The following is a 144179-nucleotide window of genomic DNA, read 5'->3' as shown; positions in this document are numbered from 1 at the left end:
AATTTAAAGAGTCCTTTAAAAAGGAGTTCAAGTTTTAATAATGATCTTATTAATGATTTATTTACTAATGTCATAGATCAATAGTAAGCCATTAATATATGAACAAACTTTGGGTTGCCATGTTGAGAAAAATCCCATATTTCTAGAAAAGGGCTGCTGACAATAAACATTGAAAACTGCAGAAATGATGGATAAAAAAGAAGAAGATGACTCATTGCAGCACAACAATATGAAGTAAATCCCTATAAAGTAATGTTGCTTCACATTCCCCACTGCTCAGGTTCTGCATTAGCACACAGCTCTGTCACCTCTGTCAGTTTTTGACTTTTTTGAGAAGCTCCAGTAAAAGACAGACTTGCTGTGTTTCCCTGGAGGCCGAATAGAGGGATGAACAGTGAGCTGAGCGGAACATGCAGCGGAAAGGAAGCGTCCACTCCCGGCCTCCTGCTGTTTTCTTCCTTCCTCTTATACACACACAAACACTCACGAGCACAATCTATCCCAGGACTGACGCAGGTCTCAAAGAGGCACCATTAAGCATTTCCTTTCCTTTAATCGTATTTATCCCTGTGTGTGTGTGTGTGTGTGTGTGTGTGTGTGTGTGTGTGTGTGTGTGTGTGTTTGTGTGTGTGTGTGTGTGTGTGTGTGTGTGTGTGTGTGTGTTTGTTTTGTTCATTTCCCAAACTGCTCAAAGAAATGGAAGTGAATTGAAATAAACCCCACTGAGTGCACACTGGGCTCTGAACCGGGTCCACAACTTTACTGAGGCAACACAAAGCTTAGAGAATTGACAGATAAAAGCCAGAGAGACCGACTGCAGTTCTCTGGATCAGTCAAATCAATATCTTGCTTGTTACTGGAACATCTTTTATTTCCAGTTTTTTTTGTGTCAAGAGATTTTCTTTGTGGAAATGTTATATCTGATTATGTTCATCAACGTGGAGAATGATATTATGCAGTATGTAAATTATATGAGCTTATCCAATGATTAAATATATTTTAAATGTGTTTTGCTTGTGTTTTTATTCCATTATGCAAACTGTATCACTTATATATACCCCCTGCTCCCCCAAAAAGAGAAACAAATAAGACACAAACCTCCCCACCATCTCTTGATCAGCAGTTGTTTTGCTCTACTGACCTCTGAATGTAAACTACTCTGAGTTCTTTCAGTGAACCATATGCAGATTTCTAATCAATACTTGGCCCATCCCTCCCACAAAGGTTTATCAATGCAGATACATTAGCACTCAAAGCACTCAATAGTAATTTCCAAAAACGACAGTATAGTGTCCTGTGTGATAAAATTAAAGAAAGCATCACTGTCCTTCCAGCAGGAAACTGAAACAAGGTTGAATTGAAAGGATTTTGAACTAGATTACATACATATCTAGACAAAACATGATATATACAATACAATTTTAGCCCGGAGCTCACCTGATATTCAAGACAATTCTCAATCATTCAGCTTCACTAAAAAAACATCATCAGCAGCAGTTTGGTATGAGGGAACCATTGCAAATACATACATTGCCATAGAGCAACACGTCAGCACCAGATATACATGTAGGCTACATGAACACATACACACATTCAAAGTTGTCATCACCTCAACGATTAAGTTCCTTAAAAGTGTTGAGGGTATTTGACAGTCAGGGTTAGACAAATGATACACATACAAATTGTTGGTTTCAGTGTCCATCTCGTGCATGCTCGTGCAATGGGTGCAATGGGTCGTCACAGCACCGTTATAAGGTCACAGATCAAAAACGTTTATCCCCACTGTGATATTTGATTGTTTATGTGCTTTTCAAATCAGCTGACATCATCCCATGTGTGTGTTTAGTGTGTGCTCATGAATAAATCCAGTTTAAATCCTGCCCTCGCACCCTTCTGGTAACAGTTAGTAGTATTGCAAGTGATCTGTTCTAGTAGGGGGGGGATAGTATCAGCCTGTAATCTAACAACAACCTCTGGGCCCCTTTGTCTGTCTAAATTCTGACTGGGCTAGGATTCTAAAGCCGGGGGGATGGCGAGATCTGAACATAAGCTTGTCGGGTTAACAGATTGAGGTGATGATGGCAGGGTGTGTGGGTGAGAAAGTGGTGAAAGGACCGGTGCGATGATGCCCTCTGGGTGGGTGAAAGCCAGGACACCCAGCTGTCAAGGCTGAAATGTGGATTAGTGAGGAGTGCAAAGTGTGGTTGTCTTCTTTTGTTCACTTTCAGCTAAACGTTAGTTTCCCCCATCCACTTTCCGCTTTCCGATTTCATCGGCAGATTATATTGTTTCTGTCATCTCGGTGCTCAATTGGTGCAACCGTTTAAATAATGAATGGAAACAGACACTTACAAGCTGGATGAAAGCTTTGACCTGTGTAGCTCTCAACACTGATGTAGGCTACAGTTGAGTGAAATGGGAAACATCCATCCACTCTGATTGATTGACAGGTGATGCAGTGGAGAAACACTACAGGCAGCTTCTCTTTCCACCAATGATGCTCAAAAACATATACATACATTTGAATTGTATTGACAAATGTAAGACAATTTGCACATAACCACTTCTCTCACAAGTAGTGCAGCTAATGCAATGTGTCCCTCGGCCTTCAGAGAAACTAAAGCAGTGCTGACAATGTGCTGCTGAGAAGATGAACTGCTGTGTTTCAATGTTGGTGTCAATGTCAGCCATCGATTTTCACTGTCAGGGAGACAGTGGTTTTGTCTGGTAATGCACAGCTCTGCTAATTGAAGCAGGCTAAGTGTTTGTGGCTGTTGTTAGACGCCCTTGTCAGCAGACTTTTTTATTTTACAACCACCAACCACAAGGAGCACGTCTGCAGAGCAGCACATTTGAACTGGTTTATCGACTGATTATGCAAACACAACGGCTTCAACCTACATTCTACTCTGACTGACTTGGTATTTTTATTTCCACTTGAGCGTGTTTTTTTCCACAGTGGGTGGTACGTGCATGGAGTGCACGTAAACAATTAGGGCAGGCTGTAAAAGCATAGTTAAACAGTGGGAAGGTTTCCTGCTTACAAGACAGGGTGGAGGACACAGACACAGGACACTGAAGGATGATGGACAAACATGGACAAACGTGCTTATTTGCTTTCTTGCTGAGTGCTAGATGTGAAGATTGAAACCACTCTCATATTTATACAGTATGAAGCTTGAGACGGCAGCCAATTAGCTTAGCTTTGCAATGTCTGAAAGCGAGTGAAAAAAGCAAGCAGTACACTCTCCCTAAAACTATTTGTGTATTTTTTTTCAAGTTACTTGTTTCCCCTTGCTTGCAGTCTGCATGCTAAGCTAAGCTAGCTGCTGCTTCCTTACAAATGTAAGGGATATTCATCATCTCATCTAACTCCCAAAGATAATAAGCATACAGTATGGACAAAAAAGTGTTTGTTAATTAGAATAGAGGTTCAACAGATTATATAAGTGCTCGTGGAAAAATTATTTATCATTTAAAAATAGATTTCTAGAAAAGTAAAATAATCTGAAAGATGTTTCTTGTTGCTGTGAAGTTACAATCAATGTTTAGTAAGTAGTGAAGGTATCAATTATAGCACAACACAGATGCACATGAACTCTTGATGTACACACACCATCAGCACATGAACACTTTGTGCCGATTCAGTGAAAACAATCTGCTCCTTCAGAGCTTCGTGGTTCTGTCAGCCATCCAATCAGGTTAAGGATAATGGTTATAATGAGCCACAGACTGCAGCCACACCGTACCACTAATCTCCCCGAGTACCCCTCAACGTCATGACAGAAACCATTCAAAATAGTTAGTCTTCCAAAATTGGAAAGGAAAACAGCACCGGCCCCAGTGTGGCGAGAAGGAACCACAGATCAGGACCTATTTATCCCCGGGTGTTGTCTTTGGACTGAACGTCACCACAGAGGGAACAAATAAAGAATTTCAGGAATTAATGTGTACAAACATATTGATAGGTGAAAAATAAGATTTTGAAATTCAAAACACACGAAAAGCAATAATATTGTATTATTGGGAGAAAATATGCTGTTCTAGAGTGATTCACATTATAGTTTTCATTTCGTGGTTAACTATTGAGTGGACAAATAAGCTTTGCAAAAAAAGGAGAGTATGAGCTCACTAAGTTTAACTTTATTGAAGCACTTGAAATAACATTTTATGTGGATTTGTGAGCATTAATCCAGCGGTGCAACATTTTAGCTTCTTCTGTTCTGGGACAAAAGGGGCCTCAGTAGACTGGAGGAAAATCTGACACGACGACAGATATGATATTATTAACAATTCAATATGGGTATGGGGGTAAAAGTATGGAAGCCCATTTCCACCAGTAAAAGAAAAGAAAAAAGACGAGATAAAAGTCATAATTATGAGATAGAAAGTCATTTTGAGATAGAAAGTCATTTTGAGATAGAAAGTCATAATTATGAGCTATAAAGTTGAAATTATGAGATAGGAAAGTTGAAATTATGAGATAAAAAGTATTATAAAGTATTTCTTATCTCATCATTTTGACTTTCTTATCTCATAGTTTCCATTTTTAATTTTTATTTTACTGATGGAAATGGGCGTCCATAGTAAAAGAGACAAAGCGGTACATACTATAATATTGGCCCACTCAGAGCACTTTAGGTTCATCAGTTTAGTCCTATTTAGTTCAGTATAGTAAAGCTCAGTATAAAAGCAACGTTCTTACTTTGAATAAGTAAGTCTGTTTTCCCTTGAAGTCATGATGAGGTCCTCCGGGTACGACAGTTTATCCATTTAATTAAGATCCAAAAAGTTTGTCTTTCAGCAAAGAACATTTGGAACAACCAACCAGTCTTTTCCTCAATATTGTACATTATAATAATATTAATATATAACCTGCAATAACAGATCTTTGGCCTCTGTGTGTTGTTACGCAAGCTTCTCTTTGTAAGTTCATTACTATGAGGGACTCCTTTTGCGTTGTTATTTCATACATTGTATTGTGAAAATAGCTACTTTAAATTGGTTGACCACCTTCCAGATCTTGCATTTTTCTGTTGTATAATTGGAATTTTCCTAAAATTAATTCCAGAACCATCATAATTGGATTCACCGATTTACGCAACAACATAATAATCAGACAACAACATAATTATTTCTTGTACATTTTGGCCAATCGCAGATTAATGATGTAAACTCTTTTCTCTGTGCGACCCACTCATACCGTAGCTTCATAGTTTTAATCCCATGGTCTCTTCCTCCCCCTCACATTAACGACTTCTCAGATCATGTGACAGTTTGTGTTTGTTAGGACGTTCCCAGACGGAGGAATGTGACACGAGCAGGTTGCTACTGTCTTGTGTTTTTTACTCCAGAGGTCCCCGGGCTCTATGGGACCTCTATAGGGAAGTAAACAAAGGGCAGAACTAGGCCGTGGTGTTCCCACCGAGTGACGTGATCTAACGTGGGTCGAGGTCAGCAGAGGCCGGATTTTGGGAAATTGTTGTTGGAGTTTCCAATGGCTACAGAAAGATTTTGCGGTGAAGTAACTCCTAACATAGTGGAAGACGGAGCCATCTGTTTTGTGTTAGCGTATGCATGTGCGCGTGTGTGTGTGCGTGTGTGTGTGTGTGTGTGTGCGTGTGTGTGTGTGTGTTTCAGTTTCTCAACAGGATTCCCTGGTTGCAGCATACATGTTGTTGTCATTGAGGCCATTTTGTATTCACTACTTACTATTTGAAAGATCTAAACACATTTTCTGACAGTCACTGGTGTCAGATGTCTAGGCAACAAACTGACAGTGAAATATGACACAGCCAATTAAAATAAAAAATGTAGGGGAAGAAAGATATGAAACTGTTCAACACAAGATTATATCATTCCAGTATTGATCATATAATCCCGGACCAAAAGAGTCAAGGCTCATGTTTATTCCACTTGAGCGGTCGTTGTATTGTCAGATCCAAAGAGTACAGTATTGATGGGATGTGGAGTAGACTAGTTAAGTAGGGACAAAATTTTCATAATTAGACTTTTCTGAGCTGCACTTACCTCAGTATTTGTTATATTCATATTAACATTAACATCTTAAAATGTGCCTTTATAAATCTTTTGCAATCTGAGACACACTTAGGCAATACATACCAAACCTCATCACACTAAATCACAGGAAGATGGGGAAGCTGAAATGTGCATTTTATAAAGTGTGTTATTTTAAATTTATTTTTAGTGGTGTGTCTTGGTGGTGTCTTTTCTCATTTCCTGTCATCTCTAATATCTCAAATAAAGTTTGTTTCAGATTGTTTTTCACCCCAGAAAGTTTCATTTTAACAGTGTAGTATATTTGTAGTTTTCCTTTGGTCAGAGAAGTTGGTAATTTCCCTCTAAAAGTAACATGAGCCGCCGAATGCAAAACCGTCGCTCAAACTGTAGAAGAACAGTGTCCTCAGGTAATATAGAAACATGACGATGCAACATGGCAGACTCTGTGAAGAGGACCTGCTTCTTTGTAGATATGAAGCGCTCATTCTAACAAAAACACATCCATTCTTATTTTCAGGTGATTATACATTAATGACAAGATACTAGATTATTATATTCAATTGGGTGTGCCGGACCTGTAAGTGATGTATTGGCTGTATCTAAAATTCACACCCTAATTCACTATTCCCATTTAACAAACACTAAGTAATTTATTTTATAGTGAGATATAACTGGACAATTTTGGACAATTATGGATCATGTACTGTGTCTTATCTGTATTTTGGAACCAGAACGCTGTGTATACGCTTTGATGTTAAACATCACACAAATAGATCCACAGCCATATGGTTCTATATCTTCACTTCACTGTATATCACTCAGCCCTGTAACCCTCCTACTTCATCTGTGGGTCAAATGAACTGTAAATATATCCAAGTAATTGTCTAAAAGGGGTGTTCATGTTCAAAGAGAAAATAGGCTATCAACCCATTGGGCGTAAACCTACTTTGGTTGTTCAAAGATCAAAGGAATATTTCCAGTCAGAGAAAAGGGAACAAGTGCACAGAAGCCCGGGGTGTCGCCATGCCGCCTGCCTGTTGTGGACCTCAAACCAATTAGGCCTTGATTGAGTGTCAGAGTGAAAGGGGGCCATTCAGCTGAACCTCTTTCACCCTGTTAGCCAGAGACAAGCATACTTTGTGACACACGTACTGACTGATCTGGAGGCATTTTGTCCATCCGACCCACTTACGGAAAAGGCTGCCCCAGGTCCCTTTTAAAAGCTCATGTGCATCTCACGTTTCCTCACACAAACAAGTGGACGAATGGGTTTTGCCATGCAAATGATTGGGTTAATGGTTTTGGTTGAATGTCAGTTTGTGCCCTATAAATATGTGGGCTAATGGTTCTCTTTCCCTCCTGCAAACAAGCAGAATAATGAGACACAATCAACGAGGACATGCTGTTTGATGGCATCTTTCAAAATAAACAGCGTGCAAGTTTTTTTTGTCACCATCTAGTTCGATTGACCCAGTTGTTCTGTCTCCAAACAACAGGAATATAGTCCTACTCAAATTCACTCAGATTATTATGTGGGTGTGTTTGTAAGAGGGAAAAAGCTGGACCACTGAATCTGACATTTATACTTTGGTTAATGTTCTGTAGAATCTCATGTGGGTTTACAAATGTTGAGAAATTAATTCAGCTTCAATTAGATGAACAAACATATGATAAATGAAAATATATTCATCAGACAGGGGGATATTGAGAGCACTGCTTCCTAAAAGACAGAGGTAAGTTCAGGGTAGATTCAGTTCATGGATGGGTGGGTTGATGTCAATTAACTTTACTTAGAGATTAGTTAGGGCTATTCATAAATAGTAAAAAGATGATATAGAAAATGAGGTTGACATATTGAATCCACTATTTTGGGTAAAAGACCCTAAACACATTTCAGCTTTTTTACTATCAAACCCCACCAACATAGCCTTGGAAGAAGCAGATTGAGTATCAGACTCTTCAGAATACATAAGGAGGTTTTCTTAGAGCTAGTTGAAGCCTATTTTTGTCATACTTTGTTCTTTCCATACAGAAAAATGTGAAGCCATGTTTTCAGAGGCTTTCAAATTAAATATTGTGTTTTGGCTGCATAAAAGGCTTTTAGAAGAAATGTATTTTTGTGCCCTGTAAGCGACGGTATATTTCCTTTTGTAAACCAACTTGACAACACAGTCCAAGTATCGTCCCGTCAGTCACTGAGCAACTCATGAAATACGTTAACTATGTTATCCAATCTCTTTAGTGACCTAGGATGCAAAAACAAACAACTTTCGGCAGGTGAAAAACAACAGAAACATGATTTACTCAAGTACGATGGGCTCCACCACCTCGATTCACGCACCATTGAATAAAACATTGTGTGTTGGAGAAGAGTTCAAATCAGATCATACTCAAACACCAAGGTGGACCAAATCTTAGAAATCTTCCTCATGTTTTCTTTCTATTTATAATATGAAAAGTTCCTTACTAATAATGGAGTCTTATCGCTGTTAAATCTTTGCTCTAAAATGAAATATTCCCAGGTGTCTGATGATACCAATCATCCAACAGGCATCAAACAGCCCATATATTTACAAAACTGTCTGACGGAAATGTGGTGAGAAAGTAGTTTGCTCTGCTCGGTTTCACCTGCTGCTCAAGATACTTGTACCTCATACATGTTTTCCATTGGCTCTCCACTGCTTTTTTTTCATTATTTGCTCTGTTTTTCCTCTCTTTTTGTCTCTCCCTCTCCTCGTGAATGCTGGTGACATCGATTTCCCTGCAGTGGAGCTAGGATTATAGATTACAGGGAGAGAGAGGCTTTACATTCCCAAAGAACCCAAATCTACCCAACTTCCAGCGTGTGGTGATGCCTGGCAACCAAACATAAAGTGTCTTTTCTTACGTTCTGTTTACTAAAAGAGGGAGCACAGCCAAAGCTGCTCATACAGCTCCAAACCACTGAAGGCAGATTTTCCTCATTTCCTTTGCGGGCTGTAGACTTTTGCAGTAAAGTTGCCACAATCTGACCTTTACCCCAGATGTTAAGGCCTTCAAAGCCAACGTGGATAAACATCAGTAGCTAAAGCCCTTCACGATTGCTGCACGACTTAATGCCAGGCGATCGATGACGGGTTTACAATGTCAAGCTGGTAAATCTTTTTCCTGATTCACATTAACAGGGTTGATGGCAAGAGCCGGAGCATGAAGAGTGATGTTTGTACACAGAAACACTTGTCTTTTAGATCAGTTCATGGTTTGCTCAAGGCCGGGTTGATAATAATACTTTGACTTTATTTAGCTCTTTTCTGAATACTCAAAGACACTTTACATAGGAATCATTCACACACCGTTGAGAGGAGCTACCATGCAAGGTGCCACATCAGGACTATCTAACATTCATACACCATAGGTGCAGCTACAGAAGCAATTTAGGGTTAAGTGTCTTGCTCAAGGACACATTGACATGGGCTGGCGGAGCTGGGGATCGAACTGTCGATCGTCTGATTGAAGGACGACCCTGCTCACCACTGAGCTACAGTCGCCTAACTGAAAAAACAGTTTTGTGCTAAATTCACCATAGAATACAAGAATGTCACGCTGTAGCATAATAACAGTTAACAGGCTAAACGTATGGAGCGCTAGTGGAAGAGAAGTTTACTTTTCGTTGTGTTTTCGTTGTGTTTTCCTCAGAAAATATCCTGTATATCCTCCCCATGAAGTCCACCATGTTTCACAGCTGTTTCTACATGAGCCCAGAACAGCCAAACCAAACGCTGACTTCATATAGGGCCTAATGCTGCATTCACACAAAACACGGCGCGAATTTGACGCATGAGTAGATTACATGCAAAGTCAATGCACAGATGCGATAGGTTGTGAAAAAGCTAATTTTCCGCCGGGTGGTGCGAATAGCGCGTTTGACGCCGGGCGAATTCACATAAAGTTGAAATTTTCCAACTCTGGCGAAAAATTCGCATGACGCTGAGTTGCGTCAGCCAATCAGCATTGAGAAGCTCTGCCCGTCATCACCACCATCTTGCCGTTGCTGAATCCAACTGCTGCTGGTCTGCTGCTGAAGTAGCGCTGGAAGCGGCCGTCATTCAGACGCTGTTGTGGGACTACGGATAATATTATGAACCCAGACACGATGGAGTTTGATGTTCTGACGTATGTGGAATTTACAAGTATAAAGCAGAACTAGTGGTTGATGGCAGAAACGGTAACTGCCAGACGCAGTTCCTGGAGGAGTCGGTGAAATTCACCGAGCTGTGTGCGGCTACAGGTGGTGTTATGAACCCAAACATTAGGGTTTTTCCAACGTTTTTGGGACTTCCACAACAAGTATAACGCAGAAATAATAGTTATTTCTTCCATGGTCGATAGTGGAAATTAAAGCTCTTTTCACGGAGATAAGCAACGGAGATAAGCCAAATACCTCATTGTAAAATTACTGATTTGTGATATAATGTGTATGTGTATGCTGAGCTTATGGTTTCAAGTTTGACGTTTTACCTGTAAACTCTCATTCCCCAAAGCAGAGCTGTAGATCAGCCTTTCCTTTCTTCTCCTCTTTCAGACTGTCCTATTTGCCTCCTTGGTTGTTTTCTCCTCCTTTTTCCACAACCCAGATGGGATTCAATCACTTCCAGATGACAACAGCATCCAGCTCCGAGATAAATCCGTCAGGACTTGAAGCTTTGTTTTGTTGAAAGTTGCAACACCAGTCAGATATCTTCTGGGAGCAAAGGAGCTTTTCTTTGGAAGTGTTTGTGCTGCCATTTCCAGATACATGGATCCAGGGAAGGATGGGGATAATAAAATATCTACAATTAATGCAATTAAGTTATGTATATAGCCATGCATATATATATATATATATATATATATATATATATATATATATATATATATATATATATATACAGCTATTGTACTTGTTTTTGTTCATCAGCATATGTTTTAATCTTAAAACAGACTACATATATTGTGTCATGCATTGCAACAATTATTCATGCAACTGGAGCATGTTTCACAGCCTGCTATGGGTTATTTAAGATTACAAAACCAGTTTTCACTAAAGATAACATCACAGTTGACCACTAAGAAATATTATTTCGTGAGAAATAGTTTTGTGTGAAGATTTTAGTTATGTTCTTCACTTATTGGCATTTGAAGCCTCAAAGTGTAAATCTCATGGCAAAGTTCATGTCTTTGTACAAAATCGTTTTTACCAGGACTATGCAACAGCTTACACCGCCTTCAAAGGGAACATTTAAGTTAATATGCGTAATCTTTCACAGGAGTCAGTCATTCCCCACTAATGAACAAAAGCTCCATCTTAAGAACAAGATTACGGAATTTCACAAATACTTAATCTGTTTACGCCACCTCACTGGCAAAGTGTTTGGTTGAAGCTCAATCTTTCTTTGGTGATGCTGATTTGTCACAGCTGAGAGATCAGTAGAGCACCAAAGAACTTGCACATGTGCAGCATTTCTCCTGCAGGCCGTCTTATCTTATGACCCCGTGTTAAGCTGCTAAATTTGCAGACCAGGAAGCAGGTACTGAGGTCTGTTGCTGGGAGGCTTCTGGAGGAATCTAAGGTCACTAGATTAGACATAGCATTACTCTGGACATTTGTGTTTTGTTTTGGGATGTCATTTTATCTGCATCTTAATTTAAAACATCTGTTTGATGGCTTTTAGGTTGGGATATTTTAAGTAATTATCACCTTACAGAAGACCTCTCAGCACAGAATATTTAACCATGAGCCCCTAAACTGCATTTACAACCATAAACCCCTCCCTGTGGCGTTTCCATCCCTCTATTATCATATCTATCCCTAGCACGGCATCACACCTCTGGGCTTTCAATCCTCCCTTTGTTAAAGCTAGGAGCTCTCTGCACCACCATGTCCTTCTATGGCAAATACAAGAGACACAGCACAGAGGGCTTTTAAGCTACCTCGACATCACTAGAAGAGTTACTGAGTTCTATAAGTGGTGCTTTTCTGTCTCCCTGTGGCTGCAAAATGCAAATACATCCGAAGAGCATATTGCATGATCACAGATATATATCATTCTACAGTTTTTTTTTATGTAATTTGATAATCTCATCTCAAACATGGGCATGTTGTTCTTTCACTGGCATTTGTTTTATTATCAATGGTTCAGTTGGTGTGGAATCGAGTTCCCTTCAGATCCGCTGAACAAAGTTGATTTAACAACTGAAGAAAATATATTTTCAAATAAAAAAATACTCATTTGCTGTTTTTCCCTATTTGCTATAAAGGAAAATTAGAATGTCCACCACATGGAGACATATTTTCTCATTTACAGTAATTGCCACTGCAATAAAAGTAAAGTAGACATTTAAATCATGTTTAACACAATCAATCGAATATAAAGACCACATACAACTGCACTGGGAATCAGTTCTGCAATGTGCAGAAGTTGGAACATCTACGTGCGTTCTGTTTATACTGTGATTGTTATTCATAACTTCCTATGATTACATAATTGTCACTGTGAAGTGATGTCTTCAGTTGGTCAGATAATCAAACCTCTGTGCATAATGAAACGGAGGCAGACGTGATACTTGATGTGCAATAATACAACATAACAGTTATCTTTTATAACACTTCACATGTGTTAACTACTGTGTGAACTTGGCATGTGTTCATGGTTTAGTTTAAACGTCAAAGGGCACAGCAATAATGTTGAAAAGACTGTGACTTGTTCAACAAAATATTTCTATACTTCCAGCTTAACAAAAGGAAAATAATTCAAATAATTTTTTTAACGTAAGGGTGAAGGATGCTTTTGTTTGTGGATTCTACGATTTATTTTCTAAGGTTTTGTAATGAAGAACATTCATCCACTGTATAATACAAAACATATACATAATTAGTAGTGATGCTATTAACATTCTGAAATGATTGAAACCAATGTGTTGTGGATCTTTAGCTTTATTCATAGGGCTTTTATGCTTTGGTTCATCACGTCTTGTCCATTTATGGAGCCGTATCACAACTTAACGGGGCCAGGTCACTGAAAGAAACTCCATGAATAACACATTTAAGACACAGTGTGTCTTTTATTTGAGTTTCACTTGTCACTTGTTTGATTCTTGAGATCCTTGGTTAGTAATCGCTGAATGACACTTGTTATCTTGCACCTGTTGTCCCAATTGGACACACCTCTGAATAAAAGTATGACAAGTGTCAGACCAGCTGTTGTTTCTTTGTTTAAGAGCTGTCAAGGTTGAAACTCTGAATTCTCATTCTCCTCTAAGCGGGAGTATCTGAAGTCTCCTCTTTTGCACGTTTTCACAATTCACTAATCATACCAATCCCTGTTTCACAAACCAGACAAACTTCACAATAAACACTTTATTTTAACCATAAAAAATAGAAGGAATATCTCAATATACAATAACAAATTCTGTCAAGCAATATTTTCATAATTTTTCATTTCTGTCTTCTTGTTTTAAAGATACATTCTTTTGTCTTTATTTTTTTACATGGCCAAACACCAAAACAATTAATACATATCTCACAAACTATATTAAGGTTTTAAATACATTACAGCACAATGTATAAAACACATTATTTGGGTTGCATGCAGATGTTGTTGCATAAGCCAATTACAAATGCAATAATAAAATTAATTCAGTTTTCAAAAATCCCCTGCAATTACACTTATACTACATCTGTTTACATCATTAACCTGCATTATAGTTAGTCACACTAATAGCTTTGATGTGACATCCAAGGTTTGCCTTACTTTCACAGTCCAATGTGCTTTGAGGAAACCAAAACTGTTCAGATTATGAGCCTTTTCTCTCTCACTATCTGTGCGTCTTTTTATTCTCTTTGAACCTTTTCCATGTTTCACTTGAAATAAAGCAAAAATAATTCAGCAGGGAATGAAAGACAACTTGTTTCTACTTTACGGTGGCAACAGATGAGTGAATAGGCACACACAGCATTTCCACATCTTTTTTTAATGCATCAAAGGTATCACCACCTATGCAATATGCTGTTTGTATGCATGTCTATACTGTATTTTGAAGCAACAAGATGCCTACCACCTCTATTACTCACTTCCTCGCCAATGCACTGCTTGTACAGTCTGCATGCTGCTCTCTGTGAGGACTGTACATTACTCCACTCGCCTAACCTCCATTGAAATGGTTCAGATTTATGAGCAGGCGCTCCTGCATCACTTACCGAGTGCAGAGGAGCAGTGTAGCACAGTAGATTCTGGCTTTTAAAGAAATAAATGTCTGGGCAATGTATGAATGAGGATTGCAACATCTTCTCCCACAGAACATAATAGCAGCATTGATGAACATCAATTTGCAATCACACATTGGTCGTGGTATTTTAACACTTTTCAGCTCCACACCTCACTGTGCCTGAAGGAACATGTGCAAACCCGCTTCGGTAAATTAATCATGAGGCTTTCAATGACATGACTGATTTAAAGATGTACATTTTCATTTAAATGCAGTCTGTGTGAGCGGTTTGTCGTCTTGTGGTTGAGCTCTGAGTTGCCTCGTACACGAAGCAGTTCTGAACTGAGGCAGGTAAAGCGGAGAAAAGCCTTGCGTTGTCGCCAACAGCAGCTCCATTGATTCTTCAGGGCCGAGCAAAGGGTGTGACTCCACAGAGCAGTCTTCTCTGTTGAAAACTACATTGTTGAGCAGTTTAATATTTGTCTCTTCTTCTCTCTGCTCCTCATCTTCCTCACTTTCCTCATCCTCTGGTGGATAGTTCATTTCTAGATAGTACATGTCTTTTTCTTCTCTCACCTCCTCTTCTTCATCTTCTTGCTCTGATGTTTCAGAAAGCTCCTCCACAGAGTTGTAGGAGCAGAAGCGCCGCGGGTCGTCCATCTCTCCACCTCGGCAGCTGTCCAGCGCCCACAGGCCGGTGCGGAAAGAATCAGAAATGTCTGAGTTGTTGGCAGAGAAATTGCCCTCATCGCTGGAGCTGTTGCCGCTACCACTCTTGTAGTGGAGATTAATATGCTGCTGCTCCTTCTTCAGATCAGAGCGCAGCACAGTGGCATATGTGACTGACGACTGAGCAGAGCTGTCATTGAGGCCTTCTGGTGGTGGATCGTCTAACTGATCTAATCTTGGGTTTGAGCTGACTAAGGCATCCACATGAAGAGCTCCACTTAGGAGCCCCTCATTCTCCATGGCCTGGGCTTGGTTGACCTCCGAGTCAGACCCTGGAGGAAGGGAGAGAGATAACACAGTGGCTGGGTCGAGTGTTAGGGACACAAGCGGGGCTTGGACTAAAGCTGTAGTCAGAGCTGAGAGATCGATCTTGTCAACTATGGCGACTTTGGAAATATTCTCAGATGGCAGGAGCAGCTGCCAGGCTGCCAGGCCCTCTGGAGGTTGGAACAAGTGGTTGAAGGTGTCAGTCTAGAAAGATGTGTAGAAACAGATTTAAAGCATAAGTTTTCAAAATATAAAAACATATGAGCAAGAAAAGTGTGGGAGCCAAGCTAACTGTTTCCAGTCGTTATGCTAAGCTAAGCTAACCCGCTGCTGGCTGTAGCATCATGTGTATCATGTCTATGTTCTCTTCTCACTCTTGCAAGAAAGCGAATATCCGTATTTCCCAAAGTAACTCCATGTCTAAAATGAAGGTTGACATGTTTTACACTATCACTCCGATGAATCACATTCAGGAGCATTTGTGAGAAAACAAAATCTGAATGCATGTAAACATGTTCATGACATTGGTTACTGTTTAAGAAGAAAATTGCTGTAGTTGCATATTATTTTCACCTTTTTGAAGTCTAGTCCTTTGGCCCAGGAGCATTTGTTTGGGTTGGGAACATCCTTCCACACAAACATTTTCATCCTGGAAAGAAATGCAGCCTTTAGGATTTATCTCTTTGGCTTAAGGCTTGTTTTCCTCCCTCCCTCCCCACATCTCCCTTCAGCTAGCATCAAATGTAATTACACCCTTGTGACCTGTTAAATGTCACACTTGTCTTTGGAGATTTATCTTTTCACAAAACAGGAGCCTCTTACTGGTTTTGGGAGAGGATCAGGGTGATAAACAGGACAATGGAGAGGAAGGAGATGATTATCACCATGATGTAGGCTGCAAAGTCTCGTCTGGTGGCTGAAACAGAAGGAAAAATACACATCTGACCTATAACTAACAACTCAACAAAAGTGCTGGCATTGTGTCATCCTTAGACACTTAAATGTTGAATATGATGCTGTTACAACAGCCAGAAAACTGGTAAATACCTATAGCGTACATTGGCTCCCCCTCTCCATCAGCAAACACTGGGTACAAGTAGAAGCCTGACTGCTCAGAGCCAAAGAAATCACCTGGAATAATGCATGTCGGCTTAGTTTACGCGCTCTTTTATAGTAAAACACATGGTTAACAGAAAAAAAAGAGACAGAGCAGAGTTCCCGTCACCTCTCAGATAGATGGGGCTGTCTCTGTATGGCAGTCTGGCCCATGTGTCCCCACTCCGACCCTTGTGATGATCAGATAGCTGTTGCCTCTGTGGAGACCACTGGACCACCATGAACAGAGGGACAGAGCTGTCGTCCAACAGACTCCAGGACAGAGACACACAGGTGCTGTTGATAACCAACACACTGAATGAACGCACCAAGCGGCCTGCAGAGGAGAGAACAACAAGAGTGAATACAATTATTCCGTTAAGTCCTGTTACACTTGCATAACAAAGGGAACTCAACATGAAATGTACTCTCTGTGGCTCTCTCACGCTATTCTGCCAAAAAAACATATTCCTTTTTTTCGCTGTTTTGATGATCGTGGTGGAGAGCACTGCAAACACCTTGTGACCTGAAAGGAAGTATCTACATTCATGTGCCAATTATCCATGATTATCTGGAGGGTTTGTATGCTGTGAGCACCTACAACTAAACAATGTTTTAGTTAATGTCTACCTTTAAACTTGTAGTATTTTCAGCTGCTTGCTACAGCCAAACACAAAACATAGGAGAGTAGCAAAAGTGAACCCAACAGTAAAGTTGTGATGCTGAAAACATTGAGGTAAAAGACAATTAAATGTGTATTTGTCACTAAGAGCGACCTCTTAAACGTCGTCAATTGATCAATTTTTGATGTCAAAATATTGTTGCATGCTTTTTCATATACAGACTATTGATAAAAGAAAAACCTTAATAAAACAGAATAGAAACCTAACAAAAGCAGAGGCTTCCATACAAGAGGCCAATTAATGGATTGCTGTGATGTGATTCATAAGCCACTGTTTGTCCTGTGTGATCAACATCAGTTGTTAAGCTTTAATTTAGCTTCCAATGACACTAAAAACATGTTCTCAGAAAACGCATGGGGACATTACATACTTTCCCTGAAAAAATAATGTCAGAAACAGAAAACCCATTTTGATTCTGCCAAATAGTAGTTTAAAATACTTTTCCCTGAATTATGAGTAATAGGAAATAGACACACAACTGCCAAACACAAGCCCCACTCTACTTTTTCTATTTTTTACAGCTATTTTAAAAAATACCCGTGTTAGAGCCCTGCTAAAAGTTTTCCCTACACTACAGCTAATGGCAGCTTTGCCTCAATTATAAGATGTGTGTTTCAAATATCATGCCCTAATGGATAGCTGTTTATTTCCCGGCTTTGACGAACATTTTCTCAACACAACAACCTTAAAAAAGTTATTTTTTTTAGTGGTTCTGACTTTTTGTTTGTAAGGAAAGAAAACAAATTAGTGGAAAACACCTTGTAATTTTCTTTCCGGTAAATGTGCTTGTGTGTCTGTAAGTGAAGCACTGACCATGAATCTGTTTGATCTTAGCCTACCTTTTGGAACCAGCACTATTTTTTCAGAATGCAATAAGAAAAACCTTTTGATCTTTGAACAGTTTTCATACCTTTACTGGAACATAACATGTTACAGAAACGGTCGACTCTTTCTTCTCACTGTTTGAATCTCCTCTTCTCATTGAGTTGTTTTAGATTTATCTTGGTTATATTTATGACAAATCCTGGGTTGTTTTGAAGTTGTTTTTGAAAAGATTAAATATTTTTCCATGGTTGTATCAGACACTTTGTGATTTAGTAATCACATTCACATTTAATTCTGATATGTGGCATGTTTGTATTATCTCTCGCTCTTGTATATAACTATTTGCTGTATCTTTCAGCAATAACACTTTGAACAAACAATATATAAACTGCAGCGAGTCACATTAGCAAAGCTAGAATTAATGCATGTTTTGCATTTTTGCTTGATAAATGACAAGAATCATGTTTTTTGTTGACTGAATTAACTGTGCAGATCATTTTCATGGGTCACTGTCCACCTTTCCTTTACTGTCTTAGCTATCCTTGAGACATCAGGCAACATATCAAGAGCTGTCAGATTACTGCAAAATACTGTATTTGTAGTATAGTTATTGAATTATCCTGTAGTACTAATAGGTAATATTGAGAATGTGGCAGTTTGTCGATCTTCAGGAACAAAACAACAACACCATTTTCATTATTTTCTCTCCAGTCGCTGATAATCCCAGCTCACTCACGTGTGGGTTGTCTCTCCAGCGTCATGTTGATGTTGTTAGTGGAGCTCCCCAGATTATTGTAGGCCTCCACAGTCACAGTTTGGGGATCTTGGTCCCACTGAAAGCTGTAGGAGGACGCTATGTCGATCTTCTGCCTGATCACAAAGCCAGTCGACGCCTTGTACTGGACTATGAATCCATCCACGCAATAAGCACGCCCGGATATTTGGAGTCGCTGTCCAAAAAAATGCAGGAAAGCAAACATCTATTATATTTAGTTGTGTCTTCATTACAAGCCTGACAATGTATGTATATGTTTCTCAGTTTGTGTACCTCGAATAGCAGCGTTACATTAGTCTGGTTTCCGTATGGCTCATCTTGAAAGACTCTCCAGAAATCAGGGCCACGCTCAGGAGCTGAGAGGGAGACCGGCAAATTACATCACATTAGTTCTTACACCACTGTGTTTTAGTGGTGGAGGAGATGGCATGATGCGTAGCATAGGGGTCGTTTTTAATTTGAGCTAGAATCAGATGGTCAGAAGTGATGTAGAAGGTCACATCAGGCATCTAGCTGCAGCTGTGGTCTTTAAAGGTTAATATTATTTGAATTTTTGGGGTCAAAGTAATGGTGTTGTACCGTACCTCTGCTGTTCTGAGGTGTGGAGTAGACCACATCGCTCCATTCGCTCCAATAGCCGGTGCCGTTGGTGTGCATGCAGCGTACTTGTACCATATACACCCGGCACATGTCCGACACTGCGACCTCCATCCACGAAACCCGTACTGGACTCTGGATCTGCAGGCATGACATCTTATTTAGAGCTCATTTGGGATAAAGGAAATAGAGAATATCTGACCTGTGGAGTACACATCTGGTTCATCCATCAAAACAAACTGAGACATGAACAGTATTTCCTCATCATTCTCATTATATTGATATTAGCGTCTGTCCAATTACCAAAATAATTTTTCAATCAGAAGACAGGAATATGGTCTCATAATAGCTTGTATCAGGTCTTGTCAAACTGACCATTAGAGTCCAAGCATCCTGTCATTTAAAAGATATTAGACCACTGTATGTACCAGCTGAGTCCTGGACATCAGTGTTCTTGATAGATTAACATCTTTAATACAGGTAGAAGAACATTTTGGAAAGATAGTTTCCAAATAATATAACAGTGAATGAACAGAGATGAGTTGGAAGAGTTCTGCGGTACTCATCCAGTTTGCAATGTACTGGAAGGCATTGTCTATTTACCTCCCACAATAATTATTTTCCCATAAAGGTAAGTAAAATGCAGTCCATAGTGCCACTGAACCAATTTGTTTTGGGTTGGTAAATGGACCTGTACTTGTATATGTTTGGTAAATAGTCCAACACACCAGCTCACCTTCCACTCCGGCTGGGCTCTTACAGCAGAGGGTGAGCGGTACCACATCTGACACTGGAGCCCCTCGGCTGGCAGAGACGGAGGCTCCCACGTGACCATCAGGACCCCACTGCTGCGGCTCACTGCCCGCACATTAGTGGGCGTGTGGGGTTTTACTGCAAGGGAAATAGAGTGGGAGTTTGTCTTATGCGACATCATCATAGATACAGTAATGGAAAATAAACTGACAATTACAACAGAATCAACAATCATGTGTCATGACGTTTACACCTTTTTCATTTTTCTGTGATCAACAGATCACAATTTTAACCTATATATTCAAAGGTTCCCTTCAAACATTACAACTCTTTTCTCTATGAGCCTTTATTATAGATTCCCTTTAAAGAAAAATACTATACTAATAATATTGCCTTCAAAACTGCAGTTTGATTCATACAAATTTTCAGTGTATGGCATTTAGATACTCCAGATTTTCTAGAATGTCTCAATAGAGCGTGGAGAGAATTCATATTCTTTAGAGATTTCCATATGCTATTTTATTTTGAAAACACAAATTAAATCATAATACCTAATGATATTTATGTTCTATTTACTTGTGATATTTTCCACACATAAATCCATCTTGCTCACCATGATCTATGGGTGACAGGTAGATGGGTTTAGTCCTGACGGAGCCCTGCAGGGCTGGCACCTCCAGCCACAGCTTGTAGCAGTTCATCCTCAGAGGCTGGATGGTGCAGGTTTCCCGCTTGGAGTGAACCTGCGGGCAAGCCGGCCCCATCTTCCCCACTGTCTCCCCAGCTCTTTCCCTCTCCTCCATCACATCGCATGGCAGGTCGGCCCACCTGGATGATCAATAAATTAAGACTTTTGTCACGTGATTCCTGAAGTTCTTTTCTTTTCCCTTTTTATACAATCTGATCAATACAGCTTGCATGCCCATAATACAATGTCAGATGCTCAAGTTGTATAAAATACAGGATAATTCCAGTTTCTGACAACTTTGGTCTTATTTTGGTATTTTTTTACATTATTTCTGTTGGTTGTGATAACACTGTAGTTACCAAAGTAAGGCAACTTTTGATGAAATTAAGTAAGACGAGGCCTCTGTTGGGCCCACAGTAAAAGGCTCGTTCGAGATGAGCCAGTCCTCGAGATGCAACAATGTATACCTGTTAAATTCATGTCTGACTTGATCCCGACTTGCATAATGGGAAACTCCTGGCTATCGCCAGATCAAAGAGCTGATTGGCTCTTAGATTTGACACCAAACGTTTTCTAGAAAATACTATTTTTCTGTTTAATTGTAATATTTAACGCTAGATTGTTAGCTATAAGTCTCATGTTGTGCAATGAAGGTTTAATCTAACAACATATCTTGTGTGATTGATAAAGATAAAGCTTATTTATAACACATATCAAATTGAGCAGCAATGTGTTTCACAGGCAGACAAAAAAGAACAAAGGTTAGCGTACAATGCAGATACTGTACATTTACACGTAAATATATATTTACGAACACATGAATGAATCCTAACGAGGTCAGCAAACTACAAATAGCCTACAGATTGGATCGAACAGGATGTAACTGTTTCTGTGATGTCCTGTTTATTCTTTGAAGGCTGCGGAAAACTGTCTGACTTGACCGCAGTGTTTTCTCACCACCCCTTGCTACTATCGCCTACTCTCGTCCACTTTCAAGACGAAACGCAGCTCATCTCGAACGAGCCTCCAGTTCTGCCGAGTGAAGCCAATGCGGAAGTGTCTTAAAACTTGCATTCTCTGTGCTGGCAAGCAGGGGGCGACTCCTCCAGTTGCAAAAAGAAGTCAGATTGTATGTCTATGAGAAAATGACTCTACTTCTCACTTAATTTATTAGCTCAGTAAACATTGCAAACATGAGTTTATGGTCTCAATCGCTAGTCTCAAGTCTTCAATACAGCAGGATTGCTTATTGATTGATGATGTTCCCTAGACCATAAAGCGGATAATGTGATAAGACAGGCTTACTTTGATTGACAGGTCACTGCCGCTACCAGAGCCATATACCGCGTCTCTACATCCCTCCTCTGTATTCCAAATATGGTAACTTCTGTTCATTGGTTGCAAAAAAACCAAACATGCCAACAGCCATAATCCAAACGGCATTCCACAAACCAATGGGTGACGTCACAATGACAAGGTCAAGTTTGTATACACAATCTATCACTTGAAAGCATTAATGCAGATCTCCAGATCACACATCCTATGATGGTTAAACTGTGTAATTAATCTGTGATTCACATGACTCCGTGGTCATTGTCTGGCACAACTACTGTCAAGTTGAACCAGGAAGTCAATCTGTAATGTGTAATGATGACACGTTTTGGGATTCACTTTAATTTGATCTGCAAAATGAGTTTGGGGATTTGTGTAAAAGCTGTATGAATGTCTGACTGCTCAGGTTTCTTGCCCAGTCTTCTAAAACTATGAGAATAATATCTAAATTGTCATCAAATATAATTATACGTCACATATCCTGTCACTTCTAAGTGGCACAAAATATCACATATCTAAATACACAGTGGAGACTTCTATATTTATATTTCAAAGACGAATAATTATATCTTAGAAAAGGAAGAGGTACATAGAGTATTGTTGAGAGAGAGAGAGAGAGAGAGAGAGAGAGAGAGAGACAGAGAGAGAGAGTTATGAAACATCATTCTGTCAGCCCTCATTGTTCTAGTGTTTTTTAACAGATTTTAACATGTGCTGTCTGGTACACTGTGTTCTATAACTTCCAAGTCAGCAATGCCAAAGATTGCACAAGCATCCAAAAATACAACACTAAAGTGAGACGGCTATTGTCAAATGTAAATTGCTGAGTTACCTTGACCTGAATTCAGGATTAGTCCACCACTGTGTGTTGTTCCATCTGCAGTCCATAGCATCGATATCGCCGTTGGTTACACAGTTTATATTGATGGAGGCTCCTGAAACATAATAAAACAAAATAAAAGAATAAACTTCACTGGAATTAGCCTCTGCACTCTGGGAAGATTTTGGTTCAAATAATTGTGTAGTCACTCTCTTTTATTGCCCACTATGGTGGAAAACTGATTTATAAAGGGACTTTAAGGAACTTTAAAATGTCAGAGGGTAAATTAACTTTCACTGCAGCAAAAGCTCATCCATGTCTTAATAAATGTCTGATTTCTGTATGTGAGATGCAACAAAGTTCACCTTCTACATAGATCTGGCTGTACGGGCCATCCCAGTCCTGAGTGCACTGCAGCAGGTCATACATCTGCATCTCAGAAGGACGTACTGTGATCTGGCTGACCTGGTTTGGGAAAGGTTATTTACAGGGATTTTACTTTCCCAAAGATACACAAGGAAGTCAATAAGACTTGTTGGAAATGTGGAAAAAAAATTGGAAACTTGTTGGAAAAGCCCTGGAGGAAAGGTTTTTTGTTGTTTATCTTACCCACTGGTTGACTTGGCGGTACTGACTGCGATGAAGTGGTTGGAAGTTGAGTGTCCACATGGCCGTGCTGGCGTTAATGTTGTGGTTGTTGAACACACAATACACTGTTACGTTGTCCCCTGGTCGCGCCACCACTTTCTCAGGGATGTAGCTCACCGCTGCACACACACACACACAAACATGATATAATGATATATATAATTTTTTATTACCAAAAGCTCTCTTATGAAATTCCTCCTTTTATAGTTTATATAGAGATCTCAATACAATAAGTTTTTTTGTTTTTATACATAAAAAAAAATGTGAAAAGTAACAAAGGAAAATAGAACAAAGACCCTCAGCTGAACATCTAACGTCTAAGTGACGTCTAACTCCCATTCACCCAAGGTTTCCATGTAAACTTTATACAAAAGAAATCCCTCAGTTGCAGCCAAGCAAAACATCCTCATGGAGTCAAAAGAAAAGTGACTCATCAGCAAAGTACTATTCATTTGAAAAGAAAACTTTGAAATGAGTTGTGAAAAGTCATGTCTCATGTCTCATGATTGTTCAAATGTATTTTTACTGCTGATATACATTGAGAAAACCCTTTTTAATTTAGCTGTTTTTTATTTTAATTAGCAGTCTTACGTTGCAGAGCACACACTAACAACCAGCAAACAAAAGCTTTTTACAGTTTCTGATTAAAAGGATCATTTAGAGCTTTGATTCCCCCCATTGGGCCGCGAGCGCCACCAAGAGGGCCGCCAAAAACTTTTCGTTTTCACCTGTGGGCCGCGAGGGCCGCATAGGTTATGAATTGAAGTCAACAGAGAAATTACTGTTATCCACGAGACGCTCAGGTACAATACAGCTTCCCACCACTTGGTGGCGGTAATGCGTCAGTCAGTTGTTTAACAAGCTCTGCATATGCAGAAGAAGAAACTCAGCCAGCAGCTAGCTAGCCTGTAGTGAAAGTTATAGAGAAGTATTTAAAACGAAAACATGAAGACTAAAGTGCTGCTGAACATCCCCCCAAACGTCTAAATGTTTGTGCAAGTACAATCCTGACTTCACGAAGTAGAGCTTTGTGAACGGAGGTAACGAGGCGGAGCCCAGTGTGTGAGGGCTAACGCTAGCTAACGCTAGCCTCGTTAGCTAACGCAGCACTGAAGGCTTCACAGCTAAAGCTGTATCTAAAGACTAAACATCCAACACTCGTGGGAAAGCCGATGGGATTTATCAAGAGAAAGGACGATGTACTCCAGATGCATAAAAGGTCTGTCTGTCACTGGCTGGCAACTCCAAATGTGCTGTGAAAGCCAGCTGTCACAGATGTGAAGAGCAACTTCTGGTTCTGCAAACATGAAGACTGCTGAAGCATATCATTCACATCATAAGGCTATATTTTTATTTGCACTTTATTACATTTAATGAATGTATTTATTACATTTATTTTGAATTGTGTGCACACTTGTCTGCACACTAATAGTTGCCCAATAATTGTGAACACACAGATATTTCCTAAGAAAGTAAAACCCTCACTTTTAAATGTTGAGGTGTGAGGTTTATTAACATTTTGGATTGACCAAGAGCACTGTAGTTGTTCAATAATACAATTAATCCTAAAAAATACTACTTTCCTAATAATTGTGCAGTGTATTTATACCACATTTTATTTATCAAATGACATTTTTTTTCTCCGTTTTTTTTGAGAATTATTAGTTATTTTTGTGTTAATACGCCTGATCTGAGCCTTTAAATTAGTTATTGTATTAGCTTGATTTGTTCCATGACTTGTTGTCTGTGCAGGTTTACATACACATGATCAATAAATGTATGTGTGATGATCACATTGTATCATGTCATTTATTTGACAAGGTTTTTGCTTGTTAAACTGTAGGTAGATTTGATTTAGTTATTGAATACAAGTCAAACCAAGAGTGAGATCAATTAGTTCATAAACCAATACAGTGTTAATATTTGAATGGGCCCCAGGGCACTTTGTACTTGAAAAGTTGGGCCCCGAGGTCAAAAAGGCTAAGAACCCCTGATTTAGAGCAAACAAGTCTCATTTCTTAACTCAGTTTCAGCTTCATGTTCATCTTTGAACAGATTTGCTGCTTGTGACATTTCCTTTATTTATGTTATACTTTACGATTTGTAGCTGGTCACTAGCCTTGAGAACGGCCTGTGGCTCTGAGTCTATTGACCCCACTGGAATGACTTCTTCATTAATAGCTAACGAGCTGGACTCATTTCAATAGTCCAGCATTAACATACATCTACCTGAGAAATTATTGAGATCAATCTACCATAGTAAGTGGTGGATAATTCCAGCTGTCACTTAGTTTCTGCTAATTTCAATGAAGGCTAAGGTGTTCTTCCAAGAATCCCAGGGGAGTCATTGGACTCCTGTGACACATTTGCATCGAAAGGGAAAACAAGAAAATAATGTTGTATGTCTCTTTACAGACATTCGGAAGGGAACGGTTCTTACAGAACAGGTAGATGTGGTGAGGTTCGCTCCAGTCACTCCACACTGGAGGCGTGTCCAAGCCAGAGCAGCGGACTTGGATGGTGTAGTTTAGTCTGGGTTTCAGCTCCAGAGACAACCTGGGCTCTGCAGGTGCAGACACCACCTGGACACACACCAACACACCACACTGACTCCAGGATAGTTGGGCATATTAACATGTGAGAACCATGATTAAGAGGTACCATATTTCCTTTATCCACTTGTAGGAGTCTTAAACAGTACGTCTGACATCATACCCCTCAATGAATCATGGAGTTTCTGATCCACTCCTGAACACTGAGTGCACTGTTGAATGCTAAGTACACTGTATGGGGCTTTTAGAATGGAAACTGACTGTGAGTGAGCAAGTCGCACTGAGTAAACATACTGTCTTGTCAGTGGAAATGTGTGCTGCGAATAAGCAGTGAAAAGCAAATACAGTAAGTGTAACTCACTCAAGGTTCAGACTAACTTGTGTAGGTTTCTCTATTCATTACTATCAATGTACTGTAAATTCTTTAAAACCTAACAGCATATTTTAATTTCTCCGTTTGAAGCAAATTTTGCACCTGGTGTCAAGACTTTCTTTGCAGTCTGCACCCAATATGTCCTGTTTGAAACTATTAAGAACAACTTTTGGGTTGATGGGTTGTAAAATAAAAGAAAAAGGTAATTTCACCGTTTGACCACCAAGGTATTAACATGTACAACTGCATACTTGATGGGTTAAACATCAACATTATTAATGACTTAACATTTATAGCTGTAGAAAAGATGGCCAAGAACATTTATTAATGGATTATCTTAAAAACTGAAAAAGGTAAAAACACCAGCCAAAGGTCTTTTTACAACCTGTAAAGCCAAATGTTTTTATTAATAGCTTTTAACTAATCTATAACAAACAATAAAGTCATTGACTACAGTTTACAAATCCTATATAAAAGGTCCCTTATCATAAAATGGTCCCAATGTTTTCAGATCACATGACTCCCAGTGGGTGCAGTGGGAAACTCTTAGAAAGTATCACATTTCATGTGATAATATAGCAATGCTTCATGTTACCTGCCATGCTGTACGAGCGGCGTTGGGAGAGTGTCGAACTTCGTATCTCAGCGGACCGATATCGGAGTCTGACGGGTCGTCCCAGTGTACAATCAGTTCAGCTTCAATGGTCTGAATGTGTGACAGGTTGACTGGAGGACTCTGTTTCACTGTAGAAATAGAACAGATCGTCTCTAAAACAGAAGCACATGTCTACAGTCACAACAAAATATATAGTTAATGTTATTGTAACTTTGATCCTGGTTTAATATCGATTCACATTTTATCAACGGTTGTTAAATCCAATGTATCGTTACAATAACTGTACATGAAATCAGAGTACGATTTTTTTCCATATGGCTTATAAAATTACAATATCTGAGTTTGCATCTGGAAGAGATTTAAAGCTCCACTGTGTAGCCGTAAGGTCACTTGTTACAGCTGTGGTTATTAACTCAAATATGGCATAACAGCACTGTATATCTAAAGATTCAATTCGCTGTAATTGCTCTTACCTTCATGCGAAAAAGATCCATAATCATGTATTCCTCATATCAGGATTAACAATATTAAATCAATGAATAAATCACATCTTGAGTTCATAAAGAAATATTGACAAAATATGATTTGATTTCTCTACTTACTTTAGTTTCACGTCACCTTATGTTCTTCACATATATAAAGCTTACACACTTAAATGTCAGTGAGTGGATTTTTAATGGAAGCATGCAGCTGGGAAATGTGATTATCCCATGATTCATCTGTGCTGTATATGGAGCTTAATATTTAGACTGAATTATACCATTCCAGGTGGATTTCAGAGGTGTGACTTACATTAACTTCCATTCACTAAAGTGATACTGTTTCAAGTATGACACGTACAGAAAGAGATAATTGAGTCCTAAAACCACAAAGATGTCTAGTAATGACTCAACATTAAAAAAAAATGTATTTTACAGATTGCTCTCACAAAGACTGGTTTATTTTTTTCTTCTCATGGGTAAATATAAACATGTAACCTGATGAGATGCAACAAACTTTTTTTTAAAAGAATAAATTACGTTATGGTATCAGGTGCCATTCAACTGGAAAGTTCTCAATCTGGGTTTATTTTATAGGTAGCATTTTAACAGTCAGAAGCTAATCAGAATACACAGTGTTTAGCGATTGTTTGTTACAAAGCAAATAATTGGTAATAGCTAATTAAGCCAAACTTTTCATGATGAAAGTTTGCCAAACTTTTATTTGTTTTTGTTGTAAAAAAAAAAAAAATATATTAGAGCTGAAACAATCTTTGGCTATTTTCTTGGTCCTACATTTCTGTCAATGTAATATTTTGGGTTTTGGACTACTGGTCAGACACAACATTTGATGACGTCACATAAGAACATATGATTTTCACAATATTTTTCATACTATTGATACAATTTACACAGTCATACTATTGATGCAATTCTTTCGTGACATGATCAGATGATCTATTCTATATGTACAGATAAGCTACAAATCTGGACGTACAAGCAAACAACTATAACTATTTTAACTTTAAAAGCTATCCTACAGCATATATAGTACATATCAAATTGTTTGCTTATACATCCTTATACTCAATCCAAACATTACATTTTCAGTAGTTAAATTCCATGAGCAGAAAAAGCTAATTTAGAAGGATGAAGGTTTTACGAACGACACTTTAACTTCCACTGGCGAGTGAATACATTTAAAAACAATGCGTTTCTACTCAGTTTAACCTCATGGTCTCAATGAACAAACACAGCATGCATACACAGAAAACATACCAGGTCGGTCAGGAATCCTGAGGAGAACAGGCGGAGCGATGGCGGAGGAGATGCTTATGGTTACCACGCTGACAAAGTTTGTCGCAGCGCCAAGAGCGAGTGAACACATGAAGGAATCCTTCCCTTCACAGACAACGGGATTATCAGGTGCAGTATTCCCATCCTTCACCTCTGTGTCGTCTTTCTGTGATCTGAGAAATTGATACGAAATATACTTAAGTTATGTTATCTCAGTGCAAAGTATAATATCTGAATTTTAAATATGCGGTCAAAACTAAATAGCAATGAATGTCCAAAATTATATGACATTATCTTCATTAGCTTGGACAAGAAGTCTTTGAACACTTTACACTATAATTTCATGAAAACTGTGCAACTTTATCTATCATCACGCACGTTACCCGCTGAGCAGTTGGGAAAGGATCCAATTAGACTAAAGCATATATACACACAAAATAATAAAAGAGTGACGCTTAATACTCACAACAGTCGCCGTAGACTAACTGCCATAGGACCAGCATCCACCCCGGCCGATGGTGGAAAGAGAGACTGAAGGTCACATGTTAAATGTTCCCAGTTTTCATCAATTCTGCACAGTATGTCCAAACAGGTGCCTGACAAGGAATCAGAAAGGCACGTTAGTAGCATGACCAGCACCATAACCCTGTGTCGTGTACATCAGTGGACTGTGACCTTCAAATGAAGGCTTCTCAGAAAATGGCCTAGCTTCGTATTCTGAGAAGAGTGAAATGTTAAAGCTGCATGCGAGTTTCTAGTAATGAAGAGGGAAAAGTCTCTTAGATTTCAATTAATCAATGAATCAAACTTAATTAGACTAATTATCTACAAAAGGAGAATCCTGGCCACCTTTTGTATAAGAATAAGAACAGTGACTAACAGGCAAACAGGAATAAGCAAAACAACCAGTGAGTGACCTTGGAGCTGAATCATACATTTTCAAAAAGCCTCATGGAGCAGTTAGGAGGCACAGCTTCGGCCTTCTCCGTCATAGTTGCTAAGAATTAAAGCTGGAAAGTCTTTAATAATCACAAGTGATTCAAAAGAATTACAGTGCCTCACAGATTGACGAAAACAATGGGCCTGTCAAACAACTCCTCCTCATCTCCCTCATGTCTCAATATTGCATCACCTCCATCTTCACGGCCACGCTGACATTATCAAGGGAGCATTTTATAATTATGACTCACTTGAACTGGTCCCACGTTTGCTATTTAAACTCAACAACCTACGTACTCTCTATCCTAGAAAACAGTGATGCTGAACAATTTCCTGGATAAGTAGAAAAGGTAAGAAACAGCTGGTTTGATTCTGTTGTGCTGATACATGTGAATCCTTGTGAGCCAGACGTTGACAGCACAAGACACACACGGCCACTCGCTCTGATGGGTGGAGGGACGCTAGCTGAAAAGCCATTAAAGTGTAATGAGTCTTTCAAGAGGATCTTTAGAGGCGTCTCTATCAGTGACATGTGACGACACTGCAGGGAAAATCATGAGGCTCTGGCCCACTGACCCTGCTGTATGCTCTGATGAGCAGCAGCATACAGCCACCCTGTTGCTACTTGAGATCACTGTGTATCTATCTCCTAAATGCGAGGAGGTCTGTCCTGTACATCTTGTCTGAAGTGAATCATGGAATAGCGTCAAACTGTCAGTGGGCTTGAGCACAAACTCAACCAATCATCAAAACAAAGTGTTGTGGCGTCGCTAGCATTCAAAAGTTCCACAGGGTACCTTTCAATTGTAGAAAACAGCAGCTTCAGTAAATTAAATATTGTTTTTCAATATACTGCTAAAGTAGTTTTAGAAGCTCCTTGTGAAAGAGTTTGGTTTGAATACCATTAAAAGCGCAGTATGTGCGTGTCTATGAATGACAACCCCACGGAGCACCTAAAAACCTCCAGGGAAACGTTGATATTTTCTTTCTTCATTTCAGATTCTCTCAACAAAAAGAAAAGACTCTTTGAATCTAAAAGCAAAATATTTTGGGTACGAGTTGAGCTTACTAACCTGCAATCTTAATGTTTACTATTAAAAGCCACTTTATAATGTTTTTTTATTATGTAACATTACTTTACATTTACAAAGCCATGCAATAAAACGCTGGAGGCACCACACCACATGTGAATCGAGTTAATTATCAAATATTCCGGTTCACGAAGTGCAGAAACAACTGGGAGTAGCCTCAGTGGTATTTTACAGCCACATTCCTGCAGTTGGAGAAAACCCAATTATCGAACGGTTATGACGAAGCCTGATGTTTGTATAAAGCCACTCCCAAACCTGACTAGAGACGTCTGATATTAATGGGCTCATGTTTGATTTCAACATATGAAAATACAGACATGGTGTGAAATACATCACTTCACATGCACTGACTCTTTCAAAAGGGACTTACCAACCAGGACAGAGCAACCCGACAAGCCTTCAATAAAGACCAGTAGATACCAGTGTCTAATAAATTCTTACCGCCAGAGGACTCATGAGGATGTGATTTGTTTGTCGAGCCCCTGAAGCTGCAGACGGGGTCGGGTGGGAGGTTTGATTCAGAGCGGTTTGTCTTTGTCGTGACGTGTGCGTCGCCTCCCTCTGCAGTGAGGTGGGCTGAAGGTGAGTCACAGCACAGCTCATCCTGCCATGGGAGGTCCAGGGCACCTGCCTGGAGAGAGGCCCCCTCCTCAGGCTCCAAACACTGAGCACCTGCTCACAGAGAGGAGAGAAAGTTAACTCTGGTTCGACACATGGTAGAAACAAAATTAATATTCAGTGTTTTTTTTATATTTTATGATAGGGTTTTATTTTCTGCATCAGACAAGTCAAATTACAATATGTTTATTATTTTTTTTAGAAGTAAAGATGGTGTTTATTGTGTTATTTCTCCGAATTGCTTCATTTTGTAAATTTTAAATTTAGATTATAATAAACAGGTTATGATTTACATTTTTACCAAGCAATGTATTAACTATAAATAAAGCACAGATAAGCTCTGATTACAACACAAACACAATTATCTGCTCCCGTAGACTATATCTTTAATAGCAAATGTTGCAATTATAAGGCTCTCAATTGTTTTATTCAGCAGCTTTCAATAAAATGGTTGTTATAATAAAATGTTAAATATACGTCCCTTTATTAGCACAAGTCATTAATCAAACATACATTTTCATTAAATAAAGGGATGAACTGGCAGAATTAGTGAGGAAGAAAATAAGATTAGGTTTATATTCCCCACAAAATGTTGCAATATAACATCCTCTTTCTGAGACATCCTGCATGTAATTTTGTATTTTGAAGTGAAGCATCAGTCAGAGCAGTTTTAATGACAGACTGTGTTTGTGTCTCAGAGAAAACCATCAAGAGAAAAGCACAAAGACCGTGTTAGTGTACACCACCTGATGTGAAAGTGATTTAGCTCTGGCGAAACTCTGTATGTAGGTTGACAACTGGTAGAGAATAACACACTGTACGGTCCAAGAAGACCAGTGGTTTTCATTTTCACACCACATGGGAAATATGACGACTGTTTGATTCTCAAGTGCCAACACTGGTATAAGGCTCCTGCAATATGCTGGCAATAACTATTTTTGAACGGTACCTTTCTCAGGTAAGTTTATCTGCTTACTCCAAACGTGAATTGGCTGTTTTTTAAGAAAGAAAACTGGTACTACTGGTTCTACACACTGTTGGAGGTTGAACTCACCGTGAGAGAGCAGGAGGATATGCATCAGGGCTGTCAACATTACGGACCGAACCCTGTAGAGAAACAGAGAGAGCATAAGTAATGGAAGAGAGAAGATAAAACACTCTCTGACACTATTAACTAAAACTGGAGCACCACAGAGAACAGTTCTATCCCCCTTTTTATTCTCACTTCATACAGCTGACTAAAGGCAGAGCCATGTGTCCTGTAACGTCCAAAGGGTTTCAGATAACAGGGCCCTGGTTGGTCTACATCCACCACACTGTGTTTTGAATGGACCCAGAAGATCATTCAGTGAGTCTCAGGATGCCTCAGTGTTCTACTGAACCACTCAGAAGGTTTTTCGTTCCAGCAGCAGTTTGATTTTGTAATGAACACCTTTACATGTGATTTTTAGATATAGCATCTTTCTGATGTTAATTATGTTTCATATGGCATTTTCTGGTATTTATTCTTTGTAATGCGTTTTTTGTCTGTTGTGCACTGTGGACTGTGTCTATTGTTGTCTGTATGTTTTGGTGGCAAATTAGTTTAAGTGGGATTAATACAGTTTTCTAATCTAATCTAATCTAAACCTTGATTTGCGGTTGTAAAGACTAGGGGAAAAAACACCTGATTAATATAGATGGTGAGGGAGAAAAGAGACACAGATGAAGACATAAATTAAGCACGATGGGTAGATAGTAGAAGTTGATTTAGGGTTCCTGCATGAACATACAGCAGGTATGAATGAGGTTCTAAAGCTTTCAGTGGTTCAGAAGTTTATAGCAATATCTTTAATCTTTTCCTAATTCTAACAGGAGTAAGAGTGTGAAAATTGAACAGATATGATCTATCTTCATCATTTTAGCAACTACACTCTGTGTCGCGTTTAGATTGTGCTGGACATGGTAGTGATCTCTTCAGGTTGTGCATGACATAAAAGACTGACAACAGTCCATGCTTAATGAGCAAACATAATGGATTATGATCTTAAAATCTGATTACAACAGAACCACTATCATGGGAGAGCAGTGGGAGGTGTATGTGCACATCTGTGAATGACTCTGTGCCAAGAACAGTTGAAGAACTAGTGAACCGACATCTGATGACTCATCAGGCAAAAAGCCTGCGCTGTGTCTCTACTGGTACACGGTTCACTATCTCTGGCTGCCAGGCTGTGGGTTTGGTTTGCTGTTTTAAGTTTAGTCCATGCCTTGTTTCCCACTACACAAACACATCAATCCCTCGTGCAAACTTACAACACTGATTAACCTGACATCCACATCTTAATAACACTTATCTGGCACAATTTGGTTTGATTTGATTTATTAAACAATATTTTTATGACATTTTGGTGCGTCTCCTTTTTGTTGAGGCCACTTGAGCGAGGTCATACAATATTTACATCAAAGCTATTTGTAATCCTAGTTGTGGGTTTATGCACAAGTACCCTCAGGGGCACACAAACCTCTCAGTGGGAATCGCTGTTCTAAAGTATCGACAAAGTAAATCATCTCAATTGTAAACCCTAGCAATAACAATGTTATACATTTTTTGCCAAGAAGTCCAGGAGATCCTGCTGAACCTGATACATTTACAAAAAGCTATTAAAGACTTATGTGAAGCCAAGAGAAAGGAAACAATGCTGCTCTTGAAGAAACGTCTTCGGCTTTAACAGCTGGAGAGACTTATGACGGAGTTTGTGTCTGTGAACATTATCAGTGGAACGGAATTGTTTTCTGGTTCGGACATTTTTAGCGAACATTCTAGTAAAAATCCACTTAAAACATTGATACAAATAATCGTATAATGTTTTCAGTTGATTTAATGGTGTTAAACTAATACTTATACTAATAAAGACACAGGTATCATAACTGTCAACTCTGTAGTCTGTTTCCTGTTAAACAAACTGCTTTGTGTGTGGTATTTATACAGTGTTCTGTGTCCTGCTATACTATATATGCTTATACTATATATATACATTTTACATTCATCAAACATTTTGTTTTGACAAAACTAGTAAACTTAAAATGACTTCTCATCTTGTGAGGAAGACGTTCAAATCAGTGAATAAAAAGTATAAAATAAATACACAATTGTATTTTTTTATGTAGTCACGTGATGTTGCAGCAAAGTGCTGTCCCATTCATATTTACACTAGTTCAAGCCCTCACAGCCTCTCACAGTCAACCATTTACCAGCTGACATCAGTAAGTCCCTGAGGGTTCAAGGTTTGAGGGTTTAGGGGCCAAGACAGAGTTTGGCATTAGGTTATCAGTTGGTGAGGACCAACAAAAAAAGGCAGGCAGAACTGGGAACAGGCAGGTGGGACTGGGTTGTGCATGAGATGATTTGGTTAAAGACTGGAGAAAGGAAGCAAATGAGTGACTGTCTGTGGAAACACACTGAGGGTCACTACTGGGCAGATGGATAATGTCAGTTACAAGCTACTGTAACAACCGGAAAACAAGCAAAAATGACTAATCAAAGTAAATAAATAATAATACAAATAAAATACTCCAGAGCTGCAATTTACTCATGTAGAAAGCATATTCTGGCACAAGCAGAAGGAAAGACGTTATTTTCTCTCGAGGTTATCATCATATGATCTCAGAATGACAGCCACACAGTTAGACGACAAGATGCTGCTCTCTTTTATCAGTTTTCTCTTCCAACTTTCCTTTTTTTTGAGACAAATGTTCCCATAAAAGTGTAATCCTTTTTTTCTCAGATATTTCTCCTCTAATTAATTAATGTTGTGTTCTACTATTATATACCGCTCATTGTAATGCCAAATGTGAGCAGCAAGGCAAAAACTAATTAATACAGTGCAGCTTCCCACAAGCCAGTAAACAAATCTATTAAACTATTAATATGCTCGATCAGGACCAGCACAGCATGCAGTGAAAAACAGCACCATGGACATTGTCAAGTGTTTGTGTTAAGCTAAACATTTACCAATCATTTACCATGCTGATCATTTACCACTCAATTTGTACTTAATCGTGCCAATGTTTAGAAGAATCTCTCAAAGTGTACAGTCCAAACATCTCTGTGTGTGTATATTCACACAGACACATAACAGAGCAGAGGTTGTGCAATCCAAATAAACAAATACGAGGCACACTGAAACAATTAATCATGGGATGCGGGCTGACGAGAGACTGCTGGAAAAAATAAGATGTCATGTATTTAACATGACAGGTGTATTCTGTACATATAGGAACAAACCTATTCCTATACAGAACACACCTGTCATCACCATCAGGTGTTCAAACTGGCATTTAACAATAATTTAGTTTTTGTTGTTGTTGGAAAACAGCAGCATCCTCAATCCTTTGTTCTATCCAAACCAATGCTTTATTAATATAAAATACGCCTTTATTGATCCCCAAAGGGAACATTTGGGAAGGACAATGAGTTAGCAATATGGATAAAATTCCCTATTACATATGTGATTATATATATATCATGATATCAACATATAGATAAACTGTTTAAGGATCAATTATTCAGATAGGAATGTATATTTCCGATAAATGTAATACCTGACAAATCAGGGTACATTTTCACATTGATGCAATACAAATTATACCAAAATCCAACATTGCCAGGAATGAAATCAATTGATTTGCTCCACCACCTACACAGGTTTAATCGAATCAGAGATATTAATTGGATAGCTGTCACAGTAGCCAGTATCACATTCATATCATGCCATAGTATTTAGCATCATATCACCCAAGCTTAAAATGTCAAATTAGCACGAGTCAAAAGATACAAAGATTACAAAGTGGCTCGGTTAGGATTCAACTGTTGCTTTACCAGATGCACTTTTTGTTTCTTGTGCGAAATATGAATCATGACACAACTTATTCATATTAATATAGGAAGACTAATCTAGCTTCCTACAGTAAGTACGTGCCCTGAGTAAGCCAATGATGCTCCAAAGAAATGAGGTGGGATGAATGAACAAGAAAGCAGAAGAAAGGGGCGGATGAAGTCCATGATCATGCCATATGTTCATATTATCAGATTATAATAATTTGGGACAGCAGACACACTTTCAATAACATACTGGTATCCTGTATCATAACATGTTTAAGGACATAGTTATTTTGTTTTTAAAATAAGGTATTGCAACATATTTGCTGTGCTATAAAAACACTTGAGTTAGGCTTTGCTGCTGCATGCTTCCTCGCTTTCTTTGGAAACAATCAGGCCGGATCAAGATACGGAACTACAACTATTTTCCACATCCACAGAAGAAAGCTTTGCTCCTCATCTCCGTGTCCTCCGGGGACTTTAGCTGGCCAACTTTTCATGCGGATCTCATCTGACTCACTCCCAGCCCACCCCGCATCAAGCTGACGCGTCGGGGCTTGTTTTGTTTTTACAGCAGCAGCATATTGTATTAGAAGTTTATATTCCTGACAAGTTTCCCATGAAAAGAAAAGTGAATCAAAAACAAGATAGAAGTATGACTCACTTCTTGCCTTGCCTCACTGGTCATATCTATATCTACCTACCTACCTACCTACCTACCTACCTACCTAACCTATCTATCTATCCATGTCTGTAAAGTGCATCCTCTATGCAGAAATGATCACCTGTGGATGAGTGGATGAGTAAGTGGATGAGTAAGTCGCCACATCTGTGTAAAAGAGAGACAGGGAAGTTTTTAAGATCACAATAACGGTTGACAGCCGGACCACAAACACCTCACGTGGTTATGAAAAAGAGATAAAATATAGAGACTGTGTCCTTACATTGCTCCTGGCAGTTTATGATGGTTATGTGTCCCGGTTCTCTTTTGTCCGACTCAGAGTTCATCCAGGTGAAGTTAAATCCTCGGTGAGGAAGATCTGCGCGCCTCAGTCAGAGTCCACTGTCCATGTTGGAGTCTGAGACCAACAACAACAATTATGAAGATTTGCACAAACAGAATCGTTTTCTCACACACATACACACACACACACACATACACACTGAAGCTGTTTCCCTGACGTAGCGACCGACTGAACCTCCCGGCGTAAAGAAGAGAGACTGAGCCCGCCTGGACCACAGACTGCACTGGAGAGATAAAGGAGATGCTTCGACTCACAGCCGCGTCCTGCCCACTGTGATGCGTTCAGGAACGCCTCCGAAAATCCTAACACTTCAGATGACAAGTAGACCTGCACAGTAGTATCATTTCTTGGAACAACCATTTGTTCATGTTGAAACTTAAATTGCAAAGCTTGTCTATTTATTTTTCACTCATTTATTTCATTCATTGTATTTCGTCGTGTTTTGTTTGTGTAGTATTCTAAACATATAAGAGAATTCTCTCTTATAGGGGCAGAAATGCTTTCCCTACAATTTTAGATTAAGATTTAGTTTTAAGATTTAATTAATCCATCCATTCATCCATCCATCTCCACTCTCTCGTTTTGTTTTTAGCTGTCACCAAGGGAGTACCCCAAATGTTTATCCTGACACGTGCCAAATGTCCCTATGGGCCTCTTGATTTAAGATTCTCAAGCAGCATTTTTATTTATTTTTTTACAAATAAGGCTAATGAATGAGTAAATATAACAATCTGTGAGGTGTCTGTTAGTCTCCATGGTTTGACATTTCACCACTTTCCAGGCTTAACAATATTGCCTTCATTTTTATTTAGGTGTTTATCATTCCAATGGCAGAAGACAGAGCTAGACAAGGCCAATTTACAGACAGGCACTTTCCAAAATTCCCAAACAATACTTGAAGATTTTACATTGTGTATTGTTAAATAATACATGTTCCTAAAGGGCAAATCACGTATTGGATGAAAAATGTAGTTTACTTATCTTTCGGTCCATAATAGTATCGGGATTCACCATTAGCTGTATGTGATTACTAGTAACATGACACCCAACATGATACTATATGGAGCAAAAACAGGTGCAAAAAGTCTAGTGGATTAGTGATCTCATGCAGGCTTCTGCTGACACTCTGCTTCTGTCTTGTGTTTTAAATGCTCCTCAAAAGCCTACTGTCTGGGTCCTGGAAAGAAAATCTCCATCCAGACATGACATCCTTGTTCAAACCACTAAGGCAACATACTTTTCCAAATGCAAACAGACATTTCATTTCCTCTATTATCTGAATGGAAAGTATGTCTGTGTCACTACCTCCAAATGAAGAGTGAACAGTGAATTATGTTGTTGTTCTGATGTTGCGGCCTGACATTTGTGTCTCATGTTTAAACATTCCCCAAAACTCTTAACTTCCATGACACACCAGTTGGAAATACAAGATGTCCTTTATTACAGTAATGCTGCCTGGTGTCCATATATTTCTCTAACTTTGTCCTCCAATGATAACTTTTATTTGTAGATGCTGAGCATACAGTCATACAGGAACTCGTGTCTGTGGAAAACACAGAGGCTCCTTGAGCTTAAAGATTATCAGTGTTTCCCCACTGGCTTCATGTGAATGTGTGCTGCAAATAGCATTGAATTCATGATAATCATTGCACAGATTTGCACTTTCAACTGCAATTATATAGATTTCCTAAGAGTAAACATGTTCAAATAGGGAATTATATATATTTACATTCATAACCAACGATTGTAGCACTATATTGGACCGAAGTGCATTAATTTATGGAGAAAAAATAATGACATTTACAGTTTTTGCATCTGGTTGCTTGTTTTAGTTCAAAGTTGTCTGAGTGTGTACACATAACTGGAATCTGCACCAATAATCACTGTGTGATATGTGATAAATAATGAGATTGATATATGTTTGGTTCATTTTCAGAGTCCAGAGTTTTTTGGACGGGGATTATGACCAGCCCGAGGTATACTTAAATTTTGGGTCAAACGTTGAAGTATCCATCCATCCATCCAAAAATATACACAGCGGCTGAGAAGCAGGGAACACCCTGGAAAGGTTGCCGGTCCATAACAGGCCTAATGTATAAAGACACACAATGGCAGCCACATGGGCAATTCAGAGTTTCCTATTCATCTAACCTGCATGCCTGTGGACTGTGAGAGGTTTGAATTATGAGCAAGGTTAGAATTACAATCACACTTTTGTTAAGAATTGAGCAGATATGTTTCAAGTTAGGGTAAGATTCCAGGAAATAATACAATACAGGGACCTTTTTGACAGAGCCTGTTTCCCCCTGTTTCCAGTCTTTATGCTAAGCTAAGCTAACTGGCTGTTGGGTAAAGCATCACAACGGACAGAAATTAGTATTGTATTGATTTGCTTATCTAACTCTGAAGAAAGCAAGTAAGCTTACATCCCAAAACATTGAATTATTCTTCTAGGAGTGTGTGTGTGTGTGTGTGTGTGTGTGTGTGTGTGTGTGTGTGTGTGTGTGTGTGTGTGTGTGTGTGTGTGTGTGTGACGAAGTGAGAAACTGTCTGCAGTTAATATCAAAATTAATGACGTAGAAAGGATGCGTCATTGTGTGCATGTAAAGAGGACGTTGTTTTGCAAATGGATTTCCTTGTTCTGCGACACGATGGAGGAGCGTCACTCCACTTTCATAGCCCACTGATCTTTATGGAGATGCATTTTGTTCATTACCTAGAGCAGTCTGGTATTGCTCTGTCACTGAATGCTGCATTGAGCGGGATTTAAAGCATCTGGTTTGAAGCATCACCCAAATCCAAAATCCCTCCAGAGGAGCAGAAAGCATTAGTAAAGAAGACAGCATGAATGTGTTGACTCTTTTCTGCTGTCAAACAGTGATTTTTTTTACTGTAGAAAATCATAGTCATGTTATTGTCAGATAACTTGTGATTAAGAACATGTGCAAGTGTCAGCTGCTTTCTGTCATACCGGCAAACTGGGTAAAGAAAAAAACTGGCACTGACGACAGAATGACACCTGATTCATGATAACAATGTTTACAAAATCTATTAAAAATACAAAACCCATGCTGGAACCTGATGAAAAATACTTTTGATGGAAGTTAAGCACCCACACACTGCAGCAGCCTCACCCACTCAATGCATTAAAAATGAGATGACATCATTCCCTTTAAGGCTTCATCTCAACCTGCATGTGCAGGAATGACATCATCCTCTTGGTATGTAATCCCCATGTGAAGATGTGTGTGTGGTGCAAAGATAAATAAACAAGACAATTAATAATCAACACCTGGAAATGATCCATTATTGATCTCACCATCTGACCCCAAGAGACTAAAAAGGACAACTACTATTATACGTGTATCGATTTTTCAAATACCATTTTGGTAGGTTTCAGCAACATGTCATAACCTGCATATAAACACTTCATATTTGGTTGTTGAATTTAATACATCAATTTAAAATGTTATACCACATTATCTTGGTACTTATTTTAGTACTTCCTCAGCGTCGCTGGTTGAAAGACACACCTAATAATGTATTCTTTGCATTAAGGAAAAATGTTTATTTATTTATGTGTATTTTTCTTCTTGTCTTATTTTACTTTATCACAATCATTATTAAAAGATAAAAGATGATGAATTTGGGTTTACAGAACCAGTATGGTCAAATGAGTTACTGCAATGATTGACAAGAAAGTATAAAGTCATGTATATTTAGTCCATGGTAAGCAGATTGCAAGATACCAGATTCAATTAAACTTAATTCTTCATTTCATATCATCTATTTGACCATTTACCGTCCACCAAGAAAGATACTATCTCACCTAGTTTCAAATAGTTATGTTTCTGTTCGAACATCTAAATTGTTGCAACAATATGACTCATGATTCATTGCACAGGGGGAAACTACTATCTCATCACTAGATGAGGTTTGGTATAAACATCATGAGTTGACTCTTTCTAATAAACAGCCTCACAGGGTCTTCTGATCTCAAATAGGGAAGCCACTCATAAATAATTCATCAGATTCTTCCCGAGAGAAGAAAATAAGATCCTGATAGGGGGATTGCAAGAGGATGATGTCATGCTTGAAAACTGGCTAGGATGATGTCACTGAAAGGGATCATGTATTCTCTTTATTTTAAATGCATATATGGTTGGGCTGCTATGAGACTCCCTTGGATCCCCATTTCACATGCATCTGTTTGAACACTGAAGGATGCAGTGTAACTTGATTTTACATAATAAGCTGCAAATCCTATATCTTTCTTTTCATATAAGCGCTCTTTTGTAAATGAAAGGAATTAAGATCAGATTTGTTAATGAGCATGCTCTGAAAAAAAATCTTCTCATCTAAAGAAAAGGTAAAAATGGAGCAAGTAGAAGTTCATGCACACTCGGTACTTTGACCCTCTACGTAAATGTTCTCTTAGGAGACTTTAGTAGACTTTCAGACTGTTTGTACACTCATTCCTCTCTTTTCTAACACGTAAAGTGGAGCACAGCATGTACGATACATTAGTCAAATTGAGATTATTCATATTTTTTTTATATTTATTTAGTGATTCCTTATAAATCTAGTTGCCCAAGACCTCACTGGGCATTGGCTGGATTCCTTGTCACAGGAGAAAAACTGACTCAAAACTTTTTTTTTACACTGGAATACATTTTCCTCATCTGGCATTGCTCTAAATTTTGTTATTTAAAATGTGTGTGCTGCTTTTCAGTTTGAAACATCTGGTTTTCGGGGGCTATATATGTGTGGAACATCCATATACTGAACATCCTACTATTTCCATTGGCATCGTCCCAGGGTTACACTATGACTATCCTTGCTACTGAGAAATGCTGCAGCCACACTAAAAGAGTGTTCAGAGAAAAACACGAAAGCGGACCAAACAAACTGTAAACAAGAGCTCTCTCGACTCGATAATTTCAGAGTATGAGTTTCTGTATGAGTGCCTGTTAACGTCATCCATTTACTTTATCGTTATGTGAGCAAAGTTTGAGTATGATATTTTCCCCAGAGCACAGGTGTATCACGTCTCCTGAGCTACACCTACTGAAACACAAGATGACCCGACATGCGTTTCTCACTCTGGTTAATGCAGACAGTATCTATTAAGTAAAACAGAACAAAACTTTTCGGCAGTTTGATGGTTTCTGAAGAGGTTTGAAGGCTGATTTTGAATTGGTGGGACACTTAAACTTATTTGTATCGGACCTTTCATTAAGGTCAGTGCAATTAAAAGTGCCCAGTGATGAGCTGAGATTTTTTCAATCACTGAGCAAACAGTTTTTGTGTGTGATTGAAACAAATTAAGACGGAAATCAGATGCTTGTTTACAATTCCATCTGTTTCATGATATTTTTCTTCATGTCTGAGAATGTAAGTTCACTATGTACCCTCTTCTAAGTCTGTTTTTGTTCTCTAAAAACTCCTGAGGGAAATACTTTCCATTCAGCTAATACATGCTCCACGATGTTCAGCAGCTATCTCTAACTGCTTTTTGCTGAACAGGTAGTGTACGCTGTTTTTTTCCTCGAATAGTTTTGATCTGTTGATTGGACAAAACAAGACTAAATTGTTGCTTTATTTACTATTGTCTTTCACTTGTTCTGTTTTCCTTCCCTTATGGAGGTTTGCGTGTGTCACAACACAACTGGAGTTCAATTGAAATCATTTCACTTATGTCACAATAAACCACCCAACTCAACCACTGTACAGTGTGTGTGACTAGAAGCAATGTGTTCAGCCCTAAAGTCTCGCAGGAATCATTGAGACAGTCACAGCTAATATTGAATGGGCTTTATTTGTGTCAATACTAATCCACTGGCGCAAAAACTGGCCTGGAAAACACAAGGAGCTGTTGTTGTTGTTGTTGTAGGATTTGTGTCGATTCACAACACATGACCAACACACATTAGTGCCAGATGTGAGTCAATAACATCTGGTAGTGACACCAGCGAGGAGTATGGGTGTGATGCTGATCATCCAAGACCAACGCACAGCCTGCGGGGTGAGTTGAGCATTTCTCATTCATCTTGTGGTTCTTCCTTTCTATCTCTCTACCTCTGTCGCTCTCCCTCTGTGTTTTATGCACATTCGAACATGAACACACATCAGCACACAGTCCACAGCAGTGCGGGCACGATGACGGGATGATATGACAGCACAGTGTTGACTCTCAGCTTGTTCTCTGCACGGCTATAACCACATCATCAAGCGATGGAGTGACTCATGAAGCCACGATCAAAGTCTCTCTCCCTGGGATACAATCTCCACCTTGTTTGTGCACACACACATACACACACACACACACACACACTCATATATTCAACTGCTCTGTCACTTATTCCACACAGAAGTAGGTTATGTGCCCATACACTTTCTCCTTTAAAGACAAGTCAAGTTGTAAGGGAGTGTGTAGGAAGTGCTGAGGTGTCCCAATGACAAGCGTGTGCGTCATCAGATTATAATCATTTCATTCATTTTCATCTGGTGGCTGTGTTAGAGCTGTTATCACCTCATTATATATTTATGTGACTGCTTTGAAACTAATTAGAGTTTTACGAGAGTCATTTTTGGTCTGCAATTTTAACAAATTGTCCCTCCCTGCTGCTTTTGATCCTGCAACATCCTGCACTGCTTGGGATCTCCAAAATACCACCGCAGGGATTTAGTGTCAGTTTGCTGTGTGTTTAGAAATGTTATGTTATTTTATTTCAGTCTGTTTTGGTTTATCCACAAAAGTCCCACAGAATGAGACTGCAAAATTGTTCATTTGACGGCCCACCAGGAAGCTTAATGAGCAATACCTCACACTGTAGCACATTGATTAAAAAACATGCAGATTGGGGTATTCAAATACAGTAAGAGTCTGCTGAGGAGGCAACAAATAAAATTAAGCTCTCTAAACATCTGTTTAAAGAAGAGTCAAGCTGACCACTGAGTGATTGTAGACACAGATCAATAATCTGTACCACCAAACGAGCTCTGTTAAATGCTTGAGTAAAAAAAATCTGAAATGTCTTATTATGATTTGACGCTGAAGGAAGAGAGCAAGTGAAAAGAGTAGAAGGAAGCTGCAGACGTTTTGTTTTCTATTAAGCCACGAGCTAATAAATGTCTCATGTTTTGTAATGTCCACAATTCCTCAGCCCCCCATGTTGTTATTTAGCACCTCTTGCTAAAGCAGTCTGCATCAGTCAAGCAACAGGCAATAACATACAGGCAGCTTTCCCTCTCTGAGCCATGCACCTTAATATCTCTCTGCATCCTTTCTGCAAACTGAGTTTCAGTTTAGCACCTTGAGCAATTCAAAAACTTGGATTGTTCTAAATGAAAGCTCTGAGGTCATAAAGCCTAGCGGGGAAGTGTCATTTGAGCGTACTAAAGTTTCCTAGTGTTTGTCTGAATGAAAGCTCTCCGTGAAAGCTCTCCACCTGCCCTCACTGAATCACCCATATTGCTAGGTTTATTTTCCATTCACATGTTTTCCGAGCAAACCGGTTTTTGTAAAGGTGGTTTGAATTGTTTATCTGCTGCCCGAGACCTTTAATAATGTCTCATCCAACTACACCTTCATTACAGCTCACCATGGAGCTTAAAGAGACATTTCAGATTTATAAATGAAACATTTTGATTTAACAGATGTGGGGTTTGAAAAGCAAAAGACTGCAAACAGACAGTTTAACATGTGTACATCCAAATTATATTATATTAGTTCATCTTATGTTGTCTTCTTTTTTCCTGCTTTCCATTCCTGCCACAGTAATGCAGCCGGACCCTATTTGAGCTACACAAATCCAACCCAGTGTTGGTGTGTGTAAATTCAGGCATGCATTTCTACACATGTTCATGTTTGAGGTTATCTCAGAAAAACAAAATGCAGCAGAATAAAAATTCACCCTAGACACAGGGGTGCATTAATGAGAGAAACGGGAGCGGTGAGATTGTTGTCTATGGAGGATAAGATCATTTAATTGAATTGACAAATATAGAAGTAAGCAAAAGTGGACAGCCCTAGTGACGTAATACAAAGTGGAGAATTGCAATATTTGCACATCAGGTCAAGTCTCCATAAAATATTTTCCATTGCACTGATAACAAAAAGCATTATAAACCTATAAAAGCACCTATAAAAGCATTATTACCAGAAAACAACAAGTGAGGTAATTTGTTGACAGACTCAAAGCTCCAGAACATTTGGTCACGATGTGCAAATTACTGTAAACTTGTGCATGGGATTAACAGGAGACCAGACAGACTGAGAGACAGGGACGTATACTGTACAACCACACAAAACACTCAGATACCTGTTTGGCCTTCAGACCATGTAGTCCCATAGGAACTCATAGTTCTGTATCTAGAATTCTTAAAATCTTGAATCTATGGTCACTGTGATATTAAAGGAAAGCTGTTGCGTCGGGTTAAGTTCAATCAGTCCAGGTACATTTAAAACTTTACATGTTTGACTGTGAATGTATTTGCATTCATCGGCATTTAGCCCTTCCTCCTGTGAGTTTGAATACCAATAAGTCGGTACGCAGATTTAATAGACGGGCCTAGTTTTTTGTACAAGCTTTTTTTCTTCAACCATTTTTCTCGGCAAGAAAGCAAATAACTGTAAAACCTTTCCTTTCAGTATGCATATTCTGCCCAAAGAAAGGCCCCATGTTTTTTAACTGCTTAATTTAGCCTAAACACCACAAATCCCCAGACATAAATACTGAGAACACGACCTGCTTGTCCTTCATGGGAGCTTCAGCTCTAACATGAAGATCAATTTGAGCAGCATGGGTCAAATAATCATTTACACTTTTAGCGCCTGTGTAAATTCAGCCCGAGAGGAGCAAACAGTACAGAAGACCCTCGTCACCATGGAGATCTCTTTCTCATGGTATCCCCTTTTGCTCTCTTGTTTAAATAAATCAAATGGTCAAATTGGCAGCAAAATGTCCCCATGCCAAATGGCCGTGGCTGTTAGCTCTGACACAGATTGAAAAAAACGGAGTCTCTACTTCTGAGAATCTAGCGCTGGACTGTCGATCGAAGCCAGACCAATCAGCGTTTGCCCGAGGCTCATCTGACGTGTGTCTGTGGCCACCTGCTCTAAACATGATCATTGTTTTCACTGTTGTGGGGGGCAAATACTTTATTTGAACTAATGCACATATGTTAGAGAAATGTTTTTAATAGTAGAGTCTCCAGCTGTTTTCAGAGGACAGAATATTTCTGATATTAAGGCAAGGCAGAAGACAAAAAGCTAAATGTGGGCTAGATTGACTAAGGCTAGAGCTTCAATCAAAGCGCCATGTGAGATTTTCAAGAAATAGATCATCAATTTGGTTTCGAGTGATACGAGAATATCAATATCAACCTCTGTATTTGAGGAAATATGTTGATTTGCTTTCTTGAATGTCTGTCTATTTGATAAGAGCAAGCAGACAGTTAGCTCAGCCTGGCCCTGTCCAATTTTTGTTGTTGTAATATCCATCAACAAGACTCCAGGAAGTTACTGCTTCTGGCCAAGAAATAGTTGAGCCCTGTTGAACCTCAAAATGTCATTTTTATAGACATTTTCACAGATCATAAAAACACAATATAACTTAGTAATTATTAAAGGTGATTTGTTAACAGATAAACTGAAACAATGAACTGAGGGTAATTCATTAGAGTGAGTATAACAGAGCCATAAAGAAAGACTGAGGGAGGTGAAATATGACAATATAACATATGATGCAGAAATAGAAAGAGACTGAAGTGAAACAAACGTTTGAGCCTGCAGCGTTTGTTGATTATTTCTATTTCTATGAACAAACAGAATCGAGACGACAGCGAGAGTGACTCCAGAAAGCAATAAGCAAGCTCACAATATGTTTTAATTGTCAAATCAGGTGTGTGTTCTTAGAGTCATTCGCTTCACACATTATGAAATGTTTAGGAAAAATGACTCACCAGCTGCCCCACATCGTGTACCATGGACAATAAAGTTTGCCTTCCAGCTGATATCATGAACATTTCTGGTAAGAAACAGAGAGCTTTATGTGGAGCAGTGTGTCTCTGGGCATGAGGGGCTATTCCTGATCCAAGGTGTCAGAATACACACTAGTCACTCAGCGCACACAGGCCGGGATGTGCATGTGTTGGCACTAATCTGTGTTTTTATCTGCAGGTGTGCATGAACTATAAGTGTGCATGGGGATAAGAGTTTACTGGTTAAAGGCCATCTCTATTTTTGTGTTCATGGACTGGATGTGTGTATTTGTAGCTGTTGGTAGAAAGATTTCAGAGAGCCTTAGATAAACATGAACATAGCGACAAGCCCCTCTGACAGCGGTCCTCTCAGGTCCTCTCTGTTCGAGGTACAGTAGAGGGGCTTTCTGTATGTGTGTGTGTGTGTGACATTCAATCCCATAAATCCTCTGACGCACTAAGCAAGAGCTGCCTTTGTAATGCCTCACACATACAGCAGCCCCTGATCCTGACCAGGCAAAACTTATTTGCTCTATTCTGCTTCATCAGTTAGAAGAAAAACCTCTAAAACTGATTATCACTTTTTTTTGCGATGCAATTTTATTGTTTCGGTTCTCTTTCACAACTCTCATAATGTTTTACATTTTTCACTACAGAAAGCCCGCACACACGGTCTCAGTTTGCAACAAGCTGGTGAAGACAGTGAAGCATTTAGCAGCCAAAGAGCCAGATATTTCCATCAGGAGCTGGTGAAGACCAGAAACAGAGCTCAAAGACAGTGAACATTTGACATGCATCACGTGACCAGAGACACAACTGAATGCTAGTGCTGCTCTCTAACTGTTGGATGTGTTAATAGGAAACTGTTGTGTTTTTGTGTGACCTCAAAGTGGCCTAAAAGGTATAATGCAGATTTGAATGTGCAGAGGAAGTGAGGAGTCACAACTCGAGATTAAACTTCTATCATTCCTCCACTATGACTCTGACAGCTTCTCCAGTTTTCTTTTGTTACCAAACATGTACTTTTTGTTTGTTTTTGTTTTGTTCCGTTTGTCTCTGTCTCTTGTCCCCAATGTAAAGCGTCTTTTTGTACTTACTTACTTAGTGCTATAAAAGTTTGAATTATTAATATTATTATTATCATGCAATCCAGAAATTCAGCAACTGATGCAGCACATTCACAAAAAGTGATGATCAGATCAACCCAAAAGGAAGAAACAAAGTGTAGCTTCACAAGCACAGCAACAAACCCCAACAATAGCCATTCTATTTTAAATGCCTGTAAAAGGTATTATCATGTTCCCGTTGATAGTTACCAACACAGCTGCCGTTATTTACCGGCTTGTGAAGTGGCCGAGTCGAAGGGTAAGGCCACTATTTTTAAACGGCCAGTACAACCAAATCTCTGCTTACAAAATAGTTAGAAAGTTGACCTGCATGACACCTGAAGTGGTTTGAAAACACCATAATGCAAACCCATAAAGCCCAGATTAAGCTAAAATATCAAACATCATCCCCAGTGATTTAGAGATAATGAAAAAACTTTGAAAAACTTTTTCAAATAAAAAATGAAGCAAAACAGGAAACTATAACTTTATTTTCCCATTAAATATTCTGTAGTACTATGTTGTGTCTATCTATTATTGATATGTTGGACATTGCAGGTCTCACTTACTATACTCAAATATTGTGAAGTGCCTCCAACCGGCCTGTGTGTCTTTCTCGTGTAACGTGGCCGTGACAGCCTTCCTGGCAATTTCTCAGCTCCCTCCTGATTACAGTTTGTTCACCACACCTGTCCAGCTGCCTTCAATCAACTTCTCAACAGCACACAATCTCTACTCTGGTTCTCCTTCCATTGATCATCAGATCATTGATGTAACCACAGTGGTAGTTTGTTGGTCTTGGCGGCTCTGTGTTGTGTAATCTTATTTATTTCTTTTTTGATTGACCTCACGCGGGCCGGACTGGGACTGCAAATCAGGCCAGCCTCCACTTCGAAAAACACAGTCGGGCCAGCCCGCACGTAGATTTTCGGGACGCGTTTGTACTAGGCATTATGGTACGAGTGTGTAAGAACTGACTTCAAAATAAGAGGACACTTACGGTGAAGAACATTTCAAAATAAAAGCTCTTTGAAAAGAAATGATCCTAGTTATAAATTAATTCCACTTGTTGATGTTTAATTACAAAATAAAAGCCCTTCAAAATCCCCTTCATGCACTGACATCAAATCAATTTGAGGCAATTTACGTCTGAAGGGGATTTTGAAGGGCTTTTATTTTGTAATTAAACATCAACAAGTGGAATTATTATTTTTTTTTTTGTAATTAAACATCAGCATGCCTTGATTGTCTCTAGGTGACATATTGGAGTAGTCTACTATCACTATGAAGTGGAATTAGTTCATAACAAGAGTCATTTCCTTTCAAATCTAAAATTAGACGTAAATTGCCTCAAATTGATTTGTAGTCAGCTTATGAAGGGGATTTTGAAGGGCTTTTATTTTGTAATTAAACATCAACATGCCTTGATTGTCTCTGGATGACATCTTGAGGTAGTCTACTATTAACATGAAGTGGAATTAGTGGAATTTCCTTTCAAATACCTTTTATTTTGAAATTGCTCTCACCAGAAGTGTCCTCTTATTTTGAAGTCAGTTTTTACACACTCGTACCGTAATGCCTACAAACGCGTCCCGAAAATCTCGGTGCGGGCAGTCCCGACTGTGTTTTTCGAAGTGGAGGCTGGCCTGACTGCAGTAGAAAATACGTGTTGTCGATACTGTTCCGTCTGTGAGTGAAGCAGGAGAGAGCAGGGGGAGGAGCCGCTGAAACTGAAAACGGCTCCACTGCGCCACTAGCGGCCAAAGAAATATTACAGCGGTAGTTTCCAGCACTACCATAGAGAATGAATGGAGGCTCCGTTTAGGGCGGCGGAGCCTGTATGGGAGAGATTTAAACCTGTGTGCAGCAGTGATTAGACCCTATTGCAAAATAAACTGCAGTTAACGCACGATCAAATAATTAACGAGGTTAAAGGATTGCTGCGCGCATTTATATATATATATATAAACACAATATATATATATATATATATATATATAAAAACACAATATATATATATATATATATATATATATATATATATATATAAACACAAAATATATATTCAAAAAATATACTATTTTTCTTGTCAACTCGGGGGTCATTAGGCTCGTTCGTTAGAGCTGCGCCTCGCCTGGAATCCAGACGAGAGCAGCGGCCGCAGCAGGAGGCGTTGACAAAAAACTGCAATCAAGTCGGACAGTTGTCAGCTGTCAGCTGTGTATATGCAGGAAGTCACAGAAAAAAGTACTTCCTGTTAGTTCCGAACTTTAGTTTACTTGTAGTTTACAGATCACGTTTGGATTTATTATATGTGTTTATAAATATATATTTATGTAAAAATGAGTGCGTAGCTGCATCCTTTGGTCTTTTGATGTCTGCCTGTGAAATACATTACTAGTAGTTTTGATGTGTGTTGTATAAATACGATTTTGTATTACCAACCACACAATACATGTTTTTAGATCAAACATGAGACTAATAGTCAACAATCCAGCGTTAAGTATTCCAACTACACATAAAATACGAATTTTCTACAACACGTGGTGTTTGCTGTCAGATCTAAGAGCCAATCAGCTCTCTGATGTGGCGAGAGCCAGGCGTTTCCCATCATGCACTGGGCCAAGCAGTCGGGGGAGAGCCACTGCAGCGCCTGCCTCGGTCGGCTTAGTCTCGTGAGAGTATCGTTGACCACGTGTGCCTGACGTCAGAGCAAGTCGGGAGCAAGTCGGACACAAATCTAACCGGCATGCATTGCGCGCCGATCGCCGCCGATCGATTCTGCGCAGAACTGGCTCATCTCGAACGAGCCTATTGCAGGTCTGACTTCACTGATGATCGTATTCAGTGTGTGTGTGTAGCAGGAAGCTACACACGATTACACAATTCAAAGCATATATCACAAATGAGCAGCTACACTAGTAGCTACAAACAAATTAAGCATCCACAAATCTCAGTGTACGGTATTTATATTAATGACAATTCCCTTTTCATGTTAGTAAAAAAGCTGGAGGAGAGGTTCTCCAGAGGCATGAGAATTTCTCAGCAGCCTTATAGAGAAGTTGTACAACGACCCTTACATTTTCCTTTTTTTCAAGGATTATTTATTTTAATGGACCTAAGCAGAGCCGTACATGCCCTGTTTTCCAGACATGCCTTCTTGGATAAATGGACAGTAGTGCTTGACAGAGCAAGAGGCATCATGTATTCACACGGCTTCGGCACGGCATTGTATTTAAAACATATTGTTATTTTACTTACGTTATACGTTAAATCAAGCAGTTAGTAGCAGCAGCAGCTCTTTCTTGTAACATTCATGAAGATGTCTATCTGCTGCTTGTCTATTCATCTTAACCCAAAGGACTTCAAAACCCACTGCTATCAAGATGTTTACTCAAAACTGTGTGTGTGTGTGTGTGTGTGTGTGTGTGTGTGTGTGTGTGTGTGTGTGTGTGTGTGTGTGTGTGTGTAACAGTTTTACATATATATGAGACTTGTGTCTAATGATGTAGGATATCATGAAGAAGGTTAATAGTAATCATCCATCAGAGCTGAATCTGTGTCAGGAAGTGCGTCAGCGGAGCACATTAGAGAAGAGGAAAAACTGAAGAGTGCAGCAGTAACCTTACTTTACAATGAATCACTGATTTGGGCAAGTTATTTTAAATTACCCTAAATTTCCTCCTGGAGAGTTAAACACTGACACTGCAGTCCTGTTTTCCTGCATCAGAGCCCCAAAGGGAAAACGTATCAAGCTCCTAACTGGTCACATGTGAGAAGAGATGAAGTCGTGAACAGCAGCATTGTCTGTTTGCGTTACCGTCAGTGTTGAAATGCTGCACCTCTACTGAGAGGGAACATCTCTGACCATTTATACAGTTATCACTGATAGAATACAACAAAGCAGACCTTTTTACCTGGACCTGGACACAAACAGTTTGAGTCCCTTCCCTCTGGCAGGAGGCTGAGGTCCATCAGGACCAAGACCTCACGCCACACTAACAGTTTTTTCCCGTCGGCAGTCGGGCTCATCAACAGAGCCCGGGTCCCCCACTGACTCTGTCACCCCAGGACTATTTTTCTTTCTTTTCTTTCTTCTTACCGGTCACTCCCCTGCACACTTCATATTTAAACACTCATGTCACTTAACATACACTTACATTAACATTATCTGTTTGTCGGAGCACTTTATCTTATACTTAATTTACTACCCATTGCACTGTTGTTGTCGTTGATTGTTGTTTGTCTCGTCTAACGTCTCATGTCTAATGTATGCACCTTCCGCCTCGTTTGTGTAAACATTCCTGGCAAATAAACGGTTTCTGATTCTGATTACAGGGACATGTTTTATCACATGAACTTCCAAATGAGAAACATTACATGTTTTGAACTCATGGATGATGTTACTGACTGTTGATTAACAGAAAAGCTGCTAAAACAACACAAAGTGTTTGTCTACTATTCTTGTCAGCACCCTAAGTACATTTATTCAAGTATTATACTTGAGTACACTTTTGAGGTTTTATTTCCATCCTGTTCTACGTCTTCTCCACTTAATTTGTTTGACAGCCGTACTAATCAGATAAATATTTTAGAATATTTTAGTTTCTCCACAAAAATTCACACAAAAGCACCGCTTTAAATATTCTGTTTAACGAAGATGGATTCATAAGTTTCTTGGAACAAACTCATGCATCATGAAAAAGCATAAACACAACTAATCAACTAAAGACATGCAACTAACAACGATTAGTCGACTAATTAACAAAAAGAGGGCAGCCCTAAAATTTAGCAAAAGACACTTATACTAAATAAGATTTCACTTTGAATGGGGTAGTTTTAGATTGTGGTACTGGTTCTTCTACTTCGTAAATGATCTGAGTAGTTCATGTGTTGTACGCTGCTACCCTCTAGTGATCAAAAGGAGGAACATCAAGAAACATTCTGTAAAAGTTGATGAATGCTGCTTCTGTTTTCTGTTTCCTATTTATTTTTGTGCTCTGCACTTGATCATTATGTACATCTTGTAACGGTAAACAGACCTGAAAAGGAACACATGAACATCATTTTTACACAGTTTAGTAATACTTGAACAGCAGACAGGCAAACACATAACGTACAGTAGTCTGTTTACAAATCGGATCACTTCCATACGTACCACAACTTCAACCCACACACATCCATTGACTACAATATAGAGGTTAGCTTTTTAACATAGCCGTAAGATTGCAGATAGAGAATTCAGTCAGTGAGGGAGTTTATGAGGGTTATTTCACATGTAGGTCCTCCATGTAAATAGAGCACAGGAGTGAATACTACACTCGTCCTGTGTCTGGTAAGTCACCAAAGAAAGCAATAGCTTCTGGATCAAAGTTCAGCCTTTTCTGACCCATAGTTTTTTTTCGGGGACCCATTTCAGTCAAGACGCTCCGTCCAGTTGAAGAAACAGCACTTTAAAGCAGCCATACTCAGTATACAGTCAAAACCCTTAACAAAGCTATTGTGAATCCTGGGTAATAATGAAGTCAAAGAAAGGGAAGAAAAACATTATGAGGGTTGACAATCTAGAACTCCAAAAACAGAGAGAAAGAGAGAGCATGAAATAAAGGATAAATAATAGTTCATGAATATGTGAAGGCAAATATTCTGCTCAATTGTGTGTGTGAAAATTGACTGTAAACATATTTTGATAACAGATGTCAAACAACAAAATAAAGATTCTCTTCAGGCTTTACAGTAGAGCTCTGCCAGTATTGCAAAGCTGGATGTGTTAGGATCATTGGAGTTCTGTAAGCCTCAAACCACTCAAATACATTGAGAATTGCTGCAGTTTCTGCTTTCCAATAGGTAATTACATAAATTCTGTTTTTGCATATGTTTGTCATTGGCCGTGGGCTTTATCCCAGGACTGTAAAATACTTTTTACACAAGGAGACATATTCAGGAGTCAATTTCCACCAAACAGAGGAACAATCCAACATCAGAATATTTGTGAAATGATATGGAGAGAATTCCAATCGGTTCCAGATTCAAACTATTAGAAACCTGCAACATGTCAAGCCGTGTGTGTTGTACCTTAATGTTGATATAAGATGCATTACAGTATTACTCATCCAGACAAAAAGCTGCATGATAATGATCAGTTATCAATAAAAGTGTCAGTGCGGTTAAGGAAGTGTCTCACAAACATAAACAAATTACATAATGTAATTTACAAAAATCAATGTACAATCACTGCAAATCAGTGTTTTGATAAAAGTGTTGAAATGATAGCAGGTATATATTTAGGATCTGAGTGAAATTAGTCATCTGAGAAGTGATGATGTGAGGTATACTAAACCACATTAATTCTCTCACTAACAGTTTACATTATCATCTTACAGTACCAAGATATTTTCCATCCCTGCATAATCCCCATAAATCTGTGTTTGAACTGTCGGAAGAAGAAACATCAGATGACCAGCACTGCAGTGTTTGAGCACACAGGCGCCACTTATGTGGTTATGGACTATAAAAGGATATGCACAACAAAAATAGCTCATAGTCTTACAAGCTAGTCCCATGTTTCGCTCGCTTGTCAGTCAGTTGATGAGTTCAATATAATGGCCCTAAAATCTCAAACATGTCTTTTACAGACATTAGCTGATGACCTTCTGTTCTTTTAAAAACGCAGCAAGTCTGATACACAAAACAAGCAAATTAAAACAAGCAATAAGTGAACAAATAAATAAATAATAGTTTACCTTCAAAGCTGCACCGAGTGAAGTTTGTGCTTTCACAGAGCTCCCTTGCAAAAATACATGTTAATTTATGAATGAGTAGGCATGAGGCCCCGAGGTGCTCCATGTATGGTATTATACATGTGCTGACCCTAAAATACAGTATACAATCCTCAGTTCCCTCAAACATGGAAACACACAAGGCTTGATTACATCAGACACACCAATAGGAGAATGATTCCTTAATCATTCTCCTACTATACAGTATTTCTCCTCAAGCACCGTTTTGTTAATCTGACATCTGAATATTAATTCGGCAACTGAAACCGTAGCAGCCCTCTGATCAGTGTTTTTATTGTAGAGCCCCATCATTTTAAATTACCCTCAGCAGACTAAGTAAATAAATAAGGCTCATGGAGATTTAAGCTGTCAGTTACTGTCAAAAGTGCTAATAGCAGTTTGGTTTGAATCTCTTTGCCCTTTCATTATATCTTTCTAAATAAAAGAGATTGTTAATTCACACTAAAACCACCTGTTTTGCATGAAAAGCAGGTTTGTCAGTGAAACACCTATTGTAACTTGACTTTTCCATCCGTCTAAGAGCATTCAATTGCATGAACAATTGTGAATTTGATATGACAGAAATTTTCACACAAAGTACAACAGAATGTGTTGTGGGTAAAATGCTTGATTGCCGCCTGTGAAAGGCTTGTTCGATTTTCTCCCTGATGTGTTTATCTCTTATCGTGTGTGTCCATCGTCTCTGTCTCCCCTCAATCAAGCCTTTCTTTTGTTTTTCTAGCCGTACCGGTGACTCTGCTTTGATTGGCGGGTGTGTTTCAGGGCTAAGGACACTCAAACAGAGAAAGGGCCGTGTTGCACCGCATACATACAGTGAGTAGTACGTTTGAGCTGCAGGGAGTCGTTGGTTCAGTCACACTGTTCGTCTGGAGTCTTTTGCCGTCTTTGCAGATCAACTGGTTGTTCTGTGTTTGTGTGTGCTGAGAAGAGAAGTGCGGGTCAAAGCAAAGGTATAAAGGCAGAAGTTGTAGGGTGCGGCTGTAGTATGTTAACCAGAAATGGAGACACATTTTTAGGATTGGATGACAGAACCAGGAGGGACAGCCTCTCCTCTCCTCGCTCGCTTCCTCTGTGTATTCAGTAGAGGGGTTTTTGTCCTTGGCTTTCAAATTCTGACCAGGCATCATTTAGTTCCATGAAAATCATCTTGGCATATTGTTCATAGGGCTGTCCTGTCGCCTGTGAGGGAAGACCAAAAAATATAGATAAACCCAAAGAAAAATCACCTGAAAACATTCTCCACTTCTGGCCATATCCAAATGATTGATGCAAATGAGGGACGTTTTGCCTTTGGCAAAGACATGATTATAAAACTAAATGCTTTGAGGCAAGAGGTTGAGCTGTGGCCAGACATTTTAATGCTGATATATGCTCTTAAAATAATGAGCTTCAATATCAAGACATATGTGACTCCGTGGCTGCAGTGAAAAAAAAGGAAACTGACATAATATCAATGCTTTCACACTGGTGATGAACCTTTGGGAGAAAAAATAACGTGACCAAAAAACAACAAACAGGTATAAAACACAGAATCTAACGCAGACAATATTAAAGAAAAAAAAAAGTACTACAAATCGAAAAAAAAAATCAGCATAGCAATTAATATACTCCGTTGAATTCAATTAAACTTTAAAACTTTGCACAATAACAAAGGTATTCATTCAACAATGTTCTTGACAAATTTTATTTTGTTTACTTCAGATAAATTATCTATTTTTATTTGTTTGATCTATTGCTTTTACATCTTATATCTTGCTTTTGTTGCTTTTATATAAAGCTACTGGTAACTTATGTAAGTTCATTGCATGAACACGTTTGTTTGTCAACATTTGTGCGTGTGTGTGTGTGTGTTTATGCATGTTCTGTGCAGTATGTGTGTACACTCTGTTTTTATATTTTCTGGCATGCATTTACTTTGTGTCATACTAAATCAATATGCTCTTGATTTTGTGGGCTTCTGCAGTTGAACCATATCTGACATAAAGCATTCTCTAAGTCTGCCCTGTTTTGTAACTGTAGCCTAAAGTCAGTCAGCAAGACCACCGTATATATACTCTTGCATGCCTAAGCCGTAGTTTATTTCTCATACATATGCCATTCACTTCTCATGCATGCTCACTAATAATTTCATTGTGCAGGGCTGTCAATTGATCAAATTGAGATTTCGATTAAAATCTCCCTCTAGAGTCCAAGCGCCAAAGACTCTTTCAAGACTCATCATTGCATATCATCTGTTAATAATAAACAATTTTCTTTCTTCACCGGACTTCTCTCTCCTGATTGAAATGCTGCCGTCTTGTAGTGATTAATGAGTGGGTATTGACTTTGTGATTCACTCACTTGGCCCCTGTGATTGAGTACATTTTGGGTTGCACCTACTTGTTCTGATAAAAGAGAGAATGATTAGAAGTACTTTTTCCTTGCATGCATGCTGGTGATTTCTGCCTCACAGCAGATCACAGAGACATAACCTTAATCCACTGAGTATTCCTGACAGTAAAAAGAAAAAGACTGAGACCACAGGTAAGCTCATTTTAACAGCTGCTGTTCTGATTGCCTTTCCCTTGTCTTGACCTTATTAAAGACCCTAAGGAGCCTAGGTTTGTTGTGCTGTGCTGCTGTGAGCCATTCTATTTATATTTATTCACAGGTACAAACTACTTTCTTGACTGTGAAGATCTGGAGCCAGATTTTGTGGATTCATTGCAACAATGCCGTTGATCGTACACCTCCTAACCCTGATCTTGGTGGAGTCCACCATGGGAGCCCCAAATGTCATGAAGGCACGAGATGATATCAATATTTTTCTGACTATGGCATGGCAAGTAGCCAAACACATAGGCCCAAATTCCAACTGTTATGTCTGTGGCCTAATGCCGTACACAGCTGGAGAAGGCTTACCTCTGATGGCTGTACCTGCCTCTGACTGTGACACCTGCCACCTGATGCATATTCCGTTATCTCAGTCCTATTCTCATCCTGATTGTTCCAAGCTCTCCAAAATGAGACCACTTAAGTGTTCGAGAGGACATGGGAACTGCTACAGATGCCTCAAAACTCCCAAACCTGTTCCCATACAGCTCATCCCGCATAAATTCCCTTGGTGTCTCCAGAATGACGGCGAGGTGCCTGTGGGACATTCGGACTGTTTTCGTACATTCAAATGGGACCCAAGAAGGACCAATATTGAATTTAAATCTCTGGATTCTGCACCTCAGCACTGTTTGGCAGAAGCAGGCGAGGGGCACTTCAGTGCTCTAGCTCACCGCACTGCCAGCTGCTCCGTCTCCTCTCCTGTAGGAATGTACTGGGTATGTGGAAACCTTGCATACCCGCATCTCCCCGTGGATTATAATGGCCGCTGTGGATTGGCGTACGTTATCCCGGCTATGAGAGTGGCTCACTCCCTGCCCCAGAAAGCTCACAAACGGATGCAACGTGGACTTTCAGATGTCTTTGGGACTCACCATCAATCAAATTTCAAGAACATACTCGGCCCCCTTCTTCCTTTTTATGGAGTTATGTCTGCGTTGGATCAAATCGCTGATCTGTCTCATGCAATGGAGGTTATAGCTAATGAAACCGGTAAGGCTCTCATGCTCCTGTCGAGTGAACTCGCCTCTGTCAGACTTTTAGCTTTACAAAACAGAGCAGCTTTGGATTTTCTTTTAGCAGCCCAAGGAGGAACGTGTGCCGTCATTGGTTCTGAATGTTGTACCTTTGTGCCTGACTATAATGCTACAATAGGTGATATAATCAACCACCTTCATGACACTGCTAAATCTGTTCACCAGGATAGTAGTTCTATGTTTGATTGGTTGAAAACTGCTTTTGGTTCAATGGGTCATCGTGCTGTTGAAGTGCTAATCATGTTAGTTGTTTTCATTGTTTTATTCTCTCTCTTTATATCATGTGTGAAAAAGTTTATCTTTAATATAAGTTAAGTACAAATAACTCACAATTATATGGCACAAGCTTTTTCCTTTTAACTTTGCCAACTTGACTAAATAGTATATGCCCTTTTAGATTACAGTAAAACTGTAACAATGTGGTTCAAAACACTTTGTCAATAATATCGATTATCATCTTGATAACTCCTAATTTCAGGAGAATTGCTCATAAAGAAGATAACAGATTGTGTGTTTTAGAACTTTTAACTTCTTTTAGTGGTTTCAGGAGCACAGATCTAAAACACAAATAGAATAAATGAATAAATACAATGTGGTTTTATTTGCTGTATATCTGTGGATATACCTATTTCTGTATTTTGTGTAATAACCCTGTTTGTAATAATCCAGTTTGTTCCAACAATATATTCTATATATGGTGTTTTAATAATAAAATAATAATATAATTATTATTAGTATTATCATCATCATCATCATTATATATATATATATATATATATATATATATATATATATATATATATATATATATAAGATGGGAGGAAATCTAATTTAAACTGCAATTATTCTTAAATTGAGGAAAAGGACACAGAGTCTTGTTTCCTCTCCCTGCAGTCACACAAGTATAGATCCTCGGCTAATTATTATTAAGTCCACCAGTCATCGTGTGTCTCACCTTATCTGGATGGACGACCAGGACGGCTTTGCGGTAGACCTTTTTGACCTGTTCCGGAGTAACCAGGTCAGCCATGCCCACAGACTTCCAGCGCGTCTCGCCCTCCCACAGCACCGTGTGCATGGTGGACAGCAGAGCACGGATGTTACGCTCCTTCCCCTCAATCCAGTCCAGAATCTAGGTCACAAACAGGAGAGGGAAAGAGAGGGAGCCATTAGCTAGTGATGACCAGATTTGGAACAATAATTAGCAGAAAGGCTTTGATTTCTGGCTCTGGTAAAATGTTTTTAAAGTAGTAATTAGAGGAACCAAAGTTTGGTCATGGGAGACCTACGTTAGTTGCATCATTAACTCTGGAATACACAGAAAAGCTTTGTTAGGCAAAAGTTTTTGAGAACACTATCCTACTTTTGGGAACCACTAAATTGCTTGTAGTGTGCTACGCTGGAAAAACAGCTGACAAAACCCAAGTGAACTGAACTGCAATTCTACTCCGATGTAGTGACGCAAAAGTCATGGGAATTTATGGTGTTTCTCAAAGAAACGTCGACAGCAAATAAGAGCAACAAACAACTCCTTAAATTATGAATACAAAGATGTTGCTCAACATCACATCAGAAAAAAGCCCCTGCCTTTATTTTCTCAGGATCCATCTCTTTGGCCATCTCCTCCTTCCTCATCTCTGCTATAGTCCTGGGCCCTTTCCTTTCTTTGGTGCCTGCAAAGCCCTGACCAGACAGCAGGTCATCAAAGTTGGCATGCGAGGCTTTGGGCTTAGAACCTGGGAGAGAGGAATGACAGACAGAAAACATACTTTTTGAAAGCCATTTTAAGCCACTTTCTGTCCTGTACTATATGCTGCAATGCTCTGTGAACTACTGATTGAGTGAGAGATTAACTCCCACAAAAGAATGAATGTGTTTAGTACTTGATGTCACAACAACAACAAATAAACATGTAGAGAGGAGTAATGCAACATATATAATCTATACAGGGCATCTAGCTTCAAAGAATTATGGCAATTTATGGAAAAGATTGCACGTCTACAAGAATTTAACACAGCCACAACCTGACCACATTGTATTCATCATAAGAGACCACATCTCATCCACATCTCGTTCTCACCCGTGCTAGCCTGTGGTTTGGCCCCAGCGCTGGGTGAGCCTCCCCCCATTGCAGAGAAGCTGACATTGTAGTTGGGTCGGTTCTGGGGCGAAGTGTGAGGCAAGGGGGTGTGACTGGGGCTGGGCTTTGGCTGCAGGGCCGGGCCCTGTCCTGGGTTCTGCCATCCTGCACCGCCTCCAGCACCAGCACCTGGCTGCCACGAGGAGAAGCCGGCTCCTGTGTTGGCCTGCCACCCTTCTGCATGCTGAGGAGACGGAGGAGGTCGCGATGGGGAGCCCATGGGAGGGAGGGAAGGCGCGGTCCCAGTAGGAGTGGTGGGTTTGCTGGAGAAGCCAGGACCTGCAAATGCAAAATAAAGAGATTATGATATATAGTAAGGTTGAAATAACAACAGCTAATGTGCTGCAGAATATTTCCAGTGACTGACCTCCAAGGCTTCCCCCGAGGTTTCCTATGTCAGCGAACGGGTCAAGGGTGTTTGGCTTGGTTTGGTGGGTGGGGGTGCTGTTCACCGAGCCTGTGGGGCTAGTAGTGGCTGACAGACTGCCCATACCAAAGCCTGCTCCTGGATCGATGAATAAACATATATTTGTAAACATTTTACACTACTTGAGTACTTTTGGTCTTCAGCATTTAGTTCCACCGTATAATGGTTTCTACCTGTGCTTGTTGTGGCAGGTCTGTTCCAGTCCCATCCTCCCTTTGCATTTTGCTGCTGAATATTGACGCTTGGGTTGGTGGGCGGGACAGGGGAACTTCGGCCTATTCAAGCACATAAAGATTTGTCACACACTGAGCTGAGAAAATAATAACATTGCTGGGTCTCATGAGAGGCGTTAATGGTTGTAGTTGTTAGTTCTTGAAACTTAATTTACTGTTGATATCTCCTCGGTCAAAAGGCACAAATAAATCTCCTACACAATTTATCAGGCCCATCCGGACCAATTTTCTAAACATTACTGCGCGCCTATGTTGGGTTCAGGTCAGCAATATTGTACTGTCAATTGTAAATGTGGTACACTGCTTAATAGGCACACTGATACAGTAATGTTATTATTGTCTTGCTTCATCACGCACACACTGCTGTGTAAAGTTGTGAAGTTTAAAAAAATGTCTTCAGGCTGAAAATGTTGCTGATGGAGAATTATTTGTACTGGGGGGGAAATATCAAGCCCGTGCAATATATACATATGTATATATACATGCATACTAATCATACAGGCTGCAAATCCTCAGCAGACATCATGCAAGCCCATTCATTTCAACACAGTAGCAATAGAGAAAAGACAAACTCTTGCAAAACCAGTGTGTGTGTGTGTGTGTGTGTGTGTGTGTGTGTGAGCAAAAATAGAGTATAAGTAATAGTAAAAATATGCAAAAGAAACAAGTTATTTACAAACACAAGGCAGTCGAATGAATTTGGTGGAAAAAATTAAGTTTTAGGCAGAGATGATGCTCCGAGACAGTGACGATGCATGTTAATGTCTTAAGGTGTGGCAGCACACTTGCAGATATTGAATGACGTGCCTTACCCTGATATGGACTCTATTATTTCATCCACAATGCTGTGAGTGTGCAGCAGCATGCCTTACCCAAGCTTGCAGACTGCAGGGTGGGTGATGGAGAGCGAGCAGCATGCAGAAAGGGGTCTGGCACATTACCTGGTCCAAGGAATGAACCCATCATGTCCTGAGGCTTGGGCATGGGACCCGCCCCAAAGGGATCAAATGCTGAGGGACACAAACATACCCACCGTTATCATTGTCGTACTGTAGAAAATTGTATAGCCAAAATGTTAAACTTTTATAAAAGTTGTTTCATTTAATTTGATTAAAAAAGTTAATCAAATTAAATGAAACAACTTTTGAATTACAGAATGTGTTGTGACACTGTCTTTTTATAATATATTTTCAAATAATCATAACTGGTTTGTTGTGCCAAAATGAAAACTACTTTACCTACAGGTGTGTTTGTTATTGTTATTCATTACGATTGTTTGCATTACACAAGCAATCTAAACGTACTTTCAGTAATATCACACTTGAATATTTGTTTTAGGGTTGTGTTTCAAATCAAATGTACTTTCCAAATTGTGATCTCACCTGTTGGTGCAGGAGAGGGACATGGCGAGGCCGTGTTCGGGACTACTTTATGCGGTGTGGACTGGGCAGATGACGCTCCACTAGTTGGCTGGGCTGGGCCCCCGAACAAGTCCCCGAGGAGGTCAGTGGTTGCGGCCGCAGCAGACGGGGGATGAGATGAAGGCCGGTTGATCCCGTCCCCATCGAGGCCAAGAAGATCCACTTCTGCGGGTGCAGGGCCAGCGGGCATCGAAGCAGGGGGTTCGGGTCTCTGGGGGGCCGTGCTGGCGTTGCTTCGCTGGCTGGAGAGAGAGAGCATCTCATCATCCGAGGGCTCACTCTCCTCGCCGTGGCCCCGGCTGTCTGCACCTCCATGAGGCCGACTTGGCTCTGCAGGTGTATGAGAATGAGGAAAGAGGTCGAGAAGAAAGAGACAGAGGAGAGGTGTAATGAATTACCAAATGAGACGGGGGCAAACAAAGTGGAGAAGGTAGAGAGAAATTACAACACAGACAAAGGACATTAATTGGGACTAAACAGACAGAAATACAGAGTAGGTTAAGAGGGAAAAGTTGGGCATAATGGGCAACTGTGTAGGTCATTTCTGTGACAAGCAGCAGCTTTTCTCCTGATGCTGTGTGCTATAATACACCAAGCCACATACTTTGCAGTTTGCCAATGGTAGCAGCTCTACAACATTTCTATAACAACACACTAAATCTTAATTTATGGGTCCAATCAATAAAATATACAGTATGCTTTTAAAGAAAGGATGGGATGTACGTGACTATAAACCCCAGCTACCATTAATCTAGAGCAATATTTCACTTTGGTAGAACATGTTTAATCTGTAACATGTATAGCTGCTCAGTTTTCCCCTTTGCTTTCTTTAGCTATCATCACTAGGATTATGTCCTTTTTTTTATCCAGTTCACCATATTTCTCTGGGTACAGGGAAAATTGGTCCACTGTTGTAGGCCATCAGGGGAATTATATACAAGACAGATGTTTAGTATTTATTCAGGAGACAGATTAAAATCATCTACCAAAAGGATATATGCAAGGATGGGGTTCATTTCAATTCAATCAATAAATATTGTGATTTCCCAATAACAGAAGATATATTGGTCTATGCATTCAATGCTCTCTCTACATTTTGCGGAGAGTATGATTGAATTGAACAAATCCCCGATTAACTTCTCTAACAAGTCTGTGGTCTCCTCTATTGTCTTACCCTCCAGATCCAATCCCTCCATTTCATCTTGTCGGGACAAAAATTAGAGTTAGTTCATTAGTGTTCTTGTCTGCATGTACATGCCTGTGGATGTGGGTTTCGCATATCCTGCATACTCCTACTTCAAGTTATCTATTGCAGTTGTGCACCATCTTAAGCCTTTGAGCATATACATTTGGTTCGAACTGTATTGTGAATTTGTAGATGTGTATTAGTCTCTTGTTTCTATCCTTGTTGACACAAGTCTGAGTTTTAGACTTTTAACATTTGACTAGTATCAGACTTGTTTTTTCAGGCTGGGAAGCTCTACAGAGCATCTCACATCAAGAGGCATTTATGAATCAAGCCAAGCTTTTCAGAAAGGCTGGCTAAAGACAAAAAGCTAATGGATCATACATTATAAAATAGGTTCCCATCTAAAGTGTGATGTACATTAGGCCTATGTTATTGATTTAACATATACGTGCAGTCCACATTATTGTTTGTGTGTCGCGTTTGTCCCCAGTGTAGCTGCCCCCACTCTACCCGCAATAGCCAGTGCGTCCTGGTGCTCCTGATGGCAGGAGAAGAGCACGCTGGGGTTGAGATCTTTACAGGGGAACTGCTCCCACGGTGGCGTCAGGTCCTTTTGCTTATCCACCCCCTCCACTTCCACGTCCAATATCGCATGGAAAAGCTGGGGATACTTCTCAGGAGAGTCACATGCATCCAGCTCTGGTCTGTGTGATATGGTGAGAAGCACAGAGAGGGAAAACAGACAAAATCATGATTTCAATCCTCTCTGTCAAACAATAACGTGCGCTCATTGTATTTTCAGGTTGTTGTTGACAGTATTAAGATCGATTTAATATAAGGGGATCAGCAAAGTGATCACTCACAGTGATTAAAGAGAAGAAATGCACTCACTTGTTAAACTTTAACGTAGTGGTACCAGGAGCAATGAAGCCAGTGTGGAACTGGATCTGGAAGATCTGGGTGTTGGACACCTAACGACAGGAGAACAAATGTAAGTGTGGGTCATGGGATATTTTAGTGTATTATACCTAATTGCATCAAAAGTCAAATGTACTGTAGTCTCTCACTGTACAACTAGCCTAACTGGAAGCAGAACTTTCTGTTGGACTATGTCATGTTCAGTCACTGTGTAATCGCTGATGCTTTGTTTTGAATTTTACAAGCCTGTTTTCATAGTTTTCGACTGAATTCCTATGAACTGCATTTTATATATCAGCTGATTTCTAGAAAATAGATTTTGCGCAACAGAGTATGTGGTGTCTAAGGGGGATCAAAAGTCCAGCTGTCAACAGACTGGTTGTAAACTTGTCTACTTCAACCTGAATGGATTTATCCAGTAACTGAAAAAGGGGGCGAACTGCTAAATTATTACCTAAAATTTCAGTTAGATTTTAGTGGCTTATTCCTTTGATTAATGTAAAAACTGTAGTCGCATGCACACACACACACACCTTTAAATTTAATTAAAACGTACGAAGCTGGGCATATCATTTTTAAACCAATATCAGCAAATATACTGTTCGACGTAACAATTATATGATAACTAGAAGAAACAATGGCTAAAAAGAGAGTTTTTACTTTAGTGTTAATAAAAAGTATCATTCTCCCAGAGCTGCTGTGAAAACCGCATTTTTCCATAAACAGAAAATGAAAAAAACGATCTCTGACGTGTCGCTTCTTGCACCTACTTTCCTCCTGACTATGTGTCAGTTTGTGTTCAGACTCATAACAAAATATGCACAAATATGTACAAATATTCAAATAAGTAGCAGCAACACCTGACTCTGACTCATGGCTGATAGTTCAATATGATCTTGTGCAAACAAGACTTTTCCAATATTGTGGAAAATGTGTTTTTTAGTCAAGTTTTATTGAGAAGTCGACTTTTTCAGTAGACAGATGTGGTTTGTAGTTTACGTAGTCCCTCTTTCAGTAAAAAATACATTGTAGCATACAGCATAGAGCAAATGGAGTTTACCTTGGCCTGCAGTCGTCCCCCGATGGTGGACCTCATGTGGTAGACTGAAACAATGACGTCTCCTTGCACACTCACACCCAGAGGGAAAACTACCTTACCCTCTTGGACCCTGTGCTCTCTGGAAATGCAGCGTGTGTGGGAGGGAGAAACAAAAACAAAATGAGGGTAGAGGAGGAAAGAATAAATGGGGCAGCAATTGGGAGAAAAATGCAGAAGTGGAGAATGAGGAGAGAAAAAGCATGATACGTTTCAGACTCTTTGCTCATACTTACATATACATCATACACTGCATGAATTCTTGATTTTTTTTAGAGGCTTACACACTTCAAATAAGATGCCCCTACCTCATCCTCTCATACTCCTGTGCAGTGGAGAAGATCTTTGTCTCCCCGATGAGGACGTCGCAGAAGGGCCGACAGCCACTGCGCTGCTTGTTGAAACAGGGGACCGGAGTCACGGTGAGACCCTTGATCATCAAGGGCTTGGAGTGTGGGAGACTGGGCTTCTCTGATACCATGCTACACACATAGCCTATGTACCTGTACGAAGAGAAGGAACGATAATCACTTACTGTATATGATAAGGGGGATGTTAATGGTGCCATTTCGATAAACTCTCAGTAAACGTGCACTTAAACTCATAAAGGATGTTGTTAGATGCTCTAACACAGACTGATAAATAATACAGCTACTGGCTGGTGAGGTAATAAAAGGTAAAACCCAACAGGGTCTGTCAGCCCTGCAGCCTCAGATTCATGTTGAGGACTGCTGGCTGCACTAATCAAGTTTGATCAGCCAATTGTCTGAATCTATAAAAAAATGATTTGTCTCTGAAGGGGCAGATATGAGAATAAGCATTCTGAAACCCGCTTATCATGTGAATGTGTTCTGACAGCTTTATTAAATGGCAAACAATTGGATTCAGTGGTAGAGAAAACACCGGAAAGAAGAAATTGTTACAAAGAGGCCGGTTTCTTTTCTTTTTCTTTTTTTCTGTCAAACACACACCCATACACACACACACACACACACACATGTTCAGGGTTACATACCTGCGGTGTGACGGCCAGAGACCGGAGCCTGGTCTTTTGGCGCTGAGTAACTGCATGGCAGGAACTGGGTTGTTGAAGAGGTGGCAGAAGCAGAACATGGCACAAACCAAAACACAAGAGGGAGCCCGGACATCCTAAAAACACACAGCAAAGGAGACTCTGAGACACTTCAAGAAAAGCTGGGTAATCATTATTTTCTAAAGCTTTGCTAATATACCTTTTGGTTTAGTCTGCCAAGCATGTTAACCCTTGCACTGCTACCATTTACATCTTAGCATTGCAGCAATGACAGTGGGAACATGTATAGATCAAGCCACACAACACAGTTGGTGAATTCTTGCTGTAGATCTTCAATGTCATCCTGCTATAAGAAGAACTCTTAAAGTAGCCAAGAAGCTACTGTACCTAGCTTTCTACTAAGTCACAGCTTAAGAAAGTTCATTTGTGAGTTTATGGAAATGTCTGATGATGAAACCATGTGCCCAAACAGGACAACATGTTATGTAACGGTAGTCAAGATTTTTGCACACTGAATGAATTCACTGTCATATATTTACTCGGTTTATTTCAGGTTACAGGAAGACAAAAGCATTCTTGTGATCCAAAGCAGAGAAAACATTTTGTTTCGAAAGTAACCGTTTGATGGAGGTTATGCAAGACGGAGCAATTTGCCAAGCCACAGCAAAACCACAGTGACTTGGCAATAACATGCTCCACCGTGTACAGTGTGGCTGTCACTGAATTAGAAAAGACAGAAAGTCCTGTTTCACTGAATACTTCAGTAGTAGTGATTGTATTGCAATACATGTGTATTTAGGGTTTTAGCTGTGTTTAAATATGCATGACATTATCAAATATTTAAAGGGCCAGTGTGTAGAATCAAGAGGTAGCGTATCTAGCGGTGAGGTTTGCAGTTTGTCCAACCAACAGAAATTTCTCCCGTGCCTTTCATATACCTTGCACGTGCCAAGCATGTCGACAACTACGGTGGCCAACGCAAACATACTACTGGGCTACTTTAGAAACATAGCAGTCTAGATATAAACTGCTTATTCTTAAGTCACAAAAAGACAACTATTCTGGTTTTCTGGTGAGTAACACTAAAAAAAAACTAAAAAAACATACTTATTAATATGTACGATTTCTGCCAATTGATCCCCAAAATGCTACACACTGGCCCTTTAATGTGTACGCAAAGGCATACTAAAAGTGCAAATAGTTGCTGAGGAAACCATGTTAATTATATATATTTATAAAATTATTATTATTATTAATAATAATAATGTTGTTGTTTTTTCGAACTCAGGCATACAATAAGAGACTCAAAAGTCCATATTTTTAAATGCCGTGCAGAGACTCAAAACATGAGTGTATTCAAAATAAAACACAACTCCATGGGATGTATTGTGGGATAATAATCAAAACTGGTCTCTATACATTAAAAGTGTCTTCACTTCATAGTAAACTAAATTAAACATGGCCCTGCACGTGGTTAGAAGTGCAAAAGCAAGGACAATTTATATGAGACATTCAATCAAAAAGAAATGGAGGATAAGAATGAATATGATGAGCGTCTCCTTACCGAGCAGGTGATGACACACACATTTTTGGGATTCTGTTTTAGCCAGTTGTGCATGTTCTTACACACAGCAAACAGGTTGTGGAGGCTGGGAGCCTGGCGAGAAGGCCAATTACACTCGGAAACCTGGAAATTAGTTGGTGCAAGAAATAAGAGACAAAGGAGGAATGAGTAAAACAGAAATTGACACAGAAACAGACATATCCAGACATATAAAGAAGCAGAGAAGAGGCAGAGAGAAAGGGGAACAAGCAGAAATAGAGGAAATCAAAATAGTCAGGAAGGGAGGAGAAAGGAGAGGTTGAGGTCAGCAAAGACCCTGCATTGGCAGAGCAACACACCACGCCTGTTGCCATATTAAGTAATCTGCTAGAGATACAGCAACTTCCTCAAGCAGACAGGGGGTCGTCTTAACTCCACAGCTCAACTCTTCAGCTTTCTTGGATGTTTCTACCAGAGGGGGCAGTGTTTTCCTCTCACTTGAAACCAAATCCAGCTGTGCAAAAGTGCTGCATGACAAAGACTACATGCTGAGATAGTCATAACCATAAAGATGGAATAAAATAGAATAGATGGAGCAATCAGATTCAAATCTTTTTGAAATTATAACTTAGCTGGAAAATTTGGGTTGGTGAACCATACATTAGATCTTTCATTGAGAGATATATCGGGTCACAAGTGATTATTGCTGTGGTGGAGCATGTAAAAGATGCATGTTGAATCACTGCTGTGTTGCATCTGTTGAAGATTAAAGAGTGTTATGTATACTAAAACACACACCCTGATGTTGCTATATTAGTCAACACCATCACCAAAAGCCATTTCAGCTCACGGTTTATCCCAAAAAACAGTTAACTGGATGAAGATTTGTTGAACGCTATAATAAAATCACGAAGGCTTTCTTTCAAGTGAGAGGATAGTACTATATGGTATTTTCTGACTCAACATTGAGGAGTAGAGTCAATGTTGAGTCAAGAGTCCTGATGTTGTCTGTCTCAATCAAACCTCTCAACTATGAGTTGCTCATACGTCTGAACCCACTGAGAACACCTAATTCTACAGCTCTTCCAAGGTCTCAGCCGCCACATGTACTTATGGTTTTTCTTCTGTTCTCTGTATGGTGACCTCCCAACTAGTGAAACACTCTATATGTGAGCATTAACAAATAGTTGCCAAATTACATATTAAGCAGACACAAAGCAACATTGTAAGTCGTTTTAAATTGTGTTTCTGGCCACCTGATGAATATAAATAAAGTCAGATATTACCTTTCCGTTTAGTTTTCATTTTGGTCTCAACCAACTCCTGTGGGAAATATCTGTCTCTTTAGCTACTAAATGCTCCACTGTTCAAACAGCCTGCTGTTTGGTGTTGGACAGGTAGGGTACAGCGGGTTTATCTGAGCTTCATCAGGGCATCTAAGAAAAGCCACAACATTGATGAAAGAAGTGAGAGTGAACCAAAACTAATGTTACAGGCTGTAAAACCAAAGCAATATGAAAAATGCTAAAATGCTCTGGATAGGTGTTGGGTATTGCACAGTTGGGTGACACTTCTCTGTGCGTTTGTCACTACTTTGCTTGACGCCATGCTCTCCAGTGGGAAAACAATGACTTATTGTATCTTACATGACAGAGGAGTGGGAAATTATCGCCCCAATTAGGGGAAATTAGAGGTTTCTCTCTGGGGGTTCCCGTAGTTTATGAGCAGATGGATCACAGGCAAACCAAAAATAGAGCCATCAAACTAGAAATAAGTCCTCATATCTCACTGTAGTGAAAATGGTGCACAAACAAATACATCTGTAAGAGCTTAATCTGTAGCTTCATGAGACAGTATCACACTCACCCTGTTGGAGAATTTGGCGCCGCGGTAGTTACGCTGCGATAGATTGAAGACAGTGTAGTGGTCGGCATGGCGACTGTCGAGGAAGGAGCGAATGTCCTCGACATGGTTCTGGCAGCCAATCTGGACTGACTCCGCTGGGTAGGTCATCACTGAAAATAAATACATCATTCAGCTGCTGGATGTTTAGAAGAGTTGCATGCACTGTTGGTGCAGATGTTTACACAATACACTGTATGAGCTCATGGCAGCCTCCTCCATCTTTTATCTGTCTTTACAATTATTCCGCAGTAAGTGAATTTACATTTTAAATGTGAGGAGTAGGTCTATATTCATGCATGATCGTTAGCCGCTGCACACATTATGAGTTCGAAGCCCTCGGGTGACAAAGGTCCAGCTGACTATGTTCTCTAAAGGAATGACTGCTGCTCCACACTCATGCGCATGTGAAGCTGGAAGCAATGTGGGAATGAAAGATGAGCACAGAGGTTGTCTGTTCATCTGAATGTGTTCATGAATGCGTTAATATAGTCTCTAAGGATCATACATGAACCCTTGTTCTCCTGTATTATGCAGATAAAACACACTTTCACCTTCTCATCTGCTAGGTTTTCTACATTGTTCTATTTTCCTAATCACCTTCTTACTATTGGGCTCTTGCATGAACACTATTTTCAGCCTCGTATTTTCTTGCACCAATTGGGACTTAGAAACATTTGGATATCCATAATATGACAGATGTTGGGTTGTTTGGTCACCATCAATCAAATCTAATCAGACCAACCCAACACAGTCCTAAATCAAACTGATTATGTATTTGTGTGTTAAATTCTTCCTAAATAATAGCCAAACAAACGTTTGTACTTTGATTGTTGCTTATTTAGTCATTGGTGATGTTATAGATAGAAAATCACTTGATTGATTGATATAAGTGTTTAAAATGCAGTTTTTCAAATTGTGAGTAAATTATTTCTGGAGACAACATTAGAGTGCATCTACACACACATGCACACAAAGTCCAGCAGCTACAACCAAACGTGTTTACCTATGATCCGAGAAGTGATGTAGGCAATATCCAGCTCCCCTTTAGTGTACCTGTAACCAGGAAAGATTTGTTTAAGAATATTTTTCTTTCCATGCAATTCTCGTGACACAGAGAAAAGTAAAATAGAATTACTATGAAAAGCTATGACGACCTTCAGCAATATTTCAACCACAGCGGATGTGATTGAGTGCACTTACACCCTGATAAATCCTTGAAATGTGCACAGTATTTGTGAAAGCAAATCCCCCTTGCTCTGTGTTGTATTACAGGTGTTATCCAGGAGGCACGTGTATTGATGATTCAGACAATGCAAGCAGTTAGACAGGAGACTCAAAAGATGCCCTGTTCTTGAAAAATATCAAATCATTAAAAAGAGGAGATCAATGCATGACCAGCATCCAAAAGGTTGATCCATCTGCCTCCAGCTGTCAGTGCACCAGGCTGCATGTCATACATATCTGAGTAATTAGACTCAGCAGGCTTTAGAGCAGAAGCTTCCGTGTGTCTGGCTTTGGGGAAGTTGTCTTTTTCAGGCTCACCACACTAGGCTGATCTGTCCAGGATCAAAGGAATATTATATGTGAATTCTTCAATTGAGCATCACTGCCTTTCACTGCTAAATTTAGCTATTCAATATGGAGTTTTTTTCCAAACTGTGATAGCAGCTGGGGTGCACACACACAAGTAATCAACTACGCACCATGAAAGTGAAGGAAAACAGTGCATATGAAACACTATGAAGCAGGTGCAGAGTGGAGTGTAATTTGTTCTAACGGACTCACTAAACTGCGTATGTTTTGTATTTAAAGAGTCATTTATAAAAATGTGTTTACCCAACAGCGGCACACGGTTCGACAGGACTGCAGTTATCATGCACAACACATTAGTAGGCTAATGTGCATCCGATTGAGTTGACTTGTGTCCGATAGTGAAAATCCCCCAAGCAGGGCTGATCTGTGCCGATCCCCTCTGTGTGGTCATGGAGGAGCGCCATATGGCCCTGATGCAATCCTTGACCTGATTACGTAATGCAGTGCTACTCAACTAGTCTGCTTTTGAGCGAGAGCACACTCAGTGTGTCTTGGGATTTTATTAATTTTACATCATCATATATGTCAATTCAAAAAAGAAGAAAGAAAACATGTATTTGTTGTGTGACATATACATTTGCTAATGAAACAGACAAACAAACAAAGTTAAATCCATCAGAGCTGTTGCCTCTGTAAGCCCTCCATAATGAAGTAATTGGACCACAGTTCAGGTTTCTATTTTCATCCAATTCTGTGAGTTTATCCCTGAGTGAAAATGCAGACTGCAGGTTTCATAGTGTCATGAAAGGTGAATATCTGTATTCCTGGATACTATTTAAGCCAGTATTTGTCACTTTTCTTTACCTTATTTAGGTTGCTAGAGCACATATTTTTTATTACCTTAGAGTCAAAATAGAGTAATGTTTGAAATACATACAAAAAAAATTAAACCATTTTATCTTGTCCTCTGATTTTGTCCAGGAAATATATTCCACAAATCCCTGCTTTTCTCTTGAAATAGCTTGTTGGTTATTAAAGGAGGGAAGCAGGTCAGGTGTCAGGTTTAAATGGCCATGGCCAGTAGACATAGAATATGCAAATGAGCAGTCACTTTGACACTTTGCTTCTTTCTGCTCATCGAGTTTGCCAATAAAAAAGCTGTCTGAGGCTTCAAACAGCAGTAGTTAATAATGTTGCTAACTGTTATGTACTTTGCTGTTGCATATGTGTAAATTTACTGGCACAAGAGAAAATGCAACTTATTTGATAGTCTGTATGAATTTACTTGTTACTGCGCAAAAAGAGCCTACATTTGGTTAAACTCTCTTGTTTATGGAATCTCATTTTGATCTCATTTTGAATCACTATGATTCAATGTGTTCTCCAATACTGTTTTCACAGTTTCGTTATTGCTTTCAGTCCAGCTTCTGTCTTTCACCTTTATTGAAAGTGTGTTTAGCTCGCAGTATAGCAGTGTAACTGCACGCACAGAGAGGGCAGAAGAGTGACAACAAACACACACACACACACATATGATACCCACCAGCACCAACACCACAGTGCCTGTTGTTTATATTTCCTACTGGAAAGTAAACATCAGGAGCACAAAAGCCATTTTAGGCTTCGTTACAGTCATGGAGAGGTGCTCAGTGACTATATACACTCACACACACACACTCACTCACTCGGGCAAGATCCTGATGGATATTAGATTTGGGTTTTCTACATTCCCTCCATGCTTCTCTCCAAAATGTTATTCTTTACAGCCTATTCGTCTTTTTTAACAGCATTGTTTTATGTACATCAAAATGTATATTTTACAGTTGAGAATGGCAACCAATTAAAAACTAACAGAAAGGCACTGATCATAAAATGTTTGCATTGAAACCCACTAACCCCAGGGTCTGACACAGAGGACACTACACTGGACTTTTTGCAAATAGTGACGGAAAAAATGTGTGTGGTGGAGAAATAATTTCAGAGAGACAAAGAGAGATACCAACAGAGTGTTTGTGTTGATGAAACGGAGACAGATGAGAAATAAAAATAAGACAGAGACAGATGAATGTGTGTCTGGCGGGAGAGGGTGGAGGCTGAGGACACTGGGCCTCACCAAACCAGATCAGCCATCCAGACGGATCTGGACCATTGCCATTGAGTTTCTCACAGACGGAGGAATACACAGATGAGTGTTACTGACAGATTAGTTTCCCTGCAAAAATTCTCTTCGGCCAGGTAAACATCCAAGCAGGCTGCGTTGAATAATTCAGCAGCAGCCTTTGGCCTGGAATATAAATGAGAGGCGAAGAGGAACAAATGAGGTTGGAGTGTTAAAAGAAGGTCTTGTTAACAACTGAGCTTGCAGAGTTTTGCCTTGTATCAAGCAAGCTCAGAGGAAGTGATACTGAAGTCTGTAGAAATGGTCTGTTTAAGATGCACAAGCGCCACCTCTGGCAGAAAGTATAGAAAACCTTCAAGCTTAAAAAAAGAATGTATTATATATCAAATCAGATCATTGTGTAATCAAGACCAACTTCTCAATGGTGTAAACAAATATTACGAAAGATTTCTTGAAACTAAAATAGAAACCAGGCACCCACAAAATAATACCTGATCGTAAAGATAGTTTAAAAAAAAAGTTCAAAAAACTTTGCTGCTGTAATCCTGTAGATTTCGCCACTGCGGGACTAATACAGGATTATCTTATTTTATCTTAAAACATAGAATAAAAAAGGTTTTGGAGATATTACTCTCCTGCTTCTTTATGGCTGACTCAAACCTGCATTCATTTTATATTTTTGCTCACTTTGGAGAAGCGCAAAAAGCTAAAAACACAACATTGACAACACTTTACTTATGACGTTTATAAGGGGAGCAGTTGTTTATTTACACATTCAACAGCATACAGTAAAGCGGCATTATTATATATATAGAGTCCACCTGATGAAGTCTGATGTCTGTTTAGCTCTGTTTTGACCTCCATGGAAAATAGCTGCCTCTTTAGCGGTTAGATGCTCCACTAAGTTCACCAGCTGGTTGCTAACTGTGCTGACTGCTGTTTGGTGCTGAGCAGGATGTGCAGTGGTTTGAAACAAGGTTGATGAGCAGTGAGGGGATTCAAAAACAGTAAAGTTGTGAACTGTAAAATAGAACCCTAAAAAAAGAGGAGTTACCTTAAAACAGGTTTAATTATCTAAAGCAGAGGTGTCCAAACTACGGCCCGCGGGCCGCAGTTGGCCCGTTTTTGGCCCATTTTGTATTGGCCCGCAGCAAATTAAAAAAAATATAATGGAGAAAAAGTGAAGCAAATGGCAGCTAGCAGGAACTTATCGTATTTTTGACGTCCGAACAAAACACGAGAAAATGCCAGACGAGCAGCTACGAGGTCGCTCAACTCACAGGAAACCTTCTCAGACGCGACTTCATAACACAGAGCCTCACTAAAGTCGCAGGAATAATGTGCCCGGAAAAGATGCCGGAAATCAACAACGTGAGCAAGTCCAGAAACACAAAGACTTGTCAGCTAACTTAAAGCATCAGGTGTCACATAAAGCTCATGCTTTTGATTTTTACCCGATTGCGTGTGAGAGCGCCGCAGAAACCACAGACGCCGCTCAGCTGTTAATGCTTTTGCGGGGAGTTGGCGATAACTTTTGCATAACTTTTTGTTGTGCATGTTGCACAACAACGGGGAAGGACATGTTTGAAACTGTGTCAGATTCACCACAGAGAAGCTTTCCTGACTGATGTTAAAGCTGAATACGGGGACCTACTCTCTCATCCTGAGGTGCGCTGGCTTAGTCGCGGCTCCGCGCTGCAGCGGTTTTATTCCCAGAAATTGACCAGTTTTTGAAAGAGAAGGACCGACCTCTTCATGAGCTGAGTGACCCTCTATGGTTGGCAAACTTCGCATTTCTAGTTGATATTACTCATCATCTCAACACACTGAACAAGAGCCTGCAAGGCAAAGAGAAGGTCGTACCACAACTTTACGCACACATGAAAGCATTCTGTGCGAAGCTCCCTCTCTTTGAGACACAACTGCGTAACTACGTTCAGTCAGCGCTTCCAAGATTTTACTGCATTGAGAAATAAATCAAGCTGTTCTCGACTCCCTTCCTGATGGATACCGAAGAAGTGGAAGAGAGTCTGCAATTAGCGCTGATGTAAATGCAGTGTGATGATTCTCTGAAGAATCAGCATCAGCTTCTCTCCCTACCTGACTTCTACCAAGTCTTGGAAAATGCCAAGTTTCCTCTGATGCGACGTCACGCTAAATTAATGCGTCTGTTGGGTTCAACATACACATGTGAGCAAATATTTTCTCTGTTAACACTGAACAAAAGCCGACTGAGAATCAAAATGGCCGATAGCCACGTCTGTGATGTCCTTCACATCTCAACCACCAAACTTACTCCTGACCTGCCAGCATCCTTCAGTCCACAGTGCAGCATATTACACAGTATTCCTGTGTTAATGAGCCCAATTACTTAATAAAAGTAATCAATTCAAGTTGATAACATTTTATAACAAACGTTAGTTGATTTGTTAACAACCCCAATAACTTATTTGCACAACTAGCCATACCCATCCCCTTGTTTTTCACCCTGTATAGAGCTGGTTTTGAGAATGAGTTGCCAACCCTTTTTGTAACAAAATAAATGAGAATATGTGCATGTATATATATATATATATATATATATATATATATATATATATATATATATATATATATATATATATATATATATATATATATATATATATATATATATATAAATAAATAATTGACCTCATTTGATTCATTTTGCGATATACCTCACCTCTAGTGAGTGGCCCAGACTTTCGTATATTTTTCTGTTTGTGGCCCTCAGTGAAAAAAGTTTGGACACTTGAGATAAAATAGACTAAATATAAGTATATATCACGACTTCCTTGAATGGATGTTGTGATTAATATATTTTAGACAATAGACAAAAGAGGCAAAGTGCTTTTTAGAGGAGAAAGATTTACGGAGACACAAAGAGACATGTCGGCCAAGTTTAGTGTTAATGATTTTGGGACAAAAATTAAAATAAGTAAGATGATACCATCAGTGAAAGAGGGAGAGCGAGAGAGAAAGCAGTCTCCTTTGTGGGTGATAGAGATCAGCGGAGCTCTCAAGAATACATCATTAGATCATGCAGCTTGTTATCAAATCCCTCTAATTAACTGTTGACTTTGTCTCCAAGTTTTATGGAGCAAAACAGGGAAACTACCAATGACAGTCAATGGGCAGGACCCAGATAATCTATATAATCCCGTCAGTATGCTTGGAACGGCTCTGTAGATCTACTATATTGTCTGTTGTATAGCTCAGTTCACAAGATGTTTATTTATTTATGAAGGCAATAAACCATATAGTGCAGGCTATATTCTTGGAAAATCACTTGTGTTGTCACAGTCATCTTTTCTGTCCTTCCATCTCTAAATACAGCTATTAAATGCTGTGCATACAACAGCACTCTCCAGTCAACATCCAGTGTGTCGGATCACAGCGGGATAGTTTATGTTGACACTAGTCATAGCATCATCAAAGAAACCTATCTAAGCAGTTTTAAAGAGTCATGCACTAAACCGTGGCATATTATTGTACCTCTGCCAAGCTACCTTTCCTTTCCGAAGGCTTTTAGCCCGATGACACGGTAGCCACCACCCCATTATCCCAACCACCCACTCACATATAGGGCCCAAATGAAATGAATCCTTCAGTATCAGCAGTGCACTGGCCATTTGGCACAATGAACTGCCATATTAATAATTCAGCCAGGACAGGAGACGGCAAAGAGAGGAGAGGAGATGAAGGAAAGGTGGAGCTGATATGAGGCCTAGCGAGGCAGCCTAAAAACACCCGGGGAAACGACATGGACAGAGTGGGAGTTTGCCAAGATGTGAGCAGCTTTGATCGTTGTGTCTCTGCTCCTCTAGTAGAGAAACAACGTTCAAAGTTGCTGAGTCAATAGTGAGAGAGGAGCTGTGTGTGTTTTTGACAATACAGAGGCCCCTTTGTGCTGCCCTGTGCAGATGCCTGTGCACAAACACACTGGGACGACCGAGCCGTGCCAGACTCTGCTGCCTCCCTCTTTTCTTCCTCCATCTACACTGCTCTGTTTCTCCTCTAAAGCTGTTGGACACTTACATTACGTTGTAATTAGTCACTGAAACAACATTCAATTGATCAAAGTAGTCATTACATTTGATATTTATTAGATGAACATGTCCAAAATCCAACTGTGTGACCAGGTCTGTGCAGTGTGTGGTGCAGCACGACCACTTTACTTTATAAACTGCTTCAAATTCTATAATATTCTACAATAACAAAAATGTCACACTGTGGCTAAGTGTTTATATCAGACTACACCACATCACTATTAAGCATTTCAGATGCAATGAATGAAAATGGTATTCAACAATGTAAATAGAAAAAAACAGATGACATGTCATCAATGTTTAGAAAAATGTATCCATAGCTGGCCATAGCACTATCACAAAAGAAACTAAGAAGAGGAGGAGAATGTGTGACTTTGGGTGAAATGTGTTTTTCACCAGTAAAATTATACCTCACCAGTGTATGCTGATCAAATTGACTTTGGTTTCAGTTTGGGTTGTAAATGTGTTTTGTAACAGCTGTCACATAATGGGATTGGGGTCACAGAAGCACCTTATTGGCATTTCTCTTACATTTGTAAATGGATAAGCCCTCAATTGCACAGTGATTTTGCTCATCAATACATACAATATTTGATATGAACTTGTCCCAACCACTATCATCTACCTAAAATCAGCACTTCTGTACCATACTTTCTAACCCAAATTGCAGGTAATAGCACTTGCACCAGCAGCAGGCAACGAGGCAACGTCAACCTGTGTCGTTTGTCCTTTAAGATTGCCCTGATTCATTTTGAAAGGTGAGGGTGAAAGGACTGAGATCGTGAATCAGATTGTATTCCTCTGAAGAAAGAAAGGGAATAGGGATGCAGAAAGGAAAGAACACAATAGTACAGTACATCATGTGTACGAATGCAGCGCTAACTTACGTGGAGACCTGATGCATGACCTTGGTGGACGTGTCTTTCAGCGTGTCCTTCAAGTTGTCCTTGAAGTTGCTGAAGAACTTCCCAGCGCCTCCCTTCACCATGTCCAACAGTCCTCCGCCAGAGTTGGCATCCACATCTGGGGACAGAGGACCATTAGCCAATAAGAATCCAGAGAGAAACAAAATATACATGTACACAGCAGACACACTAAGGAAGCTCACAGGAATTTATGCATGTCTTTCAAGGATCTATACATTACTTTATAAATAAACATGATCCTTCAATTACAAACAGCGCTTGCGGTCCGCGTCAACGCGACGCGTAGTTAGGATTTTTTGGAGGTGCACGTCAGGCTACGGCGTAGGGGTCTGCGTCGACGGCGTAGCTACGCCGTTGACCTGACGGAGAACCATAAACTAGGCTTAACTACGCGTCGCGTTGACGCAGACCGCAAGCGCTGTGATTGGTCCGCTCAGAACGTAATTTCCGGCAGTTGCTTTTTCCCAGCCTCGACCGGTTGAGTGGTCGTACAGACCACCTCCGCAAACGTCTTCTCTGTCGCCTGCGCTTAAACATTTGCAATATAAGCATTTGCTCTTCAATATTGATGAGCTCCAACTTTAATGCAGCCGCTCCAACTTGGTCGCCATTGTTTACTGTGACCGGAATTCGGCTATAACCCCTGAAACCACACAGACACACAGACACACCCCACTGGCGGCATGGCGGTTAATTGCAGGCAACGCGTTCCCTCGACGCAGAACTTCGAATGCTCAACGACGGCGTCACGTCGACGGCGTACCTACGCCGTCGACGTGACGGAGAACCAAAAACTAGGCTTTAGGATTTTTTGGAGGTGCGCGTCAGGCTACGGCGTAGAGGTCTGCGTCGACGGCGTAGCTACGGCGTAGGTACGCCGTCGACCTGACGGAGAACCATAAACTAGGCTTTACAATATTAATTTACTCTCCTGTCTGGCGCCCAATGCCTACCTGTAATGATTGAAAGGGAAACCTACGCTACAAGTGTCAGAACAGACTTAAGTGTCATATCCTAGTCAGCAACCCTTTGGTGATTAGAGATTTTCTCTCCCTCCCTGTCATATATGATACACATAGCAACACAGTGGCATAAATAATGTGCATCTTGGCATTGCTGACAAATCAACAGACATTAAACAGGAATCTTTGGGTTGGGCTTTGAGCGTTTAGTTGTAAACAGGTGTTGGCTTCAATGGGGTTTGGGTTTGGTTATTCTCTAATATTATCAAGTAAGCAGTCTTGATTGTCCGTTTGTGTAAAAACAGGATACTTTGTGCCAAAAAGGAAAAAATAAAGAGCGTAGTCTGTGTGTTGCATTAGCTTGTAAACTAAACCCTGCTTTATGATCAATGTATTTGTGCTCTGGCTCTATTCCACACAGTAACTGTGCTTGCTTTCTTTCATTTACTTTGTGTTATGACTGACAGCGGGAAGGTCCGCATTGTGTCATGACTCTATAAAATGACACTGATGAAGGTCACAAGCAGGCTGATCTGGTTTTAGTCTTACAATAACGTTGTTCTAGTGTTGCAGGACTTTTTACCTCTCCTGTATATCAAACTGTTCCATTTTTCTACATGTGTCATGTTGTATACACTTTCAACAAACTATATTTGCATCATAAATTTTAAGGAGGAAACGCATGCAATCCATGCCCACCATAGTGTCTCTTTAGCATACTTTTTAGCTACATTGATAATGTGTGTAGGCCTCATTGATCACCCTAAACCCTTAATGCACAACGATAAATAAAGCAAAATCTAATTATTCAGAAGACGGCTTCTTCATTGTCATAACATTATGACCGTGTATCTGTGACACCTGTTCTACTGTATTACTCTTTGAAATGTCCAAATTCAGATGGGAAAGAAGTTGTGAGTGGAAAATACCAGGTATGTTCATCCAGCCATTAGTAAGAGGTCAAGTTGAGCATGCCATCATGGTGAGGCAAATGGTTCATTATGTTGAGACGGTATAGTGTTATCAGCTGGTAGTTGGTTGCAATTTGTCAGATGTTATAGCCACTAAAAACATAACTTAAGAGCCATTTGCTTTATGCTGCTGGGCTATATTATGTGCGGACCTATTAGGTATATTATGTGCCACATCCAGATTAGCTGTTCTTCAGAGTGAGAAAGACATTCTGTGTATCCAAAGTGAAATTACCAAAATATAATGTTGGGTTAATCTTGTGTTTCCTGGATGTGAGTGAATTCCAGGTACAGGTATCCAGTCCCAGTCCATGCTATACAAAGTATCTCCTCACATGATGATGTTACACTCATTGTCAAGTTTTTTACCTATCAAAATCGTCTGCAATTGATGGCATTTGTGGTTCAATTGAGGGGCATGCTTTTGATTGACTTAAACAGCAAACGTACACACACTTACTCACAAAGATATTACAAACTCTGTCTCTGAGGAAATTTGCAATCATAAACACTAACTATTTTTAAACTCTTTCACTACTTAAGTCTGATCCCTCCTTTTCCTAACTCTTTACCCGTCTGGATTTCTCTCTTTCTTCTGATTCTTGACTAAATTAATTTAGAGTTTTCATCTCTGACTGCACAGGCCTGACATATATGACAGGGATCTATTTTCTCTGAAAAATAAAGTTCCTGCTTGAACACATAAAGCATCTGATCCACAGAAAGTTTCAGAACTCAGATGTAAATTTGGCTGCAATAAGAATGTGTGTGCGCGCGTGCATCATTTCATTGTTTTGTATCTTAGTAAGAAATAAAAAAGAAGATAATAGAAAGAAATCCATGTTCTTTGTTTTCTAATGCCTAACTCTGACTGAATTTACCTTCTTAATTATTTAATTTGTTGATTGCATCCAGGGCTAATGTCATACAATCACAATTTAACCTTAATTTGCCATGAGTTAGATTAGTAGATCAATATCACTCTCATGTCTGTACACTAATATGAAACTACAGCCAGCAGCTGTTTAATTAGCTACTTAAAACGGTATCTCTTGTTTGTTTCATCTATACACAAATGTAGGGATAGTCTGAAAGCTTATTTAGTTGTCTTTGGACAGCGGCAGGCTCCCTGCTTCCACTGGTTCCAGTCTTAATGCTAAGCTAAGCTAACCATTTGCTGACTATAGTTTCATGATTGGTGGTCTCAATCTTCTCATGTAACTCTGAAGGAAGAGAGCAAGCATATTTCTCTAAATGTGGAACTATTGAGCATGTCTATGCTGAGGAATACAAACTGAAATGCTTCCCTTGCATTTGGGCTGTAAGTTTTGGTTTATTTTTATACCTCCTTACTATGCAAATATCCTAGAGAGCATGGCAGAATGTATTAGGAAAACTCTGCCTTGAAATCAAGAGCTACGTGAGCTTGACCTGGATCAGCCAATCATGTTCAGATACCTGCAAAGGTAAATAAGTATCTGTTATGATGAAGGAACAAACGTGCTTTAAATAAATCTCACTACCGAGAGTGCAAAAAAGCTCACCCCTACTCAACGGCCTCCTATCGCTTTCACAGGAGAGAGGGAGAGAGAGAGAGGGAGAGAGAGAGAGAGAGAGAGAGAGAGAGAGAGAGAGAGAGAGAGAGAGAGAGAGAGAGATCAGTGGGCTGTCTGACTTTGTCTCCCTCCTCCTACAGCCCCAAACATTTCTCCCTCAATATCCAGCTTGGTGTGAATGACACAGATGGAAGCATGCACACAACAATAAAGCTTGATAAGCAAACGCACTGCGCTGCACCCGCATGTCAGGGCTACTACACTGTCCCGATCCGCTTTGTGTCCTGGACCCAAATGACTGCGGCTTCCACCCGGGACTCTAATCTGCTTAATTATAGATGCTGCTGGTGAGACAATGATTAACCATCTACAGCTTAACCAAAGGAGAATCCCAACGCTTTGAATGGAAAGCAAGCTCTTGCAGGCTGCTAACCCCATGACACATTAGTAAAAGATGTGTCAAGCTGCAGGTGCAAGCTGATCATTTTGTATAAAGGTCTGAAATTTAAGGTCTTAATTACCTTTCTTTACCTAAAATGCTTGGCCTAGTTTTAAACTATGGAGAGGCAAACGTGCCTGGATTGACCTTGGATCCTTCAGCAAAACTATGTTCCTTCCTGTAAGCATTCTTCAAAATAGATTGTGAAACTTAAACATTAGAATTTGCAAAACGGGGGACTTAATTAGCCTTTAGGTTGAGAAATGAGCATTGCTGGAGATCACGCTGAAGGTTGATGTTGCTCTTAGTACCCTATTAGAATATAAGATTGGGATAATAGGCAACAATTGGTAATGCTTGTCTTTAACAATGAGTATTGTATAATATAGTAACAGGCTATGGATCCTGAGTTGTACTCCTCTTTGGACAAGCAAAGTCTGTAGATGTTAGCAGTGTTTACATGGACATTTAGAAAGTTCGTATAAAGTCTGGACCAGTGGCTTGCTTTTTAGTGACCCCTTCCTTGTAAGACCTACTCAAAGATTAAATATGTCCATGAGTTGTGAGATTGTTTTATTATTATTAGCATCACACATAAATACTGTTTCCTGCAATCCTGTTGTCAAAGCCATGGATTTGAACCGTGTTTAATAAGTGGCCTCTATTTGATCATCTCTAAACAATATTGAATATTTAGGTTTGTATATTTATTTATCATCCAACTGGGTCTACTATGACATGTCATCTGCTCTTATGTCTTCCATGTGTCATTTCCCATCCTGAGTATAAATACTGTATTACAACGTGAATGAATACCTTTGCTCGCTACATTTCTGCTTTGCCTCTATTTTAAGTTGTATCTATTTCTCTGCATATCTGTTAGCTTGTCTATGAGCCTATCATCCAGATGGATGTGTGTGCAGACTGGTGAGCCAGTTACAGTGACGAACCTTGCTAATACAGACACCAGGGGGAGGCTCTGATACCGGTTCCATCGGCTAACGCAGCAGCAGCAAAGAACCAAGCCACTCGCAGTAAGAGAGAGCGGGTCATCAGCAGAATAGAGGGCCCTCAGCATTACCAGATAGATCAATGCACGCGTCTCCCTTCTTCTACAGTGCCAACCCGTATACCCCTCAGAATCAAGCTAGTTGGTGAATGGCACAGATGGATACATAGACACACACAGGCAGAGACAGGCACATACGTACATGAAAGAGACCATCCGCGAGGTCATGCAGACCAGACAGACATCTGACACCTCCTCCTCCACCCTCCCTATCAACACCAACCTCAATCCCCTTTCCTCATTGACCCTTCTCATCCAGCTTCTTTTGTTTCACTCAAATGTCAAACCTTGTAGGGCTGGCTGACTCCACAGAGCCATGCAGTGAGCCTCTACAGCCTTTAACTTCAAACGCCCAAAGTAACAGACGTTCCTATTAGACGTTCCTAGCCTGCACTTATTTCAAATTATTGGTGTTATGATGCAATATTAGCAGTTACAGTTGTAGTAGTGCTAATTGTACTGGACTGTTGTCATTTGTGCTGGGTACAGGGCTTTAAGATTTTTTTTCCAAAGAACACTGATGCAAAAAGTGATTAAGCACAAACACTTGTTCACATGTGAAACATTTAAATAGGTTATGGAGTTGAAGCTGAGAGATGACAAAAAAGGCTTGTAGCATATATTTTCTTCCTACTATCTATTTCGTTAAAATAAATTAAAATAAAAATATTATTTGAAACTATAGAAGTTCATATTGTGCTGATAATGATTTAGTTGTGTATTTATATTTGATAAATAGTGGCATCTCATAATCCTTTTTTGGATGGGCCAAGCCATGATACAGAAATACAAACTAAGTAGTAAATAGGAGTTACAGTTATAATAGTAGCAATGGTCTAAATAGTAATCGTGACTTTATTCTTCTCAAGACACTCTTTTACAGATTAAAGAATTGATCTCAATAACGAATGAGGTGTCAAAACAAATTAGCTATTATCTCTGAATTCAATAAGTCGTGTAGGTGATTTACCATCAGATGAATGATTTTAGTTTGAATTGGATACATTAGGTTTATAATCCATCTTATGCGGCCAATTGACTTAACTTCTGAACTCGGAGTATTTTGTGCTGCTTCTTCTGACTAAAACTGAAGCAGGATTTATTCCCTTTTATTCTTTTAACTGCTGACATATGAGATTCATGAGGCACATTTAAAGCCCATATTAAAAAGTGAATAGACAATGAAATGTGGTTATTATGGTATATGTATATCACTGACCACATGACTGTAAAATTAGTTTGGGTACATAGTATTTTATGTATTTTAATACGTTATGGACACTAGAATAGAGTATGATGTGCTAATAAACATGTGCATATTATCGAAAAGAAAATGAGACATTCATACAGAGATATTTTGAGACTTTACACATAAGATGTAAATCAAAATATAGTCTGAACTGTATGTTAAATGCATTACTGATCACCTTATGAGAAGATGTCCAAGACTTAGCACTTCATGTAAGAACAACACATACAATGCAGATGATTTTAGAAAGTTTACACAAAACCAACCATGGCTTAATCTGTTCTGCAAACAATAGCCCAATCTAGACATGTAGGGTTGGGTCTGGGAGTCACTATAAGCCCTACAGGAGGTTCCAGGAGGTGCACATAGCATCTCTATATACGTTCACTATTGTTAGCCATTGTGTTGCCCACTGCTAAACCCACCGGGACAGTTACAGGCCACGTTAATGCTGCGTAACGTAATCACATGTTACCCAAGCAGTCTCCACGTCATCCCCCTCCGTGTTCCCGGAGGCGGTGAGGACGCTTACCTGAGCTGTCCATGGTGCTGCAGTCCTCCTCTCTCAGCGGGCCTGCCTTCGGTCCGAGGGTGGCCGCTATGGAGTCTGCGAGTGCGCCGCCGCCGCCGCTGCTGCTGCTCCCTCTGCCGACGCTGAAGCTATCTCCGCCGCTATCGACCAACTGCAAAGATTCATAGCCATCGTAAATAGTCTTTTTCTTGTAGGCCCCCAGCAAGCTCATTACCGAAGCGCACAAGAAAAAAATAAAGACAAAAGAAGCTCCAAATACGCAGGCTACGCTGCGCCGTCAACGCCACAGCCGCCGCTGCTGCTACTGGTGCTGCTGGGTGCACCACATGTCCGAGCAGGAGAGGACGACCCTCCTTTCTCCTCTGTTTTCTGGGGAGAGAAATATTTTGCCGGTCTGTCTCTCTCTCTCTCGCTTTCCCCCTCTCTCTCTCCCCCTCTCTCTCTCCCTCTCACTCTCGCTCGCTCTCTCAGCTGCACCGCATTTTACTACGACGCTTCTTGCTGCTGCTTGCTGTCGCTGTAGTCCACCCCAACTCACAATCCTCATGTTATTGCTGCATCTCTTATTCACATACTAAAATCAGTAGCTGTGGGTAGGCCAATAAGCTCCTCTTTTCCGAACTATTTTCATGTCAAGAAAATACAAAAATAAGCTTCTATCAAAAATACATGAGGATATCATAAAGTAAAAAAAGATCACCTATTGAGCACCACAACACAATGTTATGCGAATATCATAATTATAGCAATATTAAGCCTCCTGAAATAGTTCAACATATTGAAACCGTATAATATTATTATTCTCTTTGGTCGTGAAGCCAAGATGTTCATATGTAATGTCAAAATGTATGAAAAGTATGTAGTTTCTATTTGGGGTGGATTTTCCCTTGACTGGCTTTCAAGGCTTCTATCCAATTATGAGTCCTATATGGGATGGTAGATGGCACTCCACCCTGCATCCTTGTTTCCACACTATCAGCTGCATTAATTACGACATTTGAGAAATTGAGTAGGCTTTGACAATTATTTTCATTATCAATTGATCTGCCAATTAAGCTATTTTCTTGATTAATTGAAATATTACAGAATCAATGTCCCAGAGTTCTTTAAATTTCTCATTTTATCCATCAAAAACGATATTCAATTTACACTGACATAACCGACAAGCAGAAACAACTTACTGGTATCAGCAAATATTTTATGTTTTAGCTTTAAAAGTGACTCAAATGATTGATCAGATATCCAAATAGTTGCCCAAGTAACTGCTCTACTTAAATGCAAGACAGATGCAGATGATGTCTGCTGTTACCATGACTGTAGTCTGCATGGTAAAAAGACACGTGATAATGGTTTAAACTGTGCTAAAAAGTAAAAAAATATATCAGTATCTAAAATAACATAACAAATATGTCCTAATGTAGAAAGTGAGAAATAAAATACATATTTAGTTTTTATACGATCTGTTTTCTTTAGTATAAATAAGGAGCATATGGTCAAAATTAGGAGTCTGGGCCCATAAAAGAGCTAATTTCTTATTTGGTACCTCTGTCTTGTCATAATAAAAGATCAAATGAGAGGAGGCGTGTAGTCAGCATCGCATGACAACAGCACCACGCTTTATAAGAACAAGGAAACTCCCTCTGTCGAGGGGAATTTTCTCGGTACTCGACTAATAGCTGCTGAATATTAACACACTCTTTGTAATATCATTTAAAAGGCAAAATATTTGTAATTTTAGCTCTAAATTTGTCTTTCAAGCCCCAATTTCTTTGCGTAATGACACTGGATCCATGAAGGACAGCACATTGATGGCATGCTTCCCTCCTTGGCCTTGTCCCCTGGCAACAGAAACCCTGCATGGTTCTGCAAAGAGGACATGAGCCTGGGAAACTCTTTTAGGAGAGCAGACGGGAGCTCAAAGCACAACGAGAACGGAATGTCCAAAAGGGAGGAACGATACCCCCACCATCACCGGACACGACGTGCTGCTGCTCCATTGTTGGCCTGGAGCTTCCTGTCTCAACTGTCAACCCATGTTTACCCCTTGATGTCCTTCTGCGAGTGACTGTTTAGGATGCAGCAAGCAGGTGTGCTGAGGACGTCACAATCTCTGCCGTGATCAAAGGTTTACACACAAAGACAAGTCCAAACCCAATAAAATCCCTAAATAGAACTGAAACAATTCATTGTTTGATCCATGGATAGAAAATCTACACTTTAGTTATTTTATCAATAATTTCAGTCATCTTTTAAGCAAAAATGCTAAATGGTCCCTTGTTCCTGCTTCTGAAATGTGAATATTTGTTGCTTATCTTTGTCATGTATCATATTAAACTGAATATCTTTTGGATTTTGGACTGTTGGTCAGACAAAACAAGCAACGTACATATGTCACAATCAATTCTGGGAAACTATTATGGGCATATTTCACTGCTTTTTAGACGTTTTGTTAACAAAGATTCATTCATTTAGAACATAATCAGCAGAAATCATTCATAAAAAAATGCTAAAACCCTGACAGAAAATATTTTAAAACCTGTATCTTCCAACTTGAACAGCATTGCAAACTTTGCATGAACGCGTTCATGGAGTTTTATTCTGGCCTTTATGTCTCTTATTCCAAATGTATTAACAATATTTAGAGGCATTGTATTGTGGATCCATCTTAACCCATATGTGTGGGGCAACCAAGCTGGTACAGCGCTTGTAGTGGTATTAGACACGCTGTCGGAGGTAAGACAGGTTTTCAATGCCCTCACAAATCTGCTTCTCACACTCTTTGAGTTTAGAGAAATGATGCCAGTTGAGGTATTCATTTACATCCCTCTTATAATATATATTTTTAAAGCCTTCAGATGCAATGCTAAGTGACGTATTAGCTGTTTTATGGCATTTCTGTGAACCTGACTGTGGCCTCGTATATCTCCTCATTGGTTTTTACCATCACTCTCAAGGATACATTGAAGATTAATGATTACCCCTTTAACAGTTAAAGTAGAATCCAGGAATCTGCTGGATCAGTTTTAGGGCTCAATTGACAAGACCGATGATGGACTTGAATCTGTGAGACTTTGAATCTTCTAATCCAAGGAGTCTGGTTCTGTGTGGTTAAAAACTAAAACATAAAATATGATAAAAGAGGTATTGGCTGCTATGTGTCTTCATAGAGGAACAATGGTGTCCATGTGGCCCTGCTTTGCTTCAAATACTGAGCTGGCAGGCGGCCTACTCTCAGGACAGAAAACTGAAGGATAACAGTTTTCATCAGCACTATTTATCCTGTTAAAATGTCGCGGAGCACCACACAGATTCTCTACTGGTTACTTATTTACATACTCTAGGTCACTCATAAAAAGGCTTAAACCCCTCATACACCTGCTCTTTTAAAGCCACTATAAACAGACACATTACAGATAGAATAATATTTTAATTTAATGATGAAATGTTATGCTTTGAAGACTAAATGAAATGAAAAATACATCGCCCAAATGTAATCCTGTGTTGATCAGTACATTTGCCATACTGGTACAGTTTTGAGGTAATTGTACTTTAAGGGAGTATTTCAATGTGTTGCTACTTTGTGCTACATTACAATTCAAAGTTAAATATTGTAGCCTACTTTTTATTCCACTTCATTTATTTGATAATTATAGTTGATTGATTAGATTAAAATTACTAATACAAAATAGAATCATGAAATAACTCATGATGTATTATCATTCGGCTAATCATTCGGGGGTGGGGGGGGGGGGGATTTACAAGCTTCCCAGGTGTATGAAAAGTTATTAAAATGGTATCCACATTTACCAGCTAAAACATTAAACTGATGCACACATTAGTGTATCAATAATTATAATCCAATTCTACCATTATTGTCACAGTTCCGCTTCCCTTCGCTCCTGCCACTCGCTCTCACTCACCTAATCAGCTATTCAGTGCACCTGTTAGTCACACCCACCTAATCAGCTCAATCACTCTCACCTGCCCTGGCATCTGCTGCACTTACTCCAAACCCCCGCCACCCAGCTGTGGAGTCTGACTGAGGAGTTCTACTGAGTGGGTCTCTCCATGTGCCCAGATCCGAGACAGTTTGCCTGTTGTAATCTCTGCCTGGAATAAAGCTTTGCACAACTGTTGGGTCCTTACCAAACCTATGTATATGTTGATGCCAATTTTCTGTACCTGGACCTTTTGTGGATAGTTGGACTCAGATACTTTGTTTTCGTTATGGCAATGATGATAGAGATGATGTGTTTTTGTAGGCTACCCCCAAAAGTTGAAGCATGAATACAATTGTCAGAAGTAAAAAGTGAACGTTGTACTATAAGTTAACTACACCATGGTCACATGAGTGAGTATACACAATGAAGCTGGCCAGTCCACAAGGCGGACTTGGCCTGATGATGTTTCACCACTTGTTAGCAACTGCCTTTTTTTTTAAAGAAACTTAAAAGCTTAAAAATTCCGAAAAGCGGCATCTACTGACGTATATCTTAGACCAAAATGTTGAAAACTCTTAACCTTGTGTTAACCAAATAACTTATTTCAGGCATCCAAACAAAAACCCATTGGCTTCTTTCAGATGAGGGAAACGGAGGTGCAAAAAGGCTAACTCATTTCCGTGTGTATTATGAATTTCACAAGCTATTTTCACATTTACACTTCAAGTTGTAGGTCTCATTCCTTAAGCTCTGTAATATTCTACTTTTTGAGAAAAAAAATAATAATTTAAGAATAAAAAAAAAGATGATAGTCATTTAGGTGAATAGGGGGACTAAATGACCAATGATCAGAGCATGAAAGCACACGTAGCCTTGGTAAGCTGCTCACGTAACGTGCGTGATGCGAGCGGTGACGTGACGTATTAGAGAAAACAAGAGGAGCTGTCCGCGCAATATAGAGCCTGAGATGATGAAGATGGTGATTCTGATGATACTGATAATCAAGATACAAGCGATATTGACCACGTTCAAATGCCCATAATACCGATGAGACTATATTTTGAAGAAGAAGAAAAAACGTGTATATATATATATATATATATATATATATATATATATATATATATATATATATATATATATATATATATATATATATATGAGCACATGTCCTCTTTAAATAGATTTGCGACAGGGTGCTGGTGCCTTTTCACTGATGTCCTGAAACGTCGTTTGCTTACCGACATCAACAGATATCAAAGCGGCAGACCCGTCACTGTTAAATCAATCATCAATCTATTACTTTACTAAAAGGATAAAGCAAGAGTAAGCAATTGCTCTCATACAGAAAAATGAAAAACAAAATTACTCATTACACCTGCTGAACAAAAATAATCCAACTGATGTCATTCATCATGCTCGTGTGCGCATCAAACCACAACGAGGCCCTGCGTTTGATTTTAGATAATGATGTCCCCCTGAAGTGAAGAAAATGGAGTAACCTATTTACAAAACAAGTGCATGGTGTTGATGCTAAAACCTCTGTCCACCGAGCGGAGAACCAACATGCAGGAGGGGGGGCGGGGGGGTTCCAGAGTCAGCCTGATATTATGTAACATCCACACACAGATGATCCCTCGTTTCTTCCCTGGTTAGAGATGTAGGCTACGAGCCACATCTCTTTAATCGCATCAAATGAACAGAAACAGACGACTTTACCTTTTAGAGAGCTTTCTTTCATTTAATTCTTTCCCGGGAACGCCGCCTTGTGCCGTGGTGGAGATGCGCTTTAAAACCCGGGCTCCGCAAACAGGCACCGACCTTTGATTTGTCATTCGCTGCCAGTCAAAGGTTAACGCGTAAAACGTCCTGTGAGACCCACTACTGTCCTGCAAGGATCACTCGGTATCTCCCAGTCAACCTGTCGGTGAATTGACAGAGGCAGCATCAGCTGGGTTACGGCATCATCATCACATTTTGGCATTGGAGGCACGAACAGAGTCCAGCGATGGCGATTGGTAGATCTGTAAGTGATGTGGATGAGCGTAAACGAGGAAGTGCAAGGTAGAGTGGATGTTCATGAGTCTGTACACTAGAAACTGCGCCGCTCAGCGAGCTGTGCTTGAGCTGTCAGTGAGGTGATGCAGCCTGGTAAAACCTGGGCTGGACCTCAGAAACTGACTGCATTGACGAGGACGAATCCCACTGTTTGGTGAATGTGCTGCAGACTGGAGATATCTTAAGCCTACTCAAACAAAAAAGAGAAAAGGAACTATTCAAGAGGAACTATAGGAACTATTAGAATTTATAATATAATACCGGTGACACAAAACGACAGAGCACAATTTCAAACAGCAGAGGTCCCTATAACAGCACTGATCACAAGGAGTTAAAGAAAAACTGAAATGCAACACCAACTATGCTGCATTGCATTGTTTGGACACACAAAGACGTGCTCTGAATCTGCATCATGGGCAATGCATGCACAGCTACAGCGCTGCACCCTCTGCCAAAAGTAAACGCAGCAGAGGAAACGAATCCGTGACAGTGGAGCACAAGTTGCACCCAAGCTCTAATGCACATGTGGTGTATTTACAGGTCTGAGAGGATTAGGCACCAGAAGAGGAGATATAAACAGTATTCTATACACTCATGCATGTGTGTATGTTTGTCAGTAGCCTATACGTGTAATAAATATCCACCATAGTTTGTGTGTTACGTGCAAGTTAGCACACCCTCCTCCTGCTGCTTCCTGTTTTTCTCACATGATATAAAAGATCAAGAAGCAAAGAAGGGAGGAGCAAAGCTTCTCTATTATTTGTATGTGTTCCGGAAAGAAATAAGTATAACCATGTACTTTAATGAATACCCAGAGATTTTTTTAAAGTAGATGAAAAAAACAAAGAGCTTTATAATGCCTAAAGTTAATGTTTTTTGCCTACACTGCCCTCTTGCTTACAGTATGTTCAGACTGAGAAATAGACCTTTAAAGAGGAAAACTGTTTTCACCCCTCCAAAGAATGCATTAGCTGGTATTCTCCCACAACATAAAATGAAGTTAATGGCATACAAGTACAAGACAAACAAAGACAAATAAAATCAGCTTTGAGAAAATAGTTTTATTATTCTGAGAATGTAACATGTTTGGACAGCGTGGATTGAAAATAAGGAAGACAAATCCCACAATACTGGTGTTACACAACAGCAGTGGGGTGTGGTCCCATAACCCAACACTTTTACTCCACACCCTTACATTCAACAACACAGGCTGGCATACCCCAACATGAAACCACAGTGTAAATCAGATGCCATGAGAGAGACTCCTCCACCTACAGACTCGTCCCATCCACACTAATCCACTCATCCACATCTTATCCTTTTGTTATTTAGGCAAAAATATTGTATCTTTTATTTGTATCTTTGGTCTGCCCATCTCACAGGTCTTCAATCTGTACAACATACAACACCCACTATTTTGAGACCAGTAGGAAAACATAAACGCTGACATAAGGCAGTATAAACCTCGTAAAAGTGTTTCTTTATTATTGCAAATCTTTACCAATCACGCAAAAATGCCTTTATACATAGATACATTCAATCAGGAAAAAAAGGCCTTTACATATGGTATGATTCATGCTTCTGAATCATAACATTTACCTATTATTACAGCTTTACTCAGCACTATCTTAAAGTTGAACAAACACTGCGAAACATTACTATTTGTTAACAATAATCGGTGACATTTCGATGATTAAAATCTCTAAGCAAGCAATATATATATATATATATATATATATATATATTTATAAAAGATATGTAACAGCATTGAAGGCATTCTGTGTATTGGTCTTCATCCCAGACACAGTGTGTTGTAGGGCAACTGTGGGCTTTTAAAATCTTGTGCAAGTCCAGCACCTTCCGAATTGATTGTCCTGCATGTTATCACTTGCAGATTGCATAATATTCTTCAGCATTTCAGTACAAAAGTAAAGAATAGCTGTTTATACAGTGCACATTGTTTGTTATTGATGGATATGTCATAGAAACACTGAGCTGATAAAGCCACACAATTTAAAAACTGGTAATTGTAACAGCAGATGTGTAGGCATTATATACAGCATATTACACAAGACTCAGGCCTGCACAACCTTTTAGAAAGAATTTGACACAAATAATGACTGTCCGATGTTGATGTGAACACCTTACATATTAGGTAATTTCACTCCAAATCGATATGGAGTAGAATCATAGAAGCAACAACGTGATAATGTAAATGAAAGTGTAAATAATGAAATCTGACATACTACCTAATCTCTTGAGTTTGGTATCACACGTATAATGTGCAAGTAAGACACTAAATATTTAGGTTTTTAGTCAAATATTCTACTTTACCCTGTGTTGTAGTGATGAAACATTGATACTGGAGAGTTACAATGAAAGACAAACATTCCTTCTCAAAGTTCTTTAGTTTAGTTTTACCACAGCTTCCCAGGATAAGCTATTATTTAAATTGTATGTGTTAGAATTTGAACGATTGCAGATAAAAAGACAAAAGTGTTGTTTGATGCAGTGTGTTTGTGCAAAATTATGATTTCAATAAAATAATGTAGAAATCAACACAGTCAATAAAGCTCTAGAAATATTTGCAGACAACGTCCATTTGAAAAAAACGCCTTGCAATTGAACCACAAACATGTTTTAAGATTTTGATCAGTTCCCTAAAACGTCACAAATAAGGAAATTAAAAACTGAGGCCAGCAAACATCACCCCACTTCTTCTGGCTGCGTCTTGCTGTTTCCCTGCGGTCTTTTCAATCAGACGATTGTCAGGGTGCCCGAGTTTGGAAGGCATCTGACGGCTGTGTGTGCAGCTTGGTGCTGAGGAGGGAGTTGATATAAGGCCAAATCCGGTCAGTATCTGTACCGGAAAATGAGTGCAGGATTCCCTGTGACCTGAGCAAAGAAATAAGGAACAAATTAATAGGAAAACATGTTTAAACATTGAACGACAGAATGTGACATTGCCAGACTGTTTCACATGAACTATAGTACATTACCCACAATGCAATTAAACTGCCAACAGCTGGGTCAGAGATTCAGGTGTGCTATCTTAGTAGCAGCTAATGTGGCATCGAACCTCTAGACGAGGAGCAGCCTACAGGGGTCTGGTAAGGATCATGCATTTCAAACTCAGCATGCCGAGATTCGTTTCATTTTCAAACTTCATCAGACTTACAGACATCAGACGTTGTGCAGCACCTTTTGGATATATAAAAAGGCTTTATACAATTTGTTTCCACATATGCAGCAGTACTCCCCAAGACCTGTAAACAAACTATGATGTGTAAAATTGGTAGAGTTCCATTTTTAGTAAGGCTATTGAATTTATAGTTAAATCAATATAAACAAATGTAACTCAAACATCCATCAAACACATCCATGACAAGGGAGTGTTCTGCTGTACATAGTTTCATTTTATGAGTTATAAAATAAAAAAGCTAAGGCTTGAGAGTTTACAGACTAATGAAAGCACTGAATGAAACTAAGAAATGCATATGATCCCTTCCATCAATTCCTTGTTTCGTTATAGTTTGATTTTCTAAGTGCAACATTGCCCGTGACTGCACTACTTTTCAGCTGAAAAATTTGAGGAAATATTAGAAAATGAAAGACCACATATCTGCTGGATTATCTATCTCAATAAAGTTTCACTCTGATTTTCATAGGTTCAAAGCAAAAACTGACGCTACTGGCTGCTTGTAGAAAACATATTAAGTGAAGACTGTCCCATGAAAGAAGTATTTACTGACTTGTACAGATTTACGACGGGCTTGGCCACATCTTTGTAGTGTCTCAGTCTGGACATCAGGGCTTCTGGTTTGTCATCATCATGCTGAATCAGTGGCTCCCCAGTGATGTCATCCTTACCCTGACACAACACAAGGTAACACATGCAACAATGCAAAAAAGGCAAACACAAGAAATCCAGTGAAATCTCATAGCAGTATAACTTTTATACAATACAAATCACACTGCATGTACACACATATGTACAGCCATTACTGTATCAGTATCTTTTGGAGCGCATACATTAGAAAGATATCAATAACACAACAAGCCGCCAGCGGGGCACGCACAGAGACTGGCATGCAAGCGCAGCCGGAACGGCAATATACAGATGACAACGCAGAGAGCGAAAAAGAGCAACTTCATTCTCTGCTCAGGTAGACATTGCTACACTATATCACTAAATAGTAGTAGCTATAGTAGTTGTTTGCTGCTATATTGATGCTCTGAATTTCAAATTTAGGAAGGTACTATGATGTAGGTGATCTTCTTTTTAAATGTCTCTTATGTGGCATAACATTTCCTCCATTTCTTTTTCTTTTTATTTTCGGTTTAATGAAGAAAATAATGCTGTAAAGAAAATTTATTATGTGACTAATTTACTGTAGCGACGCCATCTAAACAGCCACAAAAACTCTGGAATAGCCTTTCATGGAAGAGGCGAGCAATATTGGCGTCCTCTTTCAAAACTCTACTTAAGACTGAATTTCATTTTTACTATTATTTATTCAATTTTTCCATGTATTTTAATTAATTTAAAAATCCCCTGAACACTGAGTAATACAAATTCTTAAAATTACAATCACTTCTTCACCTTAATTAAAAAATATGGATTCCAACAAAGAAGCTTTTTTTATTTCTAATGTTAAACTACTGGGCACAAGACCTATTAGACATGTAAATGTATATATTTATCATGTATGTTTTCCATGCTCTTGTAAGTATGTTGTTTTTTTCAGTTCCCATGTCTGTGTAGCAACTTGTAAACTTGTTTTTGGCTACTACAGGTTTAACTTAAGAAACATAACGATACAAAATGGTCGTTAAATTCAGTTTAACAGGGACCTTTTGAAGTGAAATAAAAATACAGCAGGAGTGTTGTTATTGTTGTGCAAGATGGCGGGGGTAATCTGGTTTTAATAGCTTCTTTCGACAAGCCTCCACCCGGGTGAAGCCAGATATTAAATCCCTACCATATAGAAAATCAATAAAGTGATATAAAAAAATCTAAAATAAATAAATAAAAGAATCTGTGCTGAATATTTTAGGCACTAACTCTACTGTCATTTTAAGACTTTTCCGACCTGCGCTCGTGGTGGGTTGAAGCCCATGTTGTAGACTCGACCGCTGGGTGGGTGGATCCAGCGGTCGCTCAGTCTCTCCTTGAGAGTCTCGTAGGGGATGTTGAGGCTGATGACCAGGTCCAGCTGGCACAAATCGTTCATGGCTTGGGCCTGCGACAGAGTGCGAGGGAAACCTAGAAAGAGAGCAGAGAGAGATGGAGGAATGCGAGAGGCATTGTATGGAATAGTTTAGCATGACATTTATTTTTCAGTTACCTACATGCTAATCAATGACATAAAGAAGACATACTATGCATGAATACAAAGCCATTTCACAGTTTCATACAGATATCAGTCGGTGATAGCAAGTAAACATGCACTCAAGCTGTTTCCAGATTTTCTTTGAGATAATCTGTAAAGGTGACATGATAATATCATGTATATGTGAATGAACTTACTAGAAGAAAACAAAACTATGATGAACCACCAGCAGTAATAACAAGACAAGTCTACAGTCCCACTAGCAACTCTGTGAGGCCGGTCTGAGGCACAGTGGTGCTTTGAGTTAAATGCTAGCATGCATATTTTCAGCTACAGCAGTTGTGTTTACTATGGTCACCATCTTATTTAACTTGTTAGCACGCTTACATGTATTAAGTAGCCCCAAACACAAAGTACAGCTGAGGCTGATGGGGAAAGTTATTATTTTTTTAAGTATTGGTAAAGGTTAAGGTATTTGGTCATAAACCAAAGTATTGGACAGATTGAACATTTGTCCTAATAATGATGATGATGCTGGAGGAAAAGTCAGATGGTCCCCAATGTTGTTACAATTCAACTTAAGAGGTACATGAATGTCTGCAGCATATCTCATGACAATTCATCCAATAGTTGCCGTGACATTTTTCTCCAAACCCAGAGGTGCAAGAGGTCATCATCACCAAGGTCTGGGAACAAAAGTCTGTACAAAATGCAGCAGAAATGATCCTCTAGGGATGGTGTGGTCGGCCTTTTTTAAATTCCATGGCAATCTATCTATTAGGTGAGTCATTTCAAATCTCAACATCATGGTGGCTCTGGAGGAAAGGTCAAAAGCATTCATCATCATGGGACCATGAATGTATATAAAAAATGTCATGGCAATCCATCCAATAGTGCTCGAAATATTTTCATTATTTTCATCCCTAGGTCCATATTGCTAGCATGGCTAAACCATAGTAGATGTACAGAAGCAGAACGAGAAAGATACTGTAGTCTCCTATCCACTTTTGTTATGAGAGACCTAGATTACATTTGAATTAATTGGATAATATTACTGTGATCTCTTTAGGGAAACTTTGCACCAGTGGGGTTGGCAGATATTCAATGCCTTCCTCGAGGATATCATAGCATGGTGGGCGTTGACATGGCAAGATTACTGTAATGTAGGTCCATTAGTTTTAAGGCCATTTTCTCTCTGTCTCGTTTTTGTTTTGGTATGAATGCATTTAGGATTGTCTTCAATTTATTGCTTCCTTGTGTGTGAGATCGGAAACTGGCAATCACTCAGTATGTTCCATTACTTGGTCACTTAAGAGCTGTTAAATCTCTCCCACCACCAGAGCATCATGCTGCCCATAAATGGGTGACAGGAAATCAGAGGTTACTACACGAGGGAAAGAGACGTGTGTGTGTGTGTGTGTGTGTGTGTGTGTGTGTGTGTGTGTGTGTGTGTGTGTGTTGTTTGCCCTTTCGCATTCCAAAACAGTATCTGTTTACTGATCCTGTTTCAAGGTTTAAGCACCAACTAGTCTGGTTCATCAATGTTTGGCATCTCTCTTAGCAATGTGGGTAATATTTAACTTGGAAAAGACTTAGCGGTGTGCTGAGTTTGTCATCTCAGGATATATCATGCTCGCTACTGGATACTATCGAAAGAAGGTTTTCTGTTTTTATAACATCTTACTGCAACACGCGTCCAAGGCCATTTACAATCAGCACTGTTAATTTTGTATATATGTGGTAAAAGTGTGAATTATCATGTATCACACACAGAAACTAACATGTTGATTGGAATAACGTCACTACATGTGTTAGCACTACATAGTGACTTGGTCTCCAACATAAGGAAAGACATATACACCTTTTTTTTTCACTGACTTCACTGAGATGTCTGAATGCTTCATTCAATCACAATTTTCTTCCTTTCCATCCCACTCCTCCTTAATCAGTTTATTATGGGCCTTCACTTTTTGTTTCAGCCCTCCTCCACCCCATTCATCCATATTCCAGGTTGAGCTCATCAGAAGTCCACTCCTCATCACATCCAGATCTTCAGCATTCTCTTCATCTCGTCTAGATGTCATAAGGGTGTCTCTTATTCTTCTTACAGCTTCACCACCACTAAAAGGATATGACGTCTATAAAGGTCTCAGAATGAAGTCCCTGTAAGTTGAATAACGGTTGAGAGCATGTACTGTACAGACCCGCTGGTACTATATTCAGTACCACCCAGTACTAATTACCCACAGATGTACAATAATGTAGAGAGTATTTTACACACACTGGCACACTGGATATGGCACTTTTGAGGGCTATGTTTCTGAGCATGCAGAGGTGTAGAAAATGCTTGCCTGGTGGCCTCAAACATGACTATCAGCCTGTGGATTTTGGGGGTGGCACCTGGAGTGGCCAATCAGATTGTAGGGTGGGCTGGCAGTTCCCATTACTGGCCATGATGCTGAACATATGACCTCACTACAAATGATCAAGGCAATGGATGTGATAACGTTTGTAGAATATAGTTCAGACCATGCTATCTGATTGTACAAAAACAACATTGTCCTACCATCCAGCAGCCAGCTGTGGCCAATCAGCTGTTCCAGTCTGGGCAGCATCAGTTTGGTCATCACATGGTCCGGCACCAGCATGCTTCTTTCCACGTAGGTCCTCACCAGCAAACCTGCCTCTGATATACATCAGACAGGTAAATATACAGAAGTCAATGGATGTCTGCTTCCTGCTTCCAAATGAAAAAAGACAGGAGAGGCAGGGCATGTCGAATTACACACACACACACACACACACACACACACACACACACACACACAGTAACCCATTTTAATGTAACTATTGGACAAGTGATAGTAAACAGTAAAACTCTAACTGCAAACTCTTGCATTTAACCTATAAGATCGTATGACTCCCTTAAAATTACACAAACCATAATGGGGTCTGCTGTGGATTCACTAAGCAAATACACATATAAAACTCACTGTTTTATAAATCCTGTAACTTGATTTAAAACAAAAAGGCGTAGTTGCCGGATTCAGCAAGGCACAACTTTACTGAAATGTTTCAGTAATGAACACATGTTTTTACTTAAGCGCTCTGCACCACACTGAACTCCAATTTAATTATCCGTAGGAGCATACATGGGCTTGGCACAACCTTAAATGAACTCCAGTTGGAGCGCTATAATGAGGAAGTAAAAAAAGATGCAATCAATGTTTTAAAGTGTAAGTTTGGGGAAACATGATATAACCCTTGATAGGGACACTTCTGCACTATTGGAATCAGATAAAGAAAAGTTACGTTTGCAGTCAAATGTCTCATCTTTTATGCCTTAGTTTGAAATGTGCAAGTTTACTGTCAAATTAACTTTTGGAAAACTGTGGATCATTGCATGCGCATATCACACCTTATTCTGCAATCGTCTTTTTATAACTACGATATAAAGAGATGGATATTCACATGCAGCATATAAACAGTTGTCTTTTCTGCAAACTGGTTCTTCCTGTCGACACCAGTATTTACGTTCGGGCTCCAGTTCAAGGGCAGATGTATCCTACCTGTATTTGCCGCTATGCTCTCTCGTAGGTAGTGGCCGCTGGAGAGATATTGCAGGCCAAAGCTTTGCGCAATCCTCTTGGATATTGTTCCTTTCCCTGATCCTGGCGGACCCATGATAGCAGCTCGGAATAACTTAGCCATGGCTCCCTCGAACACAGGCGGCAAATGTAAAACCTCGAGGATGGACAAATGTTATTGTTTGTTAACGTTTTCCTCTTTGTGCGCGAGACAAGGAAGTAAATGACCTCGGAATTAAAGCCCTAATTAAATGCGCGCATGAGCGACCCAAGTGGTCCAGAGCGCCAGGCTTCTAACTGTGTCTTGCCAATGAAAATGTCAATTTATATCTTGCTCTGTAGTTCTTAAGGCAGACCACTCTCTGCGCATACTGGGGCTATCCTACTCTGCGACTCGAATCAAGTCAATGCGCCGTTTCCTTTTTTCTTTCCGCTCTCTTAAGGACACACTACACCCGTCTACGTCTCTACAGACAGAGACTTTTCTCTGCAAATGAATGAGAGAGTCTCCACAACGCCCTATTTTTTTTTCTGCACACATCATCCAGAAAGAATGCGGATGACTGATTCGCACGAACTTTGCGGGGTAAACTGGTTACTGTAGTTCTTATACAAGGGAGGTACAACAACAACTGTCGTCAGTTACTTTAAGTCATAGTTTCCACAAATGGAGGGGAATTGTGACTCATTACGTTTTAGAAGCAAATGGATGTCACACGAAACTCATCCTTCCAGCTTTTTAATTATATCTATTTATCTAACAAAGTTGGGAGGCGTAGGAATTAGAAGAAGGCATGTTTGAGAATATATCATAGTAAAAAGAAAGAAAAAAAGGGATGTTTTACTTTATACTACAACATACATAGGCTACTAGTCGAATCAGTTCACTGCGCCATATCTGAAAGTTAGTAGAGTAATAAATGAGTGCTTTTAGATGTCCAACTCGTTCATTTTTGCTGTCAGTTTGGGAAGTCTGATCTGCTTATGGGAAATGAAATATTCACACCTAATTCATGTTAAAGCTTGTTACAAATGTTAATTTAGACAAGCCGCCATTTGCCACTAATTGATTACATGCCAGAAAGGGGCGTGTCAGCCAATGTATTGTCACCTTATACCATTAATATACTGATATTATCAATGGAAAATGAAGATATCAATTGTCCCAGTATTTTTTAGAGTTATTTAAAATATTAAGTTAAAATGTCTAGACTAAAATCTGCAACAAATAAATTACTAGATAATGACATGCATATTACTTAGTAACGTGTCTAGTCTTGGATTCCACCACTTGTTGTTGTCTTTGTCTGTATTGTTGTCTCATATCAGAGCTTGTATGAATTGTTATGGTGCGTGTGGTTGTTATTGTTCATGGTTTTGTACTGCTGGCTGACTGGCGCAGCAATGCACGAGGCGCTGTCAATCCGCGCAACGTTGGCGGACGGGCGGAATCTGGTGAAGTCTACTTGTTGCGAGCCACACGGCAGCAGCAGCGTCCCGGAGCTGTCAGAGTGCGCACAGCCTTCAGCCCGCAGTCAGTGGAGTACCCAGACTAATCCATCAGACAAACAACTCGGAAGATTAACCTTCTTCAGCCTCGGGAAAGTAGTTTTCGTCTGCACACCCGGAAGCCTGTTTTTAATTCCACGATCATTTTTGTCACATGGCTTTGGAAGAATTCAATAACAACAAAAAATGGCGACAATCACGTTGCTCCGTGTGGTCTTGCTGCGTCATTAAAAATATTCATGTAAACACGGGGAATCAAACGGGGAAATTGCAGGTAAGTGAGTCAGATATTTGTAATGCATTTCATGCGGACTAGTTGTAACTAAGAATACTTGATTATATTGTAATCTTACAGCATGGTGTTTGTTTTTGGCCAGAAAAGGGGTGTGTATGCAATGCTGGGCGTTAACGTTTGGCTGCACAATATTCACAGAACATTGCACTTATATTTCGCCTAGTCGCTTTTTTAAAGAGCATATTCGGCACAATCAAAGCAGGTACGCGTGTAATTATTATTATTATATAATGACACCAACAACGGCTTTGCTTTTATTTGGCCAACTTTATTTTCTGTGTAGAATAACAGCAACAAGCGTTTATTTTAGTTATCGATGTTGTGCGTATTCTCTATTATCGGAGCCATTTATCTGTATCAATGCCTGGCACCTTCACGGTTAGTTGGTTTAAGCCATACCAGTTATTTACTGAAAGGTTTATGTAATATGGACGCGCTTTCTTCACATGGTGTCTCGTTACAGTCATTGATGACAACGAATGGAGCATTCAGACATTACTATGTGTCTGCTGCCATGTTTAGTTATTTGCGCATGTGGCTTTGCTTTTCTGACATTTGGTATTTTTTTGGCAAGTGCCCCGAGCAGCGGGGCTAATGGAGTTGTTTTCATGAAGTGCGGAGGGCGGACTGTCGAGGTGGAGGAGCCGCTACGTCGAGGAGGAGGAGCCGCTGCGTCGAGGAGGAGGAGCCGCTACGTCGGACAGAGACGCCACCGGACTGCTGGAGACGCTGCTCGCGCCCAGGGAGGGGAGGGGAGCCCGCGAGGAAAATCATAACAAGTCTGACGTCACTCGGCCTTGTGGTTGGTATGAATAATATACAGTACTCTGTCTCTACCAAGTCCTAGCAGGAAAGCAGTTTAAAAAAAAGAAGAAATGTTTTATGAGATGAAACATTAATGAGCCTTCTGTGCACGAGCAGAATGGAAATAATGAAAAACGAAATACTTTCATATGGAAAGAGATATAAATAACTAATAACATGATAAAATACACAAGACTCCACAGCTAGATTCCTCCAATTTCCAAGAACTGCACAGTGTTTTAATCATATATTCACAGCCAGTAGATCGTACTGTTCAAATTCCATGTGGATTGTTTTCACTTTCAAGTTTGTTTCCCCCAAATATGACGGAATTTTTCAAAGGTTATATACATCAATCTATTTATATATAAACAATGATATATTCAAATAAAGGATTGTTATGTTATATGTGTATATTACTTTTTTATTATTATTAAAAAATATTTATAGAGAAACAAATACAATTCTGGAGATTCCACTTGCATATGTTTTGTATGAGATACCACAAAATATGCTTCAAAATGAAAAAGGCAGACTGTTGTATTTACACCTGTTGATCTGGACGGTGGATGATGAATGGAGCGAAGACCCAGCCTGCTAGATTTGTCAGGCTGCCCTGGTTCAGTTATCATAGTGCTGATGCTGTCCCCATCGAAGGTACAGTACTGTGATAACTGAAGGATGGCTGCCGACTTGACACGAGTGCAGTAAATCAAAGCATGTTCGCCAAGAAAAAGATGACGAAAGAGAAGGTGGACAAGTGTGAGTATGTGTACAACATGTATTATGGAGTAAATAAGCATTATCTTCACAATTTATATAACTTCTGCTTCACTATAAGAAATAAAGAGAACTTTCTTTTATTAAAATGTGTATGGTCTTTTATTCATCTTTACTTTTGAAGCTTCAGTGGATGTTAAATACAGAAGGTTACAGCCACAACACTATTTAGTGACTTAAGTATCCATCTGATCAGTTTTGAGATTATGTTGAACACTTTCTAACAGCTATTTCAATAGCATTGCCAGAAAAGTTAATTTAGCATTAAAACAATTGTGTATCATGCAAACGTTACAAAGAAAACAAATGTTCTGCATTTAGTGTGTCCTCTTTATTATCAGTGACTCTGATGCGTAGGAACCTTGCATTGCACCATAAGTCATAACACCTTATGAATATAAAGTTGAGAATTAAAGTTTTTTTTCAGATGAAACTATCAGGACATGTACTGTTCCTCAATGGGAGCACTGGTCTGCAGGCTGAAACGGAAGGCACTTCTAAATGGTTGTTCCACATTGTTGTCAATAGAGGGAGCCAAAGATCTATAAAGGATGTGCTTTGGGGTCTTAAAAACAAAGCGTACAGCTCTGCTCCACTGTTCCTGAAACATTAATAATGAATATGATAATGACAATATTTCAATAAAAAATAAAGTGCTTTTGTCACAATTCATGTTAGATATTGTGTAAATATGTGTCTGAATCCAGTTTTGATAGCAAAAAGAAGCTCTAATTTTTTTTTCTCCATTATGTGACAACGATTTTTTTCCCGATTAAGCAGAACAGTTGAACACGATCTGAGACACCAAAGTATGATTACAATCTATTACAGCTACATTGTTGCTTTAGAGAGCCATATACGTAATGTTCAATATGTAATATGTATACATCACAGTTCAAAACACACTTGTAGTGTGATGTCTGTCAACAGACTGAAAATAACTATTTTCAGAACCCTGTTTTGAATAATACGTGCACTGTTTGAGTCAAGTCTGACAAACCACAGGTCAATGCACCTGTCCTTAAAATGTTTTACCAAAACAGTGCATACTGTGGAAATCCCCAGTCATGATACATATTTTGTTTTTGTCTCACTCTAACCTCAATCTGCTCAACTCGACTTGATCCACATGTGTTTTTCTGACTCACCGTGTCGACTTTGTGGTAAATACTTTTTTCATACTTTTTTGATAATAAAACAGTGACATGAGGTTTACATTTATTGAAAGAACTATTTTCTAAATGTGATCAGGTATTCAAGCCCTTTAAATGTCATGATAATATACCCAACTACTGTACTCTTATCAAAACTCTACCTGCCACTGATGACAGTGAATTATAGTGAACTTCTGTCATACTTCCTTTTAAAGCAAGGAAATATGTGTTTACTGGGATGTGGCATGGGAAGTCCCTATCATGAACCGCCCACATTTTTGTCTTAAGGAAACCTTCACATCCTTGTTCTTTCATTGTTGGAAAGAAAGTAATTTTCTCTTTTCTCCACACAGATCCCTCGACCTGCTAGAACGATTATGTCATTTGGTGATGAAATGAACATCAACAGCATGAGAAGAACTGCGTTTGACACTGACCACATTGTGGACTGATTGAGAAAATACCAAATGCAACTTGAGAACATTTAACTTTAAGTCGCCCTGTTCAGCATTCATAAGCAACATTTGAACATTTGATAAAGGGTTCATCACAAAGCAGATAAGTGTGTTCTAATGTATTTATCAGCAACTATAACAAGAGGTCGGTGTATCTACAGATAATGAATGACACTAGTAAAACAGTTGAAATAAATGTCTGCCTTGGAGAAAGTAATAATTGCTGACAAATAATGTAATAAACAGATACAAATGTAATTATAGCTGCATAAAAATATATTATGGTGTGTTCCAAACCATTTGTCAAATGTTTGTATACTGCTCATAAATGCTAAATAGGGGGAGTTGGGGGAAACTCCTTTATTTGTTGACACACGGAGAGCCTGCTGACTAGTTCTAAGGAGAGAATCAGTCACGTATTTTCACACACTTACTTGACTTAATTTCCTCTTTGTTAAAATGACCACTTAAAAAGCAGAAACTGACATGACATGCAACAGAATATCATGATGCAAGACACACACCTTCAACACATTTAGGATATTGTCATACGCACTTGCTCTCACACAGTTTCCAGTAACCACATCCAAAAGGGCAGTTATGCAAATGTTTAAGAGATGGGGTCCATGCAGTGTTATTGCAAACGAAGGCAATAACTACATGTCCCAAAATTAAAAACACAATCTCAAACATGTTTTAGATAGCTAAAAAAAGAACTAGATGGACCAACCTGCATGTTTTTCACCTATGGCAAAGATGAATGATAACCCTCCATGCTACAGTGCAAAAGTTAGAAGGAGAATTTTCCTCAAATTTGGGAATGTGTGGCTTTCACTGGACAGGCAGGGTAGACAATCAGTGACTAAAGCTGCCCGACAAATGTAGTGGAGTTAAAAGTATAAAGGTACATAAAATGAAAATACTCAAGTACAAATAACTCAAGCTTGTACTTAAGCACCGCACTTAGGGGTGGCTGAGGCTAAGAAGAGCGGGTCGTCCCCTGGTCCTCCTGTCTGTGTATCTCCTTAGGGAACGTATTGATCCTGAAGACTGTTTCTTCTGTGTGTTCTCTCTCTCTCTCTCCCCCTCTCTCTCTCTCTCTCTCTCTCTCTCTCTCTCTCTCTCTCTCTCTCTCTCTCTCCCCATATACCATATACCTGACATTTAAGTAAATGTACTTAGTTACCTTCCACTATGTTCAATAGATAGATTTTTTTTATTACTGTTTTTACTGTTCATTTATATTACTTGTTTTTTTACTATGTGTCTCTTGTGTGCACTTTTAAACATCTGCTGCTGTAATTCTGCAAATTTCCCCACTGAAGGACTAATAAAGGAACATCTTATCTCTCTTATCTCTTATTAAACATTGAGATGTCATGTTAATTCTTAACATTGGATACAGAACACAAAAATAAAATATGAAAACCAAGAAGTTATTTAGTTATTTTTTCATGGTTCATCATATGGGACCACCTTTTTGTCTTTTTAAGGGGAGTGAGTCACCCCAACTTGAGTAATAAAAACACACAGTCTAGCTTGAGTACAGTAAAGGGTTAACGTCTCATCTTGAATGACGGGACAAACAGCCAATCAGCTGCCGAATTCTGCAGAAGGTCATTACGTCGTTTACGGGAAAGGGGTTGCTACTTGTCAGGAAGGGTTAGCGAGAACGGAGGAGGATTGCGTCTCTGACCAAACTACCAACCATCAACACATTCCGTGGAATTTACCTGATATTTCTCTCCCTTTGGATACTGGATATTTTTCTCGGGAAGTGTTGGAATCAAGTAGCCGACACAAACGACAGTGTAGCTTAAAATCAGTCTAGAGAGAAGCTACAACTTGGCCGAGGCGTCTAATGCACTGAACGAAACGGAAGTAACTTGCCAGCTGCCTGGCTAAGCTCGTGAGGTGAGTCCATGCCAGTTAACCGCGTACTGAACGTCCCCATGGAGTCTTCTGGTAGGTTCAACACACCCGCTTTATTTGCCGTCTTTCCCCGTTGTTGTCACGCGGGGAAAACCCCACTGTTGTTCGTTTTCTTCGTCCCTCTGAGGCAGCTAACGTTACGTGAACTGGCTAACAAGCTAACGTAACGTCACGTTCGTGCGCTGCTCGTCGACGAGACTCCATCCCATCGTTAACGGCGCTGTACGGGCAGATACATCAGATGATGGACAGTGTACAGTGTGGTTTAAAATGTAACATTAACTTTAATCTAATTAATCATGTTTAGTAACAGATTAAGAACTACATATTAGGACTGTCTTATAATATGATGCAATCCAATGCTAGGGCTTACTACAGTAAAAAAAAAAGATTACAAAGAAGTTTGACACTATTTCAAGACACGGCTATTCTATTATTGGATTGAAGTATATTGGATTAGGTAACTACACTTTAAACCAAAATGGCAGTTCTTCCAGCCGTCTATGTTCCTTTCTTGTGAGCAAGGAAAGTGAAACGTATTGTTTAGTTTTTTAATCACGGACCAGGAAACCACTGGGACCCTGCTCCATAACTGCAAAGATGGATTTCAATACAATGCTTCGGCCTAGGTTTTATTGTAAACTGATTTAACTCATTAAGATAACAGGGACAGGATAATCAAAAGTGTCACCTGTGTCCCACTCCTATAATTTGAGTTGTGACATTTGGTTGATTCATGATAATCAGAAAAATGTAACAACATTATTTTTATACTGGATTTAACTGGTTCCATCATCTCAAATGGGATTATTTCCTGCTGTCGTTCTTCTCCTTGATATACAATTCTACTATTGTGATCTTGATTTTTAGACTTGTTGGATTGTTTGACATTTTGAAGAACTTGGAGTCATTTTTCAACCAGACAATTAATTGATAAACTAAGAAAAATAATCGTAGATGAATTGATTATGAAAACCTGTAGTTGCCTATTTCGGGGCGACGCACACACGCACACAGACACAGACAGAGTTTGTGGTCTTACCACCACTCGCTACGAAAAAAACTAAAACAATGAAAGAACATTTGAGCATTTTATTGGAATCAGAAAGAAAGAGTGGAAGACTTAATTGTTCAGTTGCAGAGCTATTTAATTTGTATGCCTCCAAACCAGTGACAGTCGTTACAAGAGGCATTATATTTTCAGGTTGTCCAGCCGTCCTTCCTATTCTTGTGAATGCAATATCTCAGAAACACCTGGACAGAATTTCTTTACATCTGGCACAAGCATCCACTTGGACTAAAATATTAACCGATGAGAAGTTGGTGCTCAACAGTAACTGTTTTAGACCATAACTCAAGAATACATTTTCTAATTATGAACGTTTACCACAAATGTCTAATTGGATAAAATAATGAAATGATGACAAACAGATGTAAACTGTTAATTGACTGCTTTGTGGAGACATACAACCATGAGGTGGTAATTGTAGTTTACTGTTTACACCTTATTAAAAACATGTTATACCAAATTAACTTTGAGATCAATGTACATGCTTGTGAAAGGTAATTTCTTTTTCTTCAAACCAAACTAAAATTAGTCAAAGGAATTGACCTTTTAAAATGCTTCATGATCAACTGAAATGATTGATTGTAATTGTGCGAACATTGATTAATAATCTGATATTGCTAATGTACTTTGACATAGGATAGTGATAACAATTGAACATTCATAGTAGTTTGAGCTCTGCTTTTAAGCTTTATTGCAGTTGAAGAAAATAATAGGCCCATCTTTTTATATTTCCCTTGATAACAAGATATTCATCATCAAAGACCATCAGATGTCTCACTTTCGTGACCTTTTCTTGTAATAACCAAGTGGCCTCTGGGACGTTATTGCTTTAATTTTCCCTTCAGGCACATTGGCTTTGGGGCTTTCAAAAAGAGACATGGTGTCGCATATTTTGTTGAAATGTAATGAAAATTGTAAGAAACACACTTTTTCATGCTTTTTCATTGTACAATTGAGCCAATTTGATGAAAATCGCTTCAAACAATAGTTTCAGTTTTTGAATGGCTGTGTCCTCCTGACTGACAATAGACAAGTATACCAGTAATGCAGGGATAATGAATGTGCACAGCTTACATAGGTGCTGAATCCTAAAAAATGGGTTTAAAAAATCCATCCCTGTTGAGATATTGCACTAATTATATATACTAATTATATAAATGTACATTCTTTGATGTACATGTTTACTACTTTACATATTATAGACAAAACAAATCAATCAAAACTTTAGTAAAACTGCAATTAGTTTAACATTGCGTCTCAATCGTGTCATTTGTTATAGACAGCGTATTATACCACACCAAATATTAAGAGATATTTTTACATTTAAGTATTCAGAACTACCGGAGGGTAATTGCCACACTGACTGAATAACTCACTGATTGAAAGAGGCACTAAGATGACTCATTGAAATTCTCTTCTCAAGAAATTCAGCTCTGATGACTGTTAGAAGACAGCCCACTTGCCAGGGTGACTATCATGTATAACACATCACACAATAGTATATGAAATATATATAAAAGCAAGCTTAGCATGGTGGTTGATTTAAATATCATCAGTTTAAGCTTAGTATAAAACAGAATGAGCAGGGTAGACTAATTATCTGTCCAAGGACAGTAATTTAATGGAATTAATTTGTCAGTTTAATATGCTTGTTGTAACAAGCGATGTATGACGGTGATAAAACAGATGAACTAACACTCAACTCTCTGTTACTCACTGTGCAGTCTCTCTACATGTCTCTGCCTCTTTGTCCCCTTTTCTCCTGATTTTATTTGAGTTTAGACTCTTTTGTGTGTGACTTTCTAGTCTTGCTGCTGCATTTAGCTATAGATGCTGTCAACACAAGGGCTCACAGCTGCTGCTGTTGACATGCTGCTTTTGCTATGCAGCCGGTGTAGAGGCTATTAGACTCATCCTGTACTGAAGCCCAGACCGATCTCAGCCCCTGCGCAGCAGCAATCTGCCCTCCATGTTGATGCCATCAGCTCAGTTTAGGCTGACGTCATTTTAGTCGCACTTGAGTGAGACCTCATCACTGTGTTTCTGCGTTTTTGTGTCTTGGGGCTCTGCACTGTATTGATATGAGTCATTTGCTGAGCTCACAAAAAGTGAAGATAATGATATAAGGCAGGGATGCTCATGGTTGTGAACTTGGTTTCAAAAGCTTTGCATAGGGTTAAAAACAAGTCATTGAAAATGCCTGCGTTATTAGTTCTACTTTGTAGCAACTACTTGTATTGAATTAAAGGCAAAGCTTACTCTGTTGTACACATTGAGAAAGCCCCAAAGTTTAGTCTAACATCCCCACTGACTCCCCAATTTCTCTTTTTTTACTTCACTTATCCAGTGTCTGAATGCCAACTCCGTGGGTGATGGAGTTGAGCAGGCAACTCTGTGGGAAGATGAGGAGGTCCAGTAAAAGAAACCAACTCTCCTCATCTCCTACTTCCACTCGGGGCCTGGAGATCCACTTTTACACACCGGAGCTGCACCAGCTGGAGTACTTCAAGGGCTGCTACACCGCGTTGGAGCTCTGTGTGGATGCTGCTAAGAAATGCTGTGAGTGACTGACCAGTTGGCTACTTATTGTTTAGCCAAGTAGTGAACAGCTGGTGATCAAGTCAATTGTATTCATATAGCACTATTATACTACTATTATAATATTGTGTAAATAATCCAGTGCCTCCTAAATTACGCTTTTGCACGGTTATGGTCACAGACTCACTCGCTACACTTGTAGTTTTAGTGTAATTTATTTGCGCAAAAAAAAAAGGGATTACACACACAATACGTTAAAGTGATTAATTGCATTTTTTTGTGCAAATTAGTCCTCCTCAATCCAATCACTGGTCTGAATATTAATCTATTTTTTTCTTCTTCTTTTCTCCTTCTCAGCAATCTCTCCCTTGTGCCATAACCTATTTGCCCTGTATGATGAGACAACTAGCATGTGGTACCCTCCCAACTATGAGTTCAAGATCACGGATGAAACCAGTGTCAAGTTGCACTATCGCATGAGGTAAGCCTACATTGGAGTTGAATATTGCGAGAGCCAAGACCTACAAGTCCGAGGTCATGATAATCTATCAGAAAACTCTAAAGTTTTCCCATCAAAGTGTTTGCAAGTTGCTGCCTGATTAAGGGACGGAGTTCAAGTATAACATAGTATGTGAATTCGACAAGTAGGTACCACTGGTAGTGATGAGAGGACCGGGCGTGAAGGCAACACTTTTTATTTACCATTTGATCTACATTCCAACCCTATATTTGGTCCAGTAGCTCTGGGTAAGGACCAAAGGATGAATTCTGGGTTGAAATGTTGAAAAAAGAATGTTGAAAGAATCAAGATTCTTCCTGCTTGCTACCCTTTGGAAGTGTAAATGGCGTGTCCAAAGAGAACTGAATGCCAATACAATATGGAGTTATACCATGAGAGACATGGCAAAGTGGATGCCAAGGATACTTTTTTTTTCATCCTGCTGCCATCCTGACAAGTGCCAAAACAATTTGTGGAACGTTCAGAGAATAAAGTTAGTATTGCATGTATTTAGTGTCGAAAATAAATCGTCCATTTCTAAGGATACTTAAATGTGTTGCAAGCTGAATTAATTCCACCATAACACCTTCAAAATATTCTTAACAATTTAAGGTATATGATAAGAGACTAAACTTGCTCATAATACCCTGGTTTTGAGGGGGAAACTAGTTTAAGTATCGTGACAAGTCAGGAGGGAAATTTCTTTTGAGACAGACATGTCATATTTGTCGCTGACTGAATTAATTTTAAGAGAATCAAGTCCCTTTTCAGAGATAGCATTTCATGCAAAGAGTGGGGGGGTGGGGACATGACTGTGGTGTCAATGACACTTCCTCTTTCTCTGTGCTCTGCTTTGACAGTAGCTGGTGGAGAGAAAAGCGAGTGTGCATATAGCTGGTGGCGTGTGCTGTGTGTAGACGTTTTTTTGCTGCAGATTACTTTGCGTTCTGTAGTGCAGTCTGCTAAACAAGGCAGGGTACGTGGCCATGTTTGGAGACACGTACACTCTGGAGCATAAATAAATGACAGAGATAAATAAATGTGCGAACACGAACACACAGGGAAGTGCCACCAGTATGGACAGGTCTGTGAGGCTGTTCTTAGCCACATCAATCATAAGCATGCTAATATGCTTACATAAGCATGCTAATATGTTTACATAAGCATGCTAATATGTTTACAATGCAACAAGCTGATGTTTAGAAGGTATAATGTTTACCTTGTATGCTGTCTTATTTTAGTGTGCTAGCATGCTTATAATGCTGCTATTTTCCTTTCCATTATTTTTCACATGTTCTCATTTGGATTACCTGTTCCCCTGTACACTGGCCCATGTCTGCTGTTGGTCTTAAAATGGTATAAACAGACGTCCATTACTCAGAACAGACGGAGATGATATATATCCACTGAAAAGCTGTTTTGTGATGTGGAGATGACGAAACGAGGAAAATGGGCAAATGTTAGTCATGGACACTTTAAACACTGCGTATACTACAGGAGGCAATAGATCATTTCATGTTGTATTGTTGCTCTGTGCACAGAGACAAAGTTCATGTCTAAAGCGCATCTTTTCATTTGAACATAAACCTAGTAGTAGTAGCAAGTTCCTTGTAATGCCATTGTTTCCACTGAGTGCCTTTCAAAGCCATGCAATACCGTCTTGCATGCACACCCATGTATTTATTTTGTTAACTTCTTTTTCCCCCTCCCCTCTCCTCCCCGATCAGGTTTTATTTCAGAAACTGGCATGGCACCACTGAAGGAGAGTCTCCAGTTTGGAGACACTGCATCAGTAAACTCAGAGGAGGACTTAGCCCACAGAAAACACCAGAAGGAACTCCCCTCCTGGACGCTGCCTCTCTTAACTACCTGTTTGCCCAGGTGAAAAAAATGAATAGATTACTAATGAGTCTTATTTATATTGTCATTTTTAGGCATTGCTTTCTAATTGTTTCCCATGTGAAATATATATTTAGGCAGAACACTTAAAAAGATTGGGCTCCACCAAACACATTTTAAAGTATTTGCATGTGTTATTTCTTCCTTTTGGAATTGCATTCTGATTAAAAGTACGAATGTCGCCGCTCACAGTTGAGTTTTAAAACATCAACAACTGGGAGGAAATGCAACAATACCAGGAAGTGAAGCACACGGTACAGTTTACCTGAGATCCACTGACAAGGACACAAAAAGACAAAGGTTGTGACTCAATTGTCAGTTGTCCAAAATATAAGATATCCCTAAATTAGTCAGTCTCCCTCTTTATTTCGTCATATCGACAGGATTTTTGTGCCACTTAAAAAGCCAAATCAGAATATATTTCCAATGGAGTTATATTAAAGTGTGTATGTGCATATGAATTTATATATATATATATATATATATATATATATATATATATATATATATATATATATATATATATATATATATATATATATATATATATATACACACACACACACACATATACATATATAATTTGTTATGTTTGTTTGTTGCACAGGGTCAGTATGACTTTCAGACGGGCGTGGTTCCACTGAGGGTGTCCCACTCAGAGGCAGAGCAACACGAGATAGAGAATGAGTGCTTGGGCATGGCTGTGCTTGCTATCACTCACTATACCACAAACATGGATGCGACCTCTCCCACTGCTTCCAATGAAATCAGGTAAAACGTTTGATTTCTTATCAAAGTTGGGATGGTTCTACTTTGGCAGCGTTTTGATTAAGATGTTAAGATAACAACCCCATTTAAGAATGATAGTGGCCATACCTTTCCAATGCCTTGTTGCAAATTTTTCTGAAATGTACTTTCTTGTTCCAAGTGTCTCATATCAGATAAGCGCTCGCTCAGCCCACATGCAGAAGTCACACATTCCATTTTCTTACCTTCAAAACACCCGCACAAAGCAGAGGAAGTACATACTGAGAGGAATTTAATCTGTCTATCTCTCTATCTCTAAATCCCATCAGCTACAAACGTTTTATTCCCGAGTCACTGAACCGCAACATTAAGCAGCGCAACTTCCTGACACGCATCCGCATCAACAACGTCTTTAAGAAATTCCTCAGTGAATTCAACCACCGCACAATGAAGGACAGCAAAATCACACCGTACGACCTGAAGATCAAGTACCTGGCCACTCTGGAGGGCCTGACTAGCAGCCTGGGCAGCGAGCTGTTTGAGCCCATCTCGCTCAGTGTCACGCTGGAAGGAGATCTCTGCAATGGAGGTTACTATGGTAAGAATTCAGGAAGATTAAAGAGGGGATTTCTCGGATTTAGTTCCCAGGCAGTGAGCCAGATATGTGCCGTGCGAAAGTGCTATGGTTTTTGTTTGAGATATAGTTTTTAATTCTCGTGGGAATTAATGGAATAACTGTAGACGAAAACTGTCTTAATTAAGAGAGAGAAAGATTGCTGAATTGATTATTATTATAATTATTAAACTCTTAAGCATGATGGGAAAAAAAAATATAGTTGCTACCACAAAACTGTATTTTCAAAGGCCTTTTGCTATAGTTGAATCAGATGTATTGGGTGAGTTTTGGTGTGTTTCTAAAAGATCTTTAAAAAAAAAAAAAGAGTTTTAACTTTGTTATCATCCAAATATTCCTAAAACATTGTGGGTGTTTGTGCAGATAGTGAAAACCAAAAGTGAAAGGAACAAGATGTTTACATGTCACATTAACCCACTTGTCACAGAGTAGGCCAGACCCTGGATGAGTCCAACCAATATGTGATGTTTTCAACCACAAATGCAGCATTTATGGTTTGAGCAGCCTGATCAAAATCAGAGTAAACATACAGTAGCCAAAAAGAAATTTTTCCTGGCTTTACTTGTCTCTGTATAATCACGGCAAGAGATTTCCAAGAACAATATTGAGAAACCAATTAACTAACGTCTGAATATTTTTCCAATTATTGATTTGTCTATAGTCCTTGTGTCCTAAAGCTGCTGCATGTGTGACTGCTGCTATGTTTGCTTGCTGCTTCTAGGCCACTGCAACCAAAACCAAGAGCTGAGCCAAAGTCTGAACATGAAGACGAGCCATGACATGCACGTCGTGGTTACTGGCACCACTGGCATTTCTTGGAAGAAGAAGCCTGCTACAGTGAGTGCAACTGTGTGTGACAGTGTGTTGAAGAAATGATGGCTCATAGTTCCACTAGTTTCAGATAAACTGTCAAACGTCATATAAGATGATAAATACATAAATAATAATAATAATTATTTTTCATTGTTATATATGTGCTATGGCAATTTGTATAACTCTTGTTTCTGTTGGAAAACAATACAATTCGGTTTGCATACAAAATATTGTATAATAAATATAATTAACTCCCTGTTGAGTAGCTACAAGATTTTTTTTTAATATATGAAAGATTGTGATTAATTAAGTACAAATTAATGCAGTCACCACAATTCTGATACCAGGAAAAGTAGTTAGAAATTAGTTCAATAAAACAACTCAAGAAATTAGATACAGAGACGACGTAGTGGACACAGTTCCTATTATTTTGATTATGACGGCCAGAATTAGTTGAAAAGAGCAGTGCCGTTGTCTTTATTTTGTTTCTTAATTAGTGCTTGAGATAACTAGTCTAAATGTGATGAACAACCTTGCAATTGCAATATTTTCAGATGACAGTATTTTACATTTGAAAAATACTGATGTTTCTTTCATAAATTGTGTGTATCATGTGTTTGCATATCTTTTAAATAGTCAACTGGAATCAACAAGGAAAAGAGCAAGTCAAAGAAGAACAAGTTGGATGGAAAACAGAAAAATGACAAAAAAATAGAAGTGAACGAAGGCTGGGTGGTGTTCTGTGATTTCCATGAGATCACACACACGGTCATCAAAGAGGCGACGGTCACCATCTACAGACAGGACAACAAGAGAATGGTAAGGCATCAAAGAGCACTGACCTCTTTATTGCCCCCAAGGCACCCACATCTGTTTTAATAACCCCAGCTGTAGTACATATTGTGTAATGTTTCCAAAACATGCTCAAATATTTGCTCTGAAGCCTGCTTATAGTTTTACAGATTAATAGTCAACATCCTCATTAATTCCTAATTAACACCAGGGCCCTATTCCTCGTACCTGGCTTACTGAGTTGGCCGGATAATTTTCAGGATGAGATGACGCAGGTCAGGCTTTTCGGTTATACGAAGCAAGTTTGGAAAAATCACCATAGCAACACATCCAAATCCCTTAACCTGCTCTAGCGCAGGCTTACTGAAATTCATTGGATAAGATGGCCACTCCCACCAGACAAAAAAGGCAGCCCCCTTCCTCATTGATGAAGGAGGGATATTAGTTATATTAGTTTTATAGGGAGAGAGTTCTTCCAGATCGCCAAGATCCGTTCTCACATCATCATGACTTCCTTTACGAACGCTATGGATTCTGCCGACAAGGAATCATTTATTTACGAGACCTCCTCGAGCCGTACATTGAACACCACACGCCCAGCCGAGCATTGGCTGTCTCATAGACTGCATGCATAGCCTGGATCACATACTGTATGCCAGGGGTGCCCACACTTTTTTGGCTCACGAGCTACTTTTAAATGACCAAGTCAAAAAGATCTACCTACATTAATAATGCTTTATATATATATATATATATATATATATATATATATATATATATATATATATATATATATATATATATATATATATATATATATATATATATAAGCATTATTAATGTATAAATATACAGAGTATACTTTATATTTACAATATTGGCGTACCTTGCATAACTGCATGAACCCTTATGACACAATACAATTCTGTTAATTTTTGGTCATTACATTTTACTCTGATGACTTCACTGCATGGAACCAGCAGGGTTGCATAGTCTGGACAGTAGCTGCTGTTAGTCAGCGTCAGGCAGACCAAATGGTCATCAGTCATGGTGGAACGGTGTTTGGACTTAATCTTTTTCATGTGGGAAAAGGCTGACTCTAGGGCTGCAACTAACGATTATTTTCATAAACGACTAATCTATCGACTATTTTTTCGATTAATCGACTAATCTAATGACTATTTCCCATCGCAAATTAAGAATAGTAACTCAAAATGTTGGAATTTGAACTTCAAATGTATTTGAGTAACAAGATCTGAACATCAGAACATCATCATAACAAATAAATTAAATAGTAATACAAATTAAAGTGCAAATATGCTTTAAAAGTAAAGAAAAAGTACAAATAAAGCTTTAAAGGTAACTCAACATAGCAATCAAGCCTCTGAAAGTGCAAAATAACTAAAGAATAACTGGGCTGCAAGTGCCATTCAAAGTCCAAAAGTTTAAAAAAAATTGTCCATCCTACCCGATAATTAAAGCGCAAGGGTTGAAAAGTAAATCAAAATGACTCATTACAGTCCCACGTCTTGCTGCTCCCTCCTTCAGGGGAACACACAATTTACACACGTTTTAAATTATAATTCAGAAACGTGAGCATATTGACATACTCTTAGTTGGTTGTATTCTGCATGTTTAACAACATGGAGAAACTCCTGTATCTCCGGACAGAGCTCTATAAGCCATCTCACATCAGTGTGCAGCAGGAAGTCAGAGTGGCTGCAGTCCTTCTCCAGATGCGCACAGAACATCCGTCTTTGAAGAGCTCTCGCTCGATTAGACGATCTTTGTTGCCACAGCCGTGATCTCTTTCATGTTTAGCGTTGTAGCGCATAATGCTTGTTAGTGTGTTATGCAGTGGTAATTAAGGAAGTCGGGGAAAACATCTCCCTGTACTTGGCAATACATCCATTCAAGAGGCCAACCATTGCGGGCGCAGCTTCTGTAGTGATTGACATTAATTTGCACACTGGGAGCTGGGTTTTGTCGCTAAAGTTTTTTTAATTTTTTTTAATTATTGTTATTTTTTTAAATGGCATGCGATCTACCCGCACTACCTCCGCGATCGACTGGTAGATCGCGATCGACTGGTAGATCGCGATCGACGTATTGGGCACCCCTGCTGTATGCAGACTGGATCACAGACTAGATCATAGCCTTGAGCTTTTTTGCGAGTGCACATTTTTGTACAGTGTCTGCGATGTGGACAACATCGGGAAAGCCGCTGCAGGCCCCGCTGTTTGTAACGTTTATTTAGCGCTTAAGAAACTTATGGATGTGTTGAAAGCACTCATAATTATATGACAGTGTTATTAGTACACCATACATATCATTATTGTAGAAAATGATTAAGGTGGACTCATGATAAGAATAGAGAGAATCACAAACAATATCTTTTCACTGCTTCAATTGATTGAATTTCTGATTATGAATAATACATACATAATGATCCGCCCATACACCTATTCAAACTCCTAGTTGTATGGTAATCTACACCTACATGTATATACACATATATAGTACATGATACATGCGCTACATGATACAGTACATAAGTATATATTAATTCGTATACGACTGCCAGCAGGCACATTTAAATAAATATAATCTGATTGATTGCGGTGATCATGCACTTAAAATTAGCCGATACATTTTCCCAACACTCATTTAACTGATATTTTGCAATGCTTATGTCTAGCCGTCGCAGCGGAGGTGGCGTTATGCTGCATTCACAACAGAAGTGTTGCGAATATTCGCAACGCTTTGGATGTGAACGCACCATTCGACTTTGCCATGATTATGGACTTAAATTCATCATATGTAGTCATGATCATCTCCTGCTTATCAGCGGAGAAAAGAGATGCTCTTGTTGCAGTGCCATGTTGTAGTGTTAGAAGATCATGGAATCTTTGCTCGACACCTCCCCCTTTTGAAGAGTATGCACGCGCAATTATCCAGATGACTGAAGTCTGGTTAGAATTAACGAGACTGTTTGAGGGCGGATCAGTCTTTGAGAAACCGACATAGCCTGACGTCAATCATCTCGGTAATAGGACATTTGATCGACTTCGTTGAACCACGTACGAGGAATGGGGGCCAGGATTTACAATCATTGTTCCAAAAACAATTTTCTTAAATCGTTTTTTAACATTTTATGGTCCTGATATTGCGCTAATGATGCAGGAAGACAATCACTGTCCATCAATGAGTTACCTGTCAATGTGTGTAACTTCCTATTTACTAAAGAGGTTAATTTGTAAAAAAAATTAAGCATCCTTTGTGCAACATTTGTTTTTGATTTGTATCAGCCTGCCTTTTGCTACATTCTATTAGCCTTGACTAATGGTATATCATGCACCATCATTAAGATGGATCACAGCTCTGTTCGATAGTCCTCTGGAGTGTTGTGGCTTTATAATAGCTGTGATCATCACCTCTTCCCTCCCTCCTCCTCTCTCTCTCTCCCCGTCCCTTCTCTTTTCAGGAGTTGCATCTGGCCTCCAGGGGTGAGGCTCTGTCCTTTGCAGCTCTCGTGGATGGGTACTTCAGGCTGACAGTGGATGCCCACCACTTCCTGTGCAAGGAGGTGGCCCCGGCTTCAGTGGTGCACAACATAAATAACGGCTGCCACGGACCCATCTGGTTTGTACTGGCAGTTTCATTGATGTACATGTGTATATACGCATGTGCCTGTTTCCTCACAAAAACACAGTTGTTTATACTAGTGCGAGACACCACAGATGGCGGGCAAGCTACGAGTACAAAAGTGTTTGTTGCAGTATTATCTGATATGCCAGAGGCCATACAAACTAAATGTAATGCTGTACAGAAGCAAGAAGGCAGCCGTTACCGGCAAAACGCCATAATTATAATGATCTAAAAACTTGTTTCTCCTATTTTGTACATACTTTATCACCTTTTTGCAATCCTTGTAAAGGAAGAAGTCAAGCATTGAATATATTATAATTAAACGAAGGTTGAATATCCAGTCAGCAATTTAATTTGTCTGGCAAAATATTTACTCAAATGTAGATTTTAAGACTTCTGTTTCTAAAGTATTTATTTAAACTAATTGTCCATTTTTGTAAAATCCTGAGACATGTTAGTTGTGTTTTTATCAGTAAATGTCTGAAAACCAGCGAGTATGAATTAGCCGCTTAGTCAGAATCGAGCGCTGTCAGACCATAGGGAGCCTTTGCTTTGTGTGAAAGCAGTGATGAAGTGATTTTCTGGCCAGCATAAACCACGCTTTAATGGGCTCAGGCACTCATATTACTAATCATAAATCGTCGGTTACTGACCTTAATTGGCATCTGCCCCATACCCTGCATTTTAAAGTCAGCCTTTAATTAATGTTTTATAAGAAAGGCTGTTGTCTTTTCATTGTTAACATACATATTGTAGAGCAACCTTTCTATTGAAGCAATTTAAAGTTTGTCTTAATGTAAATTTTGTTGCTGCTTTTTTTTGTTTTGTTACACAAAATGGATCAACATAATTCAGGGAAACTGGTTTAGGGAAAAACAAACAGAACGGAACTAGAAAGGTGCACTCCGTAGAGTGCAGATCTGTGACCGGTGTGTCTGCAACGACTATTGCTGTATTGAGAGATTGAATGGATACAACCCACGATTGGCTAACCCCCTGTCCAGACACTAATGTCCTGTCAGGCTTCATAAAACACACTTCTATCTAGAAGACAGTTGTCTACAATCTATACAGGCAACTGGCTCGCCGTCGCCAAACATTTCATACAATCTTCCCAAAACCAAATTGCTCACATAGCAGCAGCTGAGTGGCGGTGATGTACTGCGCAGTGTGTGTACTGATAGTTTCATTAGCTGTTAGCAAACACTTTGCCCCCGCTGTGTCTATGGCCACAAATTAGTGGCTGAGAATTGGTGAAGCGCTCAGCGTTATCACTTGCGGCCCCTACCGACCGGGGGTGAGGGAGGATTCAGCAGGCAGTCAATGGCAGTATAAAACGGGCAATAGAAAAGTTTTTCTTTTGAGAAAGTGTGAACCTCAAGAGGTCCTTGAGAATGCAGATATAACTCGCTAATTATGCAGTTTGCTGCAGCAGAATGCGAGATTAGCCATGGACAGACACAGAGGTGCACACTCACTCACGGACGCACGTACAAGTGATGGCATTTTTACTGCCCCCATTCACTAAGCTTTTTCCTTCCCCAGCACGGAGTATGCCATCCACAAGCTGCGTCAGGAAGGCAATGAGGAAGGCACCTACATCCTGCGCTGGAGCTGCACTGAATACGAGTACATTATCATCACTGTGGTCTGCAATGAGGTAGTGTAGACTTATTCATTAGGTTTTAGGAAACTGCAATCTGTCCATGTCTTGATAGTGTAAGGCAATGTCTAGCATGCCAGTGATGTACTGGAAAGGTGTTGCGTAAGTTATTCACTAACCAGAGGGCATGACACACACATAGACACTCAGAAGCACCAAACCAAATATTGTCGTGACACTTTTTTGTAGTGTTTGTATGTGTCTGCAGATCTTTAACAGAACAATTTAAACCTTTTTAGACAATGAAATAGAAGCAAACTGTATAGATATGATTTCCAAAAATTCCCACTATTATATATTATTTCTAAGATATTGACATTAGCTTTGTTTCATTACAAATGTTTCCTTGCACTGCAACTATCTGTTCTTCCCTGCTTCTCCCCATTTACGGTCTGTTTCCCTATCTGAAATTGTCTTCTTTACTTCTCTTGCTCTTTCGATCAATCCTTCAGTATCATGTCCCTCTATGTTTGTCATTCTGTCATGTTCCAGATAAAAACTCTCTCTCTCTCTCTCTCTCTCTCTCTCTCTCACTTACTCTCTCTCTCTCTCTCTCTCTCTGCATCCAGATCGACTTGAGTGAGTCTCGTCCTGTGCGTCAGTATAAGAACTTCCAGATTGAGGTGGCCTCCAATGGGTTCCGCCTGTACGGCACTGAGATGTTTCGGGCCACTCTCAAGGAACTGCTGGAGCATCTGGAGGGCCAAAGCCTTCGCACCGACAACCTCCAGTTCCAGTTGCAGCGCTGCTGCCCTCCACAGCCGAGAGGTAAACTTAATCCCGCGACAGTATTACAGATTCACTTCACAGACCTTCGTTCTCATGTAAGCCATGCATTTTAGGAACTTTAAATAATGTACTGTAAAAGGGCTGATTGTAAAAATGACATCAAATATATCAATACTATACCAACAACATAAAAAACAAAATTGTAAAAAAGCCCAGCTGTGTTTCAAATAAATATTTATCAAACAATTTACATTGCACATATTACAGGATACTGCAGAGCAACAGCAATGATGGAGTTTTTAAAAGATAGGACTAATATAAATCAGAATGTCTGAAGTGTTGACAAATCACATGGAGTATAAAGAATAAAGTATCTTGAATCACAGGAGAAAATAATACTTCAATTTGCCAGTGTTCTGCAATAATGTCGGGAGATAAAAAGCTTTTTAAAGTCTTTGTGGTAAATAGTGTGATAGATGTAATAAAGGAGTGGTGAGAAAATGCACATGAGGGGATAGAAAAAAAAACAGAATGATTGAGAATGTATGATAATAACAGCAAGAATATCATATATGCCCTAACAGACATGCAGTAAAACTCATATTTTGGAAATAGGACAATGCTGCTTTCCGTAATTTTACTGATGAATAGCAAATCGCTATTATTTAATTTAATTATCCTTAATATGTCCATATAACAGCTATCAGGACGTGTGCCAACATGTTTTCTAACCTTCCTGCAGCATGTGCACCCTTGATTTATTATAAATGATAAATATGGCTATTATGGTAGTTGTGAAAGGAAAATATTCCTTGGCTAAGGTTAATTGATACTTTGACTCAAAGGTCCTCATTGTGAGATGCAACAAAAGTAAAACACAGTTTTTCCCAGTCTGCAGTGTCCACAGATAAATGCTACAGCAGACTAAAATCCTGCTTGCTCTGGCATCCAGCAATCTCAGCCTCCTAAGTCCTTACACTATAAAATCTGCACTATTTTATGTAATGCTACATCACAGCTGGGAGTGAAAATCTGTACAACAGACCACACTTGTGATGTTAGGCAGGGTCAGACATGAAAGACTCAACCCAAAGCAAAGCTTTCCGCCACAACAAGATTTAGAGTGGAGTTGCCCGTTATACACACAGAGAGAGTGTGTACGTGCGTGCGTGTGTGTGTGGTTGTCTAGTTGTGTTGTTGTGTTCCTCGCTGACTGAGGGTAACTGAAGCTGGCATAAACAATGTGTGTGTCTGTGTGAAATGGTGTCAGGGAGGAAGAAAGTTGTAAATGTGGGTTTCCGGAGCTAAACTAGCATTCTTGTATTTACTTCACTCAGGAAAAGGTGGAGCCATGTGTGCATGGATGTGTTGAGCTGTTTATGTTCGTTGAGGCTGTGTGTTTTTTATTGTTATCATGAGGCTTGACTACGAGACTGAAGTGCAGTGTTGTTTTCTCCGTTAAGATATTTATGATGACTTATACAACCTTGTTGCTACGATTGTAACACACTGATATCCCGAGAATAGGATACAAATTATATCCTTTTACTAGTGTTTCGGGTCTATGCATGATTTTATACAGTTGTGAAAATGAATATATAGTCAGTATTTAATGGCAGATGGGTGAGAGAAGGACCACATGGTTTGGGCAATTGTGTGCAGCTGGATTTTTCACACAAGCAAGTCTGAATAGGACCATGCTGGCCTGAGTATATTAAACTCTATGATAAGGTCAAGGGGTTAAGGAGTGGTTTAAGCAGTGGGGGCATGTTGTATTTGGGTTTTGCATAAAAACTTGGATTTTACAGACGGTAAATGTAGGGTGATGCTGATTGAGTGAAGATTGTCGCTCTAGCTCTCGCTTTCTCTCTCTCTCTTTCTCTCTCTCTTTTCCCCCATAAACCACAGTGCGCTGGTTTTGTCACAACATTAGACACCCACAGAAACACACATGTAAGCACGTATAGTACGGTAACAGTCACAAAGAAAAATGTTTTGCTTTATCCTCCCACACAAAGCTCTGTGTATATACAAGAATAAACTGCATCAGTTTGGCAACCCGACCCTGGATAACTGTCCACATCATTGCCACATAGACGTAGTTATTGAGAGCTTTTTTTTAACCACATCTTTTTTCTTTTTCTAGTTGAGTGAATGCATTGCAGACTATTCAAAACAATCTAGACTTTCGACAGTGTTACAATAACATGACCTTGACAACAACAGAAGCAGACATTCCATTCTTGTTGAGGGATTATCCAACACAAACAATTGTCAAGTCTCTGCAGCTTGATTTTAACAGAATAATCTAAAACACTATCATACTTAAAAACTTTTTTTTCGGAAAATGGTCATGCTTTGAAGTATGCAAAACTTTATACAAAAATCCTGGTTTGGCCCTTTTTAAATGAGTGTGTGTTTGTGTTGCAGAGGTCTCTAACCTGCTGGTGGTCACTAAAGATAGAGCACCGGCCCCTCAGACACCCATGCAGGAGAGTCAGCTGAGCTTCCATCGCATTCTCAAGGAAGAGATTGAACAGGTACACCCTCTCATCTTCGTGTCTAGCCACAATGTGATGATGCAGTGCTTCTAATGGATGTTTGTAGATGTATCAATAAAAGATGTGAAACTTGCCAAATAAATCCTTAAAATGTAAGTCCATATGTTGTATTACAGTTTAAAATTATTGGAAACATTTATTGACAATACAGTTTAAGCGTACTGTGTCTCACATGTTAAATATGTAAATACGGGTGACAAGGGTTGGAAAATCCTTTTATTGTCACCCTCAATAGAAAATTAAAAAAATATAGAAACGCCTTTTAATATGATACAATAAAGTACAGCCTCAAAACATACCACAGTTTAGTCAACCTACAAATGGCTAAAGGTATGGCGCTATCGCAGGCTAGATGTCTATACCTGTTAGCACTGGCAGAGGTGTCTTACCCTTCAGCACACGTGGAATAAACAAACCTTCAGTAAAACTTTCTCTTGACCTAAATTGTATTTAACGAAAGTTCCGGACGTTCTGTTCTTGTAGGAGTTTGTATACTGTGTGTCACAATTGTTTTCCCCCTGTTGTGTTAACCAGGAGGAGCACCTTGGACTGGGCACAAGAACAAACATATTCTCAGGCACACTGAGGGTGAAGAGTGAGGAGGAAGAGGATGCAGGTTACTCATCCTTCCAGGAGGTGAAGGTGGTCCTGAAGGTGCTGGGCTCTGGACACAGGGACATCTCCCTGGTGAGACACAGTCACGTATCTTGCACATCCTGTTCTTATAAAGGATAACATCTACCCATACTGAAACGTATTACTTATTAGCAGCAAGCTGTTTCTAAATCTTAACAGTCCATAAACGTTTATGCATTGAGTCATCTTTGTCTTTTGTTGACAGGCCTTCTTCGAAACAGCCAGCATGATGCGACAAGTGTCTCATAAACACATTGTGCTGCTGTATGGAGTGTGTGTTCGCCACCAGGAAAGTAAGTGCATTTTAAGTACTGTGTGCATGTTTATGAGAGTGTTGGGCTGTTTCATACACCTTTTTGTCTCTTTGTGTTTGTGTGGAACAGATATCATGGTTGAAGAGTTTGTCCAGCCAGGACCACTGGACTTATTTATGAGGAGACAGCAGAGCCCACTCGGCACACCGTGGAAGTTCCAGGTGGCCAAGCAGCTGGCCTCAGCGCTCAGCTACTTGGTGAGATAGGAAAACACACACACACAAACTATAGGAAGTGTTGTATGTATCCTTGGTATTACCTGCGTTACGTTAGATCCATTAGCATCAATACAATCTTTAGATTCGCCCTCTTGTTTTTGTACTAATAGATTTGTTGTGATTTGTGTTTGTGTGTCTTTGTAGGAGGACAAAAAGCTGGTCCACGGTTTTGTGTGTGCCAAAAACATTCTGCTTGCCAGAGACGGACTGGACACCGATAAAGGAGGGCCCTTCATCAAGCTCAGTGACCCAGGAATACCAATCACAGTACTCACCAGAGAGGGTGAGTACAACGTAAACTCATAGACTCTCTGTCTTTCTTGCCCTCTTTTTTTCTCTCTCTATCTCTCTCTCTCTTTCTCTGGGTTACTAAAAGTGAAACCTAAATGGTTACAAAATAGCTACCAAAGACATTTTCACAATAACTTCCTCTTTCTTTCCCAGTCAGCTGTAAATGACAGTGAAACCAAAATGAGAACACATAAAATACCACAACAGCATGTAAACCAGGGGTCACTAACAGGCAGACCACGGTCCGGGTCCAATTATTATTACCGAATTATTAACTGTTGATGGATCACTTTTATTTCACCAGCGCAGCTTTTCCTGCCTTTTGCGGCTCTCAGTCCAGGAAACACACCGACCAATCACACGCCTTGTAAATTCTCTCACATGATCCTACTCGACCAATAACATGTGTGTATTCCTATAAGCGCCACCCTTGACTCGAGTGAGATATTCACACACACGGGAGCGACGTGAGAGATCCGATAGTTGGAAAAAGTACGTGAGTCAGAGAAGTTATTTCACAGACTGTTATATGTTTATTATTCCCGCAACCAGTTCAAAAGCAGAATGTCTCATGTTCAGCAATATTAAAAGCAGCGCCACCATGAGACAAAGCACACATCTTTTGAGCAAACGTACCGACTCTCATCCGAAATTAAAGCACAGAAAAGAGGCCAGTATGATCAGCAGCACCCTAACACATGAATGAACTGACCAGCAATGATGTTAACAGAGAGGGGAAATGAGCTGAAACAAATGGTTTAATAACCAGGTAAAGTCCCTGCACACACATTTATCTTTTTAGATTACAAGAATATAATATCTTGGCTCTTTTGATTGACATCGCTTGACGCCCGAATAAACTGAATGTGAAGCTGCAGGACAATTCAGTTAAATATTTGTTTCTAAAACTAAGGACTTTATTTAATTCATTCATTTAATAAACATTTTTCAAAAGCTTTCTGTTTTAAATCCAGCCTTTATTTTACTGGAAATGAGAGAAGATAATGTATTTATTATTAGAGTATGTATTATTTATAATTATTCCAGTTAAATTGGAAATCTGTAATAATAAATATTGTTTAGATGTTAATTAGTTGAACTTTATTTAATTTGACAGTCAGTTGTTGACTACACACAGACGTTATTAATACAAATGTTGGCTACTTCAATACAAATGGCACAAAATCATACAGCACAAATTGGACATTGTGATGTTCTGGACCTTTGCATGAGGAAATTCTCTCGAACTGGACCTCGCTGAATTTTAGTTAAATACCCCTGATGTAAACCTTATGCAAACAGAAACACATTGAAGCTTGTTTGCCAGGCTGAGAGTCTGATGATGATGATGATGATGATGATGATGATGATGATGTTGTTGCGTCGTCTTCGCCCTGCCCTGCCCTGGCTGAATTGGATTTCCGATCAAGCTTCCAACCAAGCAGAGGTTATCAGAAATAGGATTCAAATTTGTCACATAATCCATACATATTGCATCGTGCAGATTCCCTTTTAGACTGTAATTTGTTTTGTAAAAGCAAAACCTGGTTTGAGAGGAAAATGGCACAATAATAAGTACATTTCTCAGATTGCACAGTTCCCCTCAAATGGCCCCCTCATGTTTCTGTTTGTCTATAAAAGCTGAAAGTTGTGTGATAGACCACAATGTGGCTGCACAGATGGATCTGCAAACCACTGGACAAACGGGAAATGTTTCTCTGAAAATGTTTATTGCAGCGCGCCCCTGGGAATGCTACTCCCTCCCTTTTTTGTTCCCAGAAATCTTTACATTTCTTCTTCTGCCTCCATCACTTTGCAGAACAATAGGTCTTCCAGTTACACATCGATGTCCTTGTATATAGATTTGATTGAACACATAGTGGGTAAAGTGCTGAGAAACCCACTGGGAGGGCTCTTCCCTTTTTCCCAGCAATCTCTGATTACTCTCATATCCATTCATTACTGTCTTTCTTTTTTCTCTTTTTCTTACACTCAATTATCCCCTTCCCTGCTGCCATTTTCTTCTCCATCTTCCCCCTTCACTCCATTCAGCCCCTCCTACTGCTTCTTCACCTCTTTAGTCCTCCTCCTCTTTCCCTCCAGTCAGTCCTGTGTTCCAGTGCGGGCTGCATGCACTCACTAACATACACCCCTCAGCTGATGTTATGGATTTGTGAAGCCAAAAAGCCAAATGTGGAGGTCAGCCAATCAGTTAGCCTGTCGTCCAGTCGGACTATATTTCAGCCATCCGGAGCCAAGGCTTTTTAGATTCAGTGGATGCATTCAGTTCCCATTTTTAAGCCAGATACCCGTCCAGTCAGCCTGTCAGAGCTGTACTGACTTCATTGTTAGTTCCTGGTATTGTAGCATAGTGAGAGATCCACCAGATCATGCACTAAGAATTACTTCTAAATAGTGTTTTAAGTTAGATAGATAGATTGACATAGATATTTTGTCAGCATTTGGTCAAAATGATCATATTAACCATAGTGTCAATAAGGTACATTGCTCATTATCATGAGACCAATGATGTGGATCAACCAGAGATATGGAAAAACTACACATAAACCCTTTGAAAAAGATTCATTTTCAAGGACAGACAGACATTCCATTGATGCCATATATATAGAGAGAAATAACAATATTACATAACAAAATTAGAAAGATTGATTGTTACATCTTGCTGCGGTCAGGGTGGGTATGGTTATAATGGCATTCGTCAATTATTATGATATTTCAGTCACTTTAAGGCATTTTTGTGTCAGAAGATTAATGAGGAAATGTTTTCTTCACTTGTTAAAAAGATTAAGTCAGTGAATCACACATGGTAATATCTGAAGAAACGTTCTCACGATCACATCTTAAAGGGCAAATACTTTCTTTGAGGGCGTCGTCACTCATCTTCACGTCGGTTTTGTCAAACATCATTGCAATTCAGACTGTTTGGGTCCCGGATCTCTAACAACCATCTTCTGTTTTTACGAAGACACCAACAAATTTGTACCAACCAGTAATGGATCCACTGTTGCTAAAGCTGACTTTGTTTGCTTCTGCAGAGTGTGTGCATCGTATCCCATGGATCGCTCCAGAGTGTGTAAAGAGCACGTCTTCCCTCAGCGTCGCAGCTGACAAATGGGGCTTTGGTACCACCCTGTGGGAGATCTGCTATGATGGAGAGGTCCCCCTTAAAGACAAGAAACTCACAGAGGTAAAGACTTAGTGTGACGATGTACATAATCATACATTATCTAAAGAAATGAATGCACCTCCTTATTCATATGTGTGTCTTTGTGCTGAGCAGAGGGAGAGGTTTTATGAAACTGAGTGCCAACTGGCCACCCCAGACTGCAAAGAGCTGGCTGAACTGATGACCCACTGCATGACCTACGACCCCAAGAAGAGACCTTTCTTCAGGGCTATTGTCAGAGACATAGACATGCTGGAGGAAAAGAGTATGTATGAGGGTGTTGTGTGCACTGTACATTATACAATGTTTGGTATTTTCATAGAATGGGGTGCAAATATTATCTATATTTTATTTCTGCACGTAAGCAGTTTTTCTGCGTTAATTTGTTTCCCAAACAACAAGTCCTGAATAGAATTAGCTAAAAGCAGGTACAAGTTCATAAATGCAAAGCCGTTATCTACAGTTGGAATATGATGTGTTTCTGAATGTTTTGCATGTTTTGTATCTCACCTTGCATCAACCCAGTAAACTGTGTAAAGAGAGAGAGAGAGAGAGTTGTTTACTCAACTCAGATGTTCATGAGGAAGTTCACTGGGTTCATTATCACTGATCTGCCCCTCAGCTGGGCCCCATGGCAACATAATAGACTCTGTTCTTCCCCCTTCTGGACAGAAATGGATACTGCAGTCAGTCTTACTAAACCTTAAACCTTAAAGTGTATTACCTCATTGACCTTATATTACAATCCAAAGACGGCAACAAAATCACCTCAACTAGAATACCAATCTACAATAAATGGCACCAATTTTTTTTTTTTATTAAATACACTTTTTGTAATTATTGTTAATGGTGATACAGAATGAGTTGTGCTTGAGTTATAAATGTTACTACAAGAAGTGGCCATTTTTGTTTAAACCAGGCACGCAAACAGTTACATAACCACAGAAAGTTTTGCTGAAAACGTTGACACTGTCAACCACAATAGACTTCCTATGACGCAAGTGTGCCTATGTTGAATAAAAGACAAGTTTCACCCGGCATGTTTAATGCAAATGTTTTATTTTTCCATCTCCCAGACCCATCTATCAAACCCCAGCCTACACCGGAGGTGGACCCAACTATGTTTGAAAAGAGATTCCTAAAGAGGATCAGAGATCTGGGAGAGGTAAACTGTTCCTGATTTATTTTTGTTTGTTTACCTGTTTTTACTGTTTATAAGAATGATCAAACTGACTATTTCTAAATTCGCAAGTAAAACCACCCGGCAATAAGTATTTTGCATTAAATCTATAATTACCTAGTAGTAGTTTGGCATGTGGAGGCTTTTTTTATGTTCACATTAGCTTACTAATATTAAAAACTGCCACCTGGAGCATAATCATTCTTGTTATCCTTCACAACCTAAAACGAACTGTAGGGAGAGTAAAGATGAGCAATTCAGATGCAGAACGTAAGGACAATGAGCAATGATGAGAAACAGTTGGTCCCACACAGGAAGTAGTCTGGTGCTTGTTTACAAACAACTTCTATTTCTCACATGTTCCTCATGCAGGGCCACTTTGGAAAAGTTGAGCTGTGTCGCTATGACCCTCGGGGAGATAAAACCGGTGAGCTGGTGGCAGTGAAATCCCTAAAGCCTGAGAACCGGGATGAGCAGAGCAACAACCTCTCGTGTGAGATCGACATCCTGAAAGCACTCTACCATGAAAACATTGTCAAATACAAGGGCATCTGCCAAGAGGAAGGTAAGATGGAAAGAGTGCATTCACAAAAATAAACACGAACATTATTCATTTGTATATTCAGTTGCAGACACACCCGTGTGTGTGTGTGTGTGTGTGTGTGTGTGTGTGTGTGTGTGTGTGTGTGTGTGTGTGTGTGTGTGTGTGTGTGTGTGTGTGTTGTTGGACCTGCGCTCGTTGTGCATGGAAAGGCACAAGACCAACCATCTGTACTCTGTATATTAACCAGAAATTAGGTATTGGTGGTTTAACTTTCAAAATAAAAGCATGGTAAATAAATGTCAGCAGAGTAAGAATCTTTGCAGACTCTTAATTGTAGTTGCAGATGCTTGTAAGCACTTAAATTAAACTCATACTATACCCCCTTCATTGGTCATCCAAACTATAATGTTCACTCTAGAGAAGCTTACGCACAGATGTGTGGCCTTTCAGGGAAGATTTCACTTAATGTGTAGCCTAGTGTCATAAAGTTGAATGCTCAAATTCTAGGCAGGCATTTCAGTGATATGACGGTATTTTTACTCAGGGATCCAACATGTACACATGAACCCAAATAAGCATGTATGTATATTGCCTCAGTTTGGGCCTCTCATGTACTTACATTACATTAGTCATAGACTTAATTAAGCATCCAATTTTTCCCAAAATAACGAAATCTCAATCTTCAACTCTAACTATCTTTAAAATACTTACCATTGTTATGAAGGTCTGGACAATATACTCTTCCATCCATAGCACAAAAGAAAAGTCATTTAAAAGTTGCTTCCCATTTTCCTGTCGTTAGCGTTGTTAAGCGGCCTCTGGGTTTTTCATATGTCCCGTAATTTTTTTTTCGGTAAAGCAGACACTTATCTCTGTGACTTGAATGTCATGTTATTTAGGCATTTTTGTCTATTCTATTAAATGCCCATCATGTGAATGGAAGCATTTAGATGCATAAAATGCTAGAACCACTACATTTTTATCGTATGCCACAGGCGTGCAGTACAGCCATACTTTCAGATGCTTTGGTGGCATCTTGGCATTTAAAAATACAAATACACCGCAGAAAATATGGTTTGTTGATGCAGCGGTAGTGGGCCAAATAAGTTTTGATACTACTTGGTTGAGTTATTTGTTCTATACCTTTTTAAGTTATGTTTAACTCTTCATATCCAGCGCCTGGAGTTGCATTTGATTTATGAATTGCGCTATATAGATAAAGTTTAAATGATTGTTTGAGTACTGATACCCAGCCCTAATGGTAATACATGAGATTCTGAAACTGTGATTTGCATGCATATCACAACACACAACATCTCTGTCTATTAAAGAACAATTTCTGCTGATGAATTTGTGCCTGCCTCTGATTGCATTTATGTCCAAAACTGTTTGTAGGGGGTCAGGCCATTAAGCTGATCATGGAGTACCTTCCACTGGGCAGTTTGAAGGAGTATCTACCCAGAAACAAAAGCAAGACCAGCCTCAGCACCTTGCTCAGCTACTCTATCCAGATATGCAAGGTACCACAGTTTCTTTCCACAAAGCAGTTCCCTCAGACCAGCTGTTACCATCAGGCACCTGACCACTATGTATCTAAATAAGATGGTTAACCCAGCACACCAACCGTTTCAACCCTTCCTGTTTAGATAATGGTTCCGACGTGCCTTTAAAACGGTGGTCATGTGATTATCACATGATTTGATAGGGTGTGAATATGAACAGTCAAACGGTTACTGTTAAATAAATACGCCAAAATTATCTCAGGATTTGTGTTTTAGGCCAAATGGCTTATTTAAATAATAGATATATAATGATGAGTGAGTGCTGTTTTTAATGATGCAGCAAATACAAACCGTGCAGGTGTCGGACAAACATTTAACCAACATGTCTGGCAGTGGATCAAAAGTGTTACAAGGCATCAGGAATGCGTCATGTTTTTTATTTTTATTTTTTCAGGGAATGGACTATTTGGGATCTCGAAATTACATTCACAGAGACCTGGCTGCACGAAATGTTCTGGTGGAAAACGAGAGGACTGTGAAGATCGCAGATTTCGGCCTCACCAAAAGTATTAAGGACAACGAGGGATATTACACAGTCAAAGATGAAAATGACAGCCCTGTTTTCTGGTGAGTCGAGAGGAGATGGAAGTTAGAAAGGCTCTTTCTCTCTCAGACTTGACTGAGATGTTATTGTTAAGAGAGACTTTTCTATGAAATGCTATACTCGGACTGCTTGACTATTTTATAATGACTTTGTTATATATCATTTATTACATATGACTGACTTTTCAAAAAGATTCTTTACCATTTTTATGACATACATATTACATACTATATGACATACTATATGGTTCCATTTGTAGGATTGTCTTTTCCTTTTGATTGGTGTGAAATACTTAATATAAATATTATTAATCCATTATATTTAAGTAACAATATACTGTTACTAGTGATTGTACAACAGGGAAAGCATGTTCACAAACAAATTAATGGTGTTAATGATTTTCTTTATTTTTTTTTAAAGGTATGCACCAGAGTGTCTGACTCAATGCAAGTTCTACCTGGCCTCAGATGTTTGGTCCTTTGGGGTGACGATGTATGAACTCATCACCTACTGTGACCCCTCCAAGACCCCGATGACGGTCAGTATGCAGCGCCCTTATTTTTATATTCACTCTTGCAGAGCCGTTCAATTCATTCTTCTAATGCTTGTTGTGTATTTTAGGAAGCTTGGATTACACATTAAAAATACATAACACACATATTGCACTGGTCAAACACAGCATAAATCAATGTTAAAAAGGAGATGAGTTTAAAGGGCCTGATGTGAAAGAAGCTAAAAGGTAAAATCTACTAAATTTAGATCACAGGGACTGAATGATTTTGTGTCTGTCTGTAGCCCATTTTTCTGGATTGTATTGTCATGTTTCGCACTTGAATAATAGATCCGGTATTGAATGTTGTTCATTATTTCAACCCGCACAGCTCTTCCTTGGTATGATTGGTCTATCTCGCGGTCAGATGACTATCATCAGATTGGTAAAGGTGTTGACGGAAGGAAAGAGGTTGCCACGTCCCGAGGGCTGTCCTGAGCCTGTAAGTCGTCTCATTAACAACACAACAATAACATGGACACTGGCTTTTTTTTTTTTTTTTTACATGTTTTATGAAGTATTTCTTTACAAGAAAAATGCACACAAAAAAACTAATACGAAAGAAACATCAAAGTCAGTTAAAGTTTTGTCCGTTAGTCAGGAGCAACGGATTGAAGAAAGATCAACAGCTTCTTTTGTACTGCAGGTCTCAAACCTTAAAGAAATTGAAAGCTGCTGCAGTTTTAACACTGCAGGCAATACATGTTACAAATGCAGTTTATTTCTCTGATAGGTCTTTACATACTTCCACCTATTGTCTAACACATCTCATGGTCAACAGGTGTACGAGCTGATGCGCAGGTGCTGGGAGAATGCACCCGACCTGAGAATCACATTCAAGCGCCTGGTGGAGGAGCTGACAAAAATGCAGCAACAGTTTCAAACACAAAACAACCTTTAGACTTCCTCAAACTGTTTGGGGCTCTGGGAAGGACTTTTGCTTACAGACTCGGGATCAGATTTGAACGGCAAAACTGACTCCAGATCTGCTTGTGGAGCATCATTGTAAAAGTCCTGACGGGTCAGAGCTTCACACAAAGCATTGCTCCTTCATACTCTCATTCATATATATATATATATATATATATATATATATATATATATATATATATATATATATATATATATATATATATATATATATATATATATATATATATAGTCTTTTCATGATTGTGGAAGGGGTATATATATTATATAGAAGGGGTATATATATTATATATACCCCTTCCACAACCATGAAAAGACTTTTAGTCCTGTTATTGTAGTCTGCCATAATTGTAACGTTTTTATTTTTCATGTTTGTTAAACTATTCTTATGTTTCCTAATTTTAGTTGAGTATTTTGGATGACAAAAAAAAAAAAAAAAAAAAAAAGTAAATCCTATCAAACCCATGCTAAATGTGACCTTATAACCTACAAAAAAGACTTCCAAGTATATCTAGGGGATTTTACTCTCTGCCTCACGTGCATTGGCCAATATTATAATGTACACCGAAGGCCTTTATGATCGTGTGAGGTTGATATCGCTCTCCCTGATGGACGCTTAAAAGATGGAGAGCAGAGGAAGAACTGTTTAACGCCTATTTACAAAAACAGTTAAATGGTTGTGTGCCGGTCCTCTTTGCAACGGACACAGAGTGGATTACAGGTGAATCATGTTGACCATTTCTTGGATGGATACAGGCATTAATACAGATGCTGAAGATGTAGTTTTTCAACCGTTTGTCTCGAGGACTCCTGTTTGGGGGAAACTCCCCTGATTTTGTATTTCTTTTAGCCACGAAGATGTCTGTGATAGATTTTGCCGTCACTAAGAACCAGCTTTTAATTACAGCCAGCAATCGATGTTCCTTTTTACTGTGTCGTTGTCATTAGGTTTAAGTAAAATAGATATTTTATAGACCAAGAACCGAGAAAATAATCCACAGATGAATCACTTTGAGCGGGAGCCTCCAAAGTGAGCAGACACAAGTGAGAATACTTTCTCTGTGAAGGAGCAGTTTGAGTTGCAACTGCAAAGGAACAAGAAATCTATATGTTTTCTGTGAAAGTTTTGTCTCTGTAATCATCATCCGTGGTTTCATCCTATTCAAATCACCAGAATCATCTTTGCACTGTGTTACGGTCCTCTGATTGTTTCAGAAGGTTTGGTTTATAATCGCTCAAGTTAAATGTAACAAATCTTTTATTGAGAACTATATGCATCTGAATAGTTGACTAAATCAAATATACAGCATGTAGCTTGTTAGTTGAGGACGGAGAAATTAAGATAAGTACCTTTTGAAATACACTTGAGGGCAGTATCCCTCCACTTTCTCTACTTTTCTCCCTAATGCTTCATGAAATATCTATAATGCTATATATACAGAAAAAGAGCCACTTGCCATGTGGTTGCTGATTGTGAATGAAAGGACTAAAGATGGTCAACAGGGTTTGAAGTAAGGAAGAATAATCATTGATTATGCACATGGCATTTTATCTTCTTTTATATTTTGGTTTCACCTATATTAATTCTTCCAGTGACAGTTATGATTATGTATGTAAATTGTATTTGTAATGTTTTCTTTTTAATCCGCCAATATGACAGAGCACTTTTCAAAGTGTATTGTGTCTGTATGTATGTGAAATGGTTTGAGCAGAGGGTTTTTTCTTTTTTAAATCCATCAGTAGACGTGAGCCGCAAAATCCCACTCAGTCAAAGATTTTCATGATTTCGAGAAATGGTCAGTTGTTGTTTATATAACTATATGGCTTTTACTGTGAAGGGGGAAAACAAAGTAGCGCTTCAGTCCACATTAGATTTCGGAATATAAAACACAATTCCTTCTGCTCAAAATAAGAGAAAAGAAATATATATATTTTTTAAAAAATAAGATGAAACTATGACTTATGGAAAGTAAAAGTATCATACACACACAATGAAAAAATAAATAAAATCAATATATCTTGTGTTTCATCTGTGTCAGTCCAAATGCAAATCCATACTATTTTCGACATACGATAATGTGGCTTTTTCCCTTTTCAACATTTTATGACATTTTAAAAACTTTTGGGACATCCTATACTCGATACGATATTTTGTCTTACTTTTTTCGACATAACATACTATCTACAGTGACTTTTCTTGAAAAAGGTTTCTTGGGGTCCAAAGTAACTGCTTATACCACTGACATACTGTAAAAAAATCATTACGTTGATACTACTGGTATCCAGTAACAATAAGAGCAAAGGACAGAATCTATGATGGAGCCATGGCAAACAATTCATAAAGCCATCAAGGCAAACAAACAGGACTAAGTAGACAAAACCACTTAAGTCCAACAGAAAACTGCTGGAAGACATGGACATCAACTTCCAATCAACTTCTACCTCAGTAGGAGGAGCCATGCAGGTGAACTGAAGGATAGTGATGCAAGGCTCACCCCAAGCAAATCTAAGTAAATCCTCTTGGAAATCCAAGGACTTGCTGGCCAATTTCTTTGATCGGCTCCAAGAAAAGAAGGTGGACAAAACAGTTGGAGGCATGAGAGCGATCTTATGCAGAAGGAGACATGTGACCTGAAAGCCCAGCTACATCAGGCTCATCAACACACCCGGGAAACAAGACTACATGAGCTGGGAAAGAGAGGAAAGTAATATCAATTCAACAATGGTTCAATGTTTTGCATCTGGTTAGTAGCAACAGTTTAAAGAAAGGGTACCAGCTTCTTTTGTATCGTAGGACTCTATGTTAAAATGAACATCCCGTCAGAAAGGAAATAGAAAATAAGTTGTTTTTTTTAAGTTCTGAGCACTCAATTTATAAATAAAACATGTTTTTATTTACCTCTATTGATATCTAGACAGGCACATAGTTTTCAGGTTTATTTTATTTAGAAAAACAACAAAAAAGAAAGTAATCTCCTTCTAAAACAGTATTCATGTTGCTGGTTGATCCTCAGAATCAAGAGTTTTTATTGCATCTGTTTTCTACCGAAGAATTGAGGTCTCACGTCTTAAGTCTCAAGCTGCTTCGTGTTAAGAAGTAAACTCTGTGATGGCAGTAATAGTGCTAATGGGTGAGTTTATCTGACCAAGCTTTTTTTTTGATAAAGTAGGTCATTGTTTATTTCACTGACATTGAGCAAAGTTCAGAATCAAAAGTCTTAAAAACTAAATCTTTAGAAATATTCAGCCTCCTCCTTGGTAATCATGCTCTCCATCATCCGTCAGTGGTTTCCTGGAAGAGGGATCCTCGTCAGTTGTCCTCCCTGAGGTTGCATCCTCTTTATTTTCCTTGCTTTTTTTGCAGGAAGTTTTTCCCATATCCAATGGACAGAATAATCTTTTTCTGTACAGATTGTAAAACCCTCTGAGATTAAACATTTGCTATCGGGCTTTACAAATAAATGTAATTGATTGTTTGAGGTGGTTCACTTTATAATCATACACAAAGAGAGCCAATTGCCATTGTTGCTGATTGTATTGTGAAGGAATAGAGATGGTACACAGAGTTTGAAGTGAAGAAGAATAATCATTGATAAGATTTCATGTTCATTAGATATTTCAGTTACAAATATATTATTTCTTTCAGCTGCATTTATGATTATGTGTGCATTTTATTTGTAATGTTTTCATAATAATCCTCCAATATCAAAACATTTCTAAAGTTATATTTTGTCTGTGAGTGTGTGAAATGGTTTGAGCACAGTTATTTTTTTCCGTTTCACTCAGCCATAGATTATTTTGATTTCAAGAAATGCTCAGTTGTATTTCACATACCTGTACTGCTTTTACTGTGAATGTTGGCAGAAAGGCAGAAGAAAAGAGGACTGTAAAGAAGACAAAGTTGCGCTGCAGTCCACATTTTATTCAGGAATGTAAAAGACAATTCCTTCTGCTCAAAACCAGAGAAAATAAATATTTATATATTTTCCAAAAAATAAGACGAATGTATGAATTATGGAAAGTAAAAGTATCCATAAATACACAATGAAAATAATAAATAAAATCAATGTTTGTTGTGTGTCAGTCCAAAATACATTATATTATCAACTACTGAAAACAGTTATATATATTACAGTTGTAAGTATGCATGCTAAAATTGTTCTAGAAGTACCTTATTCACAGTAAAACAAGAGCAATGTCATTGTGTATAAAAGTTTTGCAAAATCTACAGTATATTTCAGGTCAGAAAAAAATCCACATACTTAAAAAGCAAAAACTGTTTACAAAGGAAGAAGCATGACAAATCTAGATTCATCTACAGCTATTAAACTGTTAGAAAATCCGAGATACTTCAGTATTGCAAAGCTTTTTGATCAACACGCACGCGCACACACACACACACACACACACACACACACACACACACACACACACACACACACACACACACACACACACACATTCACTATTGCAAAGTCCAGCCTCACCAGACCCTGTGTAATATGCAGAATACAAACTGGTACAATGGCAACACACTGAAGTTTATATGCGGTTCTGTTTCAGCTATACATAAAAACTAATCAACACATGACTACAAATACTATTTTCTTGTCTGATGCTAATGAGCACTCTCCGAAAATAAAAATAAACTATTCTTATTTCAAAATATTTCTATTAATAACTAAAGACCAACAAAAATAAGCGGCGTTTTTTTATGCGATTTACACAGAAACAGACTTTAACCTGAACTGCAGCTGGCCGTTTAAGATTACCAGCCTTACAACAGATGTAAGAACCCTGTGTGTATGCAGGCTTTGTTTGTGCTGTGTGTGTTAATATCGGGAAACCAGACACACAGAAAAATAATATAGATACAACCACTTTCTTCACTCAACATTCTCCCAATAAAGAAAGAGGCAGATATTCGACATAAGTAACAAATATAAAACATGTTTTCTTCCCCAGTTATTTTATACGATCACACTGAAACAGTTGGAGGCAGTTTTTGAAGATAATTTTGCAACATCAGTGAAATACAAGATATATCTATCAATTCATCTATACAAAGAAGTAGTCATTTGTTGAAAAACACACAATGGAGACTTGAGACTCGATTCAAAGACTTGGAGTCGGATATGCAAATCTCATCGAGAAAAGATGATCATTTGGGACCTGCAGCACAGGTACCGAATGACCTGTGAAACCAAACTAACTACGAAAACTACAACTCAAGGCTTACGTTTAAAAAAATAAGCTGATTGAACGACAGAAGTTAGCAATGAGAAAAGATTAAAAAGTGTAGCGTATGTAATGAAACGACAAAAAGCATCAATATTTTCCAATGCACCAGATCAATTTCTTGAATATATAAGTAAAAAAAGAAAACCTGGAGAGCAACTTTGATCACATGTTATATATCCTCCAAATTCAGATAAATAAATAAAAAGTTCAAATGTATCTTGCCAATGTAAAGCCCTCTTGTCCCATTGCTCAATGAAGTATTTCGTTTTGAAACACAGACTCTGTAGGAGGCGTCCTCTGAATCAGGACAAAGCAAATGTTCCATCACAGAAGCTAAAGCTGTGTATACTGACGCAGCTCTTTGGAAGATGTTATCGCCAGACTATCAGTAAACTTAAAGGATAGGTTTATGTCTATTCTATATATTCTTACTGTCCCATAAAAAGACTACAATCTACAATGAACTGATCACACTAAAAAGCACCATCTCTGTACCAAAATCTTCATTGTTGTACAGTGATATTAAAGACACGTCAATGAGCCGCACTGCGTTACATATTCCTTGATGATGATACCCACCGGAGCCTCGAATGTGTTTTAATCCACATCGGTAAAAAATTACAAAGCCCAGCTATATAATTGTGACCAGATTTTTGAAGATAAATGTCTAAAGTAGGAGCAAATTGGCTTGAGGCTGAAAATGGCCACAGACAGGTTATGGAAGTCCGCACATTGTTGGCTTTGGCCCCATTTTTTATGGGATTTGTTGACACCCACAAAAATACAAAATATCATCAGTCTTATCCTTTCACTGTGATTTGAGCAGATTTAATGGAATGAATCATCAATAAACCACCTGATAGCTTGTGATTGACAGGTTTGATAGTTTTATGCCAACTGTGACCGTATGTGAGCACCAGGGAGAGGCGGGAGGATGTTTGTCAATTGTCTTGAGGTAAAAAAATGAAATGTATAATCGTACATAATAATAAACGAGATAGTAGACTTTGGACGAGAAAGCCCCCAAAAAAGAAAAAGGCCTACAGGCTGAAGGCAGCTCGAGTTGTTTTTCCATTCCTGTCTTTTTTTCAGCTACTCTTCTTATTCCCATTACCTGCTAAGAGCAGATTTTTAAAGAGCTGCACCCACAGAAACACACCTGCAGTACAGTTACTGGCTCCAGCACACACAGAGCACCAGTTGAAGTAAACACCAGTTCAACTCTCGCTATGTGAAAAGCTATCGAGTGAATGCATGACAAATCGTATAGTCGTGTCCAATTGTTTGGCAGAATAAAAGAACATGAAAATGTGCTAACCAACGAATTTCTGGGAAACAGGCTTCAGCAGATCATGCACATTGTTGTCTAATAACCAGACCAGGATGGGCTTTACTATTGGATGGGAATAAAATCAATACAACTAGGGGAAAGCAAACAAAATGATCCCATATACAACAATTAGGTTGTTAGGGTGTTGAAAAGTGGAAAACAGACTAAAACTTCACTTCTTGAGCAAGACAAATAGTCTGATCTTGCAGGTGAACTCTTGGAGGTCCCAAAGCATCAGTTACATTCCTGAGTCTGTCCTCAAATGTTTAGGAATAGTTCCCTTGGCACTCTCAAATCTAGATTTGCTAGATTAGAGCTATACACACACACACACACACACACACACACACACACACACACACACACACACACACACACACACACGCACACACACGCACACACACACACACACACACTCTCCTTAGTATAGAGTCATGGTTTTAGCAGGTGACACATTATGCAGAGAAAAAGCTGACACCATTAAAATAATTCAGGCATGGCGGACTTCAGTACCTGAATCCATTGTGGCAGACAGTCAGACTGTAAAACAGACAGGCTCACAGTGTTTCTGCTGCCTCAGCTGTTCACATCCACAAACACAGTAGCCCCATCTCTCGTCTAAACACACACTCGCATACACAGGCATCATATCCTGTCTTTTAGAGGTGTGGCGGAGAGAGCGAACTCCTGGAGTCCAGCTGGCTACTTTGTATCCACTCACGCCACGAAGCAAATCAAACGGAGGCTCCAAGCCAGACAGACAAGCAGTCCAGAAGGATAAGTCGCGATAAAATGTGTTTGTGGTTAAGTTTGATTCAGGATGGATCCGGCTGATGTAAGCGTGGTACGGAGAATACAATCAATACAAAAGAACTGCTGAGGGTAAAATGCAAAACGGCTTCTACAGTAACAGCAGATGGAGAGCGAGATGTAACTTGAAAGAGTCTCTTTCTAACCAACTTACATTTTTAACACAACTGAAAGATTAACTGCCTTTCCCTAAACTTAGCTTCATTTTCAATTTCAGGAAAGAATAATCAACAAACAGACAGTTGAGGTGTTGGTGCAGAACAGCAGAGGAGATGGCTTCAAAGAGTTCAAAGAGTTTCAATTAGAGAACTATAAGAAACGAGAAGACAGACATGCTGGATTAAATAAATATGAAGCAGAACTAAAACAGATCTGTCCACACTTTATATATATTATATGTTGCCCTAATTTACTAGCTGTGTATATGTTTAATATACAATGTATTTTCTCATTAATATCTTATATTTGATTGACTATGGGTAAATGGGTTTATGGGTATTGGGATGGTGACTCTACATATAAGAGGCTGGACCTTGAAACGTTACACAGCGATGGAGTTAAGATCTGTCGGTTTTAATCACGCTAAATTACACATGTTGTCTTTAAGTTGCCTGGCGTGTAATATGATTGTGATAAATTAACTAAAACAACATTTTGCAGGTTATATTCTGAATTCAAATAATACATGTATTATGAACCTGGATGAATCATTTTGAACAGATTGAGAACAGATTTGAAATGAAGAATGATGTTGTGAGGTGTGAATTTTGAATAAAACGGTCAGAAATGTATCTATTTTAGTGAAGCAAATTGTTAAAATATAAATTGGTCTGATTTTAATAATACGGTGAGGGTCTGAGAAAAAACAAATCACCAAAATAACAGCATTTATAGCATTATAGCACAGCGACCAGAAGCCCCAGTCAGACTCAATTCAGGAAACAGGTCAATTGTGCAAACAAATTTTAGGGGAACAAGAATAAATCGAAATCGAAAACACAAGTATAACTTTAAAGTTTATGATATTTGCAAAAAAAGTCGGGGTGTAAAATGTTTACAAGCCAAATATAAGATTAATATAATTAGTGATGTATATAAACTCAGTTTTGGTTTTAGGATCAGTGGGCAGATTGTAGGAAATATCAGTGTTAAAAATGACTGTAGAAAATAAACAGCTTATGGGTCAAATATAATTAGTCTATATCCTCCATTAAAAGTATTCCCAAATCAATAATACAAAATGAAA

General features: G+C 39.2%; 4 protein-coding genes across 4 annotated transcripts; 1 reads left to right on the top strand and 3 right to left on the bottom strand.

Moving 5' to 3' along the window:
- Positions 1 to 13381: 13381 nt before the first annotated feature.
- Positions 13382 to 32674, bottom strand: lepr (leptin receptor; the record flags this gene model as incomplete). The annotated part of the gene is made up of 20 exons (XM_079221562.1): positions 13382 to 15444; positions 15814 to 15889; positions 16063 to 16156; positions 16288 to 16371; positions 16466 to 16672; positions 18580 to 18793; positions 18892 to 18974; positions 19203 to 19356; positions 19952 to 20106; positions 20582 to 20796; positions 22821 to 22923; positions 23174 to 23273; positions 23418 to 23575; positions 25897 to 26038; positions 26977 to 27125; positions 28755 to 28945; positions 29239 to 29368; positions 31244 to 31474; positions 32475 to 32527; positions 32646 to 32674. 20 exons carry the CDS (start codon positions 32672 to 32674, stop codon positions 14506 to 14508), a joined length of 3507 nt encoding a protein of 1168 aa, XP_079077688.1. The 3' UTR covers positions 13382 to 14505.
- A 23599-nt stretch (positions 32675 to 56273) lies between these two features.
- dnajc6 (DnaJ (Hsp40) homolog, subfamily C, member 6) lies at positions 56274 to 86367 on the bottom strand (the record flags this gene model as incomplete). Its single annotated transcript, XM_079221345.1, has 19 exons — positions 56274 to 56375; positions 59781 to 59957; positions 60413 to 60561; positions 60906 to 61244; positions 61333 to 61470; positions 61566 to 61667; positions 62498 to 62635; positions 63008 to 63376; positions 64221 to 64247; positions 64746 to 64939; positions 65127 to 65206; positions 66214 to 66331; positions 66558 to 66752; positions 67265 to 67398; positions 68847 to 68969; positions 70692 to 70840; positions 71734 to 71783; positions 79340 to 79475; positions 86157 to 86367. The coding sequence occupies 19 exons, from the start codon at positions 86365 to 86367 to the stop codon at positions 56274 to 56276; spliced, it is 2931 nt and encodes a 976-aa protein (XP_079077471.1).
- A 6829-nt stretch (positions 86368 to 93196) lies between these two features.
- ak4 (adenylate kinase 4) lies at positions 93197 to 101494 on the bottom strand. The gene is made up of 5 exons (XM_079221213.1): positions 101058 to 101494; positions 100055 to 100174; positions 97249 to 97421; positions 95908 to 96026; positions 93197 to 95050 (listed from the first exon to the last, which is right to left on the bottom strand). The coding sequence occupies exons 1-5, from the start codon at positions 101197 to 101199 to the stop codon at positions 94924 to 94926; spliced, it is 681 nt and encodes a 226-aa protein (XP_079077339.1). The 5' UTR covers positions 101200 to 101494; the 3' UTR covers positions 93197 to 94923.
- Positions 101495 to 111427: 9933 nt separating this feature from the next.
- Positions 111428 to 135675, top strand: jak1 (Janus kinase 1; the record flags this gene model as incomplete). The annotated part of the gene is made up of 24 exons (XM_079221262.1): positions 111428 to 111632; positions 111969 to 112092; positions 113838 to 113991; positions 114617 to 114780; positions 115086 to 115354; positions 116112 to 116227; positions 116840 to 117022; positions 120480 to 120637; positions 122189 to 122303; positions 122876 to 123074; positions 125466 to 125575; positions 126131 to 126283; positions 126438 to 126525; positions 126616 to 126743; positions 126909 to 127047; positions 130112 to 130263; positions 130357 to 130507; positions 131319 to 131407; positions 131795 to 131987; positions 133362 to 133486; positions 133923 to 134095; positions 134493 to 134610; positions 134954 to 135064; positions 135404 to 135675. The coding sequence occupies 24 exons, from the start codon at positions 111428 to 111430 to the stop codon at positions 135521 to 135523; spliced, it is 3537 nt and encodes a 1178-aa protein (XP_079077388.1). The 3' UTR covers positions 135524 to 135675.
- Positions 135676 to 144179: the final 8504 nt, after the last annotated feature.

This window comes from Taurulus bubalis (genome assembly GCF_910589615.1).
Source record: "Taurulus bubalis genome assembly, chromosome: 7".
Lineage (NCBI taxonomy): Eukaryota > Metazoa > Chordata > Actinopteri > Perciformes > Cottidae > Taurulus > Taurulus bubalis.
Note: the sequence above shows the minus strand (reverse complement) of the source record. Positions and strands in the feature narration are given on the sequence as shown.

Coding starts and splice junctions, on each gene's coding strand:
- ak4 (XM_079221213.1), bottom strand. CDS start 101,199: ATGGCTAAGTTATTCCGAGCTGCTATCATGGGTCCGCCAGGATCAGGG. Junction 100,175..101,057: donor GAGCATAGCGGCAAATACAG/GTAGGATACATC, acceptor GATGTATATCAG/AGGCAGGTTTGCTGGTGAGG. Junction 96,027..97,248: donor TCAACCCACCACGAGCGCAG/GTCGGAAAAGTC, acceptor GTGTTGTGTCAG/GGTAAGGATGACATCACTGG.